The 121,896-nt window shown below is 47.6% G+C and overlaps 1 protein-coding gene, 1 long non-coding RNA gene and 1 other non-coding gene across 9 annotated transcripts; 1 reads left to right on the top strand and 2 right to left on the bottom strand.

The window, feature by feature from the left end:
• Positions 1-2,783: 2,783 nt before the first annotated feature.
• Whrn (whirlin) lies at positions 2,784-94,412 on the bottom strand. Of its 7 annotated transcripts, none has more exons than XM_074051177.1 (13): positions 93,034-94,411; positions 63,560-63,778; positions 56,179-56,304; positions 23,693-23,895; positions 22,686-22,722; positions 21,587-21,799; positions 20,782-20,991; positions 18,057-18,089; positions 7,967-8,038; positions 6,185-6,722; positions 4,463-4,641; positions 3,885-4,007; positions 2,784-3,550 (listed from the first exon to the last, which is right to left on the bottom strand). In XM_074051177.1, exons 1-13 carry the CDS (start codon positions 93,637-93,639, stop codon positions 3,368-3,370), a joined length of 2,742 nt encoding a protein of 913 aa, XP_073907278.1. In that variant the 5' UTR covers positions 93,640-94,411; the 3' UTR covers positions 2,784-3,367. The 7 variants fall into 7 exon arrangements, with proteins under 7 accessions (XP_073907278.1, XP_073907277.1, XP_073907281.1 ...); XM_074051176.1 differs by having other exon boundaries at positions 4,463-4,644; positions 93,034-94,410; XM_074051180.1 differs by lacking the exon at positions 56,179-56,304 and having other exon boundaries at positions 4,463-4,644; positions 93,034-94,412.
• LOC141415378 (uncharacterized) lies at positions 9,478-28,636 on the top strand. The gene is made up of 3 exons (XR_012440335.1): positions 9,478-9,817; positions 27,925-28,025; positions 28,320-28,636. It is a non-coding gene; the product is annotated as an uncharacterized lncRNA (long non-coding RNA).
• On the bottom strand, positions 42,995-43,133 carry LOC141415987 (small nucleolar RNA SNORA2/SNORA34 family). The gene has a single exon (XR_012440925.1). It is a non-coding gene; the product is annotated as a small nucleolar RNA SNORA2/SNORA34 family (small nucleolar RNA).
• Positions 94,413-121,896: the final 27,484 nt, after the last annotated feature.

Below are 121,896 nucleotides of genomic sequence, written 5' to 3'. Positions count from 1 at the left end.
CCTCCCCAGCCGGCAGCCAGCTCTCCCGGTCCCCCAGGTCGCCAGGTACTCCTAACACACCTGGGTAGCAGCAATCACAGTAGAAGTGCTGCTCTGTAAAAGGGTAAACAGTTTAGCTAATCCGTACAGTAACCTACAAGTTAGGTCAACCTTATGCTCCCCATGTAAGGATGGGCAAAGGGAGGCTTAACGAGGTTAAATGACTTGCTCAGTTACCCAGCCAAGACGTGATGGAGGTAGAATTTGGCCTCAAAGTGTGACCCGAAAGAGTAGACCCTGGCCTTTGCCTGGCTCCTTGTCCTGATGTTCCCTCCCATCTGGGCCACCTCACCCCCATGGCACTGTGTCCCAGGCAGAAGGGGCCAAAGGTGCTATAGACAGGTTAACTGGGGTTGGACAGGCCCACAGCCCAGGACCAGAAACTCTGCTTGCCCTCGGCCTGCCTGCTTTCTCCTTCGTGGATCTTCACGTGTCGGGAGCGTGTGGGGTGGGGGAGGCAGGAAGAGACTGAGCATGTGTCCACACTGTTATGAAATGGAACTGCAGACATGTAGTTGAGCAACATGGAAGTCCTGCTTGAAAGATTCTGGGGCAGAAGGGGAAACTGAGGTTTGGGATGGTATGTAACCTGCTCAGGGTTCCCCAGGCCAGGAGGAGCACTGAGACTCTCCAGCACTCCCCCAATCTTTGGCATCATGAGAAAAGATGTCTGGGCCTTAGGTACACATGGCCAGGTGGACCTCTGATGCCCTACCCCCTACCAAATAGGGTACCTTCAAAGACACCAGGACAAGTGTTTGTCCTAGGGCTTCACATTGTGGGAAGAGCAGGCCCCGGCCTCAAGCTGCTGTGGGTCCAAACTTGCCCTGTGGTTTTGGGCAGGTGTACTTTACATTTCTAAGCCACTTGCAAAGGCTGTTTTGGGGCTTAAATTTCCCTTGGTGAGGAATGCCCAACAGGTGGCAGCACTAGAATCAGGCCCATTCTTAACCTGCACTCTCACAGCACAGACTGGGCTGTCTGACCCTGGGGTTGGACCAAGTAAGGAGATGGTGGATTTGAGGAAGGAATGTCACCTGTCCTGGCCAAAAATTCCCACAACTAGCCAATGATAACTTGAAGTCCATTCAGAACAGATACACAGGTCCTCAGGCCTAGAAAGGTGTGGCATTCACAAGGCCAGGTGCCTCCCAGTTCCAGGTTCATTGCCATCACACCTGGAATGCCATTAGGGTGACCTTCTGCATCCCACCTCCACTAAGGCAGGTAGCAGTGCCCTCATTATATGGGTTTCTTGTGGATGCTGGGACAAACTGTCATATTTACTGGCTTCAAACAACACAAATTTGCTCTTTTATAGAGTGGGAAGTCCAAAATCAGGCTCAGTGCATAGGTTCCTTCTAGAGGCTCTGTGGGGAAGGGGCTACCTGCAGTTCTTGGCTCAGGAGCCCATCTTCATTCTCAAAGCACGTCATCCCTCTCCTGCTGCTCCCACCATCCCAGCCCCCTTTCCTTTCTGTGTCAAATTTCCTCTGTCTCATTATTACAAGGACCTCGTTGATAAAGTAAGGCAGGCCCACCCTGATCACCCAGAACCATTTCCCATCACTTTTGCAATGGCAGCTGTAACTCTCTTTTGCTACATAAATCAACCTTCACAGGTTCCAGGGTACAAATTGGTCATCTTCGGTGGCCTATTTAGCTCGCCAGATGCATTTTCCAGGTGGGTACATCTGGCTCAGGTGAAATCACTTACCCAAGACCCCACAGAATTTGAACTGGAGTCTGACAAAATCCCTGCAGTGGAATGGGAAGTCATTCCTGCAAACTTGACAAACCCTGTGCAGAGGGAAGGGGCAAACAGAGCCCCTGAAGAGGGGCTAGAGCCTTCTGGGGTACTGGCAGCCTCAGGGGAGTCCATATCTCTGACCTCGAGTAGAAAGAGACAGGGACAGCTAAGGAAAGGCTCTCAAAAAAGATCATAGAACTAATGCCCCTGGCCCAGCTCTGGCAGAGCCCAGGGTACAGGGCTGGCAAAACAGGGCTTCTCCAGTTCCTCTTCCACCAGACAGATCCTGCAGACAGGGGGGAATGGCCCTGGGGCTGGCATGTGTTGTGGTCTTCTCCTCCCTTGTACTTCTGACTCCCCACTCCAGCCTTGGGCTGCTGGGCCAGTTGGGCCTGGGCAGGCAGGTGGAACAGGAAAGGACTGGGAGTCTATTCCTTGACCCACAGGTCTCAGCCAACATGACAGGCAGAAACGTCCAGCCTCTGGCTATGAGTAGAGACAACTCTAGGTCTACCTTAGACACCAGAAATGGCCCTCTGGGGACTCTGCCTGGAATGCACTGGTCCCAGCCTTCCTCTCCTCCCTATCCTTCCTTAATGAATTACTCTGCTTACAAATCCAAGTCTCAGAGTCAGCTTCCAGGCACCCATCCAAGACTAGCCAGTCTGTGTTTAAAACGTTCCTGAATCTTTTGCATTCTATCCCATAACATACTTGTGTATTTTAGTGTACAAATACTACTGATAGATATGTACTTAACTTTTACCCTCAAATTTTTAAGTAAGGTGTTCCCAGAATGCAGTGAGTCTTAGGCACACCTGCCTACCCTGCTGTGTATCCCCAACTGATCCATGGGATGCAAGGCTCCAGGGGACTGGTGTGTGATGCTCTTTGTGCCCCTTCTGCCCTCCCCACCCCCTCCCACTCCTGCTGTCTCCACATGGAGCAATCAAAACTCCAGCCCTGCAGGCAGATCACACAGCACGCTGGCCTGGAAGCTTGTTCAGATTTCTTTATTGAAAAATTAAAGTCCTAAGTTCTGTATATAAATACACTGACGATGCTGGCTCCTGCAAGGCCTCTGGGATAGGCTCAGGGTACCCCGGAGTATGGGAAGGGAAATAAATACACAGGGGTAAGGAGCTGGAGGACAGGGCTGTGAGCGGGGGCGTGCTCCATGCTTGTTTGTGGCACTGAAGGTCCTGCAAGATGCCCTGGCAGGAAGCTGTGTCAGGAGTTCTGTAACCTCACCCCAGACAAAGGCTCAGGACCTGGGGTGGGCTGGGTCCTCACTGGCTGTGGGCAGCAGCATCCTCTGTCCAACCCAGAGCAACAGGCACTCTGCCTTTCCTCTTGCTTTCTTCCTTTCCCACTCCCCACTTGTATTGAGCACTTACTGTGTACCCGGCACACAGATTCTCATGTGACCTTCCATGTGTCTTGGCTCTTTCTCTCCCAGTTCTGGTCCAGTGGGCCAGGATGGAGTGGGGGGATGACTGCCTGCTCCCCTTGGCCATGCAGCCCAACCCTTCCAGAAGCCTGATAGTGCCAGGCTGGGGGATGGGCAGGGCCCGGCCCCTAGAGCATCACATTGAACTCAGTGACCAGAAAGTCAATGTAGTCCCGGTCCTTGGTCTTGAAAGCCTCAGCGATGATGCGGGCGGCTTCCCGATGCTCCTTGCCTCGAAGTGTCAGCCCATTCACTTCTAGGATCACATGGCCCACCTTGAGCTGCCCACAGTTGTGGGCTGAGCCCCCTCGCTGCAGGGTGAGACATAGGGTGGGGATCACATGAGACGCCTGTGAGCAGGGGGCACCTGGCTTTGACCATCCACTGGGTAGCTGGTTGCTGCCACCCAGGTAGCTACCAGAACCCTCTGCCCCAGTTGAAGTTGAGGCTGATCAGACCAAGGGCGATGTGAGCCTCCTGGTTCTGGCTTTGGGCCAGGAGAGAGGATAAGACATCTTCCGACTAGCCTGCCATGCAGGCTGACATGTGAAGGACCCGTAACAGGATCACCTGTGGGATATCAACACCGAGGGGTTCTGAGAAAGGGGCCTTTGAGCCCTGATAAGGGGGTTTCTGGGGATGTACCTGAATCGTGACGATCCTGGGCAGGGGCTGGCGTGTGTTGGCACCACCCTCGATGGCGATGCCCAGGGTGGCAGCGCTTTTCCTCACACGGACCAGGGTGGATGTGGGCTCCAGGAGGCCAGGCTGCAGGAGTGAGGGAGGGGCCTCTGAGGCCTGGCCAGGGTGCTGGGCCGGGCTGTCACCCATGGACCAACAGGCTCATACTGCACACCATATTGGGAGCCTTAAGTGTGACAGGGACTGAGCAAAGCACGTGGTGTCCTCAGCTCTTTAATCCCCACAAAGTCCTAGACCAAGGCTGCCTGCTGCCACCTATCTGACTATCCCAGCCACCTCACCAGAAGGAAGGGGACCTCAAAGATCCTCAAGGCCAGCTTCAACCTTCGGCCACCAGAGTTAATGGCATAGGCAGGACTTAAACTAGGCCTCTACATTCCTAAGAGGGTGTCCCTCTGACTTTCCCAAATCCCCTGGTGGACTTGTCTAACTGCACCCTGGTCCCTGGGGCCACCCATCCTCCCCCTGGGCCCTGCCTTCTTCTCAGATCTCTGCACCCTGTCCTCTTCAACCTGACTCACCGGTTTGTTGGCCCTCTCTGTTGTCCTCTCAGCCCGAGGCAACTCCTTGCTACTCCTGCTCTTAGTGGATGCCGTCTGTCTGGCTCGGCCAGGGGCACTGGCTTCTGCCTCACCAGCATCCACGCCACTGTCCTCGCTCAGAGTCTGTCCACTGTCTGAGAGCTGGGAGAGTGTGGAGGCTGCTGGGGACAGGCAGGAGGATATAACAGTCAGGGAGGGCTCCAGGACACTCCTTGCCACCCTCTCTCCCTCCTGACCACCTGCCCTTCCCACAGGGCCTGGCCTGACAGCCTCTACTTCTAAAACTTTTGCCTGGCACCCAGCTCTCAGTCATTGACCTGAGGGTAAAAATGAAGGTTTACAGGCAAAACCAGCCCACAGGTGTTGGTAGTTTGTTTTTTAAACTCACACAGTGCTGTTAATTTTTAATGATGGACCAGCACATCCAAATGAGGAGGTTTTGCATAAAAAAAGAAGGTTCTAGCTTCCCAAGGCAAACATAGAAGGTCTGCCACACCTATACCCTGAATGACCCCGCCCGTCCCGTCCGTCAAGTGGCGGGCGTGTGCCCTCTGCCTCTGCAATCCATCAGGCTGCTTTACTCTGTGTGGTGTCTCTGCCCTGAGCCTGAGATTGCTGCTTAAGAATGCGCTCTCTGGAGTCTGACAGGTTGTGTGAGTCCCCAGAGACCGGCTATGTAAGCCTAGGACAGGGACTTAGGCTCTCTGAGCCTCCATGACCTCTATCTAACACAGGAGCAGTGTTTTGCCTAAAGTTACCATCAAGACTAGCAGCAAGATGCAGCCAGGAGAGCAGCTTGTGCTAGGCTGCTTGGCTCCTTACTTACTGTGCCTAAGTTCCTTCATCCCTTGTAAAATGGGGACAGTAATAGTATCTCCTCCCAGGGCTGTTGCGAGGATTCAGTGAGTTACTAACACAGGCAAGGGGCTCTAGGACAGTGTCTGGTGTGTAGGATGCTGTAGTTCTCACCATCAAACTCAGGGTGAGGCCTGGAGGTAGCAGTGAAAGGGTTCATGGCAGCTCTGGGTTCTCCCTCACATCTGCCTGCTCTCTGTTCTCTCTCAGCTGCCCCTGGTGCAGTGAGGGGACCTTATGTTGTACATCCCATAATGGGTATTGCCTGGCACACAATGGGGTCCAGGCATTACTGTAGCCACAAGATGGCAGCAGAACCTAAGAAAGGACCTGACTTGCTCCTTTTGGGTGGGAAAAGCAGCTCTCCTCTTCCACCTCCTTAGCTTGGGAAATTGGGGTGCACTCTGACCATGCAGGAACAGGTCAGACCTGCCAGGCCTCCAGGGACTGAATGCCAACACCCAGTGCCTGCTCTGGGCCAGGCCCTGGGGAACAGAGATAACAGAAGTCACCCTGCCTTCAAGGGGCTACTTCTTCCTGCAGCAAACAAGAGGGGCTGCCAGGGCCAGTGCTGGGGGAGCTGGACAGGCCCACAGTTCCCACTTGGAACTGTGACTTGGCATGGCTGTCGCTATTTGCTCCACACTACCAAAGAGAAGGTGAGGCTTAGACAGGCCTGGCCAGGCAGCTTGTGTAGTCACAGTGAGCCAGCAGCAGAAACAGGATTCAAACTCAAACCTTGAACTCCAAAGACATCGAAATAGTGCCTGAGTCTGGGGACATCTGTCCTTTCACTATGGCAGCAAATGGACTGGTCCAGCTCCAGCCAGGGTCCACTGTACTTACTGCGAGTTTGGGGCAGGGCCCGCACTTCATTCACATCAGGCTCGCTGTCAGGCCGGTGTACCTCCACTAGGACAAAGTGCTGGTTCGTGCCCGTTGGGTCTGGATGGTCAGAGGGTGATGGTGATGGGAGGCAGCTCCCGGTCCCCGCAGTCTCTGCAGGGAGGCTTTTCAGGTGTGGGGGAGACTGGACCCGAGGGAAGGGGCCGATGGGGTGCTGGTTGACCAGGGCCAGGTGGCCGTCCAGTGGCCTCCTGGAGCTAGGGTTGGCAGGGGAGATAGAGGCATAGATGGGGGAGGAGGGTGAGTCCTGTGTGGAGGAGGCCCCTGGTGCAGGCGTGGTGCCCAGCGGTGGACTGCAGTTCCGTGGCGCTGAGAAGACGATGCCCAAGTGGGATGGTGCAGAGGGAGGGGGCTGGGGGTCCTCCTTTGCCGGCTTCCTTGGCTGGTCCAGCAGGCGTTCATGACTTTGGGTGAGGGGCGGTGGGGGAGGAGGTGGTGTGATGCCAGTCAGCCCCTTGGAGGTGGATTTGACATCATCCTGCCAAAAGACCCAACAGGAACAGAAGTCAGAGCCCATGGTGGCTGTCAGAGGATCAGCAGCGCAGAGCCAGGTCCGGCTGGAACACTGTCCCTGCTCCGTCAGCTCCTGGCCGCGCTGCTCTGAATAATGCAACACCCCAGCGGAAAACTTCTCCTGGCCTCTCGGCAGCTGAGGAGCGTTGGGATCTTGGCAGGTATCTCTGGGGCCGCATCAGTATCTTTGGGAATTGAAGCCTTGGAGTAGGCCAGGGCTTGTCACGGGCAGTAAGACTTAATTAGAAGCAGGAGAGGGAAACATGCAAAAAGGCATTTCTTTGACTTTTTTTTTTTTTAGCAGATTATTTTGGTTACTGAAAACAGAAACTGAAACAGACTGGAGGGAAAATGGACTGGAGGGAAGAGGCACACATGGGCTGTGGAGCTGTGTGACCCTGGAAAAGGCCCGGCACCTCTCTGAGCATAGTGTAGCTACTAGCAGAATAGATGGGGCTAGCAGGAGCCCTGTGTGCAATGTGTCAGCGAGGTGCATGATGTGCAGCAGGTGCACTGTGAGCATCAGCTATGGACCTGCAATTACTAGTCCCCTCTGCCTCAGCCAATGTCCAACACCTGTGACGCCTGTGTGATGACAAGCTCTGATGGCTTTATATGCACTGTTCTAAGTGCTTTACTTAGATGAATTAATCCGCCCTTGGCCACCATCCTATGGGGAGATAGGCTATTATCACCTCATTCCAGATGGGAAAACAGGTACAGAAAGGCTCAGAAGCTTGCCTGAAGTCACATAGGCAGTGGAAGAGGTGGGATTTGAACCCAGGCAATCTGGCTCACAAGGCCACTTGGGTCAGAATCACATGAGTGTGATGCTGTATTTAACTTCCACATCCAGGCTAGGCATGCGGTCTCTTCAAGGGTGCTTACTACAGGTTCCCATACTTGCTGATACAGAGTTCAGACAACACAGCAGAGGCAAAGACCCACTCAGCAATCAGGCTGTGGCCAGTCAGTTTGATGCCCTCCCACCCCCATCAAGGTCACGAGGAGTGAGTGGCTTAGTCTCTGCTGGAGGTGGCAGGGGTGCACTTGGGTACAGCCAAGCAGCTGGGGCTGAGGGCTTGTAGCCAAGGTCCCTGTCCTCTCATCCACCGTGTGTACTCTCCTGGTGGCTGTCCCCAGGAGGAGCCCAGAGGACACTTGAGCAGAGATGAGAACACACAGCTCAAGGGCTGACCAGGAGCTTACCACGGACACATCTGGGAGGGCACTGACGCTGCCCTGGGTGGCCTCACCATTTTCCTCCAGGTCCAGCGTGTTCTGCAAATGGTAAGAGACAAGGTGAATAGACAGGAGCCAAGAGGAGAGCCAGTCTACTCTTCAGAAAGTTTACCACAATTGGTAAACTTGTGACACCTTCACGTGGTTTAGGCCACCCCTGACAGCCCCACTCTGTTGAAATTTACCTTACCCATTAAAAAAAAATTAGATAAAATTCCCTGCCAGCCACATTGAAGTCATTTTTTCTTTGGTACTTCCTGATCACTTCCAGGCTTTCTGAACCACCTAGAGATGCTACGTGTGTCTCAGCCTTGTTCAGGAGTTCTGGGCCTGGACTGCCAAGCTCAGCAGACTCAAGGCCTGCAAACCCTAGAATTCCAGGAAGGTAGCAAGAGGGCAAGCAGAGAGTGAGACACGCAAAGGGATGTCCCTTTTCCTTGATTTTTTTTAAAGAGAGAAAATAGAATTTACTTTTTAATATATATGAAACATGATAGTTGTTAAGTATAATTATAAATACTAGTTATTTTAGAGTTCAAGACTATATTTTGTGTTTTTCATGTAATAGTACAATTGATAGCTGGACATACTGCATACTGAGATTCCTATGGAAATATTTACTTCCTACTGATTGACCACACTAGCCCATTTTTTTCCCTTCATCCTAACGGTTGACTCTCCAGAAGCAGGTTAGGGTTTAAATAGGTCGTGTTTTGCAAAAAATGTCCATTTCTCCTTTCGCTCCCATGTCCTCTCAGTGACACTGGGCTGCCCAGAGGCCTCCTCTAGATGGGTGGGGTGCTGAGCAGAGCTCATTTCTTGAAGGCTCTGATGCCCTGCCTCCCCATCCCCCAAGTCCAGGATGACAAGGGCCTCTGCCACTGGGGATTCAGCTGACATAGGGTTGTCTGGTGAGGGAGGCAGATGGCAGGGAAACAGTACTGCTCTGGGTGTCAGTGAGGGTGTTTCTGAAAGAGATCAGCATCTGAAGCTGCAGCCTGCTATGGCGACATCACCAACCCCGTTCGAGCCCCCATGAATGACAGTGGAGGAAGGGCAAGTTTGCTCTCTTGAGTGCTGCTCATCTGTGCTCAGGTGACATTTTGTTTGGTTTTTGTTTTTTTCAGTGCTGGGGGTAGAACCCAGGGCCTTACACATGCCTTACCTCAGCCCAATGCCTGCCCTCAGATATCAGGACTCCTGCTTCTGGGACTGGTTCTTAGGCTCTGGGACTGGGACTGGGACTAAACCACCAGCTCTCTCCTGGGTCTCCAGACTGCAGGTCATGGGACTTCCCAGCCTGCACAGTCGTATGAGCTGCTTCCCAGCAATGAATCTTCTTGTCTGTCTTTTGCTATCCTGTTTGTTCTGTTTCCATGGCGAACCCTGACCAGTGCAACCTGGCTCAGGCCTTGAGCGAATCCCTGACACTGAGCGGCCTCTGCCTTGGGAGGTCAGAGACTGTGGGGACGGGAAGAGACTGCGCAGGGTATAATGAGGGCAAACAGCTATAGTGATCCAGGGGAGGGGCTAGGAAGGCTTCCTAGGGGAAGGGGCAGGGTGAAAAGCTGGGTTTTACAGGTAAGCACAACCAAGAAAGGAAGGCGGACGTTTCCAATGGAGAGAAAGGTGTACGTAAAGCAGGAAGGAGATGGGGGGTGGTGCTTTCGAATCTTCTGGCAGCTCTGCACGAGACAGAAGTGGTCATGCTTGGATTTGAGCCTGAGGGCAGTGGATTGCTGTGCAGAAGAGGTCAAGTTTGCCTTGTATGAAGATTCCCTTTGTTCACGGCCTCTCCTGCCACACAGAACACTGCAGGTAAGGCATTTGGCCTTCCCATGGGCACTTGCTTCTGCCTTGACTATGAGCTAGACTTGCTTACCTCCTTCAAGCCCCTACTCCCATATCAACCCCTCCACGGGGTCTACCTGAGCACCCAACCTACACTCGCAGTCCTCACCCCCTACCCTGCCTTCTCACTAATCACTATTCTCCACCGGCAGCCAGATTCAATCCTTGAAACCTAAATCAGGTAACATCTCTCCCTAGCCCATAACTCTGGGGTCTTTCTACCTTACTTGGAAGGAAACCATGTACGCGTTGTGCCTATGCACAGGGCTCTTTCTTGCTGGCCTCTGCACTTGCTGCTCTCTGTGCCTGCTCCACACTAGTCACCCATTCCCCCTCTTCCTTTAGTTCTGGACTGCAGGAAGCCTCCCAGACCAGCCCTGTCTACAGCAGCACAGTACCACCACTCCATCTCTCTCCACTTTGTTTCACGGTGTAACACTTGTCACAACATGGCTTTGTTGTCTGTCCCACTAGGATAGAAAGTCCGAGAAGGCGGGCCTTGTGTCCCCACTTCCCCTCAGGGTTCAGAACAGTGACTGCTTGATCAGTACTTACTAAGCAAAGGGAGGGATGGAGGGAGGGAGGGATCAACTGATTGCTCTGTCAAGGGGAGAAGGCCCCAGCAGGCTGGGAGCTGAGTGAGGGGACACTGTGGGTCATCATGGAGGGCAGTAAGGATGGCTCAAACCAGGGAGAGGGACAGAAGGCACCTGGACTCCATAACCCTGAGGCAGAGACTGCGGCCCACCATCCAGATTCCCATCTTGAATTCTCTTTGAGGCCTGGAGCATCTGAGTTGGCATCTGACCACAAAAGCTAGTGAGGAGCCCATGGGCTGGCAAGACGCTGAGTCCTCTATTAGTGACACCAGCTCTGCCTGTCCCACCTCTGGGGTTTGTGCGATCACAGTAAGTTCTGTCGCCGACGGCAGACAGATCACCGGAACTCTCTGTGCCCAACTATAAGTGGGATGACAGTAGTTTCTGCCTCATGCTGTTGATGTGTTAATACCCACTAAGCTCTCCCCACAGGGCCTGGCACAATGTACACAGGAAGGTGACTGTCATAGCCATCAGAAGTCTGGGAGGCCTTGCAAACCTGCCCTGCAATTAGGGCCTGAGAACGCACCTGGCCCACAGGGGTGGGGGTGGGGGGGTGAGCCCTCAGTGTAACCATCGTAAGTACAGTGCACCCTGGAAGAGCCATACCAGGCAGCGCAGTGCACCAGAATAGAGGTGAGTGGCTGAGTGCGCCCAGTCCATACCAGTCCCTCCTGGGACCGGACAGTCCGGGCCCTAGCTTCAGCAGGAGATGCAGACAGCACAGAGCCTCAGAGGGGTCTGCTGTAAAGGACAAGAGGAACCTTGCCACACGCACAAGTGGCCACTGCTACCAGCTTCAACTCCAGGAGTTCACCCTGCAGGTGACCCTGGAGGAAGCAGAGTGAGGCTCAGATCACAACGTGTAGTGGAGCCAAAGACATAGGATTCTGCCCTGCCTGGGGGTGTTGGAAACCTAGGGCATCATTCAGTCGCTCAGCAAGCACTTTTCAGGCAGCCCCAACCTAGGAAGGAAGCTCTCCTAAAAGGACATTTGAGAAGGAGGTGCCCTGGAGGACCTTCTGTGTGCAGACCCTGTGTTGGCAGTTTCTCCTGCCTTATCCTCCCCATGCATCTTCCTGGCTACATATGCTACGACTGAAGCTCAGGGAGGGAAAGGACTTGTCCAAGGTTCCATGGCACGTTGGACGGTGCTCCTGGCTTCTAAGCCAGGTCTGGGCTACCCTTGCTGCCCACCCCACATGGACTCACGGGAGCCAGGGAGCCTTTGCATGAGGAAGAACAGGACTACTGCTGGCCTGGCTCACCCTTGCTCCTGCCATCCAGGCATCCTGGGACCTGACAGAAGGCGGGGAGGGAGAAGAGGAAGGGGGGAGGGAGGGAGCCAGAAGTGGAGCAAATGGCAGGCTCCATCTGCAAATCCAGACGCTCAGGAGCCCAGAGCCCTGAGCCATGCTCCTTGTACATCTGAAATAGCTGCCGACAGCAGGCTAAGAACCGGGCAGCGTCAGCAGAACTATTTTGGAGCAAACTTCAAGAGAGGCTGAAGGTCGAAATTCATGCAGGAGTCAGGCCTGTGCACTCTCCCCCTCCCATCCCCTGCCAGCTGCCTGAGCCCCTCCTCTGAGGGCTTCCACCATCCTCCCAGGTGCGACCCTTCACCCACTCTACAGATGAGATGACTGAGGCTCAGAGAGGGATCACTTGCCCAAGGTCACACAGCAAGGCTAGGGCAGGCAGCCAAGTGTTCAAGGCCTGGCTCCATATCCCAGACCAAAATCCTGCTTCCCACAAAAACCCAGATGCTTTTAGGACCCTTGCTTCTGTCCCCTTCTCTTTCCTTAAGCTGGGGGCAGTTCAAACCTTCCCTTCCTACCGGAAGAAAGAGCTCATTATTGATTAACTTGACCCAATCAGGGCCCAGATTCATAGAAGTCTGGTTTGGGGCACTTGAGGGGGACAAAATGAAATGAGAGTGGGGACAGTCCCTGAGCTGACCTTTGCAGGGAGCATGCAGAATTCTGGAGATGGGGAGGTAAAGGCTGGCTTGGACACGGTGAGGCCCAGGTGCTGCTTGGGTGCCCAGGACCACCTCAGCACACAAGTCTCCTCCTCCAGCCCCTGCCCGGCCCTGCCCTCTGCCCTGCGCAGTTTCTAGGCCTCTTCACCTCATTAAGGGGAGCAAGCTTACATAAAGGTGCTATTTTCAGCTTTGTTCTTTTGGCTTCATTACTCTGATGTCAGCCCAACAGGCTCCCCCAATTCCCACCCCAAATGCACCTGAGGCCTATGGCCTTCTCCCAGTCTGTACATGGGGAATCTGAGGTACTGAGTCATAAGGTTTCTGGAAGGTCACCAGTGAGGGGCCCTCAATTTCTGCAAGAAAGGGATGCTGACATGGGGCGGCAGGGAAGGGGGTGGGAATCAGAGAGTAAGAAGGAAGGGGAAGGGTCAGGATCCCGAAGAAGACGGGGTGTGTGTGTTGGGGGGGGGGGGCGTGAGCAATGGTGAGAAACAGAAAACAAAGAAGAGACGGTGTTCTGGCCAGAGTTTGCTTGGGAAGAGAGCTTTTCACCCCACGAAAGGTGGGGAGACTGTAGTGTGCACTGAGAGAGGCAGAGTCCTAGCATTCTGGGGGACAGTGGGGTTGCCTAGAGTGCATTAGGCATGAAATCTCCAATTTCTCCAACCACAGAAAAAAATGGTCCTAAACACAGGACCCTGGGGTCCACTCTGGCTGGGTGGCTGAGACCACCCATGCGAACAGCCTCCCTCCACCAGACCAGCACCTTGCTTTTTAAAAAATCATTTATCCACCCCTGCTATGATATGTCACCACCAGGACCCCAAAGAAGAAAGCTCTGTGGGCAACTGGGGCATTCACCTCCAGAGACGGGGTGGGCCAGGTTATGGGGGAGGCAGGGAACTTCGTCACAATAGGGCTGTGATGCTGCTGGCCAGACCATGCTTCCTTCTGCTGAGCTAAAACCTGCTCACATCTCTCTCCGGAAAGACAGGGTGACCCAGCCTCCGAAGGCTGGGGCTGAAAGAGGCTTTAGGATAAGCACTGGAAGTCAGAGCTCCAGGGAGGGACTGCAGGGACCTGAGAGCCTGGATTAGGGACAGTAGTCCGGCTTCATCTTTAGTAACCTCCCACTGAAAGGCAGCACATCCTGACATCACAAGCAGAGGCAGCAAAACCTTGCAGACCAGCCATGGTGGCCCAGAGAAGTCCTGATCTTTCAGGTCACACCCTGTTACTGCAGGCAAGCGCATCTCAGCCTTGAAGCCACAGCAATTACTTTGTTGCTGGGCATGCCAAGAAAGTAGCGTGTTTGACTCAGCGTGGTGGTGCACACTTCTAATCCCAACACTTGGGAAGTTGAGGCAGAAAGATAGCGAGTTCAAAACTAGCTCGGGCTACAAAAGAGACCCTGTCTCAAAAAACCAAAAAAAAAAAAAAAAAAAAAAAAAAGCAGCAGCAGCACGTTTTACAATTGCTTCCCTATTTTAAAAGGAGCCCAGGGCCAGCAACAGTGAAGAACTCCAGCTCCCCCCTTTGCTAGTGGGCAAGTCATGCTCTGCGGGGAGCAGAGTCAGCCACATTCAAGGAGGCTCTGAGCTCATGGATTTGGCTCAGAACTGTTCTGTTCAGCCACGCTCGGGGGGAGGGCGCTAATGCTGGTGAATGTATGGTTGTGGGGGTGCCAGGGGCAGGTGCCGAGGCCCCCCTGGGATGCAGTGTGCTGCTCTTCTCAAGGGGAGGGCATGCTCCAGCATGCCTATGGGCACTCGGCAGCTTTCTAGTGTGTGGCATACAGCCAGCCCACCTGCTGAGTATCTGGACAACGGTCACTGTCCTCTGCACACAGAGGGCATGCATCTTACAGAAAACAGGATCATGTCACTTTCTTACTGAGATCCTCCATGGTGTGTCATAGTTTAGGACTAAGCTCAAGTCCCTGTTGCTCCTGCCTTTGGCTCTCTTCCATTGCTTGGACACTTGTGGCCACGTGCCTCAGGTTCAGCTCCTAAACTGTCTTGCCTCACCACGTGCCTGGCTGATGCCAAATGTCAGATATTAACTTGACCATCTCTCTCTGATGCCCAGTGGCCTGGCCCTGTCCTAATCTCTTCCACCACCTTTCAGCCACCCAGTGATTAGGTGGCTGCAAGGGAGGCTGCCTCTTTCACCAGACCTCCTAAGCTTCAGGGTTGGGATCACAGACGTACTCAACAACCCTTGCTGCAGGACAAATGAGGGGCAGGTGACAGAGTGAATGAATGAATGCAGTGCCTCGCTCTCCTGGGACAGATGTCTCCAAGCCCAACCAAGTTGGACCATAGTAGAAAGAGGGAGGAGCCCTGTGCTAGCTCCTACCCTGCATCTGACAGCAGGGTCTGTGCAGCTCTATGTTTCCTCACCCTTGCTGGGCCCCAGGAGAGAGGTCTCAGAGGCCACAGAGGGAGGAGCTGATGCAGCTGTGCCCAGGGCCCCTTTCTGCTTAATTGTGGGGGCGGAAAGACAGTGAGGTGAGGCCTCCAGGGACAGCAGGCCCATCCCAGCAGGTCCCTAGGGACCTCCCTCTCTAGACACATGAGAGGCCTGTGGTATAAAACCTCTCAGGTCCAGGCAGAAAAGCCTGCAGTTAAGTCCAGGGCTTGTCCCAGCTGCTACCTTATTGACATCTGCTCTGTGCAAAGCTAGCCTTGACCTCTACGGTCCCTTTTTCTCTACAGTTCTCTGCAGTGCCCATTCAGCTTTTAAGGTAGTAGCAGAATTGGCTCCTATATGCTTTACACCTGTGTATTCACCTGCTCGCACCAGATGACCCACAGGTGCTGTGTCTTCCCAGCCCAAGGCTCGTAAGGCTTCCATCACCTGCCAGAGATGACCGACTACAAGTCTGGAGAGTCAAACTAGGTTGGGAGAATTCCAAAACCCATGCAACGAAGCCCTCTGCTAGCCACCTGCTTGCCCTACATGGAGAATTCTAGAAAAACTGGGCAGGCCTTTCTTCTCCTGCTCTGCTCTCCTGGCCAACAGCTTCATGGGGAAAATGACAGTGTTCAGAAGCTGCAAAAAGTGCTCGAGACTGACTCTCTGTTAGACAGATGGACAATAAATGCAATTTGTGTGCTGGGGAAGCAGTCTCAGATTCCCCTTAATCAATGGCCTCTGCTTGGAAAGGCCATGGCTGCAGAGCAAGCAACAGATACCCTGGGACAGATTACTGCACCACGTGACCCAGGGAAACTGGCTCCATTTGGGGCTCTGTCTGGGATGTCTGGGTCACAGCAGCCAGGTGCCAAGGCAGCCTTATGTGGTGTGTCTGAATGCCAGAGCAGAGGGCATTTTTCCAGGACAGGGAGGGAACGTGGGAAGCTCACCCAGCAGGTGGCTGGGCTACAGCTCCACGTTTCCTGGGCCTCCACCGGTTGCAGGCCCTAGGGACGCAGTCAGGGGAAAGATGTGGTCCCTTCCCCGCCTTGTGCTCCCCGCTCACCATGGAGGGACTCATGCTAAGGTCAAAGCAGCGTGACAGGAGTTTTGTTGGAGATGGGATGAGCCCATGAGCTCACAACAGAAGGGATCAGAGCTATGAGGAAGCATGGTGTCTGGCTGTGGCTCAGACCTGGGGCTCTGTTATTTTGTGTGACGGCAGGCAAAGCCTGCTAAAACGCAGTAGGGCTACAGGCCAGTGCCTGGCACCTAGTGGGGAAGAAATATCTTTTCCACTTCTTTTCTTTCTATAGGACGTTTGACACTCTTTTGTACACACAGAGTTAGTGGGGCCCCACTGTTTGTAATTTCCCAGAGTCCTCAGAGAGGACTCAGAATTGCAGGGGCCTTAGTCTCTGCCTTGGTCACAGATGGGGAGAGAGAGGCTGAGCACAGCTGAGGGTTCTTCTTCAGGGCAGGCTCACCCACTATAGGGTCAGAGCAATCAGGATGAAAGGTTCTGGACTCCCAGGACAATGCCCAGGGCCCTGGATCCCTGCAAGAGGGGCTTCCAGGTGAAGGAGGTTCTATCCACAGCCCCACCTGCAGCTGGCCTGGGTGGGCAGCATATCCTATTTCAGGCCCAATGTGTGCAAGTGTGGCGGTTCCCAGGAGATGCTGGGCCAGGGCTGCCCAGGTGCAGGAAAAGTCAACACCTATAGAGTTCACTGACTTGTCTTTACCAACCTGGGCCTGGCTGGTACCTGGGAATGGCGTGTGTATCTTAGTATAAACCCACCCTTCGCTCTAGTCAGGTGAATCCTGTTAAGACTAACCCAGACCACATAAGCCCCTACTCTTCCCTACCCAGGCTTCCATCTCACTCAAGAGTCAAAATCAAAGTCCTCAGTGCATGACCTGCCCCTGCACTCACTCTGCTCTGGTCTCACTGGCCTCCTGGACTGTGCCCAGACACTTGAGGCACACTCTACCTCAGGGCCTTTGCATATGTTGCTCCTGCTGTTTGAACTGCTCTTCCCTCAGGTGTGGACATGGCTCTCTCCCTCACCTCCTTTAGGTCTTAGTCAAGTGTCACTTGCTTGTCAATCATGGCCCTCCCCAAACCCCGTTCCCTGCTGTGTACCTCTCCTTTGCACTTATCACCTCGTAATGTGCTATACGTTTTGGTTTCTCTACTATTTGTCATCCCTAATCACCTGTGAATTCCATGGCAGAAAAGACTTTGTTGTTCTCCACTGTACCCCAGCACCTAGGGCTGCATACAGCACACAGTAAGCACTCCATCAAGGTTTACTAACAGAAAGGAAGCGGAGAAGGAAGAGAGAAGACAGACAATACACAGACTGACAGACTGACAGACAGACAGACACTAGGTGATACTGAGCAAGCAGTGAGATCTTTCAGGGAAGAACCACAGCCAGACCATGGGGTTCACTGCACCACTCGGAGGCAAGCAGGCCTGGGTCCTGCTTCTGCCCCTTATTAGCTGTGTGACCTTGAGCAAGTTGCTTCTCCTCTCTGATCGTCAGTTTATTGTTAAATGGGGATCCTAAGCATTATGACTGTGCCATAGAGAACTCCCAACAGATATCAGCTCAGTCACAATAAGGGCTCCAATTATTCACACGGGCCAGGCTCTGTGCTGAGCAGGAGGGACTCAGTGGTGATGCTAGACATGGCCGCTGCCTTCAAGCAGCTGCTGGTCAAGGTGGGGGAGTAACTAGACAGACCATGGCTTCCTGGAAGAGGTGGCATCTGAGCCATAGGCTAGATTGCATGTAGGAGCTGAGCCATGGGAAGAGAAGAACATTCTAGACAGATGGAATGGATACAGTACATGAAAAGGCCCAGAGGTCTCCCAACAGCAATGCACAGAAATGAGCATCCTCAATTTGACAGGTCCTAAAGCTGAACTCAGAGAGGTGAAACCACTTCCTGAGGTCACACAGTAAGGAAGGGGGCAAACTGGGGTCTCAGTGGAGAGCATTCTCACTGCAGAGCCAAAGGACACGTGAAGATTTGGTGACCAGGAGAGACAGTAAGCATCAAGAAGAAGAACTGGTCCCCACCAGAGACAGGTGCAGGCATTAGGGGTGGCTGGAAGGACCACAGCCCCCTACCTCTGCCCCTGGCTAAGGAACCCCCACAATCCGACCCCCTCCTCCAGCAACCAGGAAGGTACCTCCATCAGGTCTATAAGCCACAGCAGCCGCTCCTGGGGAGGAAGGATGGGCAAAAGGCAAAAGGCAAGAAAAAAAAAATGCATGAAATAAATATTGGCAATGAGGTGGTCAAAGCAGCAGCCCCTTCCCCAAACCCATACACAAGTGGGCAAATGAGCATCGAGTCTCCAAAGCCACTCTGGGCAGGAATGGAGGGGGTAAGGTGAGCCAGCACCCCACCCCACATTCTGCCTGCCTGCTGCCCTGGAGAAACCTTGTTCTGTCGGAACACCCTGCACCTTGGGACAGGGTACTCCCATTTGACAAATGGAAAAACAGGCTCCAAGATGGGAAGTGGCCTGTCTGAGGTCGCACCTGTAATGCCAAGCAGACTTCAAGGAGCTGCTGTTTGTAAGCCGTGGTTGGTGCAGGCCGGATCTCATGGAGGCCCAGCCATGTGGAGGCGGAGAAGCAGTGTCTGAGAAATAGAGCCTTGGGCAGAGCCTGTGGAGCCCCTAGGATGGGATGAAGGGTGGCAGTCCCCCAGCTAAGTGCTGTCCAGAGGCTTGGATGTCCATAAGGTTCAGGATACAAATCTGGGGTACAATTCCCCAGATGGTTTCCCCAGCAGGTAAGGAGGTCAGAAAACACCAAGGCTTCACCTGCCCTCAGGGTGTGGGCAGCCTTCCTGGGATGCTCGCACACGTAACTGTTATCAGTCCTGGACCCAAGGTTGAGGCATTCTCTCTCTCAATCCTCCCAAAAAGCTGGGGAGGTGGTGTCATGATCCCACTGCAGGGAGGAAACTGAGGCACGGAAAGCTGAGGAGACCTCCCGCACCACCGCCTGCATGGCTTTCTCTTAGGCACAACTCCCAGGAACCTGACCCAGCCTGGGTGGCCCGTACCCTGATGCACATGTGCTCCTAGGCTGTCTTGGACTCTCAGAGTTGTTCCTTCCCACCTCAGGAACTTGGGGAGGGCTCCAGGGCCACCCCCTCTGTCCCCCAAACTCCCTGCTCAAAACCATCCTGTGGCCTGAGATCTGCCATCCCCAGGCTGTTCCACTTTGCAGGGAGTGTCCCACTGTTAGGAAAAGGTTAACTGCCACAGCCAGGGCCAAGCTGGCTTGAGAAAGTGCTGCTTGGGTAGGGGAGACACCTTGGCAAGGACAAGGTCACAGTGGGCCAGTATCGGGCTGAGGCTGAGCTCGGCCTCCTGACCCCTGCAGAGTCCTTTCCAGTCATAATGGCCCCTGACTCTTCCTGCCCTCCAGCAAGACCTATACTCAGGGCCTCTGGCTGCTGAAGCCTGAGCCAATAGGACCTCTGGTCATTTATCCATGGGGAAACTGAGGCCCAGAGGCTAAGTCTTACACCTAGATCTCCTGTCTTCCTGATTAGAACATAACTCAACCCCAATGCAACTGTGGTCCTGATTCTAAAGGGACCATGACAGAGCTAAAGCCTGCAGTTCCCCCAGGGATTAGAGTAGCGGCTCCTGAAGCCTCATGTGGACATTTCAAGGCCAATGTTAACAAAGCTGAACCAAGAGAAAAATGGCCCACAGGTCAAAGCCTGGCAGCCTGAAACCACCTCATCACCAGCATGTGGCATCAAAGTGCATGCTTGGAGCCAAACTTGCAGCCTGAGGGTGAGAGGCGGCTTCTCCCTTGCAACAGAAATGACCTACTCTCCCTGAAATGTGAGATGGCCTCTGGGGCAACCATATCCAGAGGTTACGAGGGAGAAACAGCAAATTCCGGAGTCACCCTCGGAAGGGATGAGGACCCTTGGGAATGAAGGTGACTCAGGAAGAGAGAGATGGGGCAGGAAGTACAAGATTTCACCAGAAACCCAGGGCCCCAGAGCTAAAAAACAGCTACAGTGGGGACGGAGTCTGCAAAAGAGGGGTGCACACTGCCTTGCCTGTACCCACCAACCATCTGTGCCTGCAGCCTGTTCCTTCTCCAACAGAATGGCTGCTACTGTAGTCTCAATCTGAGACATCCTCAGTGACAGCTTCCAGTATGACATCTAGAGCAACCATTCTTAAGAGCCATCACTCCCCTCTCCCTTTCCAGAGTAAACTGGGACAGAGGATCCAAAGGCCAGAAAGGAGGCAGGGCAGGAGGGAAGGGAGCTAGGCCAGGCCCTCCCACTGCATGGACATCAATGGCCAGTTGTCCCCCAGGATGGCTAACAAGGCACTTACTCCTGGGGTTAACTTGCTACTGGGAGCAGAACTACACCTCAAGACAAGTCAGATGCTCTTCTGGGGGGCTTGAGAGTTTGTGAGAAAGTAAAGTTAGGCCTGAGCTCCGTAGGCAAGAGGGTAGCCTCTCCGGCAAGCCAGAATCACCGTCAAAATTGTTATGACCGTACTACCATGCACTGAGTGTCTGCCCTGAGCTGGCACCACATACCGTGCCAAATACACTGCCAGATCCCACAGACCGTGCTGGTGAATTTTTTCTGCTTGTCTAATTATCCTGATTTTTAAAAAAATCTTTCTTCCCCAGGCTCTGGCTCCTCAGACTGAGATCCTGGTAAGGCAGGCTTCTTATACACCAGCCATCCCCGGAATCTGTGTCTGGCACACAGTAGGCACTCAACAAGTGTTAGATTTTTACAGATGAGGAAACCGAGGCAAGATTCAGAGTTGGTAGGTGGCGCGGGGATTTGAACCCAGAATATCTTAACTGTGCTCTGACCTTCAGGCCAAGGACAGAGCAGGGGCAGCTCACCCTGGCCGAGCTGACGGTGGTGGAGGTGCCGTGGCTGCCTGTGGATGAGCCTGTGTCGCTGTAAGAGACCATGGAGTAGGTGTCCCCACCCCCAGGGCCTGGGGGCTGCCGTGCCTTCATGGACTCGATCTCCTGCCTCAGTACCAAGTGGTCGAAGCGGTCCAGGTCTTGCGGGGAGATGATGCTTCTCACCTCGGAGAGAAGCGAGAACTGGAGGTGGAGACACATAGAACACTCAGCAGACAGCTACACCAGCAGGTGGGACCAGTATTCCTAATACACCTAAATGACCTACATGGAAACTGGACCTCCGCTCTTTAACCCTCAGTGGCTCCCCAGTGTCCTCAGGTGAACGTCCAAACACCTGGATCCCGACTCCAGGCCCAGCCTCATGTGCTCTTGAGCATACACTCACGACCATGAGTCCCAGAACTCACCACGACGCTCAAGGCCATGGAGCCCTTGGCTGTGCTGTCCGCCCAGAACACACTTCCCCCATGTCCCGGGTCATGATCCCCACGAGGATGCCCTCCCTTTCTTCCTTTGTGCAGCTTCTGAACCTCAAACAGGCTGGCAGCACAGCACAGTCGTCTGGGGGCTGGGCACTGCTTGTTAGGAATGACCCAGGGGCTTCTAATCGTGCATTCAGTGCTGACCGCCACTGCCCTAGGGCCCCAATCACAGCTCTTTGTCTGTGTCTCCAGAAGTCTGTGAGCCTGCAGAGCTCTGCTGGTCAGCTGAGTCTGCCCAGGGTTCAGTTCTGTAAAGGAGGTGGGGGGTTAGGAGGGCAGGGGGAGCAGGTCACCTTGGCGTGGGTGTTGAGCAGCTCAAACAGGGCCATGGCGAGGGCCTCCACGGAGACGCTCCCGCCACGGTACTGGTCCAGGTAGTAGGCCATGGTAGTGCGTTCCCGCTCGGTAAGCAGGTGCCGAGCCTGCTCATCCAGCAGCACACGAGTCTGGTTCCCCAGGCTACTCAAGGTCACCTGGGAGCCTGCTGGGCCCTTGTAAAATCCAGGCTGAAAGACAGGAGAGATGGAGGCCCGGGGACTCTGAGCTGCAAAAGGCTCATGTGGCACTTTCTCATGTGTCCCTGTACCTGTTCAGTCACAGTGTCCCACTGGATTCTCCAGGTCTCAGTATCTCCCTCGGTAAACCAGGGTGACAGAAATTCCTGTATTTCTGAACTATGACTCAGGTCTGCACCCCCGCCACTCACATTGCCTCCCGGTCTCCCTGTGGTCCCCTTGTCCTCTCTGTCTTGGAATGGATTAAATGATCCTGTAAAAACATAAACCTCTCACCATGTGACTCCCTGCCTAAAAGGCTTTTGGTGGCCTCCCATCATTTCAGGCCTTCTACAACTGCAGGGCCCCCTGTGACATCTGGCCATCCTGCCTGCTCATCCCAACTCCCCCACAAACTCTTTTCCTCTGTTCTTCCAACAAGCTACACCCTCTCCTGCTTTGGGGCACACGCACAAGCGCAGTCCTTGGACTGGACCCCCGTCACTCCATCCCACCTAGGTCTGGTGGCTCATCTGGTAGGCACCCTTTCCTCGCTCCGCATCTTGCCTTGATGGTATTGGGCATCCTTTATACTTGGCTATTTATTTGAGGATTGCTTTGTTTTTATGCGTGTCTTCTCTGGGGGTAATGTCCACCAGTGCAGGGACCTGGTCAATTCTGTTCCCTGCTGTTAGTCCTGGATCCAGGGCGGTGCCTGGAAGCTGGGAGGCACTCCCAACAGTTGTGGCCACTGGTTGAAATACATTACGGTGGGTGTGTGAACTGCTCAGCATACTCTGCCTGCCCAGACTCTGCCTGAGCAGTTCACACACCCACTTTGGGTGGGGGGCAGGTAACTAAGAAACCAAAGGTGCCCCACGAATGAAGTATATCTTACCTTATTTGCCCCTTCTGTCGTGAGGTCCCCTGGAAACCTGTGGACAGGGACAAGCATCTTCAGCCCCACAGCTCACAAGGGAAAAGCTGAGCTGGGGCAGGAAAAGCCATGCTTTGGACCCACATGCATCGTGGCCTTGGTTGGCACTGGCCGTGTTTGGGAGCCACTCGGGGTATGAGAAAGAAAGGCCTTGTCATCAACATGGATGGCACTTCAAACGCCAGCAAGGTTGACTCCCGAGTGGTTCCCAGCCCTCCGAGACCAAGAGCTCCCTGTCAGCATCGGAGCAACTTAAGGGACACAAGATGGGGTAGGGGAGGAGGGGGATGGAGCACTGGAAACCCCTTGGGGCAACTTGCAGCCCACGTTTTCACAAAAAACTGTAGACCCAAACTGCCAGACTTCTGATTGTAAAGGAATAGCCAGAAACTCAGGTTTTTTACAAAAACCTGGGGTCTTTTTAAATGCTGACAACTAATTTAAAAAATTTATAACACTGTGCAGGTGAAAGGGAGGGAGAGAAGGAAGGAGAGAGAAATGACTTGCTTTGGGGCCAGGGAACCATCAGCTTTGGCCAAAACCTTTGATGAGGATGACAGGTGACACATGATTTTACACAGCCACCTGGCCACCGTACCACAATTTATGATTGAGACTCTTTCACCCACATGAGCTCCTGGATCCCCGTTGGCAGATCTGGGAAGGAAATAGGCTTAGGACCCCCACTTTCCAGAAGTAGTAGTTAAATAATTAAGCACCTGAGGACAAGTTAAGTGATTTTTCTGATGGCAGATATAGAGGACTCTGGGTCATGTGTTATGCCTTTCCATGGGGAAACTGAGGCTAGGAGGGAAGAGGGACATGCCCAAGATCATGCTCTGCAAATGGATGGGACCCTGGTAGGGGATGTCAGGCTTTGAGAGCTGGTATGGTGGAGGGTGGGAGGGGGCACCTGGCTTTCAGAAACCACCCTAGGGCCCAAGCTCAGGGAGCGGTACAGCCCAGACCCTGCCGAGTTGGTGGCACTCTCCCCGATCCGGGAACTGGCGATCCACTTGGTCTCGTCCACGGTGGTGCGTGCATGGGGCAGCCTCCCAACGTCCTTCACGGTCAGGATGAGGTGCCGGGATGACTTGAGCAGCCTGACTGCCTCATCATGAAGGATGCTCAGAAAGCTCCGCCCATTCGCCTCCAGAATCTGGTCCCCAACCTGCCAAGACCCACACAGTAGTCACAATAGTTTCAGGAGGCTCACTCATGCTGGGATCTCATAGCCCTGCTCCCAGTTCTCCTCTGTGAGGTCATCGAGGACTCAGAGAGGTTATGTGGGTGCTGAGGGTCACACAGCAAGGCAGTGGCAGAGCAAGCTGCCAATCCCAGTCCTGGACCTGCTCCTGTCACTCCTGTCATATTTTGGGGGTGAATTGAGTAGTAAGACAAGGCAAGAGGTATGAAGGCAGATGTCTATTATTATCCTTATTTGTCTCTACAATGAGATTTTTGCCTTAAGCATGCATTCTTATATCACCTTAAAATGTAAACAACATTTAAACTTACTAAAGAAAAAAGCAGTAAGTGAGACAAGTAACTTCCCACAGGAAGAACACATATAGCTTGGATTCTTACAGCAAGCAGACAGTTTTATTTTATTATGTAAAACAACAAAACAAAAAATATTTTCAATGAAAAAATAAAAAAGAACCAACTCCTCCCCACCAGGCTTCCACTACAAATAAATGTGGGACAAGCCGGAAGAGGCAGGAGGAAGATACTGCAGTGCGTGGTGTGGGGCGTGGGAAGGGCCTGCAGCCTGGGGACACTGGAGGGTGTCCTCTCCTAGACAGGCAGCAGAAGCCCATGGGTGGAACGGGCCCTCTGTGTCCTGAAGCACAGCCCTATGACATTGGTTCTGCTTGCCCCAGGGGTTTAGCCAGCAATTTTCAAAGCCAGGTTTGGAAAAGGTGAGCCAAGTGGGAGTCAGATGACACGGCCTGAACTCAATTCCTGGACCTCATTTGCCTGTCCTGAGCGCCTCCCAGCAGCTAGGAACTATCCAGACAGAAAGGGGTCGCAAATTCAGATTAGACTTCTCCCCTCCACACCAGCTCTGCCTCTGCCGCCTCCACGCACATACCCAGAACACCTGCTAGTGTGTTCTGCACCCACCATGTGCCAGGCCAACCTGCTCCTGCTCTGTGCCACTCCCAAGTCAGTTCCAGAATTGGGACCCCCCTCAGGGCTGCAGTGCAGTAATGAAAAGATATCAATTCCCACCTACCCCAACTCCAGACCCATCTCTGTCCTGCCCAGCAGGGCCAAGCCCATTCTACCAGCTTTGCCCTTACCTAGCTAGCACTCCCAACTTGCCCCAGAGCAAGCCCATCCTTGTTCTCCATCCCTAGAGAGATTGTGGGTGGGGGCAGGTAGATTCTTCTCTTGTCACAGAAGTTTATCCACTGGTCCTATTGTTCAGGGACTCCAAGGTGACCTGAGAACTCTTTCTCCATAATATCTCAGCTTTAGTTACTTTTGGAGGGGTTGGCACATGTGACTCCATTTTTGCTCTCGGTCTTGAGGGAGGGTCTTATGATGTAGTTCAGGCTGGCCTCATCCCCATGATCCTCCTGGTTTGGCCCCCCAAGTGTTGGGATTACAGGGGTTTCTCACCATGCGCAGCTTGACTCCATTTCAATTCTGACAACATCCTCCCTTGTCTCTGAAAAGTTTTCTCTGGATTTGTCTCTGAACACTGTGGTTTAAATGTCCCTTGACATCGCTGGGATGAGATTTCCCAGTTGGTCTGATGTGATCCCATGTTGGGAGAGAAGTGACAGATGGGTGTGAGTCAAAGCCAATGACACTTTTGTTAAGAGCTGGCTTGATCTCAGGCAGTTAGGGCTGGGGGGCCATAAAGGAGTGATTAAAGTCAACAAGTATGTTACTGGAAAAATAGCGCTGATAAATAACTCCCTTCTTGCATCCAGCAGGAAAAGAATTCAAGCAAGACACAACGATTATAATAAAAATAGCAATAAAGTTTATTAGGAAGGGAACATGCTTCCGACAGGCTGAGGGCAGGTCGCCTCAAGGGACGGGTTAGGCTTTAAGGAATGTTTATTAAAGAAGTTCTAGCTTTGGGTTTGTTTGGCCCCTGGGATGCTCTCCTGGGTTTGGGTCTTCGCCTTGTTAAATGAGAGAGAGACTGCCTGTGTAAACTACCAGTTCCTGCTCCAATGGAGTCTCTGGCTGAAATTCAACCTCTGCTCTCTCCAGCTCTTAGGCCTGGTCTTTGTTTTGTTAAGTACACCTGTGTAAACTCCCAGTGCCAGGCCTAGCTGAGGTTTAAGATGTAAATTACTCTTAAGTAAAGAGTGGATTCAGTTTTAGGTGAGCAGCTAACCTTAAAGTGGGCCTAGGACAGGAAAAGAGATAAAGACAGTTGAAATTTAAAGACAGACAACTGTCAGGGAGAAGGGACGAAAAAGCACGCCAAGACCCCACAAGCAGAAAATCGAGTGCCCACCTATCAGCTGAATCCAGGGTCTTGCAAGGTCTACCCCTAAAGTGTGCCAAAAACTAGTTAAAAACTTGTATACACACAGCTCCCATGGATCAGTCTGAAGAGATCCACCCGTGGGTGGTCTTTACTCCAATAAACTTCTTTTCTGCCCACTCGTTGTCCGGGCTTGTTATTCTTCCCCTGACTTGGACAAGGACCCGATGAACTCAAAACCGGTGTCAACGTCGCACAGCTCTCATGTATGCCCTGAGCTTCAGCGTTCTCATCTGTAAGATGAGTCCCAGATAGCTGTGAAAGTCAATGGGAGCACCCTTCACTAAGCCTGGGACACAGGAAACTCTCCATGGCTCTCCATTCATTTCTCTTCCAAATGCAGTCAGGTTCAGAGATGTCAAGCAGCTTGCTCAAGATCACTCAGGAAGTGAACAAAGGATCCAGCATTGAGCCTACCTTTCCCATGCCCATTCTACCACTCAGCTCAGCACAGGCAGCGGACTGCCGAACCAATGGGGAAAGGATGAGGAGGCTGGTGCTTCTCACTCACCCACTCTTACTTCTGTTTGCTTCCTCTTTACTTTGCTTTGCGCCCCGTGAAGTTGGAGGTGGCACGTGTATGGCCTTGATCGCACTCTTTCCCACAGAAAATCCAACAGTTCTGTTTGTTTGCGGAAAAGCGAACTTCTTACCCACCTGAGCCAGTCCAGAGTGAGAAGCCATGTACAAACAAGATGAGGCGAAGATGCTGCCTCTGTCAGCCTTCCCAGGTCTCCTACAACGGGGAGACTGAGGCCCAGAAAGGACAGGGAGTTAACAGCAAAGCCCGGGCCCTGGGACCAAAGGAGCCCCCACACCTGGCCCCAGGACTCCCCAGACAGGACCTTTGGGGCAGGATGGACCAGTACGGTGTGACGGAGTGTCTAATAAGCACTGGGCTTGCTGCAGGCACTGATGAGAGGACGGGGAAGGACAAACGAATAAAGGTGGCTCTATTTTATTTGTCAGCATGTGTGGCCGTCCTCTTTGTCACCAGTGATGGATGAAACGGGCCCTTCATTTTAAGGCAGAGCGAGGGCTCCTGCATCATGCACAGTCCGCTAAGGCCCAGGCTGTTCTCTGGATGCTCTGAGAAAGGGGAGAACCGATTTCCCAGCCACGGCAGGGAGACAAGGAATCGCACAGGAGTGAGTATCCAGGATGCAGCCCTCCGAGCAGCGGAAAGGCTGAGCCACCTCTGAGAGACCCAGGGAAGATAATTTTATGGTTCTCAGCCTTCTTTCCCACAAACGGGAACGAGACCACCAGCAGTGCGTGGGTTATGCACACTGCACGGGGGCCATGTGGCATGTGGTTCTTGCTGTGAGGCCTTGGATAATCTAGTTTTCTGTGCCTCAGTCACTCCTCTGGAAAATGGGACAAAAACAGTACCTACCTCAAAGGTGAGCTCAGACTGTGTTCCCAGCGCCTCAAATGGCACACAGCCGATGTTCAAGAGTATTTACTGAATGGACACATATACAACAAATAACAAACACCCAATGCACGTTAGCTGCACTAAAAACCTTGCTTCCTCTGGAAACCCTCCCCTCACCAACTGAATCTCACCACCCTTTCTCCTTAGACGTCTCACACAATACCCCCCCTTGCTTCCAGTGCCAGCTAACCCCACATGCTGACTGCACCCCTGATCCCCAAAGCTCATACCGTCACCCTGTCTTACAGATGCAGAGGCTGAGGCCAGGAAGTGAGCAGTAAGACCTGGGACAAGGCTGTCACTCCACCAGCCTGCAAGGACCCAGCTCAAGCCAGACTGGCTAGGCATGGTGAGTCACACCTATAACCCTAGCTACTACAGAGGTGTAAGAAAGTAGGTGGTAGCCTGAGGCTGGCCCTGGGCAGAAGTGTGAGACCCTATCTGAAAAATAACTCAAGCAAGAAGGGTGCGGGGCATGGCTTAAGTGACAGAACACCTGCCTCGCAAGCACAAGGCCCTGAGTTCAAATCCCAACACTGCCCCCACTAAAAAGCCAGCCTGCCCCTCCCCCACCTCATACTCTGCTTAGCCCTAGGCTTCATGCCGTGCACACAGTAGGTGCTCTTTTCCTGCCTGGCAATAGGAACTGAAGACAGGCAAGCAAGAAGAACCCGAGGTGGAGTGACAGGAGCTCTGAGTCCCTCCCCAGAGGTTGTCAGGAGTGAGATCTGCCAACAACTCGATCCCTGTGCTGAACCAGGAGCCAGGAATCCATCCTCTGGACAGGGACACAGGAAAGGACGTGGTATGTGTAAGGCGGGGAGGGGGGACTGCCTGTTTGAGGGTCCCCACCCCAAGACTATACCCATATGGACTTGGTAGCTTCAGGTAAGGCACTGCTGATTGCTGAATTACCACAGTGACAATTCCAATTTGATTAAAGAGTTTTATTGCAATTATGAATCTTTAATAATTTTCCATGTCAGGTATAAAACTTTAATGTGCTTTTTTTCCCCTTTCAGTACAAGTGAACAATGCAGTTTTAATGAGACAACATCAGTTTTGCCCAACAGTTCAGAAGTCAGTAAAACTTGCCCACCGTTAAAAAAATAAAAGTGAAAGATCAGTGCCAAGAACGCTCCTGGGGCAGGAACTCTCACCAGGTAGAACACACCGCAAACACTGTAGACGGGGCTGGAAAGCCTGTGATCCCTGACTCCCAGCTCGTGGCCTGTGGTTCCTTCTGACCCTGGCAGACCTGTTGTTGCAACAGAAGCAGCCCCCAGTGAGGGCCTGCATTACCCCTGAGGTGAGCAATGGAAAAACTGAGGCCAGACAGGGAAGGATTTGCCCCAGGTCATATTCTGAGTCAAGGGCAGAGTCTGATCCAAGAGGAGGTCATTCCTGAGTTCTTCCCATAGGAAGGTCTGGCTTCCAAAGTGAATACAAAGAGGGCCGGGGATGCAGCCCAGGTGTAGAGTGCTTATCTCATATGTACAAGGCCCTGGGTTCGATTCCCAGCACTACACACACACATACACGCTCAAAAAAATCCACAGTAAACATAGAGAACTGCAGAGATCAACTACAAGAAAAATAACCACTATGGACCCCTAAGTGTCTGGCTTGGGCCAGGCACCTTTAGTGCCCTATCTTTTACTAGCACCACACAGGGACACAAGGTTTCCTGTTCTATAAATGAGGGCAGTGAGGCTCAGAGAGGTGAAGTCACTTGCCTTAGGATACCCAACATGCCAAGAGTGGGCAATATGACCCAGACCACCTGCTATTCTGAGCCCCCGACTTGTACCGTCCACTCAGCATTCCAAGTCACTGACATGAAGGCTCCTGACCCAGCATTGCCCCCAAAGCACTTTCTGAGCTCAAGGAAATGTTCCAGATCTGCACTGTCCAAGAGAATAAATTAATCATACTGAACTAAAACTAAAGCCATCTCCCCAGCCATGCTGCCTGGCTGGGACCAATGGCTACTGAACGGACCACGCAGTTCTCCATGCAGCCTGAGATGGAGCGCCTGGCCTTCTCCTGACCCTTCCTCCTCCAGGGCTCCCCACCTCAGTGCTTACACCCCACACCTCCAAATCCCCTGGACCCACCATCAAGGCCCTCATCCTCACGAACTCCACTCTGGTCCTAGTCACATCATCTCTCCCCTGGACCACTGCCATGCCCTCTGAAGCAGCCTGTTGGCTTCTGTTCTCACCACCTTTCCAATAACTTCCTGTGTGCTAGCAGGTGAATTTAAACTGCAAGTCTTATCTTGTCACACACTCTTTAACCTCCCTTAATCCAGGCTTCTTTCTAAGCACCTCCTTTCCCTGGCTAGGGAGGGGCCTTAGCTCACTAATCCATTTCACGATTCCCTCCACAGCTATCCCAGTCCAACCCTACTGTCATCTCTCAATTCACCGAACACCTGGGGCCCATTCCTACCTCAGGACCTTTGCATATACTATTCCTCTGCCCCAAACACATTACCTGGATAATGCTATTCAACCTTTGGGTCTTGGCTCAAATGACACAGCCATAAAAGCAGGAATCACCAACCACCTCCAAGAACCCTGCCACTTTGAGATCATCCTGGACAGTAACCCTGAGTTCAAAGGCATAGCATGGTTATGTGGGAGGTGCCTTGCAAATGCCAGACAGAACCCACAGATGGGGTGAGCAAGTGATGAACAAATAAGCAAGGGTATAAATCAGCCAGGAGACATTTCCCGGTTAGGTCAAGGTCACCTTTGACAAGGCTAAGCCATACAGGGAACTCACAGCCCAGTTCCACAGGATGTGGCAGAGAAAGAGCATCGGAGTTTTCAGTCAAATGGAAGGCAAAGAGGGAAAAACACAATCTCAGGTGAGTCTTGCTTTTTTGTTTTTTTTTTGAAGCACACTGTGAAAAATGGCGCATTTATGCAGCCCCTTATTGTGAAAGAACGATAACGACAGTGAAGGGTGTTCCAGGTCCACAGCCTTTCAGTTGGGTTGGGACTAAGGTTGCCCCAGAACACAACCTGCTGACTTACTTCAGGATGCTCACGATAGGAGGGGGAACCCCATTTGTAACAGCACAGAAGAGAAAATCCTTGAGAATTAACTAGGAAGGTACAACAACCATGTGGAGGAAAGTAAATCCTCCCAAAACACCCAAAGTGGACTGAGCAGACAGGAAGCAAAGCCCTGCTGTTGGAGAAGTGCAGCTCCATGTAGCTATCAGCTTTCTCTTAGCTCTGTCACAAATTTAACATTATCCCAGTAAAAGCACCAGCAAGCTTCAGATATGTCAATAGAAGTCTGTTCAGAAAAATAAAAGTACACATGAAGGAACCCTAAACGTGCACCATTAGGGAACAGCAGTGTAACTACTAGTTACAGCAGTTGGTGATCCATTTCAAAATAACAGAACAGAAGAGCACTGAGGTTTCCAGCATGTACAAGTGATTCACAGTTGAGGACATGGAAGGGCTAATTATCCTGATTTGGTCGTGACACATGGTGTACGAATATCGAATTACTGTACTATACCCCCCATGAAGATGTACAGATACTATGTCTTGATAAAATGATATTAGAGAAAAATGCATATTGCTAAGAGAAAAAAAGAGCTGATCTGAAAAGGCTAGGCACTGTATGGTTTCAGTGCTGTGCCATTCTGGAGCTGACAGAAGGATGGAGATGGGATAATGAATGTGGTGGCCTGGGGCTTGGGGGAGGGATTGATAGAGACAGGGAGGGAGGGCTGGTAAGTAGAAGGCAGGGGATTTGGGGGGAACTGAAGCTGTTCTGTATGAGACTGTAAGGCTGGAGAGATGACAGGCAGCTAATAAATTACAGAACAATGAGCCCTCATGCAGATTACGGACTTCAGTTAATAATAATGTCAATATTGGCTCATTAACTGTATCAAATGTCCCCCTTGTACACTAATGCAGGACATCTAACAGGGTGGTGTGCAGCTCACGGGGAGCGCTCTTGCCTAGCATATGTCAGGCCCTGGGTTCCATCCCCAGCACACGAACAGGAAGCAGTGTGGGGAGGGCGGGGGAAGGGGAGGTGTGTGGGAACTCTGGATTGTCTGCTCAGTTTTTCTGCAAACCAAAAATTGCTCTGAAAAAATGAGCCTATTAATTTAAAAATAATAAAGAAATAATTTTATTAGTTAGAAACAATTTTAAAATACAAAGAATGAAATAAAATTGTTTATTATTTAAGAATAAAAGTGATAAAGTAAAACTAACTTTGTAATTTAAAAAATTTAAAAATAAACAAAAATAAAAACCCAAGCCTGCCTCTGAAGATCCTGATGCAGAGGAGCGGCTGGAGGACATCTCTGTGACCTCCTGACTCAGGAGGAAGCAGACAGGCAGTGGAACCAACTGGAAATGGGCCAGGGATGTCTGGAATTGCAGCAGAGGACAAAGGTGACATTGCAAACCATGGTGACAAAGATGGACCTTCAATTTGCAGTGCTGGGATAACTGCTTTATCTAGAAACAGAGAAAATCTAGAAAAAGAGAAAATTTCTCACCCCCTCCATCAGAATACATGACAACAGGTCAGCCATCTAAAGGGGAAAGCATCTGCATGTATTACACAGAGCTTGGGGTGGAGTGCTTGCCTAGCACAGGCCAGGCCCTGGGTTCCATCCCCAACACCGCAAAGCAAGACAAACAAGTATTACAGAAAAAAAGGATAAATCTCTCTATTCTCTGGGCATCAAGAAACATTTTCCAATTAGAATTTGGATTTAACAAAAGATTGGTAATTTAATCTGATAAAAATTTAAAATGTGTAGATTCAAAAAGATTCCCTTGACAAAGTCAAAATAAAGTGACAACCAGCATGCTATGGACTGAGTGTTTGTGCCGGCCCTCAATTCAATGCCAAATCCCCAGTCTGACTGTGTTTGGAGACGGGCCTGTGCAAAGGTGATAAGGTTGGCGAGGTCATGGGGGTGGGCCCCTAGTCCAATGTGACTGGTGCCCTTCACAGAAGATGAGGAGCACCCAGAGTCTCTCCTAGCCATGTGGAGACACCAGGAGAAGGCAAGCAATGAAGACAGTGTCACCAGGGACCAAACTGGCTGGCACATTAACCATGGGCTTCCCAACTCCAAAACTGGAGAAAATAAATTTCTACTGGTTAAGTCACTAAGTCTATGGTGCATTACTCAGCCTGAGCTCACTCAGACGCATGGAGAGAGCATCTGCAACGTGTGTCACAGAAATGAGGTCAGCTAGCCCTAACATATAAAGAATTCTTAAATTTTAGGGGAAACAATCCAAAACCCTGATAGCAGAAGGATAACAGACATGAGCAAGTTAGAAAAAAGACAAAAAATGGCCCTCAAGCATATGAAAATTTGTTCAATTCCACTCATAGTAAGAAAATTGTGAAACAAGTGACATTAGGATACCATTTCTTACCTATCAGATTGGGGAAAATTACAACCTTGACAGCGCTTGTTGGCTGTGGGGAACAGGCACACTCACACAGCTGGCGGGAATTCAGGATGGAACACTTAGAGGATCCCTTTTCTAGAAAGATATGCTTCCAAAAGTAAGAAAATACACAAACACATGGCTACTCACGTGGCAATGCTTGTTACTGCAAAATTACTGAAAACGAGCCGGGTGCTGGTGGCTCACGCCTGTAGTCCTAGCTACTTGGGAAGCTGAGATCAGGAGGATCGAGGTTCCAGGCCAGAACCAGAAATGTTTAGTTCCCACAACCTCTATCTGCAAAATAACCAGAGCAAAATGGCCTGGAAGTGTGGTTCAAGCTGTAGAGTGCCTGCTTTGCAAGTGTGAAGCTCTGAGTTCAAACGCCAGTCCCAGCACCCGCTCAAACAAACCTGAAAATGAACTAAGTACTCATACAGAAAAGAATGGTTGAATAAACCATGGTACAGCCACGCTGGGGCTACACAGCTTGAAAAAGGAATGGCAAGGATCTCTATGCACTGACCATCATGATTTCAAGGAAAGTACATTTACACGTTAAGCACAAAGGAATATCTATTGGGTATTGTCTTTTATATAGGAAATAAGGAAAAGTATACATGAACCTCTTCATTTTGGAAAAACAAAACAAGGGGACTAAACCAGGAACTCATTTATTGGTTGCCTGTAAGGAATGGGTGAGAAGAGGTTGGGGAGGGACACTCTGAGTACAGCTCCAATGTCACAGTTACTCAGAAAGTAAAATTAACGTGATAAGGACGGGGGAGGGAAACTCTACTGAGTACCAGCAGAAACAAATGAACCTATTTCAGACAAGTAAGATAACTACGCTGAAGGCAGAAACGGAACTAACCCAAGCCTTCAAGGGCTTTGCCTATAAAGTTACTCCCACTGCCCCGTCTGCATGGATGGCTTGCTTCACACGGGGGTCTGCATGCGTGGCAATTTTCAAAACACATCGTGTCCAGTAAAACCGAGCAAATGAATACATCTGTTCAAAGTGGGACTTTGGTCTCTCACTGTTGAGGAAGCAAAAAAGGCAGGAAGGACCTGTGTCAGACCAGAAGAGGAGGCAGGAGGGTGAATGAACTCAGGGTTTTATACAAACAGGTAAACATACACTTCATGTATGTGTATGTGTGTTCTTAGGTTTGTCCACTCAGAGGCCTGGAAGTGATGACACCCTAGTAGCCACAAGCCCATCAACCCGCAGATCTTGATTTCCAAACACCATTCCCCACTGAAAACCAGGTGCCCTGCAGGAGGACCATCCCAAAGCTGGGGCAGGAAAAAGTATAAGATGAACCCAGCCCATCTGCTAGAGCCAGAGAGCACAGAATGACAGTGTGTGCCAAGAATGACAGGTGTGTGTGTGAAGGACACAGGAGCCAGCTATAAGGGACAGCCATGCCTAAATCTGGGACACTTTATCAAAGCAAATGGTGACAGTGATAAATCATCACCTGACAAATAAAGAAGAATGCACAGATCTGTACTTGCTCTAAATAGGTAAGAGGACACAGTTTGCCCCTGTAGGAAAATGCCTTATTGAGCTTTTTATTAAATTTGCCAAGCAACCAAATCAGGCAAAACCAGTAAAGGATATTTACAGTCTCAAAATATCACCTGCAAACAAGCTGTTAATTATAAAAGTCATTTTGGGGTTCGGAAACCTGGCAGTCATTATTTATCCAAGTGATCAAGGTCATCACCCTAATAATGGGAGAAACTGTGATCACAGGCCCCATGAGGGACCAGCCCTGAGGCTGGGTGTTCCTGCCAGCATGCATCACTGCCCCAGTTGTAGGAGACATCACATGACCCACGCAGAGGTATAGTCTATGAAATAAGGAGCCACAGTGCCCCCCAAATATCAATGTTATGGAAAGACAGACAGGATGAGCAACTGCTCGAAATTAAATGACACTCGTCATGAGAACAAAATGTACAAGTGATCAGAGTTTAGATCCCAGACCGGAAGGAAACAGAAAAAGAAAAAGAGGGGTACAGGCAAAATCTGAAGGAGTATGTAGATTAGATGTAACAGTATCACCCTGATGACAAGCTTCCTGTTTTGGTCATTGTCCTGTGACTAGGTTAAGTGAATGTCCTTGTTCTTAGGAGAAAAAAAAAAAAATAGAAGCATCTAGGGACAAAGGACATTGGAGTTGAGACATTCAACTCCAACATGAGAGGGAGATAAAAAAGCCAGTGTAGCACACTAGAAAAACCGGTGGATTGCGGTGAAGGGCATACAGCAGTTCCCTGCAATATGCCTGTAACTTTTTTGTAAGGCTGAAATTATTTCAAAGCAAAACACTTGAAAACAAATCTTCCAGGTGCAGTCCTTTGTGGAGTGCATCAGGACATCAAAAATAAGAGTGTTTCCACTGATAGCTTCAAAGTCAGGAAGAAGGACATAGGCTTGTCCTTCTAAATACATTAGGGAGAGAGCCACTGTGACCAGGAAGCAAGCAATGTGGTGGAGGCCAGCACCGGATGGGGGAGACTGCTAGATGGGAACTGATGCCTCCTGAGAGCCAGAGTGAGAACAGTCCGTTGGACTAAGATCAGGATGTCAGAAAGGCCAAGTTCATTTCTGGAGACTTGGGGACAATTCATGTCCTTATCTTTTCCAAGCTTCTAGAGGTCACCCACGTTCCTAGGCTGGTGGCCCCTTCTTCTACCTTCAGAGCTGGCATCATCAGGCCACAGGCCATCTCTCTCTAGTTCTTTCTTTCTGATTCCACCTCTACTTCTAATAATTCTAGCAATCACACTGGGCCTCCCAGGTTAATCCAGGCCCATCTCCATCTCAAGGTCAGCTGAGTAGCAGCCTTGCCACCTCTATGCTTAATTCCTTTCACCATCCAGCCCAACATATTTGCTAGTTCTGAGGATGAGGCTATTGATATTTTCGGGGTCCGTTACTTTGCATGCCACGTGTATGGTACAAGCCATGATGGGCACCCATGGTTTGCCAAATACATCTGAGAGGGAAGACTGCCACCACTCAGCTGGGTGAGGAAAGGTAACAGGGCACCTGCTGGAGCACCACTTGGTGGCGACTTGCTAAGGCCCATCTGACAAAATGGCACAAAGCCCTTTGCAACTTTACTTCTAGGAATTCACCCCAAACAAAGAACCACGGTTATGCTAGCTTTAAATTGACAAAAAAGAGTTTGAATCCCTTCCTAAATGTCCAGGAACTAGTGATTAGTCAAATGCCATATTCTATAGAGCTTGTGGGAATGCCATAAAAAATAGTGGTGGAGAACACTGAATGACATGCAATGACTTCTTCCAATTAATATTTTTTAACTTTACAAAACCAATGTGAACATATAGTACAAATGGTTGAAGAGTTCTTTAAAAAAAAAAAAAGGAGTGTAGACTAATTGTGAAATCTTCCCCTAAGTTCCCTTGCCTTAAAACCCAATCTCATGTCTCGCAATCTGTGGTTTCAGGGCCCTGCTAAGCCTCAGCAGGAATCGCCGTATCAGTTTCTGGGCCTTTGTCCTCTGTTCTCTCAGAAACTCTTCCCATCTATAGCTCTCCCCAAATGAGCGACTTCCCTCCTTTTGTCACAGTCATTCTCACGTGGAAGGATCTAAGTGTTATATTGTTTGGGAAGAAAACAGCTTACACCCAAATTTGCTAAAATCTCTGTACCCTTATTCTATTCCATGTAGGCGTGACACACTGAAGGAGATACACCAAGATGGGTGCAATAGCACCCATGGGATTCTCTCCATAGTCTACAGTAGACACACTTCCTTTTGAAAGTCAGATTTTTTTTTTTTTTGGCAGTATTGGGGCTTGAACTCAGGGCCTCAAGCCTGCTAGGCATGTGCTCTACCACTTGAGCCACTCCACCTGCCCTAAGATTTTTTTTTTAAATTTGAGTTTATTAAAGAGAATGCTTATTTAAACAAGGTGTGATAGCACACACCTATAATCCCAATGTTTAGGAGGCTGAAATTATCTAGCAAGACCCTGTGCCAAATAAGTGTTTATCAAGGGGAAGACACATAACAGGAGTGGAGGGTCAAGGTCCTCTTACACATACTGGCACAACTTTTAGTGGCATTTCTAAACTGTAACTAGGGGTTTCAAATAGCTCAGTCATAGAACTCTTGCCTCGCAATGCAGAAGGCTCTGGGCCCTGTCAAATACCAGCAAGAAAACCTGGCACCTGGTGCACAGGAGGGTGAAGCTGAATTTCACAGGACACCCACTGCTTGGATATAGCAGGCTGCCAGCCCACCTATTTCAGCCCATAGTTGGGGGCTCCACCGCTGGATGTATTCTCCCAGTGGTTATTCCTCCCGCTGGAAGGTTCCTCCCTCAACCACTGAGCCATTTGCAGATGTGACCCTGGGCAGTGGCTGAGTCTCTTAGAGCCTCCACTTACTAACTGGAGCCCAACAGTAGCCCCAGAGACCCAAGGGCTGTTGAAATCTGCAATTCCCTTTTTATCTTAGGGACTAGGAATGGTAAAGACCTATCAAATGTCTTCTCAGGACACAGACATTAGGGAATCAGAATCCCGTTTCCACCCCAAGCTTTAAACTGTCCTGTTTTGGGGTCGGCAGCAAAGACCAGTGCCCATGAGGTCCAGAATTTTCTTCATCTCCTTCCTTTTACATTTCTTCCCAGACTATCTGCTGGTCTTGCTTAAAGAAGTAGCTGGCAGCCTAGGCGCTTTGGCCTGGCCAGCAGGGTAGAAATGAAGGAAATCTAGGGGAGAACTGATGCTACAGAGGCCAACGCCCAGGCCTCCAGGATGCCTTCCTCAGACAGCAGGAAGTCAGAATTCTATGGTTAGTTTAACATTTCCCATCTAATGTGGTCCTCAACTGTGTTATAAGGACCAGAGAGAAACATGACCGACTGTTCGTCAGGCATCCCTGAGTGGTAAATGCCAGGAGATTTTAATTTCAAGATCTTCATTTATTTTCTGCACTCTATAAATTGTATCTGAACACAGCATGGTCGGGGTAAAAAGAAAAAGAAATTCTAAAAAGAAGTGTAAAGATCTGGGGTGCTACAAGATTTGGGGGAGGTACAAGATTTTGGGGAGGTAAAGATTTGGGGAGCCCAGGTTATCACCTTCCATCATTTCTCTCCACACTGGGGGCATGGGGAAGTGGGGATTGCTACCTCCCTAGGTATCTCTACCCTAGGTATCCCTACCCTGTCCTCTTAGCAATTTGGGAAATATCACTCCTACCCCATGACCAGGCTCCACAGCCTGCAGGTACAAATAGGCTTGGGTTTAAGCTCTCTGGAAACTTCCTCTGAGGGTTCTCTCATTTGTTGTTCTCTTGAAAACCTTATTTCAATTAGAAACAGCTAAATGCTTGATTTCAAGGGAATGGTTAGGTAAATTATAATTCAGCTACAGGATGGAATATCATTAAGCAACTCTTACAAATTGTGCTTGTGAGGAGTTTTTAATTACCGTACATGGGAAAAAGCAAGAGAAAAATGTGAAATGCAAAGCAGTCCAAGCTGTATGATTATCAATTATGTAAAAATACACAGAGAAAAGAGTCAGACGCTCACAGATGAAAACAACCCAAATATCCATCAGCTAATGAATAAATAAAATAGAGTAGTCACGCAAGAGAGTATTATGCAGCCATAAACATGAATTTGCTGATCTAGGCTACAACATTATGCAAGTGGGGACACAGAGGCCACACACTCTATGACTCATCGATGAGCAGTACCCAAAGCACAGATCTGGAGAGACAGAGTGGACATTAGTGGTTTCCGGGGAGTGGGGAAGGGTTCAGGAGTGGCTGCTTAATGGGTATACGGGTTTCAGGGGGGTGATGAAAATGTTGTGAAATTTGATAGTGATGACATCCGTGCCACCTTGTGACTACACTAAAAAGCACTGATTTGCACACTTTGACAAGGTGGATTTATGGTGAACAAATTGTTTCTCAGTAAGGAGAGGTTAATAAGACGAAGAAGAAATGCACGTCAGTAGGAGGTGGCATGCCTTCTTTCTGCATGTGTTTGTGTGTGTTATGGCTGTGTTAGCAGCTGGAAAAAAATAAAGCTGAAAAGAAACAGGTCCTCAAAGGGTTTAGGTAAACAGCTCTAGCACACAGCCCCTGCCCCCATCCATTCTCTCAGACCTGTTGGACCCTCATGTCCTCTCAGCTCCCCCAGCCCCCACCCTTACGCCTGCACCTTTGCCTCACTGGCTCCTTTGTGAATATCTCCTCCTCCAGTTCTCTGCCTGCGTAATCTCCTGCATGCAGGGCCCCACCACACCACATGCTGCATAACGGCAGACCCAGGAGGTTCTAAGCTCCTGACTGTGCGTTAGACACAGGTGCTCTGCACCGGTCTGCTCATTCAGCAATCACCTGCATGGCTCAGACAAAGCCACCTCCTCTCTGCAACACAGTGGGCCCTCCTCACCTGGACTGAGGGCTCCTCCCAAGGTCCCAACATAGGCAGGGTGGTGCAGTGGTTAAATACAAAGACTCCAAGGTGGCCTGCTGGCCCCACCACTTTCAGGCTGTGTGACCTTGAATAAGTTATTGAACCTCTCTGAGCCTCATACTGATGAACAAGGGATAAGAACCCTTACTACTGGGTTGTTGTGAGGGGCTTAAAGGAGCCTGTGCAGAGTAGATGTTTTGTGCTCTCCTGGCATCCCAGTACCAGCACTAAAAGCGTGGTATCTCTTTGAGACTCAGTTCCATTACAGTTTTCCAGCAAAGGAGACCAGCAGAGCCACCAGGAGCTGGGAGAGGCAAGATGCCACCCCCTGCCCCCACTGTCCCCTAAGAACTTTGGAGGGAGGTGATCCTGCTGACACCTGACATTGGGCTTCTGGCTTCTGGAACTGAATAGTCATTGCTGCTGTAAGCCACCCAGTTTGTGGTCATTTGTCACAGTGGCTCTAGGAGTTTCACTCAGAAGGAAGAGCCTGCTTTCCTTCCCTTGAACCTGTTGGACATGTGACAGATTTGTACAATGTAGACCCATGGCGGGGGTGCCATCTGCCTTCTGAGGCAGGGACACGAAAAGAATACAGCCTCCAGCTGCCTCCCTCCCGGAACTCACCCCCCTGAATCTCTTGCTAAGCCATCATGCTTAGAAGAGCTCCAAGTAGCCCTGTGCAAAGATGGCATAGAAAGGCCCAGGTCCCCAGGGTCCCCGGCCGATGTCAGCATCAGCCTTCAGACATGACAGGCAACAAATTTTGGGTAACTCCAGTCTTCTGGCTGTGGCCCCAGAGAGCAGCCGCTCCTCCTGTGGCCTGTCCACTTTCTTGACCCCCAGTGTCCATAAACAGAGCCTATGGTGGCTGCACAGCTGTTACTCCTGGGTGGCTCTGCAGCATACCAACCACAATGCTTACCACCTTGATCCACACTCAGCTACGTGCCTCAGTGATCCATCTGCAGAGACACTCTCTGATACCATGACCGCCCAAAGGGCCCCATCACAAAGCAGGGGCTGAGAAAGAGCCCACAGCAACAATTTCCCTTATGAAAGGGCATCCAGGCTGACCTCAGAATCAGAAAGCCAGTCCTACCCTCCTCACGCAAACACTGAGCTTGGCGTGGCCACATCTGAAGTCTAAAGGACAACTGATGACTTCCTCAGGTGCCCACCCCACCTCAGGCCCTTTGGTCAGCCACTTGAACGTGACAGCTTAGAGGGAACGCCTGAAGGCAGCCCAGGGCCAGCAGCCCCCTTGTGGTGGATGAATGGTCACAGGGACCTGAGCACACCATTAAATGCTCTCACCCTTCCCTGTGACCACGGCAAATCCCAGCTCAGCTCTACATTAATGGGCCCCCCTGGACAAACTGAGTCTTTCTGGTGGTGACCTGCCTGGGAACAATTACCACATAGCCAGGTCTCCAATAAGTCCAGGTAGGAGGACTGGACACCTTGAACATCTGTAATTCACTCAACACCTGTTCAGAGGCTTCGAACTAAGAGAGATCACAAGGAAGGATTGATAATGTGTGTGGTCTGCTAGGAGAAACTCCAGCAGTCAGTCACCAGTAGGTGCTGGGGGGACCTCAGGACAAAATCACTGTCAAGATCCTGGGAAAGACAGTCAGTCAACCATGATGCCGATTTGCCAGCACCCGAGCACCTCAAAGGCCTCTAGGAACCAATTTCTCCACTAGCATGCACACTGTGGGAACAGTAATCACATGCATCATGACAGCTGCCAGGAACTGGGTTAGGGGCTTTACATGCATGGAGTCATGCCTTCCTGGTGGTACAGTCCCTAGGACACAGGTGTCATTGTCATTATTATTATTAGTCTGGGTTGGGCATCTCCTCCACAGTCCCTGGGAAGAGATGCAAGATGCTAGGGCTATGGAGGCTGGCCTGGGTAGGAGAGGGGCCATCAAACCTCAGGGAAAGACAGCCATGAGGAACTGGCTCGTCAGCAAGAGCCTGGCTCCAGCGCAGTTCGGAAGGGAGCAATGCCAGCTTTCTAGCTGGGATCTTAGCAATGACAGGGAAGCTGTTATCCACCTCTTGCTGAAAGAATCTCCAGGCCCCAGAGCAATCGAGGGCTGGCAAGGATGCCACTCTGCAAGTGGGTAGTGCATGGGGCCAGCATGCCCGAGAGGAACTGGCAGAAAGAGCCTTGGGTTTATTACTTTCCAGAAGGACAGTGCAAGACCATCCCTTTGCCTGGGAGGCAGGCCATGGCAGAACAGTGGGCCTGGGCTAATCCTTTCCACTTTCTGAGCCTCTGACAAGACTCAGGCTACTTACCTTACAGTGTGAAACTGAAAATCAGAAACAAGTTTGCAAAGTCAGTACTGTTTTGAATATTTTTATCTACATTGAGTGCTTGCTAGAGATTCTCTGGCAAGAAGAATTAGCCCCACTTTATGGATGAGGAAACTGAGGCTCAGGGAGGTAATGTAACAGGGCGCTAAATCTGACTCCAGTGTCTGCTTTTAACCACCCCATGAACCAGCCTGATGACATCATTACAGGGCCCGGCCGCAGCAGGTGTAGAAAGTACCTGCTGTAGTATTCATTTTCCCTCAGAAAACACTTTCTTGCTGAAATTCAGCCTTCATCATAAATTTCTATTTAAATCATCTTGGAAGTTGAGCCAGGCCCCTGAGCTCACACGGGATGGCAGACGCCCCATCATCTGCTCTGTGAGTCCCCGTCCCACCCAGGGCCGATATGGCTCACCACTTACTAGCACACGCTGAGCGTTCACGAGTATGAACGCTCGTGTGGTCCCACGGATGACATGGTATCAGTGTGCAAGTACAGGCGACCTGCTGAGCACAGGGTATGGTGTCTGGGAAACAGACAAAGCACTTCCCAGTGAAGATAAAAAACCAACCCAAGGCATTCTGACTCCTGAGCTTACTTCCCTGTTGGCAGCAGCCACAGATGGGGGTGACCTCAGAGAGCCTGCACTGGAATCCCATTTCTCTGGGACTCAGGGACATCAGGAGCACAGATAAAATGGGGAAGTGACAACCAGGTCCTCCTCCTGGAACTGCCGCAAGGGCCGAGGGTGATTGGGATGAAGCACCTGGAGGGATGTGCTCTGCAGCAACAGGTGAGCCAGTGGTCACTTTTGTGCTACTGTCCTGCAGACTCACCACATGGAGGAAAAGGAGGAAAAGCCTGAAGTGGAGACATCAGTCATCTACAGTTCCAGAAAGGAGTAAAGTTAGTTGTCTGCAGGGGAAGGCTCTGTCCTGTGCCTCTCCCTCCCCTGCCCCTGCCACTGGGATGGGCCAGAGAGGATGTGAGAAGGGTTAGGTGCAAGACTTTTTTTTTTCTTTCTGTCTTTTCTCTAGCCAGACATTTCTTTCTAATGAACTGACCATTACATTTCCAATGTCCTGAAATGGCCTATAGACCACAGAAAGATTTATTTCTTTAGGCTCCTGTTTGAAAGCAATAGCTTAAGCAAACTGCTGGCCTTGATTTAGAGCCATAGGAACAATGTGACTTGCCTGAGTTCCAATTCCAGCTTCTTCAACAAATGCTGCTGGGAAAAGTGGTTATTTACCTGCAGAAAACTGAAACTAGATCCATGTCTATCACCCTGTACTAGTATCAACTCAAAATGGATCAAGGACCGTAATATCAGACCTGAAACTCTGAAGTTAGTATGGGAAAGAGCAGGGAATACTCTGGAAGCAATAGGTATAGTCAAGGACTTCCTCAATAGAACCCCAGCAGCTCAGCAACTAAGACAAAGGATGGACAAATGGGACTTCATGAAATTAAAAAGCTTCTGCACAACAAAAGAAATGGTCTCTAAACTGAAGAGACCACCAACAGAGTGGGAGAAAATATTTGCTGGCTATACATCAGACAAGGGACTGATAACCAGAAATACAGGGAGCTCAAAAACTTAAACTCCCCCCAAATCAATGAACCAATAAAGAAATGGGCAAGTGAACAAAACAGAACTTTTTCAAAAGAAGAAGTCCAAATGGCCAAAAAACACAAGAAAAAATGCTCACCATCCCTGACCATAAAAGAAATGGAAATCAAAACCACACTAAGATTCCACCTCACCCCTGTTAGAATAGCCATCATCAAAACCACCACCACCAACAGGTGTTGGCGAGGATGTGGGGAAAAATTAACCCTTGTACACTGCTGGTGAGAATGTAAGCTGGTACAACCACTCTGGCAAACAGTACAGAGGCTTCTTAAAAACCTAAACATAGATCTGTCATATGATCCAGCAATCCCACTCCTGGGGATATACACAAAGGAATGAGACTCAGGTTATTACAAAGGCACCTGCACACCCATGTTTATTGCGGCACTATTCACAATAGCCAAGTTATGGAAACAGCCAAGATGCCCCACCACTGACGAATGGATTAAGAAAATGTGGTATCTATACACAATGGAATTCTATGCAGCCATGAAGAAGAACAAAATGTTATCATTCGCTGGTAAATGGATGGAATTGGAGAACATCATTCCGAGTGAGGTTAGCCTGGCCCAAAAGACCACAAATCGTATGTTCCCCCTCATATGTGGACATCAGACCTAAAACAAATGTAGTAATATTATTAGACTTGGGTCACACGCTAAAGGGAGAGCACACACCCAAAACTTGAACACATTTGATGTCCCCACTGCAGAGGAGTTAATACGGTAACCTTAAAGTGACAGAGGCCACTATGGGAAGGTGAGCAGGAAGTAGTGAAGAGGTCAGGTAGAGATGAATCAATTCGGGTTGTAACACGCTTGTGCATGGAAGCAATGCTAGGACTCTCTCTGTGTAGCTATCCTTATCTCCACTAGCAAAAATGCTTTGTCTTTCTTATTATTGCTTATGTCTTCTCTTCAACAAAATTGGAGAAGAGTGCAGAACAGGTTCTGCCTGGAAGTGAGGGGGTGGGGGGAGAGAGAGGGGGCCAGAGGGCAGGGGGGAGAAATGGCCCCAAAAATGTATGAACATATGAATAAATGAATAAAAAAAATCATTCACTCCCAATCAGGAAAAGTAAAATAAAATAAAAGCTTCTCTGTCATTGTTACCTGTTTTTATCACTGCCTTCCTGCCATTTCAGGCTTTTGCTTAACACATTCTGAACAGCTAGACGACTCCTCCAGGTGCCAGAGCCAAAAGCAGAGTGTGCGGAACCTGGACAGTGCTGCCAGTGTGCTGATGGCAGGGCCAACTGCTGGGTTGCGGAGCTGTCAGTCTGGACTTATTTTTTCCATCACACAGATTCAGGGTCACAGGCTAAACCTCTCTGGGCTTCATTCTGCCCATCTCTCGGTGAATGATGGTGTGGTATCTACCATGGACATTGTCAAGGGCTTCATTAAGATGGAGCACAGAAAGTGCTTAGCAGAGGCCCAGCCCAGAACAGCCACTCTGCAGAAGTGGCTGACGCCGCTCCTCTCACAGTGCTCCTGGGACACCAGAGTCTTTGCTGTTCCCTCTTCTGTGTCATTTCTGCTTATGTGGCAGCTGGGAATCCAGGTATAGGGTCACGCCTTGCTCTGTTCCACCCACAGTTTCCACCGTGCCTGGGGTGTAAGGGGAGGGACACTGTCCCCTGTGCCACCAGCAAACAGCTCTCTGCAGACCCCTCCTTGAGAGGATGGCCTGCTTAGGAACATTTTGTGGCTTCTCCTTGCCTGGTTTTCTTCTCTGACAGCACAGAGAAAACACGATGGACATTACATGGCAATAGGTAAAAATGTTAATAAGACCACTAAAATACACTTGCACTACATTTTTGTACTGATATTTTTATTTCTTTCCGGTGCTGGGGATTGAACCTAGAGCCTCATGCATTCTGGGCAAGTACTGTACCACTGAGCTACACCCTAGCCCTGTGGCCTTGCTTTTAAGGAAAATCCATCTCAATACTCTGAAGTGGTCACAGCTTAACATAAGTCTTTTAGCTCAGAGATGTCAAGTTCTGACCTGAGAAGGGAAGCCATTTTCTAAGATGCTGAGAACTGCTTCATAAAAGGAAGAGAATGAATAAGAAGGGTCCCCAAGTCACTGTGTTCAGTAGGCCACATCCAAGGAGATTTGGAAGGACACACTGCCTGCAGACAGTTGTTACATCCCAGGGGCTGGACAGGGGCAGGAGAGGAAGGACTTCCCTGGAAAATACAGACCAGGAAATTATTTCTCTTTCCTACAAATAGCAAGGATTTTTTTTTTCTCAATAGGAAAATGTGATTTTTCAAAATCTGTATTACATTCAAGCTAAGGTGTAATCCTTGCCGGGATTCTCCACTGTGACCTTGTTTTCTCTTTGTAATCACAAAATATATTTGTAAAGGTATTTTAAGGCTACATTAAAAAAAAATCCCTGGGCACCAGTGGCTCACACATGTAATCCTAGCTACTCAGGAGGCAGAGATCAGGAGGATCGTGGTTCAAAGCCAACCTGGGCAAATAGTTTGTGAGACCCTATCTCAAAAAAAAACCCATTACAGAAAAAGGGCTGGGGAGTGGTCCAAGGTGTAAGCCCTGAGTTCAAACTCCAGAACTGCAAGAAAAAAATCCCATTTCTGTTTAAACACTTGCTGATAGCTGAGCCCTCACTGGTGAATCTTCCTGCAGCAATGACCACCATAACACAATGTTCTAATGGCGATTTGTAGCACCACCTCCTTCTCCATCAACAGGGGGAGTTTTCCTTAAGGAAGAGTTGCCCCTTCCCCTAATTTATGCATGTGCTTATGTAATCACTTTAGCTTATGAATATTATTTTATTCTCCTTTGGCCTCTGGGAGCACTTTCAGGCTGTCCCTGTATGCATCTGATAGGCTTCTTTTGTTCTTCTTTTCTGCTTCTTTGTGTTACAGCATGTTATTTTCTGGCACAAGAAATTACAGGCTCATCTTGGACCTTTGCTACCTTTGACGGGTTGCCAACCACTCCTACAAAGAGCCTTTCTACTTGGAGAACCCTATTTAAAAATAGCAGCTTTCATTGGGTGCCCCTGCCTCCAGCCCCTCTCAATGAGGATTAGTTGTAGGAGGACAACTCCAGTACATATACCATCTGTATGTATTTCTGTATCTATTTTTCTGTGGTACACGTTTTTCTGTTTTGTAAATGAGTCCGTGCTGACACAACTAACTCAAATCCAGGAACATGGTGCTTATTCCAGCTTCCCCTCTCCCGTAAACCTGGCTCTCATTACCTAAAATATACTTATATTTTGGAACTGAAGTAGTTTCAGAAGTCCCAATCCATACTCTTGTGAGAAAAAAAATTGCCAACTGGAGTATAGTGCTTGTATAGACTTTGTCTTAAATATGGAACAGGCTCGTGTGTTGAACACCTGGTCCCCAGCTGGTGGCACTATTTTGGGAGCTTGTGGAAACTTTAGGAGGTGAGGCCTCGCTGGAGGAAGTAGGCCACTGAGGGCCTGCTCTGGGGGGGTTACAGCTTGCCCTGACCCCTTCCTGTGTCCCCTCTCTCTGCTTCCTGTCTGCTATGAGATGATGTGGCTGAGATGACATCTTCCCACCATCATTATATTCTGCCCAAAGTGACAGAGGACTGGACCCTCTGAAAGCAGGAACCAAAATAAATCTTTCCTTCCATAAATTGTTCACTATACTCTGGTCACAATGATGCAAAGTAACTAATGCATATACAGTTCTTCTCTTATGCCTTATGCTAGCAAGCACATCAGTGTTTTAAGTTACTTAGACCAGTTGCTTTCAGCTCTGTCCCCTTTCAGTGTGGTTATGGTAATCACTTGTAACACAAACTCAAAACAGACTACACACACACACACGTCATGACTGAGTTTTAAAAACATATACAGGTACAGTGGTACACGCCTATAATCCCACCTACTTGGGAGGCAGAGATGGAAGGATCACAGGTTGAGATAGGATCACAGGGCAAAAGCATGAGACCCTACGTAAAAAATGAACTAAGGCAAAAATGGGCTGGAGGCATGGCTCAAATAGTACAGCACTTGCCTAACAAGCATGAGGCCTTGAGTTCAATCCCCAGTACCTCTCAAAACAAAAGCAAAACAAACCCAAAACCTCACATACAGTAAAATTCACTCTGCTACCCAGTACTATGAGTTTTGACAAATCCAAAGAGTCCATGTTGACCACTACGGTTCCAACGCAAGTTCCCCAGCAACTCTGCCCTTTTATCGAATACTTTATGTGTCCTCAACACAAGCCTTGCAAGAAATGGGATGTGAAAACATTTTCTTTCTGTGGCTCATCTTTTCATTCTCTTAAAAGCACTGTAGGTGAAGCAAATATTTTTAATTTTAATAAAGTCCAATTTGTCAGTTGTTTTCTTGTATAGCCCTAACCCAGGGGCATGCAGATTTTTGTCCTATGGATTCCTCACACTTCAGTCTGTGGTTCGTTTTTGAGTTGATTTTCATATGAAGTGTGAAGTTCAGGTTGAGGTTCATTTGTACTACATACAGACAATGGATTGTCCCAACACATTTGTTGAAAGGACGACCCTTTCTGCATTAAGTTGCCTTGCGTTTTTCTGAGACAGGATCTCACTATGTGACCCAGGCTGGCCAGAACTCATGATCCTCTCGCTTGGCCTCCCGAGTAGTGGGATGACAGGCGTGCACCTCCACACCAGCCTGCCTTTGTACTTTGCCAACAACCAGCTAGGTATATTTGTGTGGGTTTACTTCTGGACTCAAATTCTATTCCATTGGCTTGTGTGCTTATCTCTTCATTATTACCCCACTGTCTTATTTACTGTAGCTTTGCAGTAAGTCTTGAAGTTAGGTAGAAAGTCCTCCAACTGTGTTCTTCTGTCTCAGAATTATTTTAGCACTTCTGATTTTTTTGCATTTCCATAAAAGAAACTAGAATTAGGTAGTAAATATCTATAGAAAAGGTTCTTGGGATTGGAATTGGGATTATGATCAATCTAAGTCAAATGAGGTAGATAACATTTTCACGGTATTGTGCTATCCGAGAACACAGTGTATCTCCCCATTTATTTAGGTCCTTTTCGTTTGGTAGTTTCATCATGCAAAAGCCTCACATATTTTGTTAGATATTCATGCTTGAGTGTTCCTGGTGCTATTACAAGCTGTACTGCTTTTATTAACTTTCAATCCCAGTTGCTCATTCCTAGCTTATAGAAATATAATTGATGTTTTTGACAATGAGTTTTAAAATGAGTTGGAAGGTATTCTTTAATCTTTTATCTTCAGAAAGAGACTGTACAATATTTCTTCCTTAACTGCTTGGTAGAATTCATTCATGAAAGCATCTGAGCTTGAGTTTTCTTTTTTGGATGGTTTTTAACTACAAACTCAATTTTCTTGACACACATATAGGGTTTACAGATTATCTACTTTTCTTTCTTAAGTTTGTGTCTTTCTAGTAGTTTGTGTTTTTCAAGAAATTGGTCCATTTATCTAAGTTACAGCATTTAAAGACAGAATTGTTTGTAAGATGCCCTTAATTTCCAAGGTTTTTTTTAACTGTCAGAAATTATATGAATACTAGGATAGTATTTTTGTTATCTTCATTAGGAGATAAGTTGTAATTCATTAGGATTGCCACAGAATCAGCCATAATATGTCCTTATTATCTGAGCTTTTTTGACCATCAGTAATTATGTAAATATGAAGACTTTGGTTTTTTTCAACTTCATTAGGACTGTCATAAAAGCAAGATAATCACCATCATGGTGATTTCTAAGAGGACTCAATGTATTTTGTTGCCTCTTTCTGAATTCTTTTACTACTTGGTCAAGTTAGGGTCCTAGGGAGGTAGTAGAAAAAGCCCATTTAAGGGATTTTTATTAAGCAAATATTATATAGTAACCATGTCCCTTCCCTCACCAAGAATGACCAAAAGTGGCTTGGGATCTCTCTCAGGGAAGCATGGGTCACAGTCAGCAGCAAGGTCAAACTGCCTGATATTGAGGGGACTCTGCTGGGGGTCTAGATCCAGGAACCTTCTTTCTCAGTTGGTCCTTTACCTCCCTCTTTCTCCCGTGTAAAACAGGAGAGTTGGAGGCCAGGACCTGAGTGCAGGCTGACTCTTGCCATCTGCCCTGTATACGGGTGGCTCCTGATGTCCACAGAGCACTTGCAATGATCAACCTCACCAGGGGATGCACACAGCCTGCTTTAGCCAGAGGAAAACAGCAATGAGTCATGGCTCACATCACAGCAATGAGTAGTGGCAAGTGGGAAAGTCACTAACACCACTTAGCAGGATTCCTTCCTTTCACAAAAATGCTGACTCTATGCTGGGTTCAGGACAGGATGCAAAGGAGACAAGGTTCAAGATCGGATGCTTGGAGAAAAGACACTGGGTTCAGGTCCTGCCTCAACCATAGTCTCCCCTTCAAGTCAAGAAGTGTTTCCTGAGCTGAGCACCGATGACTCACGCCTAAAATTCTAGCTACCCAGGAGGCAGAGATCAGGTAGATCACACTTCAAGGCCAGCCCAGGCAAACAGTTCAAAAGATCCTATCTCAAAAATATCCCCCACAAAAAAAGGGCTGGTGAAATGACTCAAGTGGTAGAGTGCCTGCCTACCAAGTGTGAGGCTAAATTTAAACCTTAGTACCAAACAATCAAACAAACAAAAACAAAAAGCATTCCCTGCAGTCACTGTCATAGACAGGGGGATGCTGTGCAATGCTCACCCATCTCCTGATGTAGCCATAAGCTTGGAAACCATCAATAAATACACAGCCCTGGCTCACTGGTGGGACCAAGAGCCGAGATCTCCCAGAGTGTGGGGAGGGTTCAGAGGGATAACACATGCATATTGCCTGCTCTGGGTGTGTGTCCAGTACAGGGTACTGTCTGAGAAGGCTCAGTCCAGGGGGGACAGGTGGGCAGAACCGACCCTGCCAAAAGCCAGTCTACATAGGGGTTGGCCCAGCCCACTAGCTTTACACAATCTTGTTCTCCCCGCAAGAAGCCACAAAGAGCACTCTGTCCCTGGTCACTGAGATGCTGTTTTCACCCCAGAAATGTAACAGGCTACAACCTGTTAAACGTCACAACCATAGAACAGTGAGCCCACAAGTAGCCATTCTTGGGAAGAGGTCACCTCCACAGGCCCTCTACCAGGAGGACAGCTTGGCTCCCATGAGCAAAAAGGTCGGGGCTCCCAGCTCTGGACAACTTTAGGAGTAGAGGGTGTAGAGCTTGGCAGGACCCAGGCCTTGGAAACTTGGAGATTTCTAAAACTCAATGCCCTTTGTTTCTTCTTTCTTCGTTCTTGTGATACTTGGTCAAACTAGGGGACTAGAGAGTGGGGGAGAACAAAGCCCAGTACCTTAGGAGGGTCAGAAGGGCTAGGGCTCTGATCCCTGTGTGGTCCTGGGCAAGTTCCTGCACCTCTCTGAGCTCCATTGTTCATTTATTAAATCACGCTATGAATGCCCACCACAGGGCAACTGAGAGGATTAAATGCAGGCGCATCTCCATCTTGAGCGGTGTCTGACTTGTAATGACTGGTTAATAGATGGCAACTGCTGCCGTTATGACTATTTCTAGAGGCCTGTCAATCTCAGCTATCCTGAATGGAACAAAGAGGATTTAATGGGCCATTCTTTTGGTGGGATTTGAAGCTGGAGGGCAGGTGCAAAGGAATAAGAGAAGTCCAAAGATAAACTGTGAAGGTGGCGTGAGCCCCTGCTGGGAAGGTGGGAGAGTTCCAAGCTACCCCAGACCACCTCCAGGGAAAATGCTGGAAGCAGGCCTGACCTCCTCCTTGCTTCTCCACTTAGGGCAGGGTCGTCCTGCTCCCTCCCCTGGACTCAAACTGGGCCTTGGGAGCTGAGTGGGCCAAGCAGCTGGAAGCCGGGCAGAAGGTAGCATTTTCCCCCCAGGACAGCTCTGTACAGCAGCGAGAAGCCCTATTTACAAATAAAGCCTGTTCTGGCTCTGCCACCCACACAGCCAAGCCCATTATTCCATTTCAATATGCCTAATTCCACGCAAAGTGCACTGCAATAAACAGAATTAATCAGTCCTGGATGCCCGAGTGAGTGTAGGCAGGTGTCGGCACAGCCGAGGGGCCTTGGGAGGGGAAAGGAAAATTGCAACAGGGTCTGTAAAATGCTTTACTGCAGAGGGGACAGAGGACAAGGAGGACTTACTGAAGGTGGGCATTTTATGAGCAAATAAAACCCTCCCCTTCGGCAACTGAGGCAAACTCAGAAGACTGGAAAACTTCTACGGAATGTTTTTCCTCTGCCCTGCTTCTAAATGGAAATCGTTTTGTCATTGCTGTTTCCGGGATTATAAAAGTAATAACTATTTCATCAGACGCTGCATAAGGATGTAAAGACCAAAGTGAAATCACTCATAACCTACCCCGTCCAGATAACCGTTGTGGACATTTGGTGGGAGTCCTTCCTATGTGGTCCTCTATGCATATTTTTGCATGCATATACACACAAATGAGATGCTGTTAGGCGGGTTTGCAGCCTGTGATCCACTTAATAACAGACCATGGGCGCCCTTCATGTAAACAATCACAGATCTCCGTCACCACCTTTCCTCTTCCACTTAATTAGCCTCCCCCAGCCACTATACCAGGCTCCTGTTCTCTTTTAATTTTCAACTGAAATGTTTCTTCCTCCAGGAAGCCTTCCCAGTTATCCAAAGCCAGGTCTTGTCTCTACTGTCACACACTCACATGGTTCCATGCAATTTTTCATTTTGGTATTTATCACAATTGTAACAAAATAAACAGTCGTGCAATCCATTTGTTACCCTTGTCTTCCCACTACGACTCAAACTCCAGGAGATCAGAGATGTATCACTCTTGCCCAGTCAGAAGCTGCAGAGCACAGTGTCAGACACAGAGGAGTCACCAGAATCCTCTCGTTGATTTAGTAGAAAGAAGGAAGGGGGTAACTATGGATAACCCCAGCCTGGACGGAAAGTCCAATTCCTTCCTTCCACACAAAAGAGGGCCAGCCAGTCACTAACCAGTTTGGACATCTCTTAGTGAATACGGGAACCCGCAGGTGTCCCTGGCTTCTGCTGGCTGTGCAAGGAGGGAGCCTGAGGCCCAAAAAAGGAAGGATGTGCCCGAGTTCATACAGGGTCAGTGGGTGCCTGTCCTCCTCTTCACAGAGCAACCCCAGGCTCTGCCAGGATCGACTTCAAATTCCAGCTCTGACATTAGAAAAGACTTTGACCTGGGCAAATCAGTTTCATTCTATGATCCCCAGTTTCTTCAGCTATAAACTGGGGACAGTTACATCCATGTTTTCCCTGGGAGGTGTTGTAATGAGGTGGATAAGAACATAGACTAAAGGTGCTGACGTGAGTTCAAATCCTGGCTCTAGCACTTCTTGGCTGGCTGACTTTGGACAAGCTGCTTAACATTGTGCCTCAATCTGTCACTTGTGAAATGGGGACAAGAGGGTTCCTTTTTCATACACTGTTGCAAAAAATTAGGTAAGAGACCATATTACCTGACACAGTAACTGCTAAACAAAGGGATGACATGATGATAATAAAAGGTAATAAGAGGTGCTCAACGCTCTTGGACTAAGACCCAACATGCAGTATTTCTCGCACACTTTCTCCCTTCTCTTTACATAATTCAATCAGAATTCACTCATCAAAGAAGGCTATGAACCTGTACATACAATAAGTGTATGAACAGGTTTATAGCCTTCTTGTCATTGGAAACATTGTTTATGACATTACAAAATATCCTCTAGAAGAAGGATCAGAGGAAAATGGCTCCGAGGGCCCAAGAGGAGGTATACTGGCTTCTCAGTACAGCTGGTCTGTTTCCTCTTATAGGCATCACTGACCTGCTTCCCTCTGTCAGCTGACTGCTGGGCAACTCAGCCAACTCTGTGGCCTACCTGTAGCAGGGTCTGTAGGTGGCATAGAACACATAGCAGGTATTCTGAGAAATAGCCTCAGCCCAGCTTCATCTCTCTCTCTTTCTTTACCCCCATTTTCCTTCTTCCCAGTTTCCTCCTTCAGTATAAAAAAAAAAAAAGCTGACAGAGTGGCTCAAGTGGTAGAGTGCCTGCTTAGCAAGCATGAGGCCCTGAGTTCAAACCCCAGTACCACCAAAAAAAAAAAAAATCTTTACTCTGTTTAAAAACCTCCTCTGATCTTTGTTTTAATTTTAGGGGAAATAAATAGCAAACAGCCAAGTATGGTGGTGCACGCTTGCAATCACAAACACTCAGAAGGCTGAGGTAGGAGGATCACATGAGCCCAAGAGTTTGAGGCTGGTCTAGACAATATAGCCAGAGCCATTTCCAAACAAACTGCACACAGACTAAATGCCATGGACGTACTGGGCTGGAATGGACTTTAGGACAGAAAAGGGACATTAGTGTGCTCTGAACAAAACATACAGTGTGCTGAACAGCACTGCACCAAGGTTAGTTTCTCAGTCATGACAGATGTGCGAAGATACATATGGCGTTCCTATTAGGCTAAGCTGGGTGAATGATATGTGGAACTCTCCAACTTTTTGCTAAATTTACAATTATTCCAAAATAATGATTCTATTAAACAAAACTGTGCACAGAATATCTTGAGAATGGCCTCTTGGAGTCCCAGAATGGCACCAACCCCACCTGCTGAAAACAGAGAGAGCACCCTGGCCTGTGCACTTCAAAACCAACGAGGGTCAACCACAAACGTTTGCAGAGTACCCATTACCTGCCCGGCTGGCCCAGCTATGAGCACATGCTGGACCTTGACTCCTGATTCTTTGACAGACAGCCCAGCTTTGCCTCTTGTGAGCTGTGCAGCTCTGGGTGTCAGCTCCTGAGCCTGTAATGTGAGGCTCACAAAAGAACCTGCTTTTGGGGGCACTGTACACTTTAAATGATGTAACAGTATAAGCGCTTGGAGGAGGGGTACTTGGGAAGGGACAGCTCCCCAGTTTAGTGTGTTAACGGCAGTAACAAGAATAAAAACAGGATGATGATGATGTTTGCCTTAGTCCATCTGGGCTGCTATAATAAAGTCCCAGAGAGTAAAACAGACATTTACACATTTACACAGTCTGGAGGCTGGGAAGTCCAAGATCAAGGTACCAGCAGATTCGGCATCTGGTGAGGCCTCTTTCTAGATCACAGATGGTACCTTCTCGCTGTCCTCACGTGGCTCTAATCCCATTCACGAGGGCTCTACCCTCATGACCGAATCACCTCCCTGAGCCCCCACCCTTAATAGCATCACTTTGGGTTTGAGATTTATATGAATTTTGGAGGACACAAGCACTCAGTTCATAGCAAAGTTTACTACCATAGTTAATAGTGACATTAGTTTGTTCTGCGTTTTATCTTTTCAATAATCCTGAGAGACAGGGATGTTACTTATAATTATTATACAGGAAAGGGAAGCTCAGGCAGGTAGAGGACACTCCAAGGTCACATGGCTATGATGGCAAAAGCAACAAACTGGGGTGTGAATCCAACCCTCCTGACTGCAAGCCCAGAGCGGCTCCCACTGTGCCACATTTCCTGCCTCCTCTCTACCACCTCAGCCTGTCTGCCACACTGGGCTCAGGGGCCCCTTTTCTCCTCATTCATGTGGAGAATCAAGTATCGGTGGGGCGCCTGAGGCCCTTCTTTGCAGACGCATTCTTGTCTCCTGTCTCCGGAGTCATTCCTCCTGCCTTGTGAGCAGGCTAATCGTCCACCTAGCTACCTGTGGTGAAGCTCGGACATGAGATGCCTTCCTCTCCAGCATCTTAACCCACCCACTCAGATGCCACCCGTGCCCATGGCCACCACTCCACATCACTGCTGCCGTAGCATCCTGACGTCCAGCTTTAGCCCAAACACATGCTGTCACTTATCCCTATACTCTGTGTTCTGCTCCGGTGTCCTGTGAGCAGTCTCCACCTCTTTAGCATGGGTGCTAAGTGGAGCCAGTAAGACCTTCAGTGTTGAAATTAAGACTGTCTGGGTTCAAATCCTGCTCTGTGGTGAACCAGCTTTGTGATCTTAGACAAGTTGGTTTAATCTATTTATGCCTCAGTTTCCCCAATGGGAAACTCCCACGGGGTAGCATGACAACTAAGTGAAATGATACACATGATATGAATCACAAATTCTGGGCTCACAGCTGGTCTTTCTTAAAATCTGAGCTAAAAGAGCCATTTCCATAACTAATGGTTGCCCAAGACCGGACTCCTGAAGCTGCCCAGCACAGCCCGAACATAGCTCACGGCTTTTTTCTCTCCTCTTCCTTCACCATGTGCTGTAATAAGCCTGAACTCAGGACCATCACTGGCCATTAGCAGTGTTTGCAAAACAGCAGCCTCGGAGAGCTGGGCTGGCCCACGGCCCAGCACCACGTAGGAGGCCACCCTGGTGCTGTTAGGAGCAGTGAATCAGAGGCCCAGTGGCCAGGGAGGGCACCCAGCAGGAGCAGTCCTCCCCATGGGGTGCCAACTGCTCTGCCGAAGTCTGATTAAGATTGGTTGTAAAGTGCTCCCCGCACAGGTCCCTGTTTTCCCCATCCCCACAAGGACAGCTGGGGCCCATGTGTCCCTCACCTTGAGCCCGCTGCTTTCTGCTTCTGAGCCAGGGTCCACGCCGGTGATGTAAATACCAAGGCCATACTCAGCTCCCCCTCGGATGGTAAGGCCCAGGGAGCGGTCGTCCCCCAGCACCAGGTTCACCTAAGGAGGGAATGGAGGCAGCAGTAGTCTGGAGGGGCCTTGCCTTTGGGGGTGGCAGGCTGCAGAGCCACTCCCACACCCAGAAGAGCCCACAAGGACACTCCTAGTCCTGCCCCAGCTCTGCCTTTGACTTGCTGAGTGACCTGAGAAATCCCTGAGTCCCTCTTGGGAACAAGCCCACCCAGTGATGCTCCCTCCCTGGGAGCTGCTTCCACTCAGGGCTCAGTTGGTGGGGTGGTGAAAGCTGACCTGGGGTCAGTCCAGGAACTGCAGGTCCAACCACCCTGAAGCTCGCCAGGGAAACAGTCAGCCCTCTGCTATGCTGGCCCTGCAGCCCACTCCTCCCTCAGCCAGGTCTGTGTCCCCTCACCAGCATTGGCCCCCAGGGCTCTGCACCACTGTGGAGCAAATTGCCATAAACAGTGCCTGAAACAACTTAGGGCTGTGATCCTCACATCCTGGAAGCAGAAGTGCCAGGGGGTAGGGGGAGCAAGGCTGCCTTCCTGCTGGAGGTGGGCGGGGAGGGGGAGAATCTGGCTCCTTGCTTTTCCAGCTTCCAGGGGCTGCTGCATGTGAGGCCGCACCTTCACCCTCCATCCAGCAGTGCAGCATCTTCCCATAAGTCTCCCTGCGCTCCAGCATCTGACTCTCTTATCCCCCACCCTCCCTCCCATTATAAGGACACTGTGGGGACACTGGACCACTCGGCTAATCCAGGCTAGTCAGTCCTCCCATCTGGAGACCCTTCACTAAATCACCTCTGCCAAGTTCCCTCTGCCACACAAGGTTCTGCTTGCAGGTTCCTGGAGGGAGAGGAGGATATCTTTGGAGTGGGGCAGCTTCTGGTCACCTCAGCACCCTCTTGAAATCAGCTTTCCTTCCCACAGACCCTGGGCTCAGCTCCTAGGCCTGGGAGCCCCACTCAGCAGAGCTGCCAGAAATACAATCAGAAACCCGGCAGTGGCAACTGGGAAGGAGATCCAGGGCAGTGGTGAGTGCTAAGGCCCAGAGACAGGACAGGGCACAGTCACTGAGTCACACGAGGGCATAGATGGAGTGGGTGGAGAGGAAAGGGCAGCCTGAGCCAGCCTGTGGGGCTGTGGGCCAAGTGAGAGGCCTGGGCTTGGCAGGATAGTAACAGGCTAAGTCAGGGTTCAGGAAGACTCCTGGGGAGGGAGCAATACCCTTGAGAGGTTGTGTGTCTCAAGACAGCAGTGGGGGATGAGAGTTAAGCGTCAGTCTGAGAGAGCCCTAAGGCTGGTTGGGGATAGATTCTAACCACCCCTTCCCCATGCACACACATGCTGTGCCCTCAGAGCACGGACCAGCAGGCCTGGCTTAGCACCTACACACTGCAACCCCATCTGGCTCACTGGGCCACCTGCAGTCAGACTCACCCGACCCCTTCCCACCAGTCCTTCCAGGTCCAGGACAGGATTGGACAGGCAGGGGGCTGAGGACCTTGTGCAAATGAACACATGACTAGCAGTGGCCCTCTTTTGAATATTAAGAATGAAAACAGACCTTCCACATCCCATCACCCCCTGTAAACCCTTTGCATGGGACTAAATCAGAGTCTTTATCAGGAACTGTAATGTAGTTCTGTTGTCCACAGGGCAATCAGCCTTGATCACTCACCAGAAATCTAACCAGCGTTTGGCAGGAGAATTCGCGTACAGGAGAGAAAACGGGATTGAGGCAGCCTGGCCAGTGGACAGAGCACCAGTATCACTTGTATATTACTAGGAAAATAGGTCCCTGAAGGAGCCACTACACACAGTGTGTATTTCCTGTGTCCTGAGTACTGTGCTCAGACTCTACCCGCAGCCCCTTGGTGAATCCTTAGTCTTCCTCGACATTTCTGTCATCATTCTACTTTCCAGAGATGGAAAGTGAGGCTTGGCCCTCCCTGAGGAATAAAATGATGGAGCCAGGATTCACAAGGGCCTGAATTCAAAAGCAGGCTCTGTAGTTCACTGCTGGGCACCCCGGGGCACTGCTGGGCACCCAGGAGCCCCACTGCTTCTCTGAGCTCCAGCTTCACTGTTGGTAAAATGAGAATTGTGCAACCCAACTATGGCATGCACTGCCTGTGGCCCAGTCACCAGCTGTCCCTTTTCTGCCTTGCCATGGACCCTGATCCTATCCAGGAACCAAGAGGAGCAGCTCAGGAGACAATACCAATCTGTACCATCTCATTCCCCTCTGCCTGCAGGGTGTAGGATGTCCCCAGACAGTTTTGGCCAAGAAATATGTTGGGGGTGTCTGATAGGGGATTCTTAGGAAGAGTCTCCACTCTAAAAAGAGAGAAGTAGAAGAAGAAAAAGCCTCCTCCATCCACTCTGCTTTGGACACAGTAGTGAAAGGCTGTGATGGCAGGAGCAGGGGCTGCCATCCTGTAGCCATGAAGCAACAAGCCTGAAGCAAGAGGCTGCAAGAGGCTACAAGAGGAAGAAAGACTCCCTGCCTGGCCAATCACACCTGAGGCTTCCTAGCCCCACACTTCTGAAGAGAGCAATAAATACGCTTCATATATGCACTCCTGTAATGCGGGTTTTCTGTGATCTGCGGCCCAAAGTGTTCATAACTGGTACCATGCTTTAGAGTTGTGCAGAGGGTTAGAACACTTGCACTCACCACTTCAGCCCCAGCTCCTGCAGTCCACTTTCCATCCAGCAGCAGCCTGCGCCTGCCTCTCTTCTGTTCTAAGCTCCACCGCGGCTCCCTCTCCTCAGAGCAGAATCCCCAGGCTCAGTTTGACAGCCAGTGTCTTTTGTCTTGCTCATCTGTCACCACAGAGGTCTCCCTGCTACTCCTCAGAGGGATGTGACACACAGTCATGTCCCAACAGTCCTCAGAACTTTGTCTTCATTGCCTCTCAGTGAGGCTTTCCCTGACCTTCTCTAAATCCATCCCCACTGGCTGGTGGAGTGGCTCAAGTGCTAAAACAACCCCCACTGGCCAGGCATGGTGGTCACCTGTAATCTCAGTGCTTGGGAGGCAGAGGCAGGATTTTGAGTTCAAGGCCAGCCTGGGCTACAAGTGAGACTGTCTCAAAAAAACAAAACAGAACAAAGCCCAATTAGTGCCCCAATCCCTTCTTGCTTTACTCCCACCATATACCATGCACCATTTATCAGAACCTGTCCCCACATCAGAACTCAAGCCCCTGATGGCAGCCACCTTTGTCCACGGTAGTGTCTTCAGCACCTACAACAGGTTCAGGCCCTGGTCTGGGGGGAGAGAAATGAGAGGCACCCTGAATCTCACAGTCAGCGGGACCACCTGCACATCACAGAGAGGGATGCTGAAGTGGCTCCTCCGAGGCTAAATGACCTGCCCAGTGTTGCAGGGTCAGGAAGTTCTGGAAACAGGCTTGGAGCCTGTCCTGTTGAGCCCAAGGTCCTTCCTCCTTCTGTGCTAGACACAGGAGCATGGAGGAGCTGTGGCCCCTGCTAGAGGGGGCACAGGGCCAAGACCCCGTGGTTGAGCAGGAGCCCCCAATGAGGAGAATGATCAGGTCTTGCAAAAGACCACTCCTGCCATCATTCTGACCCCAGACGCTGACCCAAGATAACTGGGGCAGGCAGCAGGCAGGCCACACCATCTGCCCACACACCTGAGGGAGTGCCCCTGTGGGTGCACAGAGGCAGCCCTGAGGGCCAGGGCTAGGAGACAGAGAGAGGCAGGGCCAAAGAGAGGCGGGGACAGGCCTGAGAAAGTGAGCACCACCTGTCCCCACCACTCAGCAGCAGTGTGGCCTGGGGAATTTGGGATTAGTGTCCTTTTAAAGGAGGTCTCGGAGAGGCCAGCTCCTTCTGCTAGGTGAGGCCCAGTGAGGAGAGGGCTGGTTGTCTGAATCAGTAAACAGACTTCACAGACTCTGATCTGTCAGTACCATGACCCCCGACTTCCAGCCTCCAGAAACACAGTCTATTGCTCATTCTAAATGTGAAGTACCCTGCAACTGCTGCTCACTGACAAGGGCAGCCTACAGTAGAATAGTACTCAGGTGTGGAAAGAAGACACTCTGACAAATGGCATGACATGAATGAACCCTGAGAATACCATGCTAAGCGAAGCAAGCCAGCCACAGCACAGACACCACTGCACTCATCTAGGATCTCTACAGTGCTCAAACACAGGAAGCAGAGTGGTGGTCCCAGGACTGGGAGAGGCACCGTTACTTAAAGGGCTGCAGGACCAAGAGAGTTTGGAGGTTGGTTGCACAGCACTATGAATGCACTTGACAATACTCACTGCACGTTGAAAAGAGCCAAGATTTAGAGTTATATGGATTTTGCTAACTTAAAAAACAAAAACAAAACACTCAGAACATTTGAAATCTACCAGCCTAAGTCCTCTATCGTTTCTCAGACTTCTCAAGACCAGAGAGCCACACTGACCTCTAACGCAAGACAAAAAGTGTCTTTTGCCCATTGGCCCCAGTTGCCCGAGTAAGAACCCCAAAGCCTCGTGTCTGGAGACCTGGCTGAGCATCCCTTCTCTGGAGGGTGCAGCAGGGGTGTCAGAGACAGGTGACATCTTTCCCTCTCTGCAGGGCGGGGGTGGGCACCAGCCCTCAAGGGCACGATAAGGGCAGCTGCAGCAGGCCACGAGTTAGATGCCCACTCTGGGGGCAGACATCTTGCTCTCTCCCACAACTTTGCAAAGAGGAGTGTGCATGTGGTGTGTGGTGGCTCCAGGACTCAGAGTGAAAGCTGCAAACACTGACTGAGCCTCTATGTGTACTGGGCCTGTGCAGGGTGACCTCACTTTACCTAAGTCATTCCCTGACCTCCTATGCTGTGCCAGGCACTAAGGACATGCCAGGGGTCAGAACCAAGGTCCCCTCTGCCAGGAGCTTACGCAGGGGTGGTCAAATGGGCTTTATGTCCAAGTCACAGAGGAGGAACTAAGGCTATGTTACTTGTTCAAGGTCACACAGCTGGTAAGTGGCAGAGCCAAGATTTGAGCTTTTCCTGCCTCTCAGACGTCACCCATCCAACCCTCCAACACATCCCAGCAGCGGGATCTAGGAATGCCCCTCTGGAGAATCATCTGGGGTAGTTCCTGCCTCCTTTGGTATCTGGGTTCTGCCAGGAACTCTCAGCCTTGCCTTCTGCATTCTCCTGTGAGCTACTGCAAGATGTCCAAGGGCACCTTATCTATCTCACCCCAAAAGGTCCTCCCACACACGCAGTGCCAGCACCAGTGCCCTTGAAGACACTGGACTCAGTCCCACCTCAGGCCTTTTGCACACGTGTTCTTACTGCCTGAGACTTTCAGCCCTGAAAATGGTACATGGCAGCTCCTTCACACCCTCTGGGTGTTCTCTCAAAAGTCACTTCCTCAGAGAGACCATCTCCCTGACCACCTCCTGGAGGCAGTTCCTTCCCCCATCCCTCCCAGCCGGTATCCTGCTTTTATTTCCTTTCATGGATTTTCACCATTGCTGTGGTCTGAATATATCCTTCAAATTGCATGGGCTGGAAACTTAACCCCAAGTTCAAATGTAAATGGTATTTGGAAGGGAGACCTTGGGAAGAACTTAGGATTAGAGGAGGTCACAAGGGTGGGACCCCATGGTGGCAGTAGCGGAAGAGAGAGCAGAGCTGGCATGCTTGCTGTCTACCACATGAAGTCTCCTCATGGTGGTTGGGCAGCACAAAGACCCCCCACCAGATGCCACCGCTGAACAAACCTCCATTCTTTATAAATTTCCCAGACAGGGGTATGTTGTTGCAGGAAGAGAACACAGACCAACACAGTCTTCAGTGTGTTGTTCACTTCTGGGTGATCACCTCCCTGCCCACCTCCACCTCAGAGGATGTCTCCCTAAGTGGGCCTCGCCTTTCTTCTCAGTTGGTTTATTTCCAACTCCTATGATATTGTCAGGCACACAGTAGGTCCTCAGTAGGTCCCAGGTGCAGCCATGCTGAGTCTCAGATTCCTCGTGGGTAGATAAGCTGGTGACAAGCACACTGCAGGCAGCTGCGAGGACTCAGGGAGGTGCCCTGAGCAGGGAACTCAGTCAGGAGCAACCTCTGTCCAACTCTGCAAGCAGGCCTAGAACAGGACCCACACCACAGACAGTGCAAGCGTCCCTGGTTGTGGGGAGGGCATAAGGTCCCCAGCCTGGCCCTGATGGCTGCCACGTGCACCCTACCTCAATATCTCCCCGTCACCACCTCCCCCAGAAGCCACAGTGATCTCCCGTGTTCTGCATATTAACGTTTGAGCAAAGAGCACAAATCACATTAAATAAATGCTATGGTCTTATCGACAGGAAAAGGAAAGCTGAGGAAGCATCTAGGGAAGGCGCTGGCAGGGAGCCCCAGGCTCTGTGGTCTCCTAGCATGAAGACCAAGGTCCTGAAATAACTGAGCCGCTGGCAAGAGTTACACTCTTGGTCCCAGGAGCATTCCCAGGGCACAATGCAAACAGCACCTGGAGAGAAGGTTAAGACACCAGTGGGCCCAGATCTTTCTTGGTGCTTTGCTTTTCATTTTTGGCAAGAAACAGTCCAATTCTAGGGGGAATAGGGCTGTAAAGGGGACATTTTGATGCCTCTGCTTTTGGGTTGCATCACCCATGGTGCCCTAGATGACCATCCCTCCCCCATAAGCTAGAGTCCTGGTGGTTCTGACAATCAAAGTGCCCAGGCATCCGGCCAGCCAGTGAGGTGCGCATTCCCTGGAAGTGGGCTCTTGAGGAGAGGAACCAGGAGAGAACAGAATAGTGGAGTCCTCAGCTGCAGTTCTGGGCTACCACACCAGGGCAGGGCAGGTTTCTGTTGTGTACAACCCAAGACCCATACTGCTAAAGGTTCCCTGGGGAACATGGCGTCCAGCCAGCTGCCACTGCTATGCACCTGGGTCTGGAGAGCACAAGTTCAGTCATCTCTAATGCAGAAAGACAAGCCCTGAGCATTCTCCCTTCCCCTTTGGGGCACACCCGAGGGAATGGTGGACAGTGGGAATCAGGATCCCAGAAGATGTTCTGAGGCAGAGCTGTCCCAGTCACACCAGACTGTCTCCTTCATTCTGCCATGTGAGAATCACAGTATTTTGGCTCTTCTACTGCAGCAGCTTAGCCTGGTTAGACACAGATGACAAGATGACAAAATCTTTCAGGAGGGACTTGTAGGAGAGGACTGAGTCCCTGCAGTAGAGCCTCTAAGGAGCCCCTCTGTTCTGGAAGGAAGGAGCATGGCAACTCAGGGTGGCACTTCCCTCTACAGCCCACAGCTCACCTTTTTCTCATCCCCGCCTTGCAGGAGGTGCAGCGTGCTCCTGCAGTCCCCCTCGTACTGTCTCAGAGCGCTGCCATGAGGCTGGGGCAGGCCAGAGGGCGGGGAGATGCTGCGTCCCTGCGGGTCCACCCAGGTGTAGATGTGGTTGGTGACATAGCCCCCAGGGATGCGTCCAGCTGAGTACACAGACAGCACCAGCTTCTTGGAGCCCTTCAGAGCCTAGAGAAAAGGAGATACATAGTCAGAAGGAAGTTGAGGGGGTCACCCCCACTCTGCCATTATAGGAACCTGGCTTCCTCTCAGGACCCTATACTTGGAGTAGGAATTCAGCCTTTCCCCAAGGCTAGGTCCCCTTTCCCATAGCTTGTGTTTTGGCCTATGGAAATGGGGACACCTGCCCACCCCTATTTAAAGTAGTTCAAATATAAGAAATTTTATCTCTTAGGATACCTGTGCAGAAAAGCATGAATCCAGCAGGCCTGAGGCTGCTATCCTTTGGCCGGTGTCTGGGAACGTGGACATGGAGCCTTCCCACCACCCGTACTCAGTGCACCTGGCTCACTGTGTGTAGACTGTTTGTGTAAACAGTGCAGCCCAGGATTCCAAGATGGCAGCTAGAGGGAGGAAGCAGAAAGTGTGCCTCCTGAAGTAAAATCTTGGAGAGATGCTGGAGATACACCTTAACAGGAAAAACCACTGAGAAGAGGCAAACTTTGACTCCTCCACACCTCCAGCCTGTGCATAGCATCTCCACTTCATGTTAAAAGGAGAAACCAGGAGGGCTCCCGCACTCCCGCCAGACACCAGTGCCCAGACGGCTTGGGAAGACGCAGACCACAAGGTGAGCTAAGCAGTACGTGGTACTCCCACAGACAACCCTAGGCCAGATCAGCACAGCCCCATGGACAGACTGACCCCCACCCAGGGAAAAAAGAAAAAAAACTGAATAATAAGCAATAACAAAAAAGACACATAGCAAAGAGGGTGGAGTGCCCTGAGCACCGAAGCGGGGTGTAAATAAACAAGCTGGCTGGAGACGGCAGGAGCGGCAGCACATGCACAGCAACCAGGAGCGGGAAAGCTTGTAAAAGCGGCGGTGGGAGGAAAACTCCACAGGAGGGGTGGGAAGACCCACTTTCCACGTGAACTGTAAATAAACACACAAGCCTGAGAAAGCTGGTGCAGTGTCACCTCCCCCAGTGTGCTTGGAAAGGGGAAAGCTTGTAGCAGCGGCTCACGCACAGGAGAACTCTGAGCAAACAAAGCCTGCGGGGCCAGGTGAGTGCTAAGCTCACTCCTGAGATCTGCAAAAATAAAGCCTCCAGCAACAGCAGGCTGATAGCAGTGGGCAGGTGAGCCACAGCCTCAGATAGCCATTCACAGAACTGTCTCCAGACTCTTATTTTTCTCCCTACCTTGGATGAGAAAACAACCGAACTACACCTGCATGCTGAAAAACTTACTGAAACTGTATTGCATTTGAACTTGGGACACTTTGTGGGGTTTTTTGTTTTCTTTTTTTTTTTTTTTTTCGTTTTTTTCCCCTTTGAGACAATGACAGACTACTTCTGTGCTTCTGTGACACCATCTCCAGGATTGGAGGCTGAGGAACTAACACCAAAATTATTAAGACTGAAACTTTATTGCATTTGAACTTGGAGATTTTTTTTTCATTTATTTATTTTTTATTTTTATTTTTATTTTTTTACTTTCAGTCCTCCATCTGTCTCTCTAATGCCTGTTCAGCTTACTGTTGACTAGTACACTATCTCTCCCTGTTTATATCTATGAAACTTTTGTTGTCTGTTTTTTTGTTGTGTTTTTTCTACTTGTTTATTTGTTTTTCCCTTTTTCTGTAACTTCTTTGCTTTCCATCTCCTCTCACACTTCCATTCTAAATATCACCATTGTTATTATTACAAGCTAGAAAATACTTAATTGTACACAGCACAGGAACAGTAACAACACCAAGGGCAATGACAGGAAGACAGAAAAAACAGGGAAACCAGTTTCCCCACAGCAAAAAATTGGTACAGAAACCAGAGGGAAATGAAGAAAATAGATACTCAGATCCAGACTCCAACAAAATGAAGAAAAATTGTGCCAAAGAACCCAATGAAGCCCAGAAGAACAATCTAAAAGAAGAAATAGTACAGGTAATCAATGAGAATTTTATAGAAATGATACTGGATAGGGTCAACCAAAATGTACAGGAGACACTCAAGAAATTCCAAGACAACAAAAATAGAGAATTTGAAAAAGCACAAGAAGAAATAAAAGAAACCACAGAAGCACTGCATAAACACCAAAGTGAAACAAAGAACACAATTAATAAAGAGATAAATGAACTCAGGTCAGAAATAGACAACATTAAAGAGGAAGAGACTCAGGATAAGGAAAACCTCAGAAAAAAGAACAAAACAGAACTGCAAAACAAAACGGAAGACCAATCCAGCAGAATAGAACAAACAGAAGACAGAATCTCAGAACTTAAAAGATGAAATGGTAATTAAGGGAAAAACTGAAGAACTATTAGTTAAACAACTCAAGACCTGTGAAAAGAAAATGCAAGAACTCACTGACTCCATCAAAAGGCCAAACCTGAGAATCATGGGCACTGAAGAAGGAGAAGAGGTGCAAGCAAAGGGAATGCATAATATATTCAACAAAATAATAACAGAAAATTTCCTAAATCTAGAGAAAGATATTCCCATACAGATGGAGGCCTCCAGGACACCAAACAGACCAGATCAAAATAGAGCTACTCCACCACATATCATCATTAAAACAACAAGTTCAGAAACTAGAGAAAGAATATTGAATGCTATAAGAGAGAAAAAACAAATAACATACAAAGGTAAACTCATCAAAATCACAGCAGACTTCTCAACAGAAAGATTAAAAGCAAGAAGAGCTTGGGGTGAGATCTTCTGGGCACTGAATGAAAATAACTTCAACCCCAGGATACTCTACCCAGCAAAACTATCATTCGAAATAGATGGAGCAATAAAAGTCTTCCATGATAAGCAGAAACTAAAATAATATGTGACCACAAAGCCACCACTACAAAAGATTCTTCAAGGGATTCTGCACACAGAAAGTGAAACCCAACTTAACCATGAAAAGACAGGCAGCACCAAACCACAGGAAAAGAAAAAGCAAGACAGTAGAGAGTAAGCTCAACTTAGGTACACACAATCAAACCTTCAAACAACTAAGACAACTAAATGACAGGAATCACCACATACCTATCAGTACTAACGCTTAATGTTAACGGACTTAATTCACCCATCAAAAGGCACCACTTGACGACCTGGATTAAAAAGGAAGATCCAACAATTTGTTGCTTACAGGAGACCCATCTCACCGAAAGAAATAAGCATAGGCTTAGGATGAAAGGCTGGAAGAAGATTTACCAAGCCAATGGCCCCCGAAAACAGGCAGGAGTAGCAATACTTATCTCTGACAAAGTAGACTTCAAACCTACATTGATCAAACGAGATAAAGAAGGACTTTCCATACTAATAAAAGGGGAAATAGACCAAAAGGAAATAACAATTACCAACCTACACGCACCCAATGTCAACACACCCAATTTCATCAAACATACCCTGAAAGACCTAAAAGCACATATAAACGCCAACACAGTGGTTGTGGGAGACTTTAACACCCCATTATCACCAATAGATAGGTCATCCAAACAAAAAATCAATAAAGAAATCCAAGATCTAAAATACACCATAGATCAAATGGACCTACATGATGTCTACAGAACATTTCATCCAACTTCTACACAATATACATTCTTCTCAAAAGCCCATGGAACCTTCTCCAAAATATATCATATCCTAGGGCACAAAGCAAGCCTCAGCAAATATAAGAAAACAGAAATTATACCATGCATTCTATCTGATCACAATGCAATAAAACTAGAACTCAACAACAAAAGTAAAGACAAAAAACATGCAAACAGCTGGAAACTGAATAACTCACTGCTTAATGAACAATGGGTTATTGATGAAATAAAAGAGGAAATTTAAAAGTTCCTGGAAGTCAATGAAACTGAAAACACAATCTATTGGAACCTATGGGACACAGCAAAGGCAGTCCTGAGAGGAAAGTTTATAGCCATGAGTTCATATATTAAAAAGACTGAAAGATCCCAAATCAATGACTTAATGATACATCTCAAACTCCTAGAGAAACAAGAACAAGCAAATCCCAAAACAAATAGAAGGAGAGAAATAATAAAAATACGAGCTGAAATCAATGAAATAGAAACCAAAAAAACCATACAAAGAATTAATGAAACAAAAAGTTGGTTCTTTGAAAAAATAAACAAGATCGACAGACCCCTGGCAAACCTGACTAAAATGAGGAGAGAAAAAAACCCAAATTAGTAGAATCAGGAATGCAAAAGGGGAGATAACAACAAACACCATGGAAGTCCAGAAAATCATCAGAGACTACTTTGAGAACCTATATTCAAATAAATTTGAAAATCTAAAAAGAAATGGACAGATTTCTAGATACATATGATCATCCAAAACTGAACCAAGAGGACATTAATAAACTGAATAGATCTACAACACAAAATGAAATTGAAGCAGCAACCAAGAGTCTCCCCAAAAAGAAAAGTCCAGGACCTGATGGATTTTCTGCTGAATTCTATCAGACCTTTAAAGAAGAACTGACACAAACCCTCCTTAAACTGTTCCATGAAATAGAAAGGGAAGGAAAACTGCCTAACACATTTTATGAAGCCAGTATTACACTTATCCCAAAACCAGGCAAAGACACCTCCAAAAAGGAGAACTGTAGTCCAATCTCCTTAATGAACACTGATGCAAAAATCCTCAACAAAATATTCACAAACCGAATTCAGCAACACATCAAAAAGATCATTCACCATGACCAAGTAGGTTTCATCCCAGGAATGCAGGGGTGGTTCAACATACAAAAAGCAATAAATATAATAAACCACATTAACAGAAGCAAAGACAAAAACCACTTGATCATCTCAATCGATGCGGAAAAAGGCTTTGATAAGATCCAACACCATTTCATGATAAAAGCTCTAAGAAAACTAGGAATAGAAGGAAAGTACTTCAACATTATAAAAGCTATATATGACAAACCTACAGCCAGCATTATACTTCACGGAGAAAAACTGAAACCATTCCCTCTATAATCAGGAACTAGACAAGGATGCCCACTATCTCCACTCCTATTCAACATAGTACTGGAATTCCTAGCCAGAGCAATTAGGCAAGAAGAAGGAATAAAAGGAATACAAATAGGTAAAGAAACTGTCAAAATATCCCTATTTGCAGACGACATGATCCTATACCTTAAAGACCCAAAAAACTCTACTCAGAAGCTTCTAGACATCATCAATAGCTATAGCAAGGTAGCAGGATATAAAATCAACATAGAAAAATCTTTAGCATTTCTATACACTAATAATGAACAAACTGAGAAAGAATATATGAAAACAATTCCATTTACAATAGCCTCAAAAAAATCAAATACCTAGATGTAAACCTAACAAAGGATGTGAATGACCTCTACAAGGAAAACTATAAACTGTGAATAAAGAGATTGAGAAAGACTATAGAAAGTGGAGAGATCTCCCATGCTCATGGATTGGTAGAATCAACATAGTAAAAATGTCTATACTCCCAAAAGTAATCTACATGTTTAATGCAATTCCTATCAAAATTCCAATGACATTCATTAAAGAGATTGAAAAATCTACTGTTAAATTTATATGGAAACACAAGAGGCCACGAATAGCCAAGGCAATACTCAGTCAACAGAACAATGTTGGAGGTATCACGATACCTGACTTTAAACTATATTACAAAGCAATAACAATAAAACCAGCATGGTACTGGCACAAAAACAAGACATGAAGACCAGTGGAACAGAGAGGACCCAGATATGAAGCCACACAACTATAACCAACTTGTCTTTGACAAAGGCGCTAAAAATATACAATGGAGAAAAGACAGCCTCTTCAACAAAAACTGCTGGGAAAACTGGTTAGCAGTCTGCAAAAAACTGAAACTAGATCCATGTATATCACCCTATACCAAGATTAACTCAAAATGGATCAAGGATCTTAATATCAGACCACAAACTCTAAAGTTGATATAGGAAAGAGTAGGAAATAATCTGGAATTAATAGGTATAGGTAAGAAGTTTCTCAATGGAACCCCAGCAGCTCAGCAACTAAGAGATAGCATAGATAAATGGGACTTCATAAAACTAAAAAGCTTCTGCTCTACAAAAGAAATGGTCTCTAAACTGAAGAGAACACCCAAAGAGTGGGAGAAAATATTTGCCAGCTACATATCAGACAAAGGACTGATAACCAGAATATATAGGGAACTTAAAAAACTAAATTCTCCCAAAATTAATGAACCAATAAAGAAATGGGCAAGTGAACTAAACAGAACTTTCTCAAAAGAAGAAATTCAAATGGCCAAAAAACACATGAAAAAATGCTCACCATCTCTAGCCATAAAGGAAATGCAAGTTAAAACCACACTAAGATTCCACCTCACCCCTGTTAGAATAGCCATCATTAGCAACACCACCAACAACACGTGTTGGCGAGGATGCGGGGGAAAAAGGAACCCTCTTACACTGCTGGTGGGAATGTAAACTAGTACAATCACTCTGGAAAAAAATTTGGAGGCTACTTAAAAAGCTAAACATTGATCTACCATATGATCCAGCAATACCACTCTTGGGGATATACCCAAAAGAATGTGACACAGGTTACCCCAGAGACACCTGCACACCCATGTTTATTGCTGCACTACTCACAATAGCCAAGTTATGGAAACAGCCAAGATGCCCCACCACTGACGAATGGATTAAGAAAATGTGGTATTTATGCACAATGGAATTTTATGCAGCCATGAAGAATGAAATGTTATCATTTGCTGGTAAATGGATGGAATTGGAGAACATCATCCTGAGTGAGGTTAGCCTGGCCCAAAAGACCAAAAATCGTATGTTCTCCCTCATATGCGGACATTAGATCAAGGGCAAACACAACAAGGGGATTGGACCTTGATCACATGATAAAGTGAGAGCACACAAGGGAGGGGTGAGGATAGGTAAGACACCTAAAAACCTAGATAGCATTTGTTGCCCTCAACACAGAGAAACTAAAGCAGATACTTTAAAGCAACTGAGGCCAATAGGAGAAGGGGACCAGGAACTAGAGAAAAGGTTAGATCAAAAAGAATTAACCTAGAAGGTAACACACATGCACAGGAAATTAATGTGAGTCAACTCCCTGTATAGCTATCCTTATCTCAACCAGCAAAAACCCTTGTTCCTTCCTATTATGGCTTATACTCTCTCTTCAACAAAATTAGAGATAAGGGCAAAATAGTTTCTGCAGGGTATCGAGGTGGTGGGGCGGAGAGGGAGGGGGTGGAGGGGGATAAAGGAGGAAGTGGGGGCAGTGGGGAGAAATGACCCAAACATTGTATGCACATATTAATAATAAAACAATAAAAAAATAAAAATTAAAAAAAAAAACAGCGCAGCCCATGCTAACCATCTGCTGCTATTTAGCAGAGGTGCCTATGTGACCAGAGCCCCCAGGAAAACCTTGAATGCTATCTAACACACCTCCTGGATAGACAGTGTCTCACACATATCACAGTTTGATGTGGGGAATTAAGAATGTCCTTCCTGTGTGACTCACAGGAGAGCTTGGGCTTCTTCTGGACTTCGCCAGTGTCTTCCCTGTGCTCATTTTCCTCTGCACCCTCTCATAGTAAACATTAGTGGTGAGTACAGCTACAGTCAGCACCCCATATCCACAGGTTTGCATTTCACAGATTCAGGCAGCCACGGATCAAAACTACTGTTTAAAACTGAACATGTGCCAACTTTTTTCTTGTCATTATTCTCTAAACAAAGCAGAGCTGCTTACCTAGCATTTCCATTGTTTGGATATAAAAAGTCATTGAGCGATGACTTAAAGTACATGAAGCATGTGCAGAATTACATGCAAATTCTACACCACTTTCTTTCTAAAGCTATCCAAGGATTTTGGTATCTGCAGGGGATCCTATAATCAAGTCCCACAGACAGTAAGAGATGTCTGTGTATGTTGAATCCTATCAGCCTCTCTAGCTAATCACTGAAATCCTGGGGGTGGTCTAGGATATTCCAATAAAATACCAGGCAAGGGAATCAAATAACAGGAACACTGATATTAAAATAGTTTCACACTGACAAAAGGCCTGTATTTGTCAGCCACTCTACTGTGTACCTAATATGTTTTTATCACATGGAATCCTATCTTGGGGGTGGGGAGAGACCTGTTACTCAGATGAAAATATGACAGGAAATCAGCTGCCCACTGCTAGCAAGGGATTCCTTTTCCATAGCTACAAATTGCAAGTGTAGACACCACCTTTGTTATACATTTTCCAGTCTGGGGATGAAACAATCATGTACAGCAGAAAGACCAAACTCTGAGGGCCACCATACTGCTTTCCCACAATGCACCTGTAGCTGAGATGATGTTTATTCATGGAGACAATCATTTAGCACTAGATTAACAGCAAATGCACCCCAAGGTTAGGAAATGAATGTGTGTCTCCCTGAAATTCACACACTAAAATACTTCATCCAACAGGATAGCAATCTGGAGATGGGTCCTTTAGGAGAGCATCAGATTTGGATGAGGTCATGAGGGTGGAGCCTCACGATGAGATCAGTGGCTTTCTAAGTAGAGAGAGACAGAGATAGAGATAGAGAGAGAGAGACAGAGAAAGAAAGCAGGAGGAGGGAGCGAGGGAGGAGGAGGAGGAAAAAGAGGAGAAGGAGGACAATGACAATGAAGGTGGCCTTTTGCAAACCTGGAAACAGCCTCTGCTATACTGATCTCAGCCTTCTAGTGTTCAGAAATGTAAGAAAATCCGTTCTGTGGCATTTGATTGTGCAGACCCTGGCTGACAATATGTCCCATACCGAGGGGCCGTTTCACTGAATGATGGGATCTGTACACACTGAAATGTTATGCTGCCTTAAAAATCACAGTCACAGAGTGAGTAAGTCCACGCCAAGGACATGTGGTATATTTTAACATTAAGTGGGGCCAACAGGCTACAAATCATGTTTTATCATATGATCTCAGATGTGTTACAAGAAAAACAAGACACAGAAGTAACCCGCCAATGCTCACAGTGTTTCTTTCTGATGTGGGATTGTGGGTGACCGATATTCTGCTTTTCCTGTTTCTCAGTATTTCCCGAACTTTCCACAGTGAGGTGCACTGTTTTCATAAGAGAGAAATGATGGGCACTAAGCTTTCCTGCTCACCACAATCTGCTGTACTTGGCTCTCCAACTCCCCAACACTCAAAGGACAACTGGGACCAAGGGCTGAGCTTTCAGACATTACGGGCCACAATGGGGACTCTGCCATGTGAAGTCCCTCCTCTGAGGACTCTCCCAGAGGAGGAAGGTGAGCTGGAGGTGCCAGACCCTCTACTCTACAGTAAATGCCATCACCCTGAGGGATACTGAGGGCGGCTCTCTAAAACTCTGCTTTTAACAGAGATTTTTAGAAGATGAGCAGGGAAAGGTTTTCCGTGTTCCTTGAGCACTCCCCAGGGCTCCAGGGAACAGTCAAGAAAATCAAATCTCTGTTAAGTTGGAAACGCAGGATGGAGGGGCCTGGAACCAGGTACACTTCTGCTACAGCAGAGTGGACAGTGGGTCCCAGGACGCTGGTAGTGCCAGCAGAAACCTGAGACCATCATGTCCTTGGTGCCCCTCGTGTCTTCCTGCCCCCACCCACTTCCTTGCCTGCTGCTCCCTATTCTGAGGCCTTTCTGACCGGCCTGTCCCTTGCCCCTACTCCCTCTTTGGAATACTGTGAGACTAAGCCCTGCTATTCATTTGACAAGGACTGACCAAGGACCTACTGTGTGTCAGGAATAGAGGGAACAAAGTGAACAGCCTGGTGAGGGACTAAGCATCACCTGGAGCACAGTAGGTCCTTGTCACAGTTGTGCCTGGTGAGTCATTGCCAGGTGTACAATAGACCCGCACAACCCTTGTGTCAGGTGAGGGATGGGTATCTTGTAGCACACAGTAGGTCCTTAGGATACTTGTGCCTGGTGAGACAAAGTATCACCAGGTATGCAGTAGGTCCTTATGACACTTTGTAAGAGTGTCATCACCTGTCACACAATAGGTCCTCATGTCATTTGTGCCTAAAGAGGGCATCACCAAGCATACAGTCCAGTGAGATGAGGCATTGCCCAGCACACAGTAGGTCCTCACAATACTTGTGCCTGATGAGAAACAAGGTTTTGCCTGTCACAAGTAGGTCTTGAAACAGTCTGGCCTGATAGGTAAGAATGTAAACAACAACCCCCAAAATCATCACCTCTACAGATGTCATCCTGCAGCCAGCACATTGTACCCTGAAAGGGTTCTGGAGTCAGGGACAGAGGAGTGGCCCAGGCAGACAGAGGGGGTAAGTCACACATTCTTCATTTGATTGCTGAGACACCTTGGCTTACTTGTCCTCTCGAAGCAACATAAGACAATGGGAAGAAGGATGACAGCTCACCCCCATCAAGGCAGCAGATGTTTTAGTGAGAAGAGACATGGAATCCAGAGCACACAGTAGGTGCTCAGCAGATGACAGAGCCCACTTCCCTCTCTCCCCAGGAGTGTCTCCAAGGAGAGGGGGACCGTGCTACAGAAAAGCATTGTCCACGGAGTTAAAAAGGAAAGTGAGGGAAAGAATAGAAAACACCGCTGAGAACATCATTTGTATTCTTTATCACAGGCAATAGTAGAGTCCTCTTGGTCAGTTCTATAAATAGGCAAGCAGCAACCTTGAGGGTGGAGAGGAGGTTAATGCCTTTGATGAGAACATCACGGAGAGCTGGTGCTGCAGAGGCCGGGCCGGGAGGTCACTGAGCTCCTGCATACTGCCTGCCCCCAATATTTTATGGAAGGGGACCCTGAAAACCTGAGACAGAAAGGGACAGATGGGGCACAGGTCCAAGAGGCCCAGCCCAGCACACAGGGGGCCAGCCCTGGGTAAGTCCCTACCCCTCTGAGTCTCAGTTTCCCCATCACAAGACTGGGGACAGAAAATCTAACAGCTGCTCCAGTTTAGATCATTCTGGAAGCTCTGATGTTGACTCTTCTTTGGGGATAAATGTGGCTTGCAGTGGGCAGTGGAGGATGTCACGTTCTCTGCTGTTGCTTTATTTTTCTGGTGAAACTGAAAGAAGCCAGATTCCTGAGCCAGCACTTCTAATCCTGAGAAGCTCTCGGACTGTCTCAGCCCATTAGAGTCCTGAGGGAGTGCTCCCTCCACCGCTCTTTAATTAACTAAAATGTGTGTGTCTTGGGGGAAAGGGGAAGGGAAGGGTCTAGGGAGTCAGTTCTACCTTCTTCCACCTTCTTATCACCTTCAGTCTCTTGCTTATCCTCAAAGGCATCAGTAGATGGAGGAGTTAAACCCTAAAGAAAACTTTCTCCCCCACAGCCACTCCACCAGCCATCCACACTCACTCTGCTACCTTGACCCCTGAAGCTTGGGCTATCTGCGGATGGTGAGGCCCCCTCATGGTCAAGTGCACCAGATCATTCTCTGTAATTCCCTCACAAAGCTTGCCTGCATGGTAAGCAGCCTCAGGCAGCTTACCTGAGGCTCTGGCTGGTGTGCCACTGGCTTGCTGGGTGACCTGAAGCTGCTTCCTCTACTGTCTGAGCCTTGCTTTTGCCATCTCGCAATGAACAGGTTGGACTCGGTGATGAGTCCCAAATCTCTACCCCAAATTTCTACCCCAAATCTCTCTGGTTTAGGGCTGCACAGTGGTCATGGTCACGACAACAGAGCCTTAAGGATATTCAGGGACAGACTCCACATTGGGCCTGCAGGCTGGGCCTGGGAAACAGCCCTCAGTTTCCCCTATCCCAGGAGTAAGCGCTCAGAGCTGCTGGCTGCTGTAGCTACCAGGTCACTGACCTGGATCCTTGCACATGGTCCAAACCTGAGATTCTGAGGTTCCACATCAGCTGGGAGGGGCCAAGAGGGTTTCGGAAAACAGCAGCAGGGCAGAGGGATCATCTCAGGTATAACAATATGCACATCTGAACTCGGGGTAGTAACAAAGGCACCTGGAGGCCACGGACTCCCAAAGGCACCTGGAGGCCATGGACTCCGGGTGGGACTATGGCTTTCTGTGCCTTTGTTCTTTACATGCAGTCATCTTTGGGGTGGAGGGTGGTGAGTAACTGCAGCAATACCTACACAAAAGTAATCCAATGCTCTACCTGTGCATGCTGCCAGCCACAGCCTCTCTGGCAATGGCAGCCCCGCAGGATCAGCCGGTCTTCCTGAATGGATTACCGATCTGCTATGCCACGTCACCAAACTTCTCTGTCCATCTGTTTTCTGTCTTGCAAACTGAAGATCGAAATTCCACTCCCTTCTTAGGTAGAGGAGCATTTGAAACCCTGAGATCCAGGGGAGCTCACTGCTAGCAAGGATGATCACCAGAGTGCTACATTTACACATTTATCATCACCGGTCACTGGCAAAACTCAACCCAAGGGCTGATTTCACCAGCTCAGCGCACAGAGCAATTCAGATCTGACTGGGCAGGTGGCCGGGCTCAGATACCATCCATCACCAGAAGTCCATTCGGGTCGCACATTCGGATTGTGGAAATGTAAATTCTATGTGTATGTCTTTGAATCTAATAGCATGAATGAATTCATATTGCATGAATGCTCTCTGGAAGCAAATGCCCCACTCCACTCTTTGGAGCTGACTCTGAAGTCCCCAAATCACAGACCAAACTGACATCATTCTCTGACCAGCAGAGGACTGAGGAAAAGACAGGGCCACAGTGGAGGACTAAGGGGATGTGTTAACAGCAGACGCATCTGTGCTCAAAAACATGCATGGAACACAAGCACGAAATGGACTGCAGGGGCACGACTTTCAGATCACTTAACATGTACAAAAGAAGTATTCTGGAGCAGACCCAATTAACGACAAGCAATGGTGAGTCACCCGGCTTATTTCAGGGCACTGACCTTTAGGGGCAGGCTTTTCTTTTTTTGGAACAGTCTCAACCTCATGAAGGAGAAGTGCTCTAAGACCCAGGTTAGTGATGTGAAGGGCAGACTTGCTCTCCAAGACCCCCACCCTGCCTAGCTGGAGTTCTGGGTTCAGACTCACTGAGTGAGGATCCTGGCTCTGCTCATGACTTGCTGTATTACCTAACCTCTCTGTGCCCATCCTGAAATTAAAAAGCAAATGTTGTGAGGATTAAGATAATGTACATTGCCTATACGGTACTTTGGCACACGGTAGGTCCTAATTTACTACTGAGCTATTTCCCTTCCTGAGTCTGCTATTACCTTCTCTCAAACACAAACCACAGAATTCTCTAAATCTCTAATCTACGTGGCCACAAATCCATGAGCAACTGCAGCCCTAACTTGGGCTCCGTCCCCTAACTTGGGGTCCTCGTGGAAGCATCCCCTCTCCTTTATCCCACACCCTCTCTTACATGTCCTGCCTTTACCATTCAGTGCCTCTCCTACCTCCTCCAAAAGGCCTTCCCAAATTCTGACTGACTCTATCTTCCAAAGGCATCCAGCACACTCTGGTTTTGTTGCTGGCTGCACTACAGGCTCTGAGTCATTGGTCCCATCTTTAAGACTATAAGGCAAATTCCTGGAGACACACTCCATGTTGTTTTCTTTCCTTGCTTCTTCACATTCTTTAATGTAACCCTCCACCTGTCCATCCATCCATCCATCCACCCATCCATCCACCCATCCATCCACCCATCCATCCATCCATCCATCCATCCATCCAACAAGTTATTTAATGAGTTTCCAGTATGTCAGAGAGTCCACAGGAATCTCAAATTAGGACAGAGAGAGGGCAGTGCTTTAGACCTGGAGTCAAGCAGGCCAAGGTCACCAGTCCACTCCTCCATACTCTTGTGAGCATAAAACACTGTGCCCATGTAGAATTCAGATGAAAAAGCCGAAAGAGTGGTTAGCGCCACAGGGATTCCCATCCTCACTCGGCCACCGTGACCTTAGGCAAGTTACCAATCTATGCCCTCGTTTCCCAGGCATCCAATGGGGTAACAGTGGCATTATCTCACACGGTGGCGGAGAGGATTAAATTAGCCAACATGGATAAAATACTCTGTACCTGAGCTACAGGTAAGAGTTCCAAAAGGTTAAACATTATTCTAATAAAGAACCCAGCACCAGAGTGGGACTGTCCATGGAGACCTCTGCTCCACGTGTGGCCTGTCCTTCCTGACTTGTTCTGGCATTTTACAAAACATGTCTATAGACATAGACCAAACGTTCTGATTCTTACACGCACTGACTCACTGTCCAATTATTTTTTATCAGCTAAAATTTATTTTGAAGATAGTTCCTCACTGGTTCAATGAGATTAAACTCATCTCTTCTCTCACTGTATTCCATCTCCTGGCACAGACTCACCAGCATGGAATCCTCACGGCCCTATAAGTAGACATTTTTGGCTGTTTCTTATTTTTCTTCCCAGCAGAAACACCTGTAAATAACATCGCTTTAAGGGCCATGTTGAGGCACACGTGCATCTAATTCTCTGGATTGAGGCAGAAATCCTGAGACAGTGGGCCCTTCACTCTTGGGTAATCACAGTCTCTGGGAGGCTGTACCCTGGGGCAGGTGCAAGCCTCTCTCCCTGTTGTGGTTCCTATGACCACCTGCAGGGGGCAGCACAGTTTCTGGAATCCCTCAATTCCCATGCCCCTGTATAGAGCTGGGTGGATGCTTTGCCAGAGGCTCCCAGAGCCATGCTCATCTTCTGGTGCCAGAGGCCAGAAGTTCTACAGGCTCCAGAAGTCTCCCAGTTTAACCAGATCTTGGCTCTGTCTTCCAACTTCATCTGGGGGCTAAATCTCAGGCCCCTGAAGTATGGCAAGGCACCAAAATGAAAAGGGCAGGGACTCCCCATGGGAGTTTTCTAGTGGAAGGCAAGCCTGCTACAAAGACATTCCCAAACAACACACACCTCTCCTAGTTCTGCAACGTCAGGAATGTTACTTCACCTCTCAGAGCCTCAGTTTTGTCACCTGCTAAATGCAGTCACTAATTCCTACCCTCATGGAGTTGTTGTGTGGATCCAATGAGGTCTGATGAGTTCATCTTGCACTGGGCATGATGTACAGGGGGCACCAGGCACATGGTAGTTATACTGTTAGGAACGGCAAAATCACAACGATAGCCACATGCTTTATTCTTCCTGTTGTACAGATGAGGAAAGAGACCCTTGGTGACATGGTGTCTTATGTGAGGTCACAGAGAGGACAAGAGGTTTTTGGATATGAACCTTGAACTCTCCAAACTCATGCCCCTCCTCCTCCTTCAAGGGCATTCAGGCAACACAGAGCCAACCCTACACCTTGTCGCAAGACAGACAAGGGTTGCCCTTGAAAGGGGTTGTGGAACTCACATGCTGCAAATGAGAGAGAGTCCCTCAGACTCCTGAGCCCTGAGCAGGTGCCAGGAACAGCCACATGGCCTAGAAGACCTTCCTTATGCATGAGGGAGGGCAGAAATTGGAGATGCAGACTCTGCCCCAGCAACATACTTTAATGTCATGCATAGGAAAGCTCTAAGGAGCACTGTATTTAGAGCCCCTCTGTCTGTACCATTTCCCTGCTTCCAGAGGCTTCCAGCCTCTTCTCCCAGCCCCCAAACCAGTCCTGCAAAACAGCCAGAGGCCCTTTTTGGAATGTAAGTGGACACTTTCCTCCCCTGTCCAAACTCTCCCTGGGGCCTCTGACTCAGGATGCCAGCTCCCCACAGTGCACCTCAGGCCTGCTGCCTGGCAGCCTCATCTCCCGCCCGGCCACCTGAGCTTTTCCACAGTATCAGGTGCTCCGGCTCTTTTCCATGTCAGGCCTCCGCACGTGCCTCTCCTGCCCTGCAAGTTCACATTGCAACCCTCTTATTCACACAAAGTGATGGTTTTATCTATGTTCCTCTCAACAGAACAGGAAGGCAGGAACTTCTTCTGGCTTGAGCTCAGGTATATGGATAAGTAGAAAACACGGGAGGGGGTGAGTGAGTCCACCTAGAGCCATAGGCAAGTGAAGACAGGCAAGGAAGCCTTCCTCATGGAACTGACCACCAACAAAGGAGGCCAGAATTATCAATGACTTCTCCAGTAGATTCAAAATAATCCACCAATTTCTCTTTTTCCCTTGGTTCTATGAAGATCAGAATTTAATTTAAAGATGAAACACACATTCTAGTATCATATCTGATTCTTCTGCCTTTTAAATGATATGTCTTTTTTAATTTGTCCCTTAGCTTAAGTTACTTGATTATTCTTGACACAAGTAGAATATTAATTATGAACATATGAACAAATAAGTAAATGAGCTCTATAGAATCTAAGAGTCTGTTAAATCACACCAGAGTCATGGTAGGTGTCCAATAAAATGACTGCTGAGTGGATGAACAAAAGCTGACATCCAAGTGCTTCTCTAGAATTGGACACCTCTGTGTTGCTGGAGGTTGAGGTGCTTTGCTCAGATCTTGGGCAAGAACTCTGCTGTTCCCTGCCACCTCTCTCCCATCACTCCTCAGAAATGCTTTGTAGCTGCTGAGCTTAGTCTAAGAACACATCGCTTTAAAAAAAAAAAAAAGCCCTACATCATTATTCCTATATGTGTCATATGGAATGATGACACACTTGGACAGTGGTGTGGTAAGAATTCACTATTTCTCAAACAACCTCAGCTTCATGATAACATCACCAACATCTGTATGGCCATCAGGGAGCCAAGGCATGGCCCATCTGCTCCAGCTTTGTGCAGCCACATCACCTGTTTGAGCTATTGCATCCCTGTGGAAATGAGCTTCTCCCCACCCTAGGCATCAGTGGGGCCCTCCAGGACCCCTCCCCAAAACACAGTTCAACATAAGGGTCCTGCAACAGCACAGTATATATACAATGGAAAATGGTAAGAAGCAGGTAATCCCAGGTGTAGGAAGTGTGGCTGTGGGCCAGTGAACGCAAGTTCATCGTTAGGAGGACAGGAACATGGGGATCTCTCCTTGCACACTTTCTTTAATGCTACTGATATTTGCCTTTCATTTGAGCCTCACAAAATAGGATTTAAAAAAATCACTGTTCATTCCCTCTTCCCTCATTTTTTTAAGACTTTGAACTTCTCCAAAGGCTCCGTGTGAAAGAGGAAACATTTGTTCCAGTCCTGGGAGGGCTGGGCTTCCAGAGGCAGGGACAGAGACCTGACATTTGGAAGACTCTGCTCTCCACTGTTATTGCCCCTAAATGTCTTAGTGGTCAAGGCTGAGTAAAAAGGGGGAAAAATCAGCAACCAATGAAAGGATATAAAACCCTGACCTTGGGGACAATGCTGCAAGAAAGTGACAGATAAGAGCGACCACCCCTTTGCAAAACAACTCACAGGACTAGGACAGAGCAGATTCCAGAAAGATAGTGATTCCTTTTTAATGCAATTCTTCAATTACCCACAAAGCCTGGTTTTTAGTCCCTTATAATTGAAGTAAATTGCTTTACAAATGTTCTTTTAAATTTTGCCTCTTTTTTTTTTCTTTAAGGAAGAACTAACAAGATTCTAGGAGTCATAAATATAACCTCTCATGATGAGCCTTGATGGGCGCAATGGAGTGTTTTATTGTCCAGGATTGATGTCCAAAACACATAGGTCCATGTGGGATATTGGTTTCTATCAATGCTATTTTCTCAGGCCATGAGTAGATACACTGGTGGGGTTCACTCATTTCCCAGACTCATTACACCCCATCTCTCATCTCTTTCTGACCATTCTCAGTTGAAAAAGTGATGGGCTTCCAATTTAATTCAACCTCAGCCTGAAGAATTGGAATTCAAGGTAGATGGATCAACCATCTTTTAAAAACCAACCAGCAGGCATCAAAAAGAGACTGGTAGGTGTGATGATCTCGAAATGCAAAACTTGAGATTACATGGGAATGGGACAGCAAAAAGAAGTTATAAACACACACACACAAAAAAGTAAGTACATATACGAACTATGAACGTGCCAAGGAGTTCAACCTCACTATTTACATTATGCAAATTAAAGTAGCATACTTTTCGTCTATAGGATTGGGAAAATGAACAAGAAATGTAATAGCCAATGTTGGCGTAGCTTGGGAGAACTGAGAGGTCATACATGCTGCGAATGTTGGTAGAAGGACCATAAAAAAAAATTTCCTTCCCGAAAGCAGTTTGGCACGAGTTATCAAAAGCCTTAAAATCATGCCTCCCCCTTGAGCCAATGCCACCTCCAGAAAGACAGCTCAAGGAAGTACTAGTGACATGCTTAAAGATTAATGTGAAGGCTATGGAAAGCAGCAATGTAGATAATACCGAAAAAACAAACTGTCCAAGAAGAAGAAATTAGTCAAATAAATCATGTCTCTCTTCACTACAATGTATTATGTGATCACTAAAAATTAGGCTTTAGAAACATTGATCAAGGTGAGAAAATAGTCATGACCCACTGCTGGGTGAAAGAAGCAGGCTTGATCACCATGTTCAGACTGGCAGGTAAGTGGAAAATTCCCAATCCAAACTACACGTGGGATAGTGGAAGACAGGACTATTGGCCAAAACGCAATAATGATAACTTCTGCCTAGGTAGGATTATCTATGATCTTTGCTTTTATCTTCCGTATTTTTCTGAGCTTTCCAGGGTTTAAAAATTGAGTCCATATATCCCAGATCATTAAAATAAATACAAAAAGAAATAGACACACGCTTTATTTTCCAGGCCTAAGCAGATTCCTTTCTTATTCATGTTTCCTATGAACCAAACAATACTGCCCTTGAACTTGTCCAATCTGTCACCAGCCTTTCACACAGGGGCAGCCCTGTTCTTCTCCCAGAGTTCTGATCCTGCGCTCATGCCATGTAGACAAATTTAGAGACTCCGCCATTCAAGGCAATGATGCCACCAGGCACCAGTTTATTCTAGTGGGGGTTGAGTCAAGGTCACAGTTATCTATTAGAGAATTTCCACAGGCAATGCACAAAATGAAAACCTGACAAAGGTCAGGGCACAGCAAAGGAGATAACAAGGGGAATGAATACTGCTCCAGTCCCTGAAGCCTAGTTAATAAAATGCACAGAACAGACCCAGGGAAAGGCAGGCAGCCAGGGCCCTGGCTTTCTGGCTCCTGGTGGGTTTTCTCACTGAATGACTACAAAACTCAGGGAGTAAACATTCATATACAGAACCCATGCTGCTTCTCTGTTAGAAGCAGCCAGGACAGGTGTTTTGGAGGCAGGCATACCTGTGTTCAAATCCTGGTCCTACTTCCTCCAATTCATGTGCCTGTACCTGGTCATCACCTCTTATAACTCCCAGTTTCCTCTGCCTTGGGGCCATGGGGAAGAGTCAGGCAGGGTGCACATGAACTCCCAACAGAGATACTCATGGCACATGCAAGATTCCCAATGGCAGTGACATTGATTAGTGTGCTCATAAGCCTGCTGTGGGTGTTAGTCATTTCTCCACTTCCCTAGTACCAGGAGGAGCACTGTCCGACAGGAGAACAGATCCCATGAGTGAACACTACAGGCACTCATCCACTGTTGAGATGAACAGATATGTTTGGTGTTTTAAACACGTCATCTGCATGGCCATCAGTATCCCTCCTTGCGAGAGGAGAAAACCTGGACAGGAAGTTCAGTAACTCGCTTGTCACTTCACTGCCACTCACATCACAGTTCTACTGAAGAGGGACTTTTGAATCAGAGGCTAAGGATCTTGTTCAAGACCCACAGCCATGAAGTGGCAGTTCTGGGCTCTGCTCCAGAGCCAGGGTCAAGCACGAGGGACATCGCCTCTTTCTGTAGCCCCACAAGCCAACAAAACCTGCATTTACAACCTGGCTCTGCCACTACCTGCAACTGTGACACACTCTTTGCAAGAGTGGTTGTGATCTTTAAATGGGTTGAAACTGAAGCCAGGGCTGGCTCACAGAAAGCCCCCCCTTAATGAGAAGGTCATTATCATACAAGGAGCTTCAAACACAGCAGGAAACACTTTGTGTCATGGCAGAATTAAAGCAGGCTGCAACGCTGAGGGAGTTAAAGGTAAGATGAGAAAGTTTTCCCAAATGGGAGCAATGCTGGGGGTGATGCACTAAGGCCTAGTCTAACAGAGGATGTAGGTGTCAACAGGTGGTGAGAGCCAAAGCCTTGTTTCAGAGAAGGCTGTGTTACTTGCTTGGTCATATGTGGATTAAAAGACAATTGTCTGCAGCCTGAAGACCAAGTTGAAGAGCTTGGCTGCTGCCCTGTGGGCTCCCAACTCCAGAGCAGGGTTCTGGGCAGGGCACAGCTTGATCAGATATAAATTCAGACAAGCAGGCAGAAGAATGGAGTGGTGGGCAGATGAGCAAGATGAGACTTCAAGGAGGCTGCTGCAGCTGGGCAGAGACCACGCAGGGACGGAAGTGTGGTCTGGGGAGATATCAGACCTGGAAAGTCCTACCACACCAGGGCTGGTGCCATTGCCTATGGGGAGACTGGAGAGGAAGGAAGAGCAGGCCAAGGTTACTAACTTGGTACAGTTCACAATTTAGGGGCAGAAGGAGAAGGGGCCATCAGAGGCTGGAGATGAGCCAGGCCTTCCAGAGCAAAGATTATTCCTAACACAGAGCTGAAAACAGAAATTTAAAAAAATGGATATTAAAAAGAGGAGTGGTTCTGTTAAGACACAAAGCTAGAAAATGGGGAGAAATACAGACATTTGGGGGAAATGAGGAAGGAATTTGAGGGAGAGACGTGCAAGTTGACTTCCAAAATGATGCAAAAAAATCTCAGGATTGGAAGGACTTTTGTGGGAGGAAGAATGTTTAACAGACTTGAGGGGAGTCTGGGAAAGGTTTGGGATCCCTGGAAGAGAAAGAAGCAGCAGGCAGAAGAGGGGTGAAGGAAAGTTCAGAAAAGGATATGCTGGGTTCAGACATACCAAAGGATACCACCCGTCCATCCCGGCCGGGAGGATGGAAAAGGCAGAAGGAAAGCCCCTTGCCCAGCTGTGGGTGGACTCTTTCATATCCACATGGAGGTGAATTCGGAAAGCTGGACCATGTTTCCTTTTCTTACTCTGAAACCTCTTAATGTGGCCAGCACACATCAGAGGTGGTTCAAATAGATGACAAGTTGTTTTTCTGTTGCTTTTTTTTTTTTTTAAGTGCAGAAGCCTGTGTTATCAAAGCACCACTCTCACCTGCATTAATTGCTTTAATGGCTTTGGAAACAGCCATCTCCTCTCCCTCAAGGTGGGGTGGGGGAGCCCATCAGGGGAGGATGCTGGAGAGCAAGGTGAGGGAGGAAGCAGATAGGGGACCATGCTGTCACACTCTGGGTTGCTGGATTATGCATCTGTTTCATCTGCCCCCCAGCAAATCAGAAGGGAGGTGAACACACCCAGTTCCACTCATCCACTAGGCTTTATCACTGCTATAAAACAAAAATGCAGATACTAAGTCTAGATAGGAATGATTACATTTTTAAAGAAACTATGTGAGAATATTGAGTACATTTAGCAAATGGCTGCAATTCAAACAGCTACAACTCACCAATCACTCACATTCAGGCCCTGAGTCCTGGTATTTTCTTCCAATGATACCACACACACACACACAAGCAGGCACACCAGAAGATTTCCAATGTCAAGTGAATGAAGTCAATAACATTTTTCATTACAATGCTTGCAGCAGGAGCGCCACAGCCATATTTTTCAAACTTTTGATGTGCAACAATGACAGTGACTTGAGTGATGATGTCTGAGCCACAGAGAGACAAAGGGACTTTTCCAAGGTCACTGACCATACATAACATAGTCAGGTGAACCCAGTTCCACCTCCGAACTCCATCTCTAGCTTTCCTTTCTTGAGCTTCCTAATGTATCAGCTGGCCTTGCACATCTGGAAGCAGGTAGGGTGACCAGCGCTCTGGTTCAAGTCCAGATGCTGTGGACGAGTGTTGTTGGGGGTAGGGGGTCCTAAAGAAAGGCAGGACTTCCCAAACCTTAGTGTGGCTGACTTGCCCAGGGAGCTTGTTAACTTGCAAATGAGTGACCAGTTGTGATTACCACATCTACGACCCCAACACCCAGGTATCTGCAAACAGCTTTTCTTAAGTCACTTCACAACCATCCTCCTTGAAGCCTGCAGCTCTAGAACGCAGGGAAGATACATTTTGGGATTGTGTATGATGCTGATGTATTTGCTTTGCATTCACAGTAATGAGGATGCTGATTTTAGCAAACTCAGGTAGGAAGGAGAAATAACCACGAAACTGGTGCCAGCTGAAGCAAACCACAGCCAATTTAGCAGAAGGAATGGGAATTCTCAAAGGAGAAAGGAGGTAAAGGTCTGGGACTGGAAACGAGATAAAATAAATCCACTTATGCATTCTCGGCAGAGAAAAAAGCAGTTTTCAAACCTACGTGTGATTATTGGGGATGTGGCCTTCACTGGAATTTTGGGGCTTCTTGAAACCTGAATAGCTTTTCAAACAAAAAAACAGTGGTTTTTTTTTTTTTTTTTTTTTTTTTTAAAGAAAAAGGCCAGATGTATCTCACCCCAAATTGGCTCATTGATTGCTTCAGAATGCATAAACGATTCTATTTTGGAGTCACAGACACAATCAGGCTGCAGAAATAACCCACTTCTGGGAAGGCAGTTTTAAAATTAAGAGCAAAGTGACATGTGAACTCACAAGTGGGTCTCACAGGGTGGATCTGGGTCTCAGAAATTGGAAAAAACTGTTGCCCACTCAGGCACGGGCCACATTTGTTTATTTATTTTTTAAAAAAGGCTTTTCATTAAAATAGTAGGAGAGAATTTCAAATGTTTTCACACCTGCTAAGCCATCCTGGAAGGAGGCAGGTGGAAGAGGGCTCTGCCCATTTCACAGCTCCAAAGATTGAGGTTCAGAGGTCATGGGACTTGCCCATGGCCCCACAGCAAGCTTCATGGTAAATTAGATACCACAGCCTATGGCTGGCCTTGGTTTTTCCATCCACTACCCACCTTGCTGCCACACACAGGCTTTCTTCAGATCTTATGTTCAGGATTGGGGAAACTGAACTTGCCAGCACTGGATAGATCATTCCTTCATGGGGCACTCACTTGTTTATTACATACCTACAGTGTGCCAGGAGCTGGGGCTACGGGAATGAGGAAGGCATAGCCAACCTTGTGTCGCACAGAGTTTACTCATGAGAAAGGTGGACAATAGACAAAGAAATGGCCTTCTGGTGATGAAGACGTCACAGGAGGGAAAGGAATGGAGGTGTGGGGGGGGCAGGGGTGCTGCTTTGAAGAGGATGGGAGGGATGCAGAGGCATGAGGGTATTGCAGCAATTAAAATGCCTGGTGACCTGTGGCTGAGTCTGTGTCTCACTTCATGGCTTGCCAAGGACAGGGGCCATGACCTGTTCATCTCTGATTCCCAAATGCCAGCCACAGACTTAGGGCATATGGACGATGAGATGGCCTGAGACATGCCACTTCCTGGATGCGAGGGTCGGACTCCTTGTTTAGGAAAGGGAAGTCTCTGGTTCTCAAGAGGCCCCTAATGTCAGGCACAAAATGTGCCAAATGCTTGCCTCCCAGGAGAGGACTGGCACCGTCTTCTAGGACAATCATCCTTGGGCTGGGTTCCAGGCAGGGAGGCCACTGTTTCCTGATCCCAGTGGTGACCTTGGGCTGGCCAATTCCATCTCTTTGACCATGCCTCCCCCAAGGAAAATTAAACAGCACAGGGGAACAAAGATCCCGGCACACAGCAAGCTCACTAAGGTCAGATTCCTCCCTTCCCAGTAGTGTTCCAGTAAACCCAAGTGCAAGGTAACCACCAACTCTGGGTAGTAACAGGCCAATACTCACCAGCTATAAAACGCAATGCTCTGGTGGGGGATGTTGACAATGGGGAAGGCTGTGCACAACTGGGGGTGGTGACGCATGTGAAAATGCTGTCCTGCTCAATGTGGCTGAGAACCTAAAACTCCTTTCAAAAGTAAAAAGCCTACTTAAAAAAAAAGAAGTAAAAGAAAAACCAACCCACAAGTGGCCCCCTGGTACTGCTCCCTGAGGCTGACACCAGGAATGCCAGGAGAAAAATGAAGAGAACTGGCTTCCCACTCTGCACCCTATCCACCTGCCGGGCTGTAAAAGTAAAAGGAAATGTCACAGCATGGAAACTGTTAAAAAAGCACCCCCACCCTGCGGCACAATTAGACATCTGTGTGAGCTTAGACTTAATATCACATTCTTGCTCAGGGGTTTAAAAAAAAAGAAAGCAATGGAGTCTGTTTTGAAAGATTTGTACTTCAGCCTCCAGCTCCCTCCAGCCATTTAATGTCATTTCTTCTAATCAGATTCTCTGGTCCTGGCTGGGGACTCGTCTGGGGTCCCCAAGTAGTAGGAACCAAAGGCTATCTTCCTAGGTCATAAGAGAGCCTTGGCAGAAAGCCGGCTGGCACCTCATCCCCTCTGAACGCCTCCCCTCCGTGCAAAGCAAGACGAGGGATATGAAGACTCGAGGCACGTGCTGTGAGCGTGAGCAGACAGGCCATGTGGGAGGGGCTGTGTGTACTTGACAGGTGCACACAGGCTGTGTGCCTGAGTGTGGCTGCAGGCAGGTGCAGGGGAAGCAACAGCACACAAATCCCATTGGCCAAGGGGGTGAAAGGATCACGCTTCTCTTTGCAGCTCCATCCAAATGATGAATCTAAGGCAAGTAATAAACAACTCTGGGCTTGTCAGCAGAAGGAACAACAGGAAAACCAGAGTGGGCACTGGGTAAGTCTCTAGCTCTTTCATGTCCAGCTTCAAGTCAGGGGGCAAGAAATCTCCTATAAGAATATCAATTCTTAAAAGGAAAGGCACTCTCTTCTACCCTACAAAATGCATCTATGATTTGATCAGTAAATAACCAGTAAGAAAAGGATTCTGACTACCTAGGTGTCGTTTTCTAAAACCTTGAGTGCCAGCTCGAGCCAAATAAATCTATAAGGCTAAATTAAAGAAACAAGTCCTTTCAGTACAGCATGAACTATGGATATGCAACAGCCCAAAACCTACTCAATCGAGGGCTTATGAACAGTGAACTCTCCACATGTCACTGCTGACAGGACTCAGAGGACCCAAAAATGAATGCAGGGCCAGAGCAAAGCCTGTGCACACCAGTGTTCCAAACTGGAACACAGGACTGAATGACACCAGAGGGAGAAACTGCATTTCACATACAAAGTCAGAGGAAATGGTAATAATTTGTAACGGCTTCAGCTAGCCATGTACGATGGTAAAATGACAAATGTGTCATTTAGAACCTGCTGAACCAAATATAATGACTTATATTAATTCAGACAGATTCTTCTTCCCAGGTTATTATGCAAAGGGAGTGAAGATATGATAACACTAATTAAATGAAAGGGCCTGCAACAGTTTTCAACTTCTAGAATATTTATTTATTTATTTTGTGGTGCTGGAGATTACACCCACCCAGCCCCTTGTGCATGCTAGGCAAGTGCTCTGCAGCTGAGCTATATCCCCAGCCTGAACTCCTGCAACATTTCAAATTCTAATATGCTCCTTGGATTTACCTGTGGGAATGCTGAGACTGTAATGAAGCTGTTTAATTTTGATCAAAATGAAACACACACACACATGCATCTTGGCAGCACCTGGATATCCCACGTGCTGGTACCAGCACAGCCAGGGGACTCTGACAGCAAGCCAATAAGTGAATTTGATTTCAAGCACTCCCAGAACGGTGCTGCTTGTGCCAAAATCCCACCGTGGGTCCTCGTTTGCTCTGGAATAGCACCAGGGTCAATGTTCTTGGGTCAAGAGACAGCAGTCTGGCCTTGTCAGTACAGCATGGAACCCACTGAATTCCTGATTTAGTATGATGCTAACCCAGTGTGCCAAGATTATCACCTTAAAATCCTCTGCCAACTTTCTGTGCCTTAAACTAATGCAATTCCAAAAGAACCAGAAGATACCTAATGAGACATTCCACATGCCTTCTGGGCAACACATACCAAGAAAACCACAGAGTCTCTGAGCTGGAAGGGACCTTGGTCAGCTCCTGGTCCACCCACTCTGAAACACGGAGGGGATCAGGAAATTGCCCAAGGTCACATAGCAAGTGTGCAGCAGAAGCCAGTGCAGCATTCCTGGTCTGTGGACTCCTTGGCTAAGTGATGGAGCACACATTTGGCTGGAAATCTCTGAAGGCCCTACTTCTTTATTATTACTAGTTTGGCTTCTGTTCATTCAAGATAGATTTTTCAAAAATCAAACATTTCAACATAATTGCAAATAGTAAGTGGCTGACCTTATGTGGACCTGTCACTGCTGATTTGGCAAATGGTCTTCTAGAGAGAAGTAGGTGCCCCATTAGAGGCAGGATAAAATCCTCTTTTTAGCTGTGCACCTATGGCTCACGCCTGTACTCCTAGCTACTCAGGAGGCAGAGATCAGGAGGATCGTGGTTTGAAGCCAGTCTGGGCAAATAGTTCGAGTGACCCTATCTTGAAAATACCCAATACAAAAAAAAAGGGCTGGTAGAGTGGCTCAAGAGGTAAGACTGCCTGCCTAGCAACTGTGAGCCCTGAGTTCAAACCCCAGTGAGGACAAAAAAAAAAAAAATCCTCTGTTTATTGCTTTGGGCAACAATGGATGTTTAATCTGTCAGAAAGAATAGTGGAAGATCACTTCCCCTGCTTAATTCCCTCTTTGGAAAGCTGGCTTTCTCTGATTCATAAACTCTTAAGGCTTTTGGCTCCTACGGTTTATTTTAATTTATTTAAGTCACACACACACACACACACACACACACACACACACACACACACACACACACACCATCTCTCCTTTTGGGAAGTTCAGAGACTCCTTTCACCTCTCTTTCCATCACAGAAGAAAAATAAAGATTTTGAGTCTGAAAAGACAAAATGCAACGTAGCATCCCGGAACAGAAAAAGACATGAACAGAAAAACCAGGGAAACTAGAATGAAGTCTGAAGTCCAGCTAACACGGAGCCCTGTTCCAGGGTCCTGCAGCAAAGTGACTTCCAGGCAAGAGCAGTTTGTGCCTCATGGAGAAGTTGGGGGCCACTTTGGACTGGCCCTCTTTATTGTGTGGACCTGTGTCACCAGCTCTCTAGGTATTCCTCTTTCTGTCCCTGGAACCATCTGCCCATGATGTGACCCTGCAGTGGCCTCCTCCTCCACTTTCAATTCTATCCACTGCAAAGTCTGTCCCCTTCTCCCCTTGGAGTTCATGTGACACAAAGCAGCATTAATTTTGCCTGTTGCTTCTGAAGGATCAGAGGAGGTCCACCCCAGGCAGATTACATGTCTGGCACTGGCCAAAGAGGGGCAGGCCTAGGTCCTTAGAGGATCCCTCAGAGAAAAAAACCAAGAGATGCAGAGGGCAGCTCAGCCACGCAGGCCCCTGCGATGCAGACCCCACGCTTCAAGCACAGTCCTGCTCCTATCAGCTGTCCCTCACCAGCAAGTGTTCTTTCTCCAGCTTCAAAACTGTGCACGGAGAGCTAGGGTTTCTCTGTGCAAGCAGCAAGAGTAAGAGAAGGAGATGAGGCCTGGAGCTGCTGTGAGCCACGGCTGAACAGCACAGCTGTGTAGTTCAGGGAGGTTCAGACAGAAGGTCCCAAGGGTGACCAAAGAGATGCCGGGAAACTGAAACTCACAGCCAAGCACCTCGACCCTGCTGGCACAGCTAGAAGCAGGGTGCAAACTGCAGGCAAAGTCCGTGTTTTTAATGTTTGGGTTAACTGCCGGCCTTTCCAAAGTCTCTCACCTTGTGATGATTAAGTTACCCCAGTCTCTTTAAATTGCCACTAAAATTGAATCCACATTTATAAATGACCATTTGGATCAAGTATCTTTAGAGCATAAATTTATCATCCAGGAACTCTAGACCTCTTAAGGCCAAGGCTAATGGACTACTTCTTTATAAATATACAGAATGAATGCTAGATAAAGGAGAAAAATTGATGTTGGGGGAGGAGACAGACAGGAGGGAGGAGAAATTCCCAAAGAGCCATGCCCTGCCGTACCCTCAAACAATCTAAGCCCATGAGCCTTTTTCCAGACACTGTAGAGAAGTTTCCAAAAGCCTCGGGGTGGGGGGGGGGTTCTCCCCAAACTGGTGGCTAGGCTGGGATGCAAACAATGGAGGCCAAGGTCAGAGACAGATGCTGGTGTCCTGTGCACAGCCAGGCAGTCAGCTCGAGTCACCTGGCCACAGGTCACTACACAGCGTACAGGAAGTACCTCTCTCCCTAGGATATTCCTAGCAGCCCTGTGGAGCCTAGCTGGGGTTCAGAACACCTGTGCTGAAGAGGACCAGGAGGAAGGGGAAAGGGGGTGGGGGTCATAGGCCAGCCCAAACCAGAGAAGCATTTCTCTGCAGAAGCAGTTTCTCCCCAAACTCAACCCTTGGTTTCCTGAGTAATACAAAGGGTTGGGAGCTAAATGTTTGCGAAGGGGTCCTTGAATCCACCCATGGACCAAACCCTATCCATCTCATAATCCAGCTGGTTTTCACCAGCCCAGGGCATGAGATCAGTAAGCACACACACTCCTTGAAATAGCATCATTCAGTCCCCAGAGGCTGGTTGTCCTGAGGTTACAATGCTTCTCAATTAACAGACACAAAACCACAAGTACTCTGTGGGGCTGGGGGATTTATTTCTGACACCCAGACAATAGCCTCATTTTCAGCCAGGTGAGGATCTGCTTCTCTTGTCCAGCTGAACCATTTTCCAAGTGCAGAACCAATGGTTCTGAGAACGTAGTGACTTGTTCTGAGCTACAGAGGGCTGGCCTCAAACAGCAGGGTCAGGCCAGAACTGTGATCACCCAGTCTCCTCAGGCCACTTAGGAGCTAAGAGAACTTTCTTTCAGAGGCAAAAACCTAAAAAATCTGGAGAATAACAATAGCGACAGCCTAGGTCATGTGCTGATGACTAACTCAATGCCAAGTCGGGATTTCATCTCTTTTAATGCTCCTGAGAATCCACGGCCTCTTTCACACCCTGTAATTAATCATACATTTGCTTGAATATTTGGTACGGTCTCTCTCCTGCACTAGCCTTTAGGGCCCACCAAAGCAAGGCGTCATGAGTTTTCCACTGCCTGGCACCTAGATGTTCCACAAATTTGATGTTCCTGCTTTAAAGTCAAGAAAAACAGAGCCCAGAAAGGTTAAGCGATTTGACTAAGGACACACAGCCTAGAGCTACTGAAGGAGCTGGGCCACTCTGCCTTTACTCTACCCCTTATCACTTCCACAAACCACAGCCCTACCTTGACAGCCTCTGCGTGAGTCACCCGGGCCAGAGATTTATCATTGACGCGCAGAATCTGATCGCCGACCCGCAGCCCTTCCTTCTCAGCCAGGGAGCCTGGCTCCACCAGTGACACGTAGATGCCCACTCCGTGTTCCGAGCCCCCGCGGATGCTGAAGCCCAAGCCCTCGTGGGCCTTGGCACGCCTCAGGCTCACCAGGCGCACCTCCCCCGGCCCCGCGCCGTCGGGGCCGCCCCAGGCCGGCTGCTTGTAGGGGGTGGTGGCGGGCAAGTAGAGGCCTTCGGCGGTGTACTGGTCGAAGAGCAGCTGGTCCGAGCGCGGGATGACCAGACGCAGCATGGGCAGCAGGCGCCGCTTGACCGGGCTGTCCAGCAGGACGCGCAGTGTGCGCACCAGGTCGAAGACGTTGCGGCGCGCGTGGTACGCGTTCAGGCAGTGCGTGAACTGCTCCCGCTCCGTCTCGCTCAGCAGCGCGGTGAGCGCCTGGTGCAGCTGGCGCACGTTGGCAGACAGCAGCCGCAGCCCCGCGCCCCCGCCGGCCGCCGAGCCCAGCGAGCCGGTGGAGGACGAGCTCACCGACAGGCCGTCCAGCTGCGCGTTCATCTCCCCGCCAAGGCCCGGCCGGACTGGGGGCGCGCGGAGGGTGCTGCTGCACTTGAGGGAACTGGCGCGACAGCTGGATTCCGGAGTCCGCGGAGGTCACGGCTTGGAGGCTGGGTTTGGAGGGACGTGGAGACGGGACTAGATCCCAGAAGATTTGGAGACAGCGGCTGGAGTCTGGGGTCAGGAGAACCAGGGGACGACGGCTGGAGTGCGGGTTTGGGGGATGGAGGTGCAGAAAGAATGGCTAGATCCTGGGGGCGGGGGGGGGGTCGCGGAGACCGCGGCTGGAGTCCCAGGGCGCGAAGGCAGCGGGGGTCACGAAACAGGAATCCGAGGGACGGAAAGACGGCGGCTGGAATCCTGAAGACGCGCACACCGCGGCGGGATCCTGGGGGACAAAGAGTTGGCGGCTGGAGGCCGGGGGACGCGGAGACAGCAGCTACATTCCGGAGGGCGCAGAGACGGCGGGTGGCTGGAGTAGGAGGGGCGCAGCAAGGCTGACCGCCCCGTCACACCATGCTCGGGGCTCCCTACCCCGACCGCCCTTTCCTCTAGGGCTAGGAGGCCCCAAAGTCAGAAGTTGGGGCGCGGGTCGATCTAGTCTCAGAGCCCCCTAGTCGCAGCCGGAGGAGCCACCCGGGCGTCCGGCAGGGGGTGCGGGGCATGTCCGGGGCAGCCCCGGGATGCAGCAGCCCCGGGCCCCCGCGCCCCTGCGCCGCCCGGGCGCAGACGGAGCCGCGCCGCCGCGAGCCCGGACTTTGCGAACTGTTGAGCAAGCGGGGACCGAGTCTTCCAGCGAGTTCCGACGCCGTCGCCGTCGCCAGCCCAGCCTTGGCCCCGCCCCCTCGCCCCTCCCCCTCTCCCGCCCCCTCCCCCCGCGGGTTCTTCAGGAAATGACGTCCCGCTTGGCGCGCCTGACGGTTGCCTGGAGACGGGGTGAAACAGTCCGGCCCCGGGGAAGAAAGGGGTGAAAGTGGGGGTAGGGGTAGGAGAAGCCCCGGGGCTCCTGAAGGACCCCCAACATGTCCAGTTCCAGGGGTGGGGGGTAGGGGAGGGTCTCAAAAACTGCTCTTCGGCGTTCACAGCAGGTGCGCCTGGATCGCTTTGAAGCAATAAGGTAGCTAGCTAATTCACAATTGTGGGAGAAAATAGCCAACTTTGCCTCTAAAATACTAGACGCTTCAGGCTCGGTTTTTCTACCTTAAAACGTCGCTCCTACCTCTTGCACACGCACTGACATACAAGTTTAAGTGCTTCTGGGGACGATTGTCCGGCACCTGCTGTGTGCAAGAGATGAACACAGGCTTATACAGGTGCCTGCAGGAGCCAGCTCCTGTGCTCGGATAGATCAGGCTGGACCCCTCCCTGGCTGTCCCCAGTGAGGAGGAAAGCCACTGTTAGAAATATACAGTATACAAAACACACAGCACAAATGGATGCATATTAAAGTGGTGACGTTGGATTAAAGTGGGTGGATTTTACCAGCCAATATGGACACTGGTCGTGATCTTGTCCACGTTGGGGAAAACTGGATGAAGGCTACATGGGAGGGCTATGTACTCTTCCTTACAATTGCATGTAGATCTACAATTGTATAAAAAAACTATAATACATATATAATATATGTATGTACATATAATATGTATATATATGAAGTGAGTTGCGAAAATGTATTCTGTGCCCTCTCATCCCGAAACAAAATAGGAAGCTACTCCAAGGTATGACCTAGAGACTGTCTTCAGACACTCACTCCCCAAAACTAATCTAAAGAACAGCCCTGTGCTTTCCACCTTTGAAAGATGGCTTTCTAAGGCAATCATAGTGCCAAACCTCCCCCCACACACACTCACCTCAAATGCAACCCTTCCATCCTGAATTGCCTCTGCTAAGCTGTTTTCCTATGGAAAGCTGTGTTTCTAAAACTTTTCTAGAATTGCCGTTACAGTGATGGCTGACTCCTACCTGGGGGTGGGGAAACGGAAGAGGTGCTAACCTGGAATAGGTGTGAGCAGGATGAGAACGTTTTGGATCATTTACTGTTCATTCACTCTTTAGTCGCTCTTCATTCACCGTTTTCCAAACTCTTGTTCTTGGTGCTAGGTGCTGGAGACCCAGGATAAAAAGACAAAATATCTGACCTCAAGGTGATCACAATCTGGCAGGAGAGAAAGATCACATAAAGAAGTAAAGTTGAAAACCAGGATAACATTGCAGTGACTGAGAGAGCTCAGGGTGTAGGGAGGAGAATGTGGTAAGGATTTCATTAAAGAGGGGGCCTCTTTTCTGAACTGTGGGGAGTCATGGAAAAATTTTTTAAACTGTTGACTTAATGCATTCCCAAAACAGAGCCTAAGAATTGAAGCTGTGTTTACCCTAAAGGTCTTCAATCCTCTTCACTTCCCTAACCTAGACCTAGGTTAATTCAATGCCCAATGAACCTTTAACAGTTAGGCTACCCTTCCACATCTGTTTTACAGCACTCCATTTAGAAGTTCATACTATGAATTCCTACACCTCCTTCTCACCTCTAGTTGAAGCCTTTAGTGCAACCAGACCATGGTATTTAAAAAAAAATAATCTCCTCTATCCTCCAAATATATTAATGGGATATGGGATACCTGGAAATGCCACAAAACAGGGTTTTAACTTTATGCAGTTTAGGTGTTCTGCAAATGCATTTCATGCTTAGCATTCAGTTACTTTGTGTTCTAATTATAATTACTGTGGTTGGCTTGATAAATGAATCCCAGGAGCTAAGATAATCATCCACAACATTTTATTTCTGTGCAAAGGATGTGTTTTCCAAAAGGTATTTTGCTTTAAGCAGCAGAAGCCACAGTTGTACTTAGTCTTAGTAGGAAAAGAAACACTTTCTTCTGCAAACATCAGAGACCATCTGGGATGCAGTGCTATTGTTTAATTTCACAGAGGCTGATCTGAGAGGGCAGACCAGTGAAAGAGCACAGAAAAAGAAATCGTTGGGGACTCCTCCATCCATCTTGCATAACCACCTTAGTATCAGTTTGCACTGTGTCAAGAATCCTATTTCATGTCTGAAGATGTGTTTGTTGCTCAGAAATAAGCTGCTGGAAACCCAAGCTGCTTGGGCTCCTGAGGTCCAGCCTTCAGGACCTGAAAGGAAACCTTGAGTGCACAGCTTGGCCTTGGTTGCATACTGCCCTCTTCAGAGGGAAAATTACGTTCTCCTGTGTGTGCTGCATGCAGCCCTTGGCTTTCTTCACTAAAGCCACTCTGGTTTTTGTTTTGTTTTCAGTGCTGGAGACTGAACCCAGGCCCTGTACATGCTTGGCAAGTGCTGTACCACTGAGCTGCATCCCCTTAGTTTCAGAGACAGGATCCAGCTATTAGCCAAGGCTGGCCTTGAGTATGTGATCCTCCTGCCTCAGTCTCCCAAGTGCTGGGATTGCAGCTATTTATCACCATGCCTGATACCAGGGCCACTTGTAATTATTCATTATCACGCCTCAGCTCAGGCCAATCGATGCCCTTCCCCTGTGGATGTTTCTAGAAATTTGGACTCATCAGAGCAGTTGAAAAGACAGAGAGGGAAGAAGAGTGAATTGTGTAGTATTTTATGCTTAGTGCAACTTACAGTGCTTAACTATGCTTTATGTTGAATTCGGCTTTTACTTATTGTTTTTTGTGTGTTTGTTTTAACCAAGAGGTAACATTCTGTGATTCACTCTGGACATTAGGCAGGAAAACCTTCCAGTCTCAGAATTTCCTTAACCTGATGTGTGACCCACAGCACATGGCTTTACCTCTCATTTTTACAATGGGTCCCTAACCCTGCTCTGTCTCCTTCTTCCCCAGAAGACAGCCATAGTTCACATGTTTCATGTCTTATGTGGAAAATGAAAGCATGTTGCAACTGACAGAGTATCATAAAGCCATTACTTTATGACACAACAATTGTGTGTGTGTGTGTGGTACTGGAGATTGAACCCAGGGCTTTGTGCATGCTAAGTAGGCATTCTACACATGAACCACCCGCCCCGCCCCCCCCCAGTCCTTTTGTTTGTATTTTAATATTTTTCAGTCTTAAATTCTTTTTATACAATTATAATTTACAAAATATACTTGTTAATAGACCCATATATTGTAAGAAACAGATTAAGGTCATTTATTTTAGCAACCAAACTTTAAGATCCCTTATTGCCACTTCAAGTTTCAAGATGACCACTTTCTCCTTAAATCTGGCAGCTGAAGGTTAATTCCTGAGTGCTGCATTTTAGTTACACCTGACTGAGATAAGATAACGGTTTTAGAGTGACAACAGCTTTTACATATTAGCTCTATAACAGTAGTTTTAAGAACCATCATACAGATGTTTATACACACTAAAAATTTTAAATTGGACATACCAAGACTGAAGCATGCAAAAAAGTGGAAAAAAAATCCTGAAAATTGGCTGAATTAGCCAGTTGTTTTCTGGGATTCCAGGGGCAAAAGAAGTTTTTGCCCAATGTTTGATAGATTAATGTATAAAAAAATGACACCTATAAATAACTGAGATAGGGTCTCACTAACTTTTCCTGGGCTTACCTAGAACTTCCAATCCTCCTAGTTCTGCCTCCCAAGTAACTGGATTAGAGGTATGGATCACCATGCTTGTTTGGGCTTTTTTTGTTTAATGGCAATCCTAAAAAGACTTTTTCTAAGGGCAAAATAGTTTCTGCTGGGTATTGAGGGGGGGAGCGGGAGGGGGTGGAGTGGGTGGTAAGGGAGGGGGTGGGGGCAGGGGGGAGAAATGAACCAAGCCTTGTATGCACATATGACTAATAAAAGAAAAATGAAAAAAAAAAAAAAGACTTTTTCTATTTCATTATCATTTGGAGCTTCCCTCCTTCCCTCTTACCCACTGGAATGTATCCTTAGGTGATGGCGATTCATGCAGTCTGAGATGCATTTCCCATGGGATATATAGAAAGCTATAGCTGATGTTTATTGAGTGCTACTGTTTTAAGCACTTGCATTTTAACTTGCTCTGACTACCCAATAAGGAAGATAATTATCATTGCTGTCACCAGCCTCATCATCCTCCTCCTAGTAGAACAGAAAGGATGCTGAGACGTAATGGAGCAACAATACTCAAGGTTGCAGGAGTTTTTAAAGGGAGAGGTGGGCTTTGACCTCCGAGAGTCTGACCCCAGAGCTCTGACTGTCAATCACGGTGCTGTACAGCCTCCCAAATATTTGGCTCCAAGATGCTGAACTGTACCTGTATCTCTGCTGAGAGCAGCTGAGGGCCATATTTTCCCATGAGTGACAACAGTACAAGAACCCCATTTTCCCTGGAGAGCCGGGCTGGAAACTAAGAGGTTAGAAACAAGCCGTGTACTTATGATTCCTGGTTGATAAGGCGATATTCTATGGTGGAGGAATGAGCAGGGAGTTGAAAGAAAATATTGAGAGAGATGGGGATGGGAAGGATTTGGGGGACCCAAGGCTTTCAGCCTTGGCACAGAGGAGGAGGCTCAAAGCTATGTGGCACAGAGGAAGAGCCATTTCCAGCTCGGAGACCCCTGCAGAACGGACGTCAGCAACTGGCATTATCACTTCTGCCCCACCACCACAGCCTGCCTTTTCCCCAATGTCAGTGGGGATGGATGGTATCAGCAGAGAAAAGGGAAGCAGTCCTCTATAACTGGTAGACAATGCAGACAATATTGATGGAAGTGCAAGGAGATAAGAGAGAGACAAGAGAAAGAGAAAGCACAAAAACATCAGGGGAAGAGGAGACATACAGGTTTTTATCTTGGCCTGGTTGTAATCTGCAAAGTCTATTTCATGGTCACAGAGAATCTTGTGACGTGTGTTCAGGAAGGGCGACAGAGCATAGAGTTGAGTGCCAACTTTGACGCTCTTCTCTGCTATTTGATATCTTTGTGACCTTGGGCATATCATGAAGAACTGTGTGCCTGAATTCCCTTACCTATAAAACTGGGTTAATTGCACTGTTATGGGTGTTATTGAGGATATAGTGTATGTCTGTCAGCCCAAGGACGAGCACACAGGACATGGTCAGTAACTGTGATGCCCTAGTCCCTGCCCTCTTTGGCCTTCATGTTGCAAGATATGATCTGAAGCCAGAGAAGATTGCTGTCTTGCCCAGAGTCCTCAATAGCCGATGGTGCCTGCCCAGGCTTTTTCATTAGTCATTAAAGAAAGTGTGTCAATTGCTTGCATAGGGCAAAGTACTTCACAGACATCATTTCTCTTAATTCCCACCATTCTTTGAAGTGGATATTGTTACTACTGTCACTTTACAGGTGAGGAAACTGGGTGTCTGGGCTGTGAGCAGTGTCTGTGCACTCACTGCTCTTAGTAGTAAGACAGATGGGATTGATACAGATTTCTCTTACACAGCTTTGGGGGAACTAGCCAACTATCAGGATAGCAAAGATAAATCACAGGAAGACAATTCATGAGCTGGAAGGAGGCAGAGCCATGGAAGTGACCTTATCAGGCATGCTGAACTGCCATCCCATTGCCACGAAGCCTGTAAGAGCTCTTTTAGCCATGGGATTATGTAGTGGTCACACTGGGACACTCACTCCAACACCAGAGAGGTTCAGATTAGGGAAGTTCCTAGTGAAAATATCCTAACCATCCACACAGCAGCTCGGCTAGCTGGGGCATTCACGCATACATTCTCTCTGCTCATTCATTCATCGTCTACGTGGACCTTAGCACCTCTGGGGCACAGTGTTCTGGGGATTTAGTAGGAGCAAGAGTACCATGGCCCCTGTCCTCCTGGAGCTAAAAGTCAGCACATGTCATGTTGTGTGCGTGCATCAGATGTGATCATGGGTGGCTGGATGGCAGCATTGTGAGTTGTGAATGAAGGTCCCAAACAAGCCACTCAGCCAGCCTCCCATTCCCTGAGCCTCAGTGCCATGGTCATCATCCCTTCAAGCCTTGGTTTCTTCATCTACAAAAAGGAGAAGTAAAAAGATGCAGAAAAAGGATGGTTGGAAAACTAACAGGGATACCACGTGTGGAGTCTGTCGCAGCAGATATGAGCCTAAAACCAGGGAAATGCTGAACACAGGGCGGCTCTGAACTGACTCAAGGAATTACATGATCTCGAGAGGCTTGTTCCTTAGCTTTACTACATATCTAGTTCCTGCCAAACTGCTTTTTAAAATAGTGAGGGATCTGACCTTCTGTATAATTGCCTCATATTCTCATGATCCTTCAAGAAGCTTCTCGTTTTGTTTTGTTTTGTTTTTAATTTCAATCTTCAAGGGACTCTGAACATGAGTATTGTTTTTGGGACCCCCCATATACTATTGGCCAAGTCTTCTCTCTGTGCCTCAGTCTCCCCCTTTGTACATTGAGGACTTGGAGGTGGTGACCTGCAGGACTTATTAGCTCCAAGAATTATGTATTTATTTTGATGGCAGAGAAAGAGGGGGAAAGAGAGGAGGTCAGGGGAATGGGGAACACAACATATGAAGAGTCTCCTGAGTTCTCAGCTAATTTGGATTTAGAATTCTGTCCCTGACTCCACGGCTGACTGGTGATTCTCCTTCTGACTGGTCCCAGGCTCTTAATGTCTCTTTGCCTCTGGGTTTCAAATAGCAGCTAATGATCCTAGCTGCCTTTCAGCCAGTTTTGTGATTTTTGCCTTTGACTTTGAGCATCTTCAAAGGCACTCAGCAGACATCGTTATTACATTTGCAAGGCCCAGTGTGCCCAAGTACTTGGCAAATTGTGTCAAAGACTTTAACTGTTACAGAAGAATGCTTGCTCTCTGTGTTCTTCTTTATTCCTTAGAAATTTGATATTCCCATTGACCTTCTGTGAAGGTAACAGTAAATGGAGTTCCAACATCCTACAGTTGTACTCTTTTTTTTTTTTTAAGGCAGGTGGAACCTTAAAAATCATACCCATTTTTTTCGTTCAACAAATGTTTCAAATGCCTACTATATGCTGAGCCCTCTGTGGGGATGAAAGAGCTGAGCTCTAGTCCTTGTGCTCATGGCTTCCATCTAGTTGGGAATACCATATGAAGAATAATTCTGAGCAGGGCATGGTGGTTCACAACTGTAATTCCAGCACTGATGAGGCTGAAGCAAGAGAATTTTGAATTTGAGGCTAGCCTTGGCTACATAACCCTGTCTCAAAAACCAGAACTAACACAGAGCAAGAATAACTTTGCTATGCTGCAATAGAATATATTACCTATCTATCATTGTCTAACAAATATTACCTCCTTGATGGCTTAGACAATAGACATTAATTTTATCACAGCTTCCATGAGTCAGGAACACAGGCTTGGTTTAGTTGGTTCCTCTGCTCAGGTTACAGTCCAGGTAGTGTGGCAGGGCTGTGATCTCATCTGAAATCTTCACCAGGGAAGGGTGATCTCTAACTCATTGGTTGGTGGCAGAACTCCTCTCTTGTGATGGAAGGACTGAGGACCCCATCTCTGTTGACTTTTGGGGGAGGCTTCTCTGATCCTAAGATCACAATTATTTGCAATGTGGCCCACATGGGTTAGCTGACTTCTTCAAAGCCAGAACAGTCTTCCCTAGTCTAGGATGGTGATTTATGTCAGATAATGTCATCATAGGAACGACAGCCACATAAAGTAACCTAATCAAAGCTAATCAAAGAAGTGGTATCCTAACCTCTTTCTCAGATTCTATTGGTCAGAAGCAGGTCACAGGTTCTGCATAGATTAAAACTCAGTAGAAAATACAAGGGGTTACCTTAGGGCATGTCTGCAAAGTCTAACAATGCCCAGATGAAGCCCCTGACTCTTCCAGGTAAGACCAAGACTTCCTGATTGAGGGAACACTGGAAGGCTGACATTTGACTGAGTTAGGGGTCACAGATGGGCAAGGTGGAAGGACCTTCCAGGTAGATAGCAGCTCATGAACAAAGACAATGCTGGAGACTTGGCTGGAGAGAAGGTGGGCAGGGCCAGATTGTGGCACAAATGAAACATTAGGCTAAGCAATGTTGACAGTGTTCTTAAAGCAACAGTGAGTCATCCATTTGCAGGTGCAGGTTCTCATTTTTCCTAAAGGAGCATCAGGCACCTTCCCTAACAGCTCTCAAAGATTATAGACACACTTGTACTCCATAAAGATCCTCAATGAGTGAGGCACTCTTTCAAGAGTGTGATAGACACAGAGCTTGCTAAAAATATGTCTGACCCTCCAAGGCACACCAAGCCATAGACTGTGCTGAAAGAGACTTCAAAATCCATTTATGCTAGTGCTGCCTTGCCCCCCCTTACCGCAGCCTGGTGCAGCTAGGCAGACTATGGTAAGCATGGGTTAAAGTTGTAGTTCTGCCACTTGCTACCTGGCAAGTGCCTAATCTTTCTGGTTCTGTGTCCTCATCCATTTGATGGATATAACAAATGATCAGGAAAGATCAAGTGCAATTCTATATGCCCACCATGCCTCTGGCATATAGTGTGCGTATTACTTTGCTAGGGTGTCCATGACAAATTCCCACAGATGGAGTGGCTTAAACAACAGATATTTATTTTCTCAGATTTCTAGCTCTGGAGGGCAGAAGTCTGAGGTCAAGATGTCAGCAGGTTAGTTTCTTCTGAGTCCTCTCTCCTTGGCTTGTAGATGGCTTCCATCTCCCATCCTCTTCACGTGATCTTTCACCTCCTTGTGTACACACTTTCTGTTCATATTTCCTCTTCTAATACATCATGCTGAATTAGGTGGGGCTCACCCTAAAACTTTGCTTTAAATTAATTACTTCTTTAAAGACCTTACCTCCAAGTATGGTTTCATTTTGTGGAATTGGGTTTAAACTTCAATATATGAATTCGTTCCAACACAGCTGAGTGCACCTCAACCAACACGAACTACTTCTTCCTCCACCTTTGACTGGTGAAAACCCATATGCCCCAATTCTAGGCATGGTTGCTTAGCCTGCCCCATCCTCCTTCCAGAAGGACATGCATTATTCCTCACTCTGTAAATAACAATAAGAGCAACAAAAGCCCCGATGTTGTTGAAATACGCCCAATGATCAGTTGAATAACTTTCCTTAATGTAATCTGATGGCAGTAATTTTCTGGAACACACTATTACAAGGGAGCAGTAGGATTTCCAGGGCTTTGTGAAGCCTAATTAAAAAGCACCATAGCAGGCAGGAGATTGAAGTTACATTTCACAATCACATTGTTCTGATTTCAGAGTTGGAAAAAATTAGAATTTCTTACTGAGCTGTGATGAGGTTGGAAAGGATAGTCCAGGGAGACTGTGGGAGACTTTGCTAGTCACATGGAAAAGGCCTTGGGCCATTGTTTGTTCTTGTTGGAAAAAGCCAAGGTCACTCCACTGGCTGAGAGTTCTCTTCCCTTATAGGTAATGGGCCGGAAGGCCTGACCATAGGCTGAGATGGTCATTGGCTGAGGAATTTCAGAAGGAGCTGACCCATTTTGAATATTAACTCATTCATCAGTACCCTCTTATTAGACATTCATAGATGCTGCCAATCCTGGGCATATTAATAAAAATAATTGACATTTATAAATATCTCTGAATTGTAGCTTCTTAATTGGAGCTCCTGGCTGCAGAGCCTCTGTAAAGTGCCTGAAATTGTGCACAATATTTTATGATGTGTGCATCGGTGTTTTATTTTTCTAAATTCTGTGGTCCGTGACCCAAAAAGGTGCAGACTTCCCTATTCTAAATAATACTTACTTCAATTTATTGGGAGTTTCCTATATATCAGTTGCATCATATTCCTTTCTTCTTTTTGTTTTTTTAGTGGGACTGGGGTTTGAACTTAGGGTTTCGCACTTGCAAAGCAGGTACCCTACCACTTGAAATATAACTCCTGTCCATTTTCTCTGGTTAGTTTTTTGAGAGGAGGGTCTTGTGAATTATCTGACCCTGCTGGCCTTGAACCATGACCCTCTCAATCTCAGTCTCCCAAGTAGCTAAGATTACAGGCCTGAGCCACAGGCATCTGGATCCTGTCTTCATTTAATACTCATGTCAACCTCAAGCTCTCTGTATCATCTTACTTAACAGATAAGGAAACTGAGGCTGGACAGCTAAGCCTGAAGAAGCAGAGCTTGGGTTTCTTCCATCCAGACAATAAGCAACTCCTGAATACCCGTGCTTTAGAGGGACGGTTAGATGATTCAAATACATCTAACCTTCGTTTGTATTCAAATACATCTAAACTGGTAAGGCAAAGCAAATGCGGGTACCTGACCCAATGTAGGGGCTAGAAGTCCGGCAGACTCCCTGGAGGGGTGAATGCCTGCACTGAGTCTGAAAAGAGAAAGCAGATCACAGAGTTGGGGAAGGTACTCCAGAACAAAGCCTAAGATGCATCTTGAGGAAGTTGGGAGTTGACCAGATCAAAAAGGTGGGGAAACAGATATCTGACCAAGGTTGCTTCTTTTGCAAAACCTCATGCATGCATCTGATAAACTTTAGAAATGATACCCAGCTTCACTAGTCAACAGGGAACTGCAAGTTAAAACGAGATACCATCTCACAGATACCAGATTGGCAAAATCAAAATATCCGACTTTACCAAGTACTGGCAAAATTGTGATACAAGGCCGACGTGCTTTCATGGATGGTGGAGGTGTGAGTTGGCAGAACCACAGCTGCTTGGCGATGTCTAGTAGACTTGAGAACATTCCAACTCTGTGTCCTAATATGTTTCCTGAAGGAACATTTGTACCAGAAATGTGTCGGTTTCTGCTGCATAACAACCACCCCACGACGCAGTGTCTTAAACAGCCATCGGTGGTTTAGCTCACATCTCTCTGGTCAGCAGGCCAGTTCTGCCCTGCTCTACCTGTTTGATCTCTGCTGGGCTTTTTCACATAGCTGTAGTGAGTGAAGGGGCTGGCTGGCAGCTGAATGGTCTAAGAAGGCCTGGCCTGTCAGTTATCTGGCTGGAGTTTTACAGGAACAACTGGGCCAAAGGTCCCTTGCCTTCCAGCTCCATGTCATGATTAGCACCCCTGTCTAGGGTACACAAGAGGCATCTTCTTATCAGGACACTTTTCATTTTGGATTAGGGCATCATCCTACTTCAGTATGACTTCAACTCGTTATACCAAAGCCGGGCACTGGTGGTTCATGCCTGTAATTCTAGCTACTTGGGAGGCTGAGATGGAGGCAATCATGACTCTGTCCTGATGAATGGATTAATGGACCATTGATTGATAGGTTACCTTGAGACTAATCTGCTACAGAAGCCAGTTTGGCTAGGTCTCTTGCATACTCCCTTTCTCTCAAAATGTGCTGCTCTATGCCACCTTAGGACTTTTCCAGCAAAAAGCCCATTACCAGGGAGCTGGGAACATAGCACGGTGGTACAGCACTTGCCTAGCATACATAAGGTCCTGGCTTCAATACCCAGCACTGCCAAAAAAAAAAAAAAAAAGAAAAAGAAAAAAAAAGAAAAGTCCATTATCAAAAGTGGTCCCTTGACTTTGAACTAGACCATGAACCCAAATAAATTTATTTTATTAAAGCATCCAGGCCTACGGTATTAAGTTATTAGCAACAGAAAATGGACTGAGTCATGTGGGTAGTTTTCCCCACTCCACCTGTGCAGACCTGTGTCTGCAGCCCTGAATTTGTGTCAGTTCCTCCTGGATTCTCCACATGGACGGGAAAATTTCTTTCCTCTTTTTTTCTGGGTAGCCATAAGGCTTTAGTGAGAAGGGAAAGGTTGCTAGCCAGTAGCCACTTTTCTTGACAGTCAGTGGCTCTAACTTGCCTGGTCCCTGGCTTGTAACTTCATCTGAAGTTCTTTCTGTCACCCTCTGCAGGCATGGGGCTCACTAGTGCTGCTGAAACAAAGAACCACAGACTTGTAACTTGTTTTCTCTCACAGTTCTGCAGGCTGGATGTGCAACTTTGCTGTGTCACTAGGGGGCGCCCACTCTGAAGGCTCTGGGAAGGGACATTTCCTTGCCTTTCCCTACTTTCTGGTGGCCCCTTTCTTGTAGATGGATCCCATCCATCTCTGCCTCAGCCCTCATGTGGCCTTCTTCCCCACGTCTCCATGTTGTGTGTCCTTTCCCACTCTTAAAAGGACAGTAGTGATTAGCTTTAGGGCCCATCCTAAGTCCAGGATGATTTTGTCTCTAGATCTTCAATTACATTCGCAAAGACCCTGTTTCCAAAGAAAGTCACTTTTTCAGGTTACAGTCGAACACGGATTTGAGGGAGACAAGATTCAACCACTACAGGGTGAATATAAGGGTTCTTGGGACGTATACCAAGTTCAAAATCCCTCTGTTGTCTCCATGGCTCTTCTACACTGAGGCCTGAGTACTGCAGTCTCTGGTCATAAACCTTTGCCAAGGCACACTGGTGACAAAAGGCAAGTGCCTCCCCTGTGGCTGGGATTGCACTAAACCTCAAACCCAAATATTGTAAGATAAGTTAATTAAGAACAAGTCTCTTTGTCTGTACGGCTGGCGAATCCCTGGATGTCTGCAGCAGTTGACTGTACAGAGCCACTTATTTTTAAAAGTGCTCTTAATTTTCCGTATACTGTGGATTTCCCTCCAAGCAGCAGTTGTAGGCAGCTCTGGCTAGAGTTATAGACCACTTCACCCTTCCCCAGGACTGTTTCCCCATTATTTGTAGACAGAGGGCCCAGAACCATGGGTTCCCACCCTGAGCTCTTGGGGTACAGAGACTATGTCTTGTTCCTTTTCAGACACGTAAAAGTTTCTGGAACACAGCAGTTCGGTCTTCTCTGGTCAGGTTTCCCTAACTGGAACCTGAGTTGAAGATTCATGGACACATATTTTATTGTGGAAATATTCCAGGAGAAACCCACAAAGATTCAGAGAAAGCAGACGAGGAAGAGAAGGAAGGAAGGAAGACCAGCACACAGGGAACAGGGCTAGAGGGACAAGTAGATGTTCATGGTGCCAAACATATGGAGGCTTGTGCGTGAACCTCAGAGTTGATGTCTCTCTAAAATTTGGACTCCAGGGGGTCTCACACTTCCAGTCTGCTGGGAAAGGGTGTGTTTCAGACAAAAGCCCACAGAGACAGCTCTGGCCTGGTCTTGTGGGCCCTGCAGAGTGTAAGTTATACCTCAGAGTTTCTGAATTAGAGGCCACAGGTTCTGGGGCTCTCTGATTCCTGTATTCCTTGGTCCCTGGGCTGGGGAGGATGTAAATTCTCAAGAACCACCCTTTTAAAAAGTGCTCCAGGGCTGGGCGCTGGTGGTTCACACCTTGTAATCCCAGCTACTTGGGAGGCTACGATCAAGAGGATCTAAGTTCAAGGCCAGCCCAGGCAAATAGTTTGTGAGACCCCAACTCTAAAATAACCAGAGCAAAATATACTAGAGGTGTGGCTCAAGTGGTAGAGCACCTGCATTAAAGGCACGAAGCCCTGAGTTCAAACCACAGTTCCACTCTCCCCTCCAAAAAAAAAAGAAGGAAAGAAAGAAAGAAAAAAAAAAGCTCCAGGAATTGAACATGGGTGGCAAACCTATAATCACTTGGAAAAATCACAAGCTCCAGGCCAGCATGGGCTACATAGTGAGACTCTGTCCCCAACCTACCCCCCCAAAAAGGAGCACCAAGTGCTGACTGTTGAAGGAGGAAATACCCCTAAGGAGGAGGGATCAGGGTGGAGCATTAATGGTCTGCCTCACAAATGTTTGTTGACTGAATGAGTGAACTGAAGGAATAAAGAAATGTGTAAGTGAATTTAGCAATTGAACAAATGAAGCTGAGAATGTTATGGCTTGGATATGAAGGGTCTGCAAAGACTCTCCTGTGTTAAAAGTCTTAGTCCCCAGTGCAGCAGTGTTCAGAGCTGATTGGCTCATGAGGCCCCTACTTCATCAAGGGACTGATACATTTGTATTAGTAGTAGTAGTGGTAGGCCATGGGGACTAGTTGGAGGAAGCAGGTCACTGCCCTTGAACGTTACATCTTGTCCCGGCCCCACCCCCACTCCCTCTCTCTGCTACCTGGCTGCCATGAAGTAAGCAGCCTCCCATGACATTCTGACTCATCTCAGGTCCAAAGCAAAGAAGTCAGCTGACCTTGGAATGAGAAACCTCTGACACCATGAGCCAAAAACACACCTTCCCTCTTATAATTTGATTTCTCTCTGGTATTTTGTCACATTGGACAGAAAGCTGTCTAACACAAGAATGCTCCCATAAATCCTGTCCTTTGACCAACCCAAGCCTCCCCCCAACTCAGCCAGTGTCTTGTACAGAGTAAACGTTTATTTAGTGGTAGGGGCAATGATGGTAGATATCCTATGGAAAAGCCCATCTCTCCCTACCAGGAAATTGCTCACGTCTTGTTGCTATGCAGAATGTTGCAGGCACAATTCAAATACTGGTAGAAATCTGCAAAAGAGAGCAGGGCACAGAGTTTCTTGTTCCCTGAGAAAACTCAGAGGGCAGAAGCATGGAGAAACAAAGCCACTGGCTTATTAGCCCTTGGCCAATGGGCTCCTGCCCTCCTAATCCCTCCACCCTGCCCATTAACTGAGGGCTTCCAAAAGCAGCCTGGAATACTGTGTCACCACTTAAATTCTAACACATCTCCCTGCTGACTCTCACTACATTCAAAAACATTGATTCATTTCTTGGCTCAGAATAATTGTCTCCATCCTTAGCCTCTGAGACTGGCAGTACCCAGCAGAGAGAATTCCTATGCTGGCTGGGTTTACCTGCTGGCATGGTGGTACAAGTAGTCATGGGGCAGCATGACATGAAACATTCAAATACTGCTGAGCAGCGCCCCTCTCACTCCAGAGCCACCATCCCTGTTCACATTCTCATTTTCTTCCAGGGGTATCATCATTGCTCTAGTGACCCAGGATGAAGACTCCTAGTCATCTATTAATTCATTCAACACTTACCAAGCACTTACTTTAGGTCAAACCTTATGCTAAGCCCTGTCTATTAGTTGCTTATAGTTGTTTAATAGATGACCTGTATGTGAGTGCCTTATGGTGACCAGCATAGAAAAATCTCCAAAGAAATGCTTGTTAGACAAATGGACAAATAAATCCATGGATGGATGGGTAAATAGATAGATAAATGGTGGACGGGTGGATAGATGAATGGATAGATGGATGAACTGATGGATGGATTGGTGGGTGAATGGAGAGAGAAATGGGCAGATTGGTGGGTGTGGATGGATGAAGGGTCAGAGAAGAGACACACTCAGGAACACAACTTAAGCCCCCGGTTGAGCTCTTGGATATTTTTAGTTACATGAGCCAATGAATTCCTTTTCTCTGACTTTTCCCCTTTCTCTCTAGTTGTTTTTCTTTTACTTGTAATTAAGACAATCTTGTCAATGAAGAACAAGGGAGTAACAATTGAGTGAATGCATGATTGAATGAATGAATGAATGAATGAGTCAGTCCAATAAATATCAAACTAGTTAATGTTATTTCTTTCCTTGAAGGCTAGAGTTACAAATATAAGGAGTTAATGAGATATTCCTGGTTTCTACTGGGGTCTATATGATAGCTTTTATTACGTCCATATTGACTCTTGTTCTTAAAATGCAAATGAGAGATGAAAAGCAGATATATCTGGGGGTTAGACGTTTATTTTAACCCTCGCTTCAGATTCCAGACTCAATCAAAGGAGGAATGAAATGAAACCAATATATATATTTTAAATTAAAATAAATATATTTTAAAATTCCTCTAAATACTTTTTTTCCTATTCTCTCATCTCCATTGAAATCAAAGAAGTGAGAGAGGGTAGACACGCAAATCTGACCATGTACATACCCTCTTCCCCACCTCCTAGAAGTCTCTTCAGATGAGGTGATGCCTGAGCTGTATCTTGTAGCCTGGAAAGAATCTAGGTAGAGAAAGTTGGAAGGGACTTTTAGACACTGAATTAGCATGAGGAAAGCCACAAGGTAAGTTCTGGGCAAAACCAGGCAGTGCAAGTGGTCAGAGATACGGTTGAAGAAATTTCAGAGGCCACTTATAAAATTCCCTGTAACCCCAGAATTTGTGCATTTGTTTGTCTAATTGTATTTTCTGAATTTGGCATTTCTCTTTATGGTCCTCTGTTGAACAACTGAGCTCTCCAGGCACAGACCCATTGCAGAGATCTCAACTCTGAAAAGATGTCATGGGCCCTGTGACTCAGTTGCTCTCTGAAGTTTGTGAACTGCTCCCATGTTTGATGGGCAGATCTGTCAGTTAAGACTGAATCTGAATTCAGTGACAGAAATCAAGATGTGATTACTTAATAAGATACAGATTTCTTTTCATTGCACCAGAATCTGGAGCTAGCCAGCCCTGAGTTACTGTGGCTTCTTCAGGAAGTCATTAGGAAAACATGCTCCTTCTAACATCCTGTTCCACCAACTGAAACGTAGGACTTTCATCTAACTGGTATCAAGGTGACACCTCCTCCAGGCATTGATCTGTGTGTCAGACAGAAAGAAAGGAAAAGAACAAAAGATGCTTTGCACCAGTTGAATCTATCCCCTTTTTCAGGAAAACCATAGTTTCTCCAGGAGCCTTACTCTATTTCTGCTTCAACCCACTGACCAGAACCTGGTCACAACGCTGCAAAGGAGTCTGGAAAGTAAGATGTGTAACTCAGCAAAATCAGAAATCAATTAGGAAAGGAGGAGAGACTGGATATAAATTAATAGGAGGGAAGATGTCTAGGGAATCCGTGGAAGGCAAGGTGGCTTCAACCATCCTCACTGATCAGGGTAAGGTAGAAACAGAGGAACCAGTGATCTGCACTGGCAGGGACTGTGGATTCAAAACAGATTCAGGATACTTAGAAGGTTCAATTTATGAAATGATGGGTTGTGTGAGATCAGAATAGAGCCATGGGAAGGCAATACAGGGCAAAGGAAAGAAAGGAAGGGAGACATCAAGGACGTCCCTAAGGGTCAGGCTTCAGTCCCTGGGAAGATGATGTAATTCCTAAATGAGCTTAGAGCCACAGAGAGAGAAGCAATTGGAACAAGCTGTGCCATGTCCAGACATATGAAATCTTAATATCTTAAGTGGGGAGTTCAAAATTCAAAGGCAAATGTGGCTGTCAAAGAGCATAAGGTAAAAACAAACAGACAAACAATGTGACACACAGAGCATCCCACATTGAGGCTGCTCAGGTCTCCAGATGGAAATAGGACCATTCTGAATTTCCTTGAAGGCTTTGACCTGCAGGAGTAGAGCAGAATGCTTCAGGGTCCCAAACCCCACCCTTTCTTTGGCCTAGGGAGCCACCAAGTGGTCACTACCACCCCTTCCCAAAAATTCACTTAAGATTTTATCCTCCTAGGACTTAAAAAAAATCCTAATAGCTAACACTGGCTGAATGCTAACTTGGAGCAATGTCCCAAGTACTCTGCGGAACTCAATGCATACAACTCTCCTATCTCTATTTCGCAAACGAGGAAACTGAGGCTCAGGAAATAAAATGAACATTCCCAAGGAAACTTACTAGTCTAAGGTCAAAACCAGTAAGCAAACACAGGTCAAATGCTAACTGCAAAGCGATACCTCTTCCTAGCCTGAAGCATTTTCTACCCTAAATTCCAATTATGCATCCTTGTCTTATACACCTATTAAACTGTGGCTCTCTGGGAATAGAAGACTACTTTAGACTTTTCCCTAATAACTACTGAATAAAAGAATTAAGGCAGGCCAAATTATTGCCCCAGGTCTAACAGCAGACTTACTTCCTGATCTCATGGATCCCTTCTTATTCTTAAACCCTCGTATACCCTTCATGATAGTCTTAGTGTGAAAATTCTGCTGAGTTGAGAGATAAAATAAAGAGGGGGGGGGTATGTAAAACCAGTTTGTTAATAAGCTTGAAGTACCATTATGAGAAACCAGTGAGTTAAGTGTTCACTGCTGATTTGAACATAAGAATTTTAGTTCTTGTGGCTGGCAAAGTGGCTCAAGTGGTTAAGAATGCCTGCCTAGCAAGCATGAGGCCCTGAGTTCAAACCCTAGTACTGCAAAAAACAAAACAAAACAAAACCAAAAAAACCCCAGAATTTTAGTTCTTCATGATGATGAATTCCAGTGGGACTCTGCTCCTAGTAAGAATGTTGGGAGCATTAAATAGGTCCCTGAGATATCTGGGTGGAGATGGACCAGTGGGAAACAGACCCTATTTCTGCTGACTGAAGCAGAGCAGAAAGAGAGGTCTTGCATGAAAACTGAAGTGTAGAGTTTGTCTGAGGCCACCATGGAGCACATCCTACTTGTTCAGGTGACATGCTGTAGCTAACCTTGAACTTCTGGCCTCTGCCAGGCCTCCAGGAAGACCCGGTCAGCTGTCTGGGTCACAAAGAGCTATGAACATTGCTTCTGAAAGCAGCCACATCAACACTGAGGGAGCCATGTTACAGCAGGAGTAGGAAATCAAGAAGACTCAAGGCCCGGGATGACTATTTCCTTCTTTTCAACTGCATTTCTCGAATATTCCTTTTTGAAAAAGAGAGCTCAGTTCTCTATCCCATTTGCCCAGGTGGTTAGCTAGGGGTAGGACTGGAATATTCTCTTTCCTTCCTGCCCTGAATTCCTCCAGCCAACTCAGAGACCAACTCCAGACTCATGCATTAAACTCTGGTTTGCTCTTCAGGATACCCTTGTTACATTAGTATAGGGAGCATAATAAATCTGGAGTGAAATATGTTTGCTGTAAATGCTAATTTGCTTGATGAAAATATCAATTAACTCTTCAAGGCATAGAGATTATGACTGTTGAAGATCTTAAAGGTCACTCTTAGCCTGGTCTAATGTAAGAACACAAGTGATTATCTTCCATGGGGTGGGAGAGAGAGAGTGAGTTAGGCACCCGTATTTAACACCAGTGAAATATCAGGTACTCTGTGGGGGACCAAACCCTTTAGGAGTCTCAGACACTAAGTTATCACTGACAGCAACAACAATAGCTTCCACTGATTTGTAATTACCATGTACTGGTACTGTACTAAGAGTTTTACAAATACGAACTTATTTAATCCTTGTAACGGCTGTGTAGGACTAGATTCTATTGTTATTTTCAGGTTGCATGTGAAGAAGCTGGATCACAGAGGATTTAAATGACTTACATGGTTTGTACTTCTGGCTACAGCAATGATATTTATTATCCCTTCTGAAACAACTGAAAAATCAAACAGTGCTCAAGACATTGGGCTTGAGTCAATGGAAGACAGTGGTCCCTGAGAGACAGGAAATAAATGAGGTGAGCCTGAGGACTGACCTGGCCTGTTGGCCTGTTTCCAGTATTTCCTGTAGACAGTGGGGAGGAGTCCAGGAAAAGCCTACCATGTTCTTTGAGTTGAACATACAATACTGGAAGTCCCAAGAAGTTGAGGCAGCTGGAATTTGGAGGGATGAGTTCCAGAAAGGAGAGAGTGTAACAAAATGAGAACGCTGGAACTCGGCAGAAAGTCACTTGCAATTATTCAGTTTACTGATCAGAACATGTATATAAGGCAAGCACGTGAGGTCAGGGAAAAATTCACCTGAAAGAATTAGAGGTCATACAGGAGTGTGAGCAGAGTCTGTTCCTGACAGCTAACAGAAAACTCTCATAATTTATGAGATATGGGTTAGAGGAGTAAAAAGGTATTGCTTCATTAGTGAGGAAATACTGCTCTAAAGCCAGATGAAGTGGCATATGTGTGTACCTGCAATCCCATTACTGGGGAGGTTGAGGCAGGAGGATTGTTTTCGATCAAGGCCAGTCTGGGTTACACAGTGAGCTCCAAACTAGCCTGGGCTAATCAGGACCCTATCTCAAGAAAAAACAAACAAACAAACAACAACAACAAAAAAAACCAAATCAAACCAAACCAAACCAAGACAAAACAAAAAAACAGCCTCAAAAGGATCAAACTACTTCCAAGTAACTTAACCACATCTCAGAAAAATGTCTCAGAAATTTAAACTGCAACTTGGTTTGATAAGATGTTCAGGTAGATGAGATAAGTATGTAAAAAGTTGAAATGCTATACATTTGATCACTTCTGATTATGAGTATACTATCTTAGACTTCAGGCTACTATACCTAAATAATATAAAACAGGTTGCTTAAAAACCCAGAAATGTATTTCTTATAGTTTTGGAGGCTGGGAAGTCCTAAATCCAGACATTAGTAAGTTCAGTCTGGTGAGGTCCGCTTTCCAGCTCATACTTGGTAACTTTTTGCTGTGCCCTCCTGTGGTAGAGGGGTTCAGGAAGCTCCCTGGGGTCTCTTTCATGACCTAAACACTTCCCAAAGGTCCACCTTCAGTTACCATTGCCTTGTGGTGAGGATTTCAACACATGAATTTTTGGGATCACAAACATTCAGATAATTAAAATATCTCTGTTCAAAATTATGTATTTATTTGTTTTAGGAATATAGTAATGTCCACTATACAGCAAAGTAAAATTTACAGTGTCTAGCATCCAATAAAAAATAACTAGATATGCAAAAGCAAGAAATTAAGGAGAACAAAATCAACCAAGCCTGACCCAGAAATGACATCAGTGATAGGATTAGTAGATAAAGATATTGAAAGTCATTATAGCCTTTTTGCATATGTTCTACAAGGTGGGGAAAAATGGAGCATTTTAAGAATATACACGCATAGCAGTTTACAAAATTAAAACCAATCCAAATTGAAGCTCTAGGGATGAAAACTCCAATGACAGGGATAAAAACACGACAACTAGGATTTGTGGCAAGTTAGATATCAGGGATTGGTGAACCTGAGGACATAGCAATAGAAATGACCCTAAACTAAACACAAAAGAAAACCATTTTGCCAGTAACCATCAGAAGCTCAAAGAGAATTATGGAGCAGGTTCTCCCACAGAGCTTCCAGGTGAGTGAGGATAAATTCCTCTTGTTTCAAGCCACTCAGTTTATAGTACTTTGCTACAGCAGCTACAGGAAACTAATACCCCTTACCCTGGACTAGAAAAATAGCCACAATGCCAAAGGCACAATCTTTAAAAACTAAATTAAAAGTTTGGGTGTTCAAGAAAATTTAGAGCTGGTAGAGCACCTATCTTGCAAGGGTGAGATCCTAGATTCAAACCCCCGTGCCGTCAAAAAAAAAAAAGAAAAAAAAAATAGAACTTCTCTTTGAAAGACACTCTTAAAAAATGAAAAGATAAGCAAGGTGCTCATAACTGTTATTCCAGCCATGTGGAAAGCCCAAATAGAGGATCTCGGTCCAGGCTTGCCTGGAGCCTAAAATTGAGACGCTATTCAAAAATCAACTAAAGCAAAAAGGCTGGGCACATGGCTCAAGTGGTAAGCACCTTTCTAGCAAGCTCGAGGACTTGAATTCAAACCCCAACACCATAATAATAATAATAGCAATAATTAATAATAATGAAAAGATAAATCACAGACTGATGTTTGAAAAAACAATTGCAAATCTCATATCTGATAAAGAACATGTATCGCACTATATAAAGAACTCATAATTCAGTAAGAAGAAAAAATCTTCAATTTTTAAAATCAATAAAGAGCCTGTGTGTCTGTCATCCCAGCTACTTGGGTGGCTGAGGTGGGAGGACCACGTGTGCCCAGAAGTTTGGATCCAGCCAAAGTTTCAATTTAAAAAAAAATTGAGCCAAGGATTTGAACAACTACTTCAATAAAGAAATCCAAATGACAAACGTGTACATGAAAATACGCTCAACCTCATTAGCACCAGAGAAATACAAATTAAAAATAATGAGCATATTGCTATGATCTGAATGTTTTTGTGTCCTCAAAACTCACATGTTGAAAGACTAATGACCAGTGTGTTGGTACTAGGAGGTGGAGCCTTTAAGAGACCATCAGATCATGAGTGTAGAGTCCTTGAGAACAGGATTAGTGCACTTATGAAAGAGACCCCCCCAGGGCTCCCTTGCCCTGGGGATGCTGCTACCCTTTGTGAACCAGAAAGTGAGATGTCATCAGGCACTGAGTCTGCTGGTGCCTTGATCTAAGCTTTTCCAACGACAGAAATGTGAGAAATAAATGTCTGTTGTTTGTGAGCTACCTAGCTAGTTAATTGTATTTAGTTATAACGGCCCCGTCTGAGATACACATCCAGAAGTAGTGAAGATGTGGTGATGTGGTGCAGCCTCTCAAATGCTGGTGGTGGATGTGAAGATGGCGCCAAGCTTTGGAAACCAGTTTGGCTGATTCTTCTTCTGTGAGGCTGAGGATCAATGTCAGGGCCATGTGAATGCTGGACACGCGCTCCACCACTGAGTACCTGCCCATCCCGTGTGGCTCTTAAAAAGTCAGACGTGCACATATGATGTGATCCAGGCATTCTCATTCTAGATATTTACCTAAGAGAAATGAAAACATTTGCCCACACGCCCCCTGCACATAAATGCTCAGAGAAACACTACTTGTGACAGCCAAGAATGGAAGACAGCACAAATGTTGATCAACAGTGAATGACAAATCAAGGTATGTCCAGACAACGAAATGTTATTCACAGCGCTGGCACAGGCCTGTCATCCCAGCACTCGGGAGGCTGGTACAGAAGGGTTGTGAGTTCAAGTCTAGCCTAGGCTACATAGTAAGACTCCATCTCAAAAACAGACAAAGGAATCAACTATTGATATACAGTGTAAAATGGGTGAATGTCAAAATAAATTATGTTGCTGTATGGAAGAAGCCAGTCTAGCTAGACGTTAGTAGCTCATGCTTGTAATCCAAGTTAGATGGGAGGCTGAACTAGAGAAAATCACAGTTCAAGGCCAGCCTGAACAAATAGTTCATGAGACCCCCCCATCTCCAAAATAACCAGAGCAAAATGGACTGGAGGTGTGTGCTCTACCCCTCTGCAAACATGAAACACTGAGTTTAAACCCCAGTTCTATACACACAAAAAAGCCAGTCATACAGTATGAGTTCATTTATATAAATTTTTGAAAATGCAGGATAACCTACTGTGAGAGAAAACATGTCAGTTGTTTTCTGGGGAGGAGGGTAACCAGAAAGGGTGGCAGAGGAACGAGAAAACTTTTGGAGGTGATGGATATGTTTAATAGTCTTTCTACATGTTAAGAATTTAAATGACACACTTGGAATTTGTATGTCAACCAAGCTTCAATAAACACATAACAAATTAACAAGGCTAGAAAACAGGCAAACAAAAACAAGTTTCTTGGGTCCTCCTCTAATCAATGGAAATCTAGATGTAGATGTTAAATACCCCAGCAGTTCTTTAGACTCCAAGGTAGATAGTAGTATTTTTCCCATTTTGTAGATGAAAGAATTAAAAGCATGCTGTGACTGCTCCAAGACTGCCTTGCTGATAAGTGACAGAGCTGGCTGGCATTCCACCCAGGTCCAGTGCATGTGCCATCACATACTCTGTATTGCTGCTTACTTGAAGTCCGAGGACACAGTACCATGGCCTCTCCTGTCCTGCCAGCTCCATACCCCTCCCTCCTTCTCACTGCACACCTTTCTCCATTCATCCATCCACACGGACTCAGTCATTACCCACACACTATTATTTAGCTTCTTGCTTTCTCTACCTGGACACAGGGAACAAATCAATTTGTAAATGCCTAGATGAGAACAGGACTCTGAGTAATTGCCTAGGCCTCTTTGTGAAAGTAAGAGCTTGCTGGGTGCTTGGAAGGCAACCCTTGCCTGTCTTAAAGAAACAGGCCCTCCAAAAGTCCACCAGCATGTCTTCATCTCTTTTCAGCAAAACTCACTATTTTCACACGTTCTCTCCTCTTTATTCAAACAAGGCAACCGTTGGTAATTATGAGGCTTGGGGAAAAACCTGAAGAACTGAACCTACAATCAAACCCATCCTTGTTGGGGGAGTGAGGTTGCTGTCATTTAGGTTGTGATAGAATGAACATCGGACCACTTTGTTAAGTAGAAGCACAAATTCCATACAGCAAGAGTTGTTAAAAACAAAACCAAAAACACATAGGGTTCCTGCAGTAGAAAGGGACTTTCTAAGTTAAGAGGGGTCCAGTCAGGGGAAGATGATGGTTATCAAGAATTATGCAGGCTGGGGATGTAGCTATGTGATTGCTTTCCTAGCATGCATGAGACCCTAAGTTCCATTTCCAGTACCACACACACACAAAATGAATTATGCAAAGGAGACTCCCAAGTAGGTGGAAGCTGTAGCTGACCACCGAGGTCCTTTCCCCATTAGTGGCCTCTGAATAACAGGCCACTAAGCTCATGCTTAGAACACAGGGCTGCTTATGGGAGGTCAGGGGTGAAAGCAGATCTCTGTTTTGACTCCCCTGTCCTGACCAATTTAGCATTTCTCCACCACTGGGCTGTCTTTACATGAGGAGTGCAAAGCTTGAACCATTATGTAAGATAGTTTTTGTTACAATTGGGAAAAGAGACTGATCTGTATTGTCTGTTGGGTAGAACACAGAGTGGAGTGTTACCAAATGCAGGGCACGCCTCTCCCTGTATGCCAAGGACACATTTATGTAAATATGAATTTTGCAAACTATAAATATTGTGATATGAAACATCTTAAGTAAGCTTTTATTTTGTGTGTGCAATTTGAAATAATGCAAATTCTCCTAAATTGAAGAAAATGCAGAAGGAATAATTTCCAATTTGGAAAGGGGCAGGAATAAATTGTGTGTGGGGTTTACGCTGTCAATTCATGGCTGTGCCTCTTCAGCAGATGGTTTAGACATGGTTTGAGGTGTTCCACAAGGCTTCTTGTATTGAAATTTAATCCCCACTGAGGAGTGTTAAGAGGGTGGAAACAATCTGATACAGTGTTAAGAGATGGGGCCTTCTGGAGGTGGTTAGGTTTAGGAAAAGTCATCAGAATAGAACCCCTGTGATTGAAGCCTGGTGGTTTTATAAGAAAAGGGAGAGGGCTGGCAAAGTGGCTCAAGTGGCAGAGTGCCCACCTAGCAAGCATGAAGCCCAGAGTTCAAACCCCAGTACCATCAAAATTAAAAAAAAAAAAAAGAAATAAAAGGGAGAGAACTGGGCATGGATGCTGAAGCAGGAGGAATGTAGGTTCAAGATCAGCTTAGGCCTTGAAGAAGCTGAAGCTGAAGACAGAAGAAGAAGAGAGGAGGAAGAGGAATAAAAAGGAGAAAGAAGCCAGGCTCACTCTTGTAATCCTAGCTACTTAGGAGGCTGAGATGGAGGGATCGAGGTTCAATGTGAGCCCAAGCAAACAGTTCTCAAGACCCCATTTCCAAAATAACCAGAGCAAAGTGGATTGAAGTTATGTCTCAAGTGGTACAACGCCAGCTCTGCAAGTGTGACACCCTGAATTCAAACACTAGTCCTACTAAAAAAAGAGAGACTAGAAGAGACTTAAGACATACATGTGCACACACGCTCTGTCTCTTGCTGTGTAAAGCTCCATGCTACTAACAAGAAGGCCATCACTAGATGCAACCTCTAGAACCATGAGCCAAAAATACTCTCTTTTCTTTATAACTTACCCAGTCTGTGCCATTGTGTTATCAAGAATACAAAGCAAACTAATCCATAGTGTCCATCTTAAATCACCCACAGTATTCAGGAGCCATATCCCTTGTCTTGTGCTGTTGAGAAATAAGGAGTTAGGCCATTTTCTGAAACATGGGAAATCATGGCTTAAAGTTGTATAGTCCAGTATAAATATTATATAATCTACATATGCAATTCTAAACTTTCTAGTAACCATATTTAAAGAAGTAAAAAAGAAACAGGTAAAATGAATATATTTAACATAACATATACAAGATGTTATTTCAATATATGATCAATATAAAAATATCTTTGAGTAATTCTGTATTTTGTCTGTCATTTTCAAAAGCTGGTGTGCATTTTATACTTACAATACATCTCAATTCACTCAAACCACATTTCAAGTACTCAAGAGCCATTCTGGGCTCAAGAAGTTTACTTAGTAAGGTGCTACTTACTAAGTAAGGAGAATGTGATACCTGTCCCCTTTAAAGATGCTCTAGAATTGTTGGGGTCTGAGGTCAACCACCCTTCAGCGGAACAAAAGACACTCACGATAATGTAAGCCACAAAGCGAGGTTTATTTCCAGCCAGCTGGGGTCCGGGTATCCGCCCGAAGCAGCGAGTTTCAACGGACCCCGAATGCAAAGTTCAGGCTGCTTTTATATTTTTTTAAACATTAGTCATGGTCACACAGCAATTTTTATGGCCCCTGGGGTCACATATTTCTGATATCACCCACATCCTGGTGGTGGGGCAAGATTACTTGAAGATTATTTATCAGGAATTTGATAAACACCAGGTGTCTTAACTCATTGACTCACATACTGTTTAGCAAGATTAACCAGAAACAGTCCCTGTTCCCAGAAACCATCCCACACCCCTTAGTTCCAGTAAGTGGTGGCTTGGGTCATGTTAGCCATGGCCTGTTTCAGGCTGAATGGGCTGCAAGCTTCAAAGGTACCCTAACAGAATGTTCTCCCATCCATTATACCACAATTACCTATCCATTGTACCATATTACATTTATCTTCTTGTTTTAAGTCTTTTAATCCCTAAAAGTAGCCTGCCTCCATTTTAATATTCAAAGGCATCTTCTGATACAAGGAAACGAGGACCAGTAGACATCATAGTGAACAAAATCACAGGTTAGTTAGCTAGTTTTGATAACCAATTCCTTATCTGGAAAATGATGGTATACAACAATACCCCAACATGATAAAATATAGCAGCTAATGTGAAAATATTCTGGATAACTTTTAGACGCTTTATCATCATCTTAGAAAGATGTGAGTGATGTAATTTGGTTATTGTTATGAATGGTTAAAATTATATCTGGGTATGTCTGGGTAGGTTTTATTTTTCCTCCTTCAAACAGGTATTGAACTCGAAGTAAGCAAAACAAACAAACAATAACGACAAAATGAGCCATTTGTATTTATTGAACCTCCAACAAACCAAATCCTTTTCAAAGTGAAAAGTGAATTGGAACCAATGCAAAGAGCAACAAAAATAAAACAGAAAATCTGCAAGTCATTTTTAACCAATCTAATGGTTTTTTGCTTTTTGTTTTTGGTGCCTGACCTCCATATCAGATCCCAGTCAGGTACTTGGCAACCATCACAGGGCTCCTCCAAGGCATGAAAAATCAATATGTGTAGCTGGGGAAGTGAAGGGAGGGGGCGTGGAAACATCAACTACATAATCATTATTTTCTTATGATGTGGTTGCAAAGGCAATGAGGCTTGTGTGTTTATTTTACAGAATGTGCAAAGGGAATCATTTAAGATG

This window comes from Castor canadensis, chromosome 13 (genome assembly GCF_047511655.1).
Source record: "Castor canadensis chromosome 13, mCasCan1.hap1v2, whole genome shotgun sequence".
Taxonomy (NCBI): Eukaryota; Metazoa; Chordata; class Mammalia; order Rodentia; family Castoridae; genus Castor; species Castor canadensis.
The sequence above is the reverse complement of the archived record's forward strand: the minus strand, read 5'-3'. Positions and strand labels throughout refer to the sequence as shown.

Excerpts from the sequence above, each read along its gene's own strand:
- Whrn (XM_074051176.1), bottom strand. The coding sequence starts at position 93,639 with ATGAACGCGCAGCTGGACGGCCTGTCGGTGAGCTCGTCCTCCACCGGC. Across the intron at positions 22,723-23,692 it reads AGTGCCACCAACTCGGCAGG|GTTTCCAGGGGACCTCACGA; the intron begins GTCTGGGCTGTA and ends CCCTGTCCACAG. Across the intron at positions 3,551-3,884 it reads CCAGGATCGTCACGATTCAG|CGAGGGGGCTCAGCCCACAA; the intron begins GTACATCCCCAG and ends CTCACCCTGCAG.